The sequence below is a fragment of the Pelophylax lessonae genome (assembly GCF_965119305.1).
Source record: "Pelophylax lessonae genome assembly, chromosome: 12".
NCBI classification, from domain to species: Eukaryota; Metazoa; Chordata; class Amphibia; order Anura; family Ranidae; genus Pelophylax; species Pelophylax lessonae.
This window is the reverse complement of record NC_138779.1, coordinates 61,021,278-61,165,456: the sequence shown is the minus strand read 5'-3', so window position 1 is coordinate 61,165,456 and position 144,179 is coordinate 61,021,278. Positions and strand designations below refer to the sequence as shown.

Below are 144,179 nucleotides of genomic sequence, written 5' to 3'. Positions count from 1 at the left end.
TTTTTGGGCTGCAGTGAACACAATCTTTTTGGGGTGCAGTGAACAAAATCTTTTTGGGGTGCAGTGAACACAATCCTTTTTGGTGTGCAGTGAACACAATCTTTGTGGGGTGCAGTGAACAAAATCCTTTGTGGGGTGCAGTGAACACAATCTTTTTGGGGTGCAGTGAACAAAATCCTTTTTGGGGTGCAGTGAACAACATCCTTTTTGGGGTGCAGTGAACACAATCTTTTTGGGGTGCAGTGAACAAAATCCTTTGTGGGGTGCAGTGAACACAATCTTTTTGGGGTGCAGTGAACACAATCTTTTTGGGGTGGAGTGAACAACATCCTTTTTGGGGTGCAGTGAACAAAATCCTTTTTGGGGTGCAGTGAACAAAATCATTTTTGGGGTGCAGTGAACACAATCTTTGTGGGGTGCAGTGAACACAATCTTTTTGGGGTGGAGTGAACAACATCCTTTTTGGGGTGCAGTGAACAACATCCTTTTTGGGGTGCAGTGAACACAATCTTTTTGGGGTGCAGTGAACACAATCTTTGTGGGGTACAGTGAACAGAATCTTTGTGGGGTGCAGTGAACACAATCTTTGGGGGGTACAGTGAACACAATCTTTTTGGGGTGCAGTGAACACAATCTTTGTGGGGTGCAGTGAACACAATCTTTTTGGGGTGGAGTGAACAAAATCATTTTTGGGGTGCAGTGAACAACATCCTTTTTGGGGTGCAGTGATCAAAATCCTTTTTGGGGTGCAGTGAACACAATCTTTTTGGGGTGCAGTGAACAAAATCCTTTGTGGGGTGCAGTGAACAGAATCTTTGTGGGGTGCAGTGAACACAATCTTTGGGGGGGTACAGTGAACACAATCTTTTTGGGGTGCAGTGAACACAATCTTTGTGGGGTACAGTGAACAGAATCTTTGGGGGGTGCAGTGAACACAATCTTTGGGGGGTACAGTGAACACAATCTTTTTGGGGTGCAGTGAACACAATCTTTGGGGGGTACAGTGAACACAATCTTTTTGGGGTGCAGTGAACAACATCCTTTTAGGGTGCAGTGAACACAATCTTTGTGGGGTGCAGTGAACAACATCCTTTTAGGGTGCAGTGAACACAATCTTTGTGGGGTACAGTGAACAGAATCTTTGTGGGGTGCAGTGAACACAATCTTTGGGGGGTACAGTGAACACAATCTTTGTGAGGTGCAGTGAACACAATCTTTGTGGGGTGCAGTGAACACAATCATTGTGGGGTGCAGTGAACTCAATCTTTGTGGGGTACAGTGAACACAATCTCATACTTCTGAAGATTTGAGGGTGCTGCCTGTTCCATACTCCCCCTACTCCTCATCTAGCCTTTTAGGGGTACAAACAATAGTAATTGGGGCCTAGTGTGGTTGTGTACGTGTGATATACATACACTTTTTTTGGATCATATTTTCTATTCCGCTATTTAATCAAAAACCTTTGGGGATCAGTTAAATTGGGGGATAGTCTGTGTTGGTACGTGTGAGAGAGATCCACCTTTCCAAGTTGTTGGGGTTCATCTCATACTTCTGAAGGTTTGAGGGTGCTGCCTGTTCCATACTCCCCCTACTCCTAGCCTTTTAGGGGTACAAACAATAGTAATTGGGGCCTAGTGTGGTTGTGTACGTGTGATATACATACACTTTTTTTGGATCATATTTTCTATTCCGCTATTTAATCAAAAACCTTTGGGGATCAGTTAAATTGGGGGATAGTCTGTGTTGGTACGTGTGAGAGAGATCCACCTTTCCAAGTTGTTGGGGTTCATCTCATACTTCTGAAGGTTTGAGGGTGCTGCCTGTTCCATACTCCCCCTACTCCTAGCCTTTTAGGGGTACAAACAATAGTAATTGGGGCCTAGTGTGGTTGTGTACGTGTGATATACATACACTTTTTTTGGATCATATTTTCTATTCCGCTATTTAATCAAAAACCTTTGGGGATCAGTTAAATTGGGGGATAGTCTGTGTTGGTACGTGTGAGAGAGATCCACCTTTCCAAGTTGTTGGGGTTCATCTCATACTTCTGAAGGTTTGAGGGTGCTGCCTGTTCCATACTCCCCCTACTCCTCATCTAGCCTTTTAGGGGTACAAACAATAGTAATTGGGGCCTAGTGTGGTTGTGTACGTGTGATATACATACACTTTTTTTGGATCATATTTTCTATTCCGCTATTTAATCAAAAACCTTTGGGGATCAGTTAAATTGGGGGATAGTCTGTGTTGGTACGTGTGAGAGAGATCCACCTTTCCAAGTTTTTGGGGTTCATCTCATACTTCTGAAGATTTGAGGGTGCTGCCTGTTCCATACCCCCCCTACTCCTCATCTAGCCTTTTAGGGGTACAAACAATAGTAATTGGGGCCTAGTGTGGTTGTGTACGTGTGATATACATACACTTTTTTTGGATCATATTTTCTATTCCGCTATTTAATCAAAAACCTTTGGGGATCAGTTAAATTGGGGGATAGTCTGTGTTGGTACGTGTGAGAGAGATCCACCTTTCCAAGTTGTTGGGGTTCATCTCATACTTCTGAAGGTTTGAGGGTGCTGCCTGTTCCATACTCCCCCTACTCCTCATCTAGCCTTTTAGGGGTACAAACAATAGTAATTGGGGCCTAGTGTGGTTGTGTACGTGTGATATACATACACTTTTTTTGGATCATATTTTCTATTCCGCTATTTAATCAAAAACCTTTGGGGATCAGTTAAATTGGGGGATAGTCTGTGTTGGTACGTGTGAGAGAGATCCACCTTTCCAAGTTGTTGGGGTTCATCTCATACTTCTGAAGGTTTGAGGGTGCTGCCTGTTCCATACCCCCCCTACTCCTCATCTAGCCTTTTAGGGGTACAAACAATAGTAATTGGGGCCTAGTGTGGTTGTGTACGTGTGATATACATACACTTTTTTTGGATCATATTTTCTATTCCGCTATTTAATCAAAAACCTTTGGGGATCAGTTAAATTGGGGGATAGTCTGTGTTGGTACGTGTGAGAGAGATCCACCTTTCCAAGTTGTTGGGGTTCATCTCATACTTCTGAAGGTTTGAGGGTGCTGCCTGTTCCATACTCCCCCTACTCCTAGCCTTTTAGGGGTACAAACAATAGTAATTGGGGCCTAGTGTGGTTGTGTACGTGTGATATACATACACTTTTTTTGGATCATATTTTCTATTCCGCTATTTAATCAAAAACCTTTGGGGATCAGTTAAATTGGGGGATAGTCTGTGTTGGTACGTGTGAGAGAGATCCACCTTTCCAAGTTGTTGGGGTTCATCTCATACTTCTGAAGGTTTGAGGGTGCTGCCTGTTCCATACTCCCCCTACTCCTAGCCTTTTAGGGGTACAAACAATAGTAATTGGGGCCTAGTGTGGTTGTGTACGTGTGATATACATACACTTTTTTTGGATCATATTTTCTATTCCGCTATTTAATCAAAAACCTTTGGGGATCAGTTAAATTGGGGGATAGTCTGTGTTGGTACGTGTGAGAGAGATCCACCTTTCCAAGTTGTTGGGGTTCATCTCATACTTCTGAAGGTTTGAGGGTGCTGCCTGTTCCATACCCCCCCTACTCCTCATCTAGCCTTTTAGGGGTACAAACAATAGTAATTGGGGCCTAGTGTGGTTGTGTACGTGTGATATACATACACTTTTTTTGGATCATATTTTCTATTCCGCTATTTAATCAAAAACCTTTGGGGATCAGTTAAATTGGGGGATAGTCTGTGTTGGTACGTGTGAGAGAGATCCACCTTTCCAAGTTGTTGGGGTTCATCTCATACTTCTGAAGGTTTGAGGGTGCTGCCTGTTCCATACCCCCCCTACTCCTCATCTAGCCTTTTAGGGGTACAAACAATAGTAATTGGGGCCTAGTGTGGTTGTGTACGTGTGATATACATACACTTTTTTTGGATCATATTTTCTATTCCGCTATTTAATCAAAAACCTTTGGGGATCAGTTAAATTGGGGGATAGTCTGTGTTGGTACGTGTGAGAGAGATCCACCTTTCCAAGTTGTTGGGGTTCATCTCATACTTCTGAAGGTTTGAGGGTGCTGCCTGTTCCATACTCCCCCTACTCCTCATCTAGCCTTTTAGGGGTACAAACAATAGTAATTGGGGCCCAGTGTGGTTGTGTACGTGTGATATACATACACTTTTTTTGGATCATATTTTCTATTCCGCTATTTAATCAAAAACCTTTGGGGATCAGTTAAATTGGGGGATAGTCTGTGTTGGTACGTGTGAGAGAGATCCACCTTTCCAAGTTGTTGGGGTTCATATCATACTTCTGAAGGTTTGAGGGTGCTGCCTGTTCCATACTCCCCCTACTCCTCATCTAGCCTTTTAGGGGTACAAACAATAGTAATTGGGGCCTAGTGTGGTTGTGTACGTGTGATATACATACACTTTTTTTGGATCATATTTTCTATTCCGCTATTTAATCAAAAACCTTTGGGGATCAGTTAAATTGGGGGATAGTCTGTGTTGGTACGTGTGAGAGAGATCCACCTTTCCAAGTTTTTGGGGTTCATCTCATACTTCTGAAGATTTGAGGGTGCTGCCTGTTCCATACCCCCCCCTACTCCTCATCTAGCCTTTTAGGGGTACAAACAATAGTAATTGGGGCCTAGTGTGGTTGTGTACGTGTGATATACATACACTTTTTTTGGATCATATTTTCTATTCCGCTATTTAATCAAAAACCTTTGGGGATCAGTTAAATTGGGGGATAGTCTGTGTTGGTACGTGTGAGAGAGATCCACCTTTCCAAGTTGTTGGGGTTCATCTCATACTTCTGAAGGTTTGAGGGTGCTGCCTGTTCCATACTCCCCCTACTCCTCATCTAGCCTTTTAGGGGTACAAACAATAGTAATTGGGGCCTAGTGTGGTTGTGTACGTGTGATATACATACACTTTTTTTGGATCATATTTTCTATTCCGCTATTTAATCAAAAACCTTTGGGGATCAGTTAAATTGGGGGATAGTCTGTGTTGGTACGTGTGAGAGAGATCCACCTTTCCAAGTTGTTGGGGTTCATCTCATACTTCTGAAGGTTTGAGGGTGCTGCCTGTTCCATACTCCCCCTACTCCTAGCCTTTTAGGGGTACAAACAATAGTAATTGGGGCCTAGTGTGGTTGTGTACGTGTGATATACATACACTTTTTTTGGATCATATTTTCTATTCCGCTATTTAATCAAAAACCTTTGGGGATCAGTTAAATTGGGGGATAGTCTGTGTTGGTACGTGTGAGAGAGATCCACCTTTCCAAGTTGTTGGGGTTCATCTCATACTTCTGAAGGTTTGAGGGTGCTGCCTGTTCCATACCCCCCCTACTCCTCATCTAGCCTTTTAGGGGTACAAACAATAGTAATTGGGGCCTAGTGTGGTTGTGTACGTGTGATATACATACACTTTTTTTGGATCATATTTTCTATTCCGCTATTTAATCAAAAACCTTTGGGGATCAGTTAAATTGGGGGATAGTCTGTGTTGGTACGTGTGAGAGAGATCCACCTTTCCAAGTTGTTGGGGTTCATCTCATACTTCTGAAGGTTTGAGGGTGCTGCCTGTTCCATACTCCCCCTACTCCTCATCTAGCCTTTTAGGGGTACAAACAATAGTAATTGGGGCCCAGTGTGGTTGTGTACGTGTGATATACATACACTTTTTTTGGATCATATTTTCTATTCCGCTATTTAATCAAAAACCTTTGGGGATCAGTTAAATTGGGGGATAGTCTGTGTTGGTACGTGTGAGAGAGATCCACCTTTCCAAGTTTTTGGGGTTCATCTCATACTTCTGAAGATTTGAGGGTGCTGCCTGTTCCATACCCCCCCTACTCCTCATCTAGCCTTTTAGGGGTACAAACAATAGTAATTGGGGCCTAGTGTGGTTGTGTACGTGTGATATACATACACTTTTTTTGGATCATATTTTCTATTCCGCTATTTAATCAAAAACCTTTGGGGATCAGTTAAATTGGGGGATAGTCTGTGTTGGTACGTGTGAGAGAGATCCACCTTTCCAAGTTGTTGGGGTTCATCTCATACTTCTGAAGGTTTGAGGGTGCTGCCTGTTCCATACTCCCCCTACTCCTCATCTAGCCTTTTAGGGGTACAAACAATAGTAATTGGGGCCTAGTGTGGTTGTGTACGTGTGATATACATACACTTTTTTTGGATCATATTTTCTATTCCGCTATTTAATCAAAATCCTTTGGGGATCAGTTAAATTGGGGGATAGTCTGTGTTGGTACGTGTGAGAGAGATCCACCTTTCCAAGTTGTTGGGGTTCATCTTATACTTCTGAAGGTTTGAGGGTGCTGCCTGTTCCATACTCCCCCTACTCCTCATCTAGCCTTTTAGGGGTACAAACAATAGTAATTGGGGCCTAGTGTGGTTGTGTACGTGTGATATACATACACTTTTTTTGGATCATATTTTCTATTCCGCTATTTAATCAAAAACCTTTGGGGATCAGTTAAATTGGGGGATAGTCTGTGTTGGTACGTGTGAGAGAGATCCACCTTTCCAAGTTGTTGGGGTTCATCTCATACTTCTGAAGGTTTGAGGGTGCTGCCTGTTCCATACTCCCCCTACTCCTCATCTAGCCTTTTAGGGGTACAAACAATAGTAATTGGGGCCTAGTGTGGTTGTGTACGTGTGATATACATACACTTTTTTTGGATCATATTTTCTATTCCGCTATTTAATCAAAAACCTTTGGGGATCAGTTAAATTGGGGGATAGTCTGTGTTGGTACGTGTGAGAGAGATCCACCTTTCCAAGTTGTTGGGGTTCATCTCATACTTCTGAAGGTTTGAGGGTGCTGCCTGTTCCATACTCCCCCTACTCCTAGCCTTTTAGGGGTACAAACAATAGTAATTGGGGCCTAGTGTGGTTGTGTACGTGTGATATACATACACTTTTTTTGGATCATATTTTCTATTCCGCTATTTAATCAAAAACCTTTGGGGATCAGTTAAATTGGGGGATAGTCTGTGTTGGTACGTGTGAGAGAGATCCACCTTTCCAAGTTGTTGGGGTTCATCTCATACTTCTGAAGGTTTGAGGGTGCTGCCTGTTCCACACCCCCCCTACTCCTCATCTAGCCTTTTAGGGGTACAAACAATAGTAATTGGGGCCTAGTGTGGTTGTGTACGTGTGATATACATACACTTTTTTTGGATCATATTTTCTATTCCGCTATTTAATCAAAAACCTTTGGGGATCAGTTAAATTGGGGGATAGTCTGTGTTGGTACGTGTGAGAGAGATCCACCTTTCCAAGTTGTTGGGGTTCATCTCATACTTCTGAAGGTTTGAGGGTGCTGCCTGTTCCATACTCCCCCTACTCCTCATCTAGCCTTTTAGGGGTACAAACAATAGTAATTGGGGCCCAGTGTGGTTGTGTACGTGTGATATACATACACTTTTTTTGGATCATATTTTCTATTCCGCTATTTAATCAAAAACCTTTGGGGATCAGTTAAATTGGGGGATAGTCTGTGTTGGTACGTGTGAGAGAGATCCACCTTTCCAAGTTGTTGGGGTTCATCTCATACTTCTGAAGGTTTGAGGGTGCTGCCTGTTCCATACTCCCCCTACTCCTCATCTAGCCTTTTAGGGGTACAAACAATAGTAATTGGGGCCTAGTGTGGTTGTGTACGTGTGATATACATACACTTTTTTTGGATCATATTTTCTATTCCGCTATTTAATCAAAAACCTTTGGGGATCAGTTAAATTGGGGGATAGTCTGTGTTGGTACGTGTGAGAGAGATCCACCTTTCCAAGTTTTTGGGGTTCATCTCATACTTCTGAAGATTTGAGGGTGCTGCCTGTTCCATACCCCCCCTACTCCTCATCTAGCCTTTTAGGGGTACAAACAATAGTAATTGGGGCCTAGTGTGGTTGTGTACGTGTGATATACATACACTTTTTTTGGATCATATTTTCTATTCCGCTATTTAATCAAAAACCTTTGGGGATCAGTTAAATTGGGGGATAGTCTGTGTTGGTACGTGTGAGAGAGATCCACCTTTCCAAGTTGTTGGGGTTCATCTCATACTTCTGAAGGTTTGAGGGTGCTGCCTGTTCCATACTCCCCCTACTCCTCATCTAGCCTTTTAGGGGTACAAACAATAGTAATTGGGGCCTAGTGTGGTTGTGTACGTGTGATATACATACACTTTTTTTGGATCATATTTTCTATTCCGCTATTTAATCAAAAACCTTTGGGGATCAGTTAAATTGGGGGATAGTCTGTGTTGGTACGTGTGAGAGAGATCCACCTTTCCAAGTTGTTGGGGTTCATCTCATACTTCTGAAGGTTTGAGGGTGCTGCCTGTTCCATACTCCCCCTACTCCTAGCCTTTTAGGGGTACAAACAATAGTAATTGGGGCCTAGTGTGGTTGTGTACGTGTGATATACATACACTTTTTTTGGATCATATTTTCTATTCCGCTATTTAATCAAAAACCTTTGGGGATCAGTTAAATTGGGGGATAGTCTGTGTTGGTACGTGTGAGAGAGATCCACCTTTCCAAGTTGTTGGGGTTCATCTCATACTTCTGAAGGTTTGAGGGTGCTGCCTGTTCCATACCCCCCCTACTCCTCATCTAGCCTTTTAGGGGTACAAACAATAGTAATTGGGGCCTAGTGTGGTTGTGTACGTGTGATATACATACACTTTTTTTGGATCATATTTTCTATTCCGCTATTTAATCAAAAACCTTTGGGGATCAGTTAAATTGGGGGATAGTCTGTGTTGGTACGTGTGAGAGAGATCCACCTTTCCAAGTTGTTGGGGTTCATCTCATACTTCTGAAGGTTTGAGGGTGCTGCCTGTTCCATACTCCCCCTACTCCTCATCTAGCCTTTTAGGGGTACAAACAATAGTAATTGGGGCCCAGTGTGGTTGTGTACGTGTGATATACATACACTTTTTTTGGATCATATTTTCTATTCCGCTATTTAATCAAAAACCTTTGGGGATCAGTTAAATTGGGGGATAGTCTGTGTTGGTACGTGTGAGAGAGATCCACCTTTCCAAGTTGTTGGGGTTCATCTCATACTTCTGAAGGTTTGAGGGTGCTGCCTGTTCCATACCCCCCCTACTCCTCATCTAGCCTTTTAGGGGTACAAACAATAGTAATTGGGGCCTAGTGTGGTTGTGTACGTGTGATATACATACACTTTTTTTGGATCATATTTTCTATTCCGCTATTTAATCAAAAACCTTTGGGGATCAGTTAAATTGGGGGATAGTCTGTGTTGGTACGTGTGAGAGAGATCCACCTTTCCAAGTTTTTGGGGTTCATCTCATACTTCTGAAGATTTGAGGGTGCTGCCTGTTCCATACTCCTCCTCCTACTGCTCAACCATCCTTTTAGGGGTACAAACAATAGTAGTTGGGGCCTAGTGTGGTGGTGTACGTGCGAGATACATACACTTTCTTTTTGATCATATTTTCTATTCCGCTATTCAATTAAAACCTTTGGGGATCAATTCAATTGCGAGATAGTCTGTGTCGGTACGTGTGAGATCCACCTTTCCAAGTTGTTGGGGTTCATCTCATACTTCTGAAGATTTGAGGGTGCTGCCTGTTCCATACTCCTGCTCCTACTGCTCAACCATCCTTTTAGGGGTACAAACAATAGTAATTGGGGCCTAGTGTGGTTGTGTACGTGCGAGATACATAGACTTTTTTTGATCATATTTCCTATTCCGCTATTCAATAAAAACCTTTGAGGATCAATTGAATTGCGGGATAGTCTGTGTCGGTACGTGTGAGATCCACCTTTCCAAGTTTTTGGGGTTCATCTCATACTTCTGAAGATTTGAGGGTGCTGCCTGTTCCATACTCCTCCTCCTACTCCTCATCCATCCTTTTAGGGGTACAAACAATAGTAATTGGGGCCTAGTGTGGTTGTGTACGTGCGAGATACATACACTTTTTTTGATCATATTTCCTATTCCGCTATTCAATAAAAACCTTTGAGGATCAATTGAATTGCGGGATAGTCTGTGTCGGTACGTGTGAGATCCACCTTTCCAAGTTTTTGGGGTTCATCTCATACTTCTGAAGATTTGAGGGTGCTGTCTGTTCCATACTCCTCCTACTCCTCATCCATCCTTTTAGGGGTAGAAACAATAGTAATTGGGGCCTAGTGTGGTTTTGTACGTGCGAGATACATACACTTTTTTGGATCATATTTCCTATTCCGCTATTCAATAAAAACCTTTCTAGGGCAAGATCTTAAATTACAGAAATATGAGGAGACCGTCAAATAAGGGCCGTGGCCTGGGTCGTGGTGCTGCTGGTAGAGCTCCTGTTGCAAGGAGAGGACGTGGTCGATCTGTGCCAGCTACACGCACAAGTGAAACACCTTCCTCAAGTGTGAGTAGGCGACAGAACCTGCATCAGTATTTGGTAGGGCATCAAACGCCCCTAGAAGTGATGAGGCCAGAACAAGTTGAGGCGATAGTAGATTGGTTTGCTGCTGACAGTGCCTCCAGTTCCTTCACATTGTCTCCCACCCAGTCTACTGCAGAAAGGTCAGAGTTGGCACCTGCAGCCAATGTCCAACCGTCTTTCACCTCACCCCCTTGCAAATCAGGCCAGCAGTCTGAGCCCCAAGCCATACAGCAGTCTCTTATTCTTTTTGAGGACTCTGTCAGCAGGGTTTCCCAGGGCCATCCACCTAGCCCTGCCCCAGAAGTGGAAGAGATTGAGTGCAGCGATGCCCAACCACTTATTTCTCAAGATGAGTACATGCAAGGATCATCGCAGCACGTCTCCGATGATGACGAAACGCAGGTGCCAACTGCTGCGGCGTTCAGCATTGTGGAGACCGACAAGGAGGGCAGGGGTGAAGACTGGGTGGAAGATGATGTGGAGGACGATGAGGTCCTCGACCCCACATGGAATGAACGTCATGCAGGTGACCTGAGTAGTTTGGAGGAAGAGGCGGTGGTCGCACAGAGCCACCAGCACAGCAGAAGAGGGAGCAGGGTGCAGAAGCGGAGCGGCCGTGCCCTAGACACTACGCCCGCTACTGCCCAACGCAGCAAGGGAACGAGCGCACCAAAGTCAGCTCAAAGGAGTTCTCTAGCGTGGAAGTTCTTTAGAAAATGTGCTGATGACAGGACACGAGTGGTTTGCACCCTGTGCAATCAGAGCTTGAAGCGAGGCATAAACTTTCTCAACCTGAGCACAACCTGCATGATCAGGCATCTAAGTGCAAAGCACGAGCTGCAGTGGAGTACACACCTTCAAAACCAAGAAACGTCTCTGGCTCATCCTGCTTCCTCTTCTGCTGCAGTCTCGGCCGCTCCAGCCACATCTGTAGTGATACCGGCACCTGCCACCCCGCAAACAGACGATCTGTCAGCAACACCACCACCTGGGTCACCAACAACCATCTCCACAATGTCCCGTGGAAGCGTTCAGCTTTCCATCTCCCAAACACTTGAGAGGAAGAGGAAGTACCCCCCTACCCACCCGCGATCCCTGGCCCTGAATGCCAGCATTTCAAAATTATTGGCCTTTGAAATGCTGTCATTCCGTCTGGTGGAGACGCACAGTTTTAAAAACCTTATGTCGGTGGCTGTCCCACAGTACGTCGTGCCCAGCCGCCACTACTTTTCCAGGCAAGCCATCCCTTCCCTGCACAACCAAGTGGGGGAAAATATCAGGTGTGCACTGCGCAACGCCATCTGTGCCAAGGTCCACCTAACTACGGATACGTGGACCAGTAAGCACGGTCAGGGGCGTTATATCTCCCTAACGGCACACTGGGTAAATGCAGTGGCGGATGGGCCTGAGGCGGATAGCAATTTGGCGCATGTCCTTCCACCACCGAGGATTGCAGGGCGCTTCAGTTTGCCTCCTGTTCCTAACTCCTCCTACTCCGCTTCCTCATCCTCTACCGCCTCCTCATCCGGACAGCGTAACACCTTCACCACCAACTTCAGCACGGCCAGGGGTAAACGACAGCAGGCAGTTTTACAACTTGCCTGTTTGGGGGACAAACCACACACCGCGCAGGAGTTGTGGAGGAGCATGGAACAGCAGACAAATGAGTGGTTGCTGCCAGCGAGCCTCAAGCCTGGCCTGGTGGTGTGCGATAACGGGCGAAATCTCATAGCAGCTCTGGGCCTAGCCGGTTTGACGCACATCCCTTGCCTGGCGCATGTGCTGAATTTGGTGGTGCAGAGGTTCCTTAAAAACTACCCCGATATGTCAGAGCTGCTGCAGAAAGTGCGGGCCGTTTGTGCGCACTTTCGGCGTTCTCACCCTGCTGCTGCTCGCCTGGCAGCGCTGCAGCGTAACTTCGGCCTTCCCGCTCACCGCCTCATATGTGACGTGCCCACAAGGTGGAACTCCACCTTGCACATGCTGGAAAGACTGTGCGAGCAGCAGCAGGCCATAGTGGAGTTTCAGCTGCAGCACGCACGCGTGAGTCGCTCTGCGGAACAGCACCACTTCACCACCAATAACTGGGCCTCCATGCGAGACCTGTGTGCCTTGTTGCGCTGTTTTGAGTACTCCACCAACATGGCCAGTGGCAATGACGCCGTTCTCAGCTTAACTATCCCACTTCTATGCCTCCTTGAAAAAACAATTCGGGCGATGATGGAAGAGGATGTGGCACAGGATGAGGAGGAGGAGGAGGATGAAGAGGTAACATTTCCAAGGCTTTCAGGGCAGTCATTCGCAAGGGGCTCCGAGGGTGGGTTCCTTCACACGCAAACGCCAGGGACGCAATTGTCCAGCAGGGGCACAGTTCTGGAGGATGAGGAGGATGAGGAGGAGGAGGAGCTGGAGGAGGAGATGGAACCATGTTCACAGCAGGGTGGCACCCAGGCCAGCTCATGGCCATCACTGGTGCGTGGCTGGGGGGATACAGAGGACACGGACGATACACCTCCCACAGAGGACAGCCTTTCGTCGCCTCTGGGCAGCCTGGCACACATGAGCGATTACATGCTGCAGTGTCTCCACAACGACCGCCGAGTTGCCCACATTCTAACTTGTGCTGATTACTGGGTGGCCACGCTGCTGGATCCCCGTTACAAGGACAACGTACCGTCCTTAATTCACTCACTGGAGCGCGATCGCAAGATGCGCGAGTACAAGCGCACGCTGGTAGACGCCATGCTGCTGGCATTCCCATCTGACAGCGGGGCCACAGTGGAAGCACAAGGCAGAGGAGGAGGAGGAGGAGGTCGCCAACGCAACCAGGGCACCGCCAGCACCTCAGAAGGCAGGGTTAGCATGGCCGAAATGTGGAAAAGCTTTGTCAGCACGCCACAACAAACAGCAGCACCAGCAGCTCAGATGGAACGTCTTAGCAGGAGGCAGCATTTTACCAACATGGTGGAGCAGTATGTGTGCACACGCCTACATGTAGTGAATGACGGGTCTGCCCCCTTCAACTTCTGGGTCTCCAAATTGGGCACATGGTCTGAGCTTGCCCTTTACGCCTTGGAGGTGCTGGCGTGCCCTGCAGCCAGTGTATTATCTGAACGGGTATTTAGCACGGCTGGGGGCGTTATAACAGACAAGCGCAGCTGCCTGTCCAGAGACAATGTGGACAAGCTCACGTTCATTAAAATGAACCAGGCATGGATCCCACGGGACTTTTCCGTACCTTATGCAGAATAGCAATGGATACCGACCTTACCCACCCATTGTTCCATTTTTGCTCTTTCTCACTCTTTTGGGGTGTACCCTCATTTAAAATTTTTGAAAAGAAGCAGTGTTGGCTACCTCGTCCTCCTCCTCAGGGCCAGATTAATGTAGGGGCTATTGGAGCTGCAGCTCCAGGCCCCTACCTTTTATATAGGCCCCGGGTTGGCCATATTCACTGTTACCGCTCTTCTGTCACTTGTAAACACAGAAGTCTGGCTTCTATGCTCGCTTCCCCAGGCAGCACCCTCAGAACCTCCCCACACAGCGTGAAGGCCGGACAAGGAGGGACAGTTGGCGATGCATGGATGTGTTTATGGGCTTCAGAGACAGCATCCCATGTTGAATTAGGCATGCATGGCTGCACCCTTCCTCCTCTGGGTGCATGGCAAGGCACGGCCCTTAAGGCCCTTCAAAATCCTCAGCACCAAGCCCATGATGCTGTTAATCCGGCCCTGGTCCTCCTCCACCGCCGCTTCCACCTACACCGCCCATAGGTGTGCGCAGCCTATTGCATTAAGGTGTGCACCCCAAAGTTGAAATACACATGCATGTGTTTGCCAGCAGGGAGAGTAATGTATCGGGGCCATGTACCTGTAGGCAAGGAGAAATAGAGCAGAGCAGGTCCCAGGGAGATCTTTCCCATCTCCTCACTGGCAATGCTATGTGCCCTAGGTGATTAGGGTGTGCCCAGGCACACCCAGCACACCCTGTGCGCACGCCTATGTCACCGCCACATCCACCACCACCTCAACCTCCCTCCTACTCCATATGGGCCTCGTCCTTCAGAGATGAAGAAGAACATTGTTTTATTTTCCTGTTTTTTTTTGTTGTTTTAAGTTATTTCCCTATCCACATTTGTTTGCAGAGCACTTGCCATGCTCTTAATTACGTTTTGCTGCCATTTGCAGCACTCTAGCCCTTTCCTTTGGTGTTTTAGAGCCATTTTAGTGCCTTAAAGTTCGGGTCCCCATTGACTTCAATGGGGTTCGGTGTCCGGGAAAAGTTCGGTAAAAGTCCGGGACACGGACCCGGACTTTTTTTTAAAGTTCGGCCGAACCCGTCGAACACGGACATCTAGGTGTCCGCTCAACCCTAGTCATGAGTAGAGACGGGCTGAAGGACACCCTGTTTGGTCTGCAGCAGAACTTTCGAGCATCGCAAATGTTCGGACCCAAATAATAAACCACAGGTCTATGGGACCTGAACTGGAAAGTTAAAAGTGCCCATTTTGAAGGCTTATATGCAAGTAATTTGGCACACAATAGTTATAGGGGTATGGGTACTGTCCTGGGGGGGACATAAATTAATGAAAAAAAAGTTTGTCAAAAACATCCTTTTTAAATGAGCAGTGATTTACTGAAGATTAAAGTGAAACCTTAAAATGAGAAATAACAATAAAAATGAAAAATTCCTTTAAATATAGTGTCTGGGGGGGGGGGGGTCCCCTTAGTCTGCCTGTAAAATGGCACATATGTACCATGTGGCCAAACATGTGGCAGCAATAATGACATTTATAAAGCCCAAAAAAATGTAATTTTCCATTAAAGCTTTCTGTATTTCATAAAAAATGGCTTGGTACCCAGTCTGTAGGATGAGGCTACAATTTTGTGCACTGGGAACAAGATTAGAGATTTTTTTGGGATAAATTCTGGTGTCTCTTTCACAGATTTTGGATAGAATTAACAGGTGTAGAAAAATTGGGCTTTGGGTATTTGATAGTGCCTTCACGCCGTAACCCTATAGAGGTACTTTTGATGAATCAAGTAATGTCTGTGCATAGTCAGGAAGCAAGTGGCTTACACTGTGTTCAAATAATTGAGCTGACTCCTCCATGCCTGATGCTGGGGCTATGACGTGAATAGCTGTGGACAAGGAGGCATAATAAGCCACTTTGGCAGCTACAGTGGACTGCGCAATAGTCTCTGCTTGAGTGATGGAGGATGAGGAGGATGAGGATGGTTTAGTAAGCCAGTCCTCCACCTCCTCTGCATGCTGTGGCTGGATAGCATGGGCAACATCACTAAACAGAAGAAATGACGCCCTGCCTGAGGACGGACCATGTCCACCTTTGCCTGTGGATGCATACACTGTGGGCCCCCTTACAGTGCAATGGGAACGTCTGCCTCTCCTTGTTGGCCTCCCAGACATTATGGGAGGAATACATGTGGAAATGTGTGTACGTGGATGCACTTTAATAAATGGAAAGTGGTGTTTGGTGCACTTTAACCTGAGTACTCACTACACAGACACACTCGACCGACACACTAAAATATACTGCAGTAAAACTGCACTGATGCACTGCAATATACTGCGTTAAACATGCACTATTGCACCAAAATATACTGCACTGGAATATACTGCATTTAACGAGCACCCTACATACTGAAAAATACTACAGTAAACGTGCACCAAAGCACTGAAATATGCTGCGTTAAATGTGCACTATTGCACTGCAATATACTGCGTTAAACATGCACTAACGCACTGAAATATACTGCGTAAAATGAGCACTAACGTACTGAAATGCGTTAAGTGTTCACTAACGCATTGAAATATACTGTGTTAAATGTGCAGTAATGCGCTGAAATATACTGCAGGAAACCCTGACAAAATAAAGTGAAAATGAATGGTCAAACTACACTCACACTGCACTATCACTAGATTCAGAGTAAGGCCCCTTTCACACTTGTGCAACTTGTCATGCAACTTTGGACATCAGAGTTGCACGACAAGTTGTTCCCCATGTTTTCCAATGATACCCATTCATATATGCGCAACTTAAAGTTGCAGCAACTTCAAAGTAGTTCACGCACTACTTTGGTCTGACTTTCATGCAACTTCAGGGCCATAGACTTCAATGTTAACCCTCAGAAGTTGCATGAAAGTCATACCGATTTGTTATACTATGCAACTTGTGTGCAACAGTTGTCCATTAAAACTGGTCAAAGCCAAAGTCGTATCCATGTTGCACCCATCCAAAGTTGCGTCAAAGATGCATCACAGTTGCACCAAAGTTGCATCAAAGTTGCACCAAAGTTGCACTCCAAAGTCAGTGCAACTTTGGAGTCGTACAAGTGTGAAAGGGGCCTTAACTGATATTCTACACAGACTAAAGAATCAGAATAGCACACTATATCACACTAACACTGCCGCATCACTGAACAGAGCACTGTTCTATCTCTCTCCACGCCCAAATCCCACTGCAAATGGCTGCTATGGGGAGAATATATTTATAATGTGGGGTGGGACTAAGAACAATGAGCCATGATTCGGCACAGTCATCATTACTTTCTCCAATCATGGCTCTGACAGTGCTATGTGCCCTGATTGGGCAAAGCTTTCATTGCTTCAGCCAATCAGGGCTTCGGATGCACTGTGCGGTACAGTGCATTACAGTTGTTTGGCAGGCCGAACAAACAAATAAATGCCCCGACGATTTGGGTGTTTGTCAAACGGGCAAACAGCAATTGTTCGCCCGGAACCTATGCTCAGGCCGAAACATCGCCCAACTCTAGTCATGAGTCTGGTGTAGAGAATGGAATGACCTGCTCAGAGCTCTCAAATCAATCCAATTGAGCAGCTTTGGGATAAATTGTACACCAAGTCTTCTCGTACAACATCAGTGCGTGACCCTAAAGGCTGTTTTGGCTGAATGGGCATAATATAGACATCCCACAGACACACTCCAAAAGTTTGTGGAAAACCTTCTGAACAGAGTGAAAGCTGTTATGGACGCGGAAGGGTTAAACTCTATATTAATGCCTATAGTTTTGGAATGGAACATCCACCAAGCTCATTCAGGTGTGACGGTCAGGTGTCCATAAAACGTTTGACCATATAGTGTGTTTTTGATTTGTTTTGTTCACCCAGGTTCAATATCATGTTGCTTGTTTAACAATGGAAAAGATTATATCCCCTGATGAAGTATTTATAATGAATCGTGTAGGAAGGTAAAGACAATGACTCATCACATACTGTATTACATGCCAATATACAGAAGTGTGGCCGACACCAAGACTGAGCTGTGAACATCTCTGTGGTGGGCATTTTGTGACTGTTAACAGTGGTGTATTTAGGTTTTGTGCTGCCCTAGGCCTGACTAATCTCGTGCACCCCCTAATTTAACTATGATCCACCCCTTCCTGTCAAGGCCACACCCCTTCCTATCAGTACTGATGGCATATCAGTACCCATCACACACCGTCATCAGTGCCCATTAGTACAGCCTCATCAGTTTAAGGCCCCTTTCACACAGGCGGACCGTTCAGATCCGCCTGTTCGTTTTTTGGCGGATCTGAACGGTCCCCCCATGCATCCCTATGGGGCATCGGATGGCAGTGGAGACTTGTCTGCTGACATATGGTCCGTTCCCATCCGATTTCCCCCATAGAGATGCATGGGGAACTGACAGCTGTGTCTCCGCATACATCGGCGGCTGGATCCCCCGCTGAGAAAAACGGAATCCGTCTGACAGACGGATAGTGTGAAAGGGGCCTAATAATTTCACAGCATGTAAAATAAAATTCACCAAAAAAGAACTGGCTCTTTTAACTGGAATTTCAGTAGCACAGGGATGGTGATGACCTCCCAATATAAAACACTGCCAAGTGCCAATACAATGTGATTACTCAAAATAACTGGATCTGATAAGATGCATAAATATGAGATAAATAAATAAAATCACATCCATAAGAGTCCATAAAGTCCATTAATAAAGTGCATAGAGCATTTCAAGGTGTATTCATGAGGAGTCCAAAGTGCAATCATGCATGATCAATGGTGTGAATTATAGGACCACCCTTGCTTGCCACCACCTTCAGTGCCTGGACAGGTGGTGGCAAGCAAGGGTGGTCCTATAATTCACACCATTGATCATGCATGATTGCACTTTGGACTCCTCATGAATACACCTTGAAATGCTCTATGCACTTTATTAATGGACTTTATGGATTCTTATGGATGTGATTTTATGTGATTTTAATAATCTCATATTTGTGTATTTTATCAGATCCAGTTATTTTAAGTAATGTGGAGCCTGTGGTGGTGGGAGGCAGCATGGGACAGGTCAGGGAGGGCAGGGGCTTTTTTGTGCGGGGGGGGGGGGGGGGGGGCTGCAAAAAATCCCTAGAACAGCCTTGTTGGCCTAGGCCAAGATACAGGCAGCATAGTAATTAGAGCATATTTTGCAGTACATTTTTTTTTTTTTTTTTTTTAGATTTCATTTTTTTTTACATTTTTTTTACAGTACATGAACCCTAACAGAATGTAAACTGTTTAATGATTTTTCATTGATTTCAGCATGCATGAAACACTTGATGAAATCACAATGCAACGTCATTAAACAGTTCACATTCTGTTAAAATGTACTGCAGTCAGTGCACAGCTGCAGCACAGTTACATTTAAGTTAATTTTACAGTACCTGCTCGCTGCTCCTGCTGTCCTTGCCTGGGGGTTCCCGGGTTCTCCTCTGCTCCGTGCTCTGAGACTGCTCTCTATCCCCTGCGGTCTCTCTCTCTCCTCGTCCTCTCGTGCAAAATTGTGCAGGGCACCCCAGGGCAGGGATGTGCAGGGATGGCGCCACGCGGAGGAGGGTGGGCGGAGAATTAGGCTCCGCCCCACCACCTAAATTAGGTGAAGTTAGGGCCGCAGCATCTATGGGGACCGTGACACTGTCCCTCCCCCTGGCAAAGTACATCGCCGCCCCTTCAGCAGCTGCAGTGAAAGACAAGCCGCAAGTCTGATTACTTCAAGCCGCCGGCCGCCTGGGACTGCTTGTGTGCGGCGGGCGGTGGGCGCGGAAGGATACAGAACGTTGCCGCCGGTACCCGGGTCCCATGAGAACGGGTTGGGGGGGCGGCTTTTTTGCCGCCCCCCTGCAAAGTGCCGCCCTAGGCCTGGGCCTTGTCGGCCTAGGCCTAGATACAGCGCTGACTGTTAAACTATTGATTGAAATTTTAAATAAAGAGTTTGGAGATTGTTTCCTTGCATGCTCAATGCCCCTGGGATAAAGAAGGTGCAGCAGAAGTCTGATACATAGTTATCATCAGATCAGAAACGGTGGAAGCGTTTGCTGAATATTTTTCAAACAACTTTTCAGTTTGAATGTAAAGAAACACAGTTGAAATTAAACTTTTGGCACTTATTTTTACTTACTTTGTAAATAAAAAAACTATATTTTTTGCAAACTGTATAGATTTATGTACAGTATATATGGATGGTGTATGTATTTATATTTACTTTTAGGACAGGAGTGTGGAGGTTCATACTAAGCACAGTGCCACCCTCATTTATCCAAAGTTCATAAGTCTGCAAAAACATCTAGATTTAAATCTGATGTTGGTGCTCCAACAAAGCATGGTAACTTTATAAAGCCACAGACAAGATTCTCTTCATGTTGTAAAGGTTTCCAATCAATTGCCACCCCTATCTTGTTAGCTAGGAGGTTTCTTTTCTTAAAAGAAAAGTATGTTTTTTTTTTTTTGTAATTTATACTTATCTAGCTGGATGCAGCATCGGTCCAATGCTGCATCTGTTCCTCATAGTCTCTAAGTTCTCCTTGCTCCCTGAGCAGAAAGCTGGTGACTGCCAGTGAGCAGCTTTCTACTCTTCCCCACCCCACTCTCACTGGAGCCCTGGGCTGTGGGGGGGAGAGGCCAGCTCAGGCTCTCAGTGGCTTGCTGAGAGGCTGGGCTAGATGCCAGGTGGATCCCAACCAAATGGTCATGATTTTTCCCGAGCCTGGGCCAGCTCTGTGACATCAGCCTACAGCGGGCCACATGAGTACTTAACGAACTGCACTCCTGTGATCGACGAGAAAAGTACAGCCAAATGATCTTTAGCTATACTTCTCCTTTAAGTAAATTGTTCATCTGTTAACTTCATCTGGTCACTTATATAGTATGAACATGTCATACACACCCTAAACCATTTACATCCATCTTTTTCTCAAAAGAACCCTTTCAGCAAATCTGTGGTTCATCCATGCAGAGCAAAGCAACAGGTTTACTTACATTAATGGCAGCGCCACCAGCAGTTTATACTTAGCCTCTCATCACTTCCCCACCACTTGCCCATCAGGATACTCCCCCGTACATGGTATTTCTGGGCATGGTGGAGTGTGTTAATTACTTCTCTTCTTCAGATGTCAGATGACTTGAGAATTAAAGTGTATGCAAATGTAATAAAAACAATACATTGATAGTAGACACTATTAGTAAACCTGTAGCCCCACTTTTAATTAAAAAAAAAAAAATGAAGGAAATACATTTTTCTGGTCCCTATCCTATTTCACAGCTTAGAGGGCTAGAGGTGGAGACCGTGAAAGCCACATGGGGGCTTCCACTGATTGGCAACTCTAAACATGTTCGTGGGCTGTAGGTGGACATACAGGGATGACTGACATCTCTTGCCAGTACAAGCCAGAAGCCTCTATCCCCTTAAATCATGGAGGGCTGGATAAGCTATATCCTTACATCTGAATGAAGGCCTTCTGAGTATATTCTGTGTCAGAAGAAGATATGCAAACTGACTACTCTAGGATGGATCCATTGTTCCCAACTTTGTGAGATGGGAAAGAGGGACACATTTTAGCACAAAGTGTGTGGACAAAGGGCACGTTGCTAGAGAGGCCATGACTCCAGTAATGTGGACCATTAATGTGCAAAAAATTATTGGTTTAATTGAAAGTTGCTTATTGTCATCAGTACCAGGGTTGCCAACCTCCTGAAAGCGATTGACCCCCTTCCACTACACAAAGCCCTGGGCTCTGATGGTTTTAATAACGAATATTACAAACAGTTCTCCAAACTCCTCCATCTCTGTAACTCCTTTAACAACATATTTACCACAGGAAACATACCTCCAGAATCTTTAGAAGCTATTATCACAACCATCCCCAAAACAGGCAAACCGTTCGATGACCCTGCCAGCTACAAGGCCATCCCTCTGTAAAATACAAAAATCAAGCTTTATGCTAAAGTCTTAGCCACTCGCATTTCGAGTATTATCCCACATTTGGTAGACATGGACTAGGTGGGTTTTGTGGCTGGCAGGCAAGCGTCAGATGGTACACGTCGCTTTATTGATCTACTACAATGGGTAGAACACCATAAAAACTCCTTCTCTGTTTATCTCCCTTGATGCAGAGAAGGCGTTTTGAAAGAGTTGACTGGAGTTATGTAAAAGCACCTTCTCTGGACCTATCCTACAAGCCATAATGGTCCTTTACTCCTTCCCCTCTCCTCAGGCATTCTCTCTGACCCCTTAACAATACCTAATGGGAGCTGGCAAGGTTGCCCTTTCTCTCCCCTAATATTTGCTCTGGTCATGGAACCTCTTGTTAATTCCATCCGCAGCAACCCTCTCATTTCAGGCATTAACATTGGCGGCTACCCCCACAAAATCGGACTATATGATGATGATTTAATAAATTATATGGTGCAGTGCTACTTAATCAATAACACATATATGCCTACAGATGAATACTTAAAATAAAATCAAAACAAAAAGTCTCTTTTATATAATATATAATTTATCATCCACCGCAGTGTGCATCTAAATTCTTCAAAGAAGGGATGAAATGAAACCTGCCACCAGGTGAATTGTGTGCTCTCCTCACTCCTGCTACTTACAGGCTTTAGAACTCCCACGAGTCTGTCTGGAATGGATGTCTTTCTCCTCTTTACCAGATCTAATGCTCCCAACTGCTTCAGTAGTCCTCAAGCGAACCACATGGATTACAAATGCAACTCATAGTGTACTCCATAAAATAAATTTTATTTAAAATGCCCTCAATTAAAAACACTCAAAAAATAAAATCAAGTAAAAAGCATTTTCTCTGTGACTCATCTGAGGGCTCACCACACCATCCGGCTGTTGGAGGCTATCTGACGTCACAACCTGGGCTCCTCCCTCTTATATGCGTATCGCTGTACAATTGTCTTCTTCAGTAGGATGGAGCAGCCCATTAACAAAAACCCTTATATAGATTCCAATCGTCATGACAACCTGCCAAGCGTCTCCTGGCCGTTTTCAGCCTTCGTGTACCCGTCCTCCTAGTAGTGTACGTGTATGCGGATGATGTAATCATTTATCTGATTTATCTAACTAAACCTGAGCAATCACTCCCACATCTTTATCACACTTTAGACCTGTTCAGTAAAGCCTCCCTTTATAAGATTAAATACTCCAAATCTTCAATGTTAGGTGTTGGCAAAGACCAAAATGTTAAGGGTCACATTGCTTCTCAAATCTCTTTTTCATGGGCCCCCAATTCCATTGTCCCTTATCTAGGCATTCAACTGATTACACCCATCTCTCATTTGCTCCCCCTAATCTTTTCTAACCTGGTTTCTTAACTATAGAATACCATACAAGACCTTCAACATGTCCGAGCCTCCAGGACTGGTAGCATCGCTCTCTCTAAAATATACCTTTTACCACATGTACTATATACCTTCAGCACTCTCTCTCTCCCCTTTCTGCAATTGCATGTCCAAAAATTGCAAACTATCATCACCTCTTTTATCTGGAATGGGAAACATTCCAGACTAAAATGATCCCTTTTATGCTCACCTGTGACCTCTGGGGCAATGGGAGCACCAAACATCGCAAACCTCTTTCAAAGCAACTCTCCTAGAACAATTCAAGTCATGGTCGAACCCTAAGCAACAAAACACATGGATCCAAATTGAACAAACAGTGCTGGCAACATGACCACAATTGGTACTTAGTGCTATACTCCTACAACAACCTGGGTTCCACTCCTGCCTCAGCTCAATAAACATTACAATCAGGATTTGGCATGCTACCACTCAGATCACTGAAGGCATATCACATCGCTTGTTAACCCTCATCCCTCTGACAACATTACAAACTATCGTTCCTGATATCTCCCTTTCTCAGTGGTGTACGGCGGGCCTCACGGTAACATAGAAACATAGAAACATAGAATGTGTCGGCAGATAAGAACCATTTGGCCCATCTAGTCTGCCCAATATATCTGAATCCTATGAATAGTCCCTGGCCCTATCTTATATGAAGGATAGCCTTATGCCTATCCCATGCATGCTTAAACTCCTTCACTGTATTTGCAGCTACCACTTCTGCAGGAAGGTTATTCCATGCATCCACTACTCTCTCAGTAAAGTAATAGTTCCTCATATTACTTTTAAACCTTTGCCCCTCTAATTTAAAACTGTGTCCTCTTGTGGTAGTTTTTCTTCTTTTAAATATGCTCTCCTCCTTTACCGAGTTGATTCCCTTTATGTATTTAAAAGTTTCTATCATATCCCCTCTGTCTCTTCTTTCTTCCAAGCTATACATGTTAAGGTCCTTTAACCTTTCCTGGTAAGTTTTTTCCTGCAATCCATGTACTAGTTTAGTAGCTCTTCTCTGAACTCTCTCTAGAGTATCTATATCCTTCTGGAGATATGGCCTCCATTTCTGCGCACAATACTCCAAGTGAGGTCTCACCAGTGTTCTGTACAGCGGCATAAGCACTTCTCTCTTTCTACTGCTTATACCTCTCCCTATACATCCAAGCATTCTGCTGGCATTTCGTGCTGCTCTATTACATTGACTTCCCACCTTTAAGTCTTCTGAAATAATTACTCCTAAATCCCTTTCCTCAGATACTGAGGTCAGGACTGTGTCAAATATTCTATATTCTGCCCTTGGGTTTTTACGCCCCAGGTGCCTTATCTTGCACTTATCCACATTAAATTTCAGTTGACAGAGTTCTGACCATTCTTCTAATTTTCCTAAATCCTTTTCCATTTGGCGTTTCCCTCCAGGAACATCAACCCTGTTACATATCTTTGTGTCATCAACAAAAAGACAAACCTTAGTATCGAGGCCTTTTGCAATATCACTTATGAAGATATTAAACAAAATTGGTCCCAGTACAGATCCCTGAGGTACCCCACTGGTAACATGACCTTGTTCTGAATGTTCTCCATTGACTACAACAGTCTGTTGTCTGTCACTCAGCCACTGCCTAATCCACTCAACAATATGGGAGTCCATGCTCAATGACTGCAGTTTATTGATAAGTCTTCTATGTGGGACAGTGTCAAAAGCCTTACTAAAATCTAGATATGCAATGTCTACTGCACTTCCACCGTCTATTATTTTAGTCACCCAGTCAAAAAAATCTATAAGATTTGTTTGACATGATCTCCCTGAAGTAAACCCATGTTGTTTTTCATCTTGCAATCCATGGGATTTAAGATGTTCCACAATCCTATCCTTTAATAGGGTTTCCATTAATTTGCCTACTATTGATGTCAGACTCACTGGTCTATAGTTGCTCGATTCCTCCCTACTACCTTTCTTGTGAATGGGCACGACATTTGCCAATATCCAATCTTCCGGGACGACTCCTGTTACTAATGATTGGTTAAATAAATCTGTTAATGGTTTTGCCAACTCACCACTAAGCTCTTTTAATATTTTGGGTGTATCTCATCAGGACCCTGTGACTTATTTGTCTTCACTTTAGACAGCAATCTTAGAACGTCTTCCTCTGTAAAGACACATGCATCAAACGATTCATTAGTCATCCTTTCAAGTGGAGGTCCTTCTCCTTCTTTTTCTTCTGTAAAAACTGAACAGAAGTATTCATTAAGGCAGTCGGCTAGCCCTTTATTCTCTTCTACATACCTTCCGTCCTTTGTTTTTAATTTAGTTATTCCTTGTTTTAATTTCCTTTTTTCATTTATATATCTGAAGAATGTCTTATCCCCCTTTTTCATAGACTGAGCTAGTTTTTCTTCTGCCTGCGCTTTAGAAGTTCTTATAACTTGCTTGGCCTCTTTCTGCCCAATCTTGTAGATTTCCTTATCTTCATTGCTCTGGGTTTTTTTATAATTACAAAATGCTAGCTTTTTATTTTTAATGATTTGGGCCACTTCTGCTGAGTACCACAGTGGTCTCTTCCTTTTTTTGCTTTTACTGACAAGTCTAATGCAATTTTCTGTTGCCTTCAATAATGCACCTTTTAAGTAATCCCATTTCTCCTGGACTCCATGTAATCCGTTCCAGTCTGATAAGGACTCATTTATGACTAATTTCATTTTTGAAAAGTATGTTTTTCTAAAATCTAAAACTTTTGTTTTTGTGTGGTGTGACTCTTTCACAGTTCTTATATTAAACCACACTGACTGGTGATCACTAGATCCCAAGGTTTCGCCTACAATGACATCATATACCGAATCCCCATTTGTTAATACCAAATCCAAAATGGCCTCCCTCCGGGTTGGCTCCTCAACCACTTGTTGCAGAGACAACCCCAGTAGGGAATTTAGAATATCTGTACTCCTGGTAGAACTTGCTATTTTGGCTTTTCAGTTTATATCTGGAAGATTGAAATCTCCCATAATGATAACTTCTCCTTTCATTGTCATTTTAGCTATTTCTTCAACTAGTAGATCATCTAGTTCTTTAACTTGACCAGGTGGTCTATATATCACACCTACATGAGTTACTGCATGATTAGCAAACTGCAACGTAACCCAAACTGACTCTATGTTGGCCTCACCAACTTGTATTAGGTTAGATTTAATGCTATCTTTCACATACAGGGCCACTCCTCCTCCTTTCTTGCCTTCTCTGTCTCTTCTGTATAAAGAGTACCCTGGTATGGTTATGTCCCAGTAATTTCTTTCATTAAACCATGTCTCCGTAACAGCCACTAAATCTACATTCTCAGATGCCATTATTGACCCAAGTTCATTGATTTTTTTACCTAAACTGCAAGCATTTGTAGACAGGACTCTGAGCTTATCATTTCTTAACCTCTGTGCTTCTGACCTGTTCTGGCATTGTTTCGGGGGGCAATTGGACTCTTGTATTTCCACTCTTTTGCCCCCCTTCCTAGTTTAAATACTCTTTCGCAAATTCTTGGAGTTGTTCACTAAGTACATTTGTTCCTTTGAGAGAAAGATGCAAACCATCTTTTTTGTACAGTTCCTTTCTATTCCAAGTAGAGCTATCATGAGAAACAAAGCCAAATCCTTGCTCTTGACACCATTTACTAAGCCATATGTTGAACTCTTTTATGCGCCTCTGCCTATCATTCTGAACATTATGCACAGGCAGAACTTCAGAAAATGAAATGGTGGATGCAAAATCCTGTACGTCATTACCAAGTGTGATAAAAGATTTTTTCACCTCTGACACTTCATTGCAAGCCAGATCATTTGTCCCTAGATGGACAAGAACATCCACGTCCCCTTCCTGCTTTGCTTGCTTAACAATATTAATAATACGTCTTCTATCTTGTCTAGCAGTAGCACCAGGGAGACATCTCACAAAACCATTTTCTTTAAGCTCCACACTTCTTATGATTAAGGATGATCGAACTTTTGAAAAGTTCGGTTCGGCCAGAACATCCGAACTTCCTGAAAGTTCGGCCCGGATTTCAGAACCCCATTGAAATCAATGGGACCCAAACTTCGGTAATCAAAAAACACAATTTTTAAGCCCTAAAACCCAATAAATGCCCCTAAAAAGTGCCTAGGGTTCTGGGTCATGCCCCATTAACTATTAATCACACAAAAAAAAAGTTCTTAAAAATTGTCATTTTTGATAAAAAAGCCAATTATTGAAAAAAAAAAAGAGAGAGATTTTTTGATTTTGACTTTGGATTTAGTATCTGGTGGGTCTAAAAGGTGTACATGTGAAGTTTCAGCTCTGTAGCATGTCCAGAACCATGAAAAAAAAAAAGATAATTTTTCAGTAGAACAGGGATGTGGGACCCTCCTTTAACACCTATATGATCTTTTTTTCTGGTTCTGGACATGCTACAGAACTGAAACTTCACAGGTACACCTTTTATACCCACCAGACACAAAATCACACAAAAAAAGTTCTTAAAAATTGTCATTTTTGATAAAAAAAGCCAATTATTGAAAAAAAAAAAAAAAGAGATTTTTTGATTTTTACTTTGGATTTAGTATCTGGGGGGTCTAAAAAGTGTACATGTGAAGTTTCAGCTCTGTAGTATGTCCAGAACCATAAAAAAAAAGATTGTTTGTATTAGAAAACCTTCAGCACAGGAGGTTGGCTTCGCTGCTGTAACACCTTGCCGGTTTAATAGCAGGCATTTTTTTGGGTTCTTTGCAGTCAGGAAAAACATCTGAACTTGTGTATAGTGGTACTGTGCACAAGTTCTGATGTTTTGCCTGCCTCCAAAAACCCCCAAAAAATGCCAGCAAAAACACACCTGGGAATTTTTTTTTTTTGACGCTAGCGGTTTTTTTGGCATTTTTTGGGGTTCTTTTGAGGCAGGCAAACCATCTGAACTTGTGTATAGTGGTGTATATACACACATACATATATTTATATACACACCTAGACATATATAGGTGTGATAGTAGCAGAAATATATGCTTGCGCTAATGAAATCATTTACAGTAATATATTTCTGCTACTATCACACCTATATATGTCTAGGTGTGTATATAAATATATGTATGTGTGTATATATACCACTATACACAAGTTCAGATGTTTTGCCTGCCTCAAAAGAACCCCAAAAAATTCCAAAAAAAACGCTATCGTCAATAAAAAATGCCCAGGTGTGTTTTTGCTGGCATTTTTTGGGGGTTTTTGGAGGCAGGCAAAACATCAGAACTTGTGCACAGTACCACTATACACAAGTTCAGATGTTTTTCCTGACTGCAAAGAACTCAAAAAAATGCCTTCTATTAAACCGGCAAGGTGTGAAAACCGAGAAGCCATATTGGTGATCTGAATGTTTTCTAATACAAACAATCTTTTTTTTCTGGTTCTGGACATGCTACAGAGCTGAAACTTCACATGTACACCTTTTAGACCCCCCAGATCTGAAATCCAAAGTAAAAATAAAAAAATCTCTCTTTTTTTTTCAATAATTGGCTTTTTTTATCAAAAATGACAATTTTTTAGAACTTTTTTTGTGTGATTTTGTGTCTGGGGGGTCTAAAAGGTGTACCTGTGAAGTTTCAGCTCTGTAGCATGTCCAGAACCAGAAAAAAAAGGATTGTTTGTATTAGAAAACTTTCAGCTCAGGGGGTTGGCTTCTCTCCTCGGTTTTCACACCTTGCCGGTTTCAAAGCAGGCATTTTTTTGGGTTCTTTGCAGTCAGGAAAAACATCTGAACTTGTGTATAGTGGTACTGTGCACAAGTTCAGATGTTTTGCCTGCCTCCAAAACCCCCCAAAAAATGCCAGCAAAAACACACCTGGGCATTTTTTTTGACGCTAGCGTTTTTTTGGCATTTTTTGGGGTTCTTTTGAGGCAGGCAAAACATCTGAACTTGTGTATAGTGGTATATATACACACATACATATATTTATATACACACCTAGACATATATAGGTGTGATAGTAGCAGAAATATATTACTGTAAATGATTTCATAAGCGCAAGCATATATTTCTGCTACTATCACACCTATATATGTCTAGGTGTGTATATAAATATATGGATGTGTGTATATACACCACTATACACAAGTTCAGATGTTTTGCCTGCCTCCAAAACCCCCCAAAAAATGCCAGCAAAAACACACCTGGGCATTTTTTTTTTTGACGCTAGCGTTTTTTTGGCATTTTTTGGGTTCTTTTGAGGCAGGCAAAACATCTGAACTTGTGTATAGTGGTATATATACACACATAATTATATGTATATAGACACCTAGCCATATATAGGTGTGATAGTAGCAGAAATATATTACTGTAAATGATTTCATTAGCGCAAGCATTTATTTCTGCTACTATCACACCTATATATGTCTAGGGGTATATATTCAGACATATATGTGTATATATACCCCCTATACCCATGTTCAGATGTCATGTCTGACATCAAACATGTCCTCAAAAAAGCACTGGCAGTGGCAGCCCCTGCAGCATAAAAAATGCTTGGCTGGTGAGAAGCCATATGGGTGTGCCGAAGCAATTCAGAGAAATGATCATTTCTCTATAGCGGTCACCCTGCTATGGAAGGGTTTTGTCACCCTGCCATAGCAGTCACTGCCAGTTAACCCTACACTACACTACGGTCCCCTTACACTTAACACTTTCCCTACAGAAACTAAATTTTTGAAGCTAACTTAAGTGTAAAGGAGCACTCTAACTATACTAGATATCCCTTTCCTCACACTAAAAATAGCTAAATGACACTTTTAAAGTAAAATTAACAGAACTGCTTCCACTCTCTTCCATGTCCAGTATAACAATGCTAGGAATATGGCGGGGGCGATCTTATATACTGGGGGGCGTATTCACTAATGATTGGTCTAGGGACCCCCTAGTCACTCCAATCACATTCCTAGCATTCTCCTGCCCCCTCAATTGGCTTTTGCTAATGGTTCTGGTCCAATCACGGGCTTTTAAAGCCCATTTCCTGAAGCATTGCATTTTGGGCGGTTCTGGTTGCCGAATTCCGAACTTTTTGGGCAAAAAGTACTAAATTCGGCCGAACCTCGAACACCCAATGTTCGGGCCGAACCGATGGTCAACCCGAACTGTTCGATCATCCCTACTTATGATTGAATCACCCAGCAACAGCTGCTTCCTTTGAGACTTCACTTTACCTTTTTTGTCCTTGGCTGCAGTCTTGCATACATTAGACATAGGAGTCGATGGTTTCTCACCCTCTGTGCTTGAGTCCATATCCATGTTGTCCTTACATTCTGAGAGTGCTGCAAATGAATTTTGGAGAACCACCGACTGTGGGACATGTCTTCTATCCACCACTCTAAATCTTCCAGAACCTACAGTAACCCATCTGCCATTTCTGGGGGTCCTCTGTGGCAGTGGCATTGCAGCAGTCCCAGCTGGAGTTTGTTTAACAGATAATTTAAATATCTCTGATTTCAAAAATGCAATTTCCTGCTGCAGGAAGGAGAATTGTCTACAGATCTGACAGCATCCGAATCTCCAAAGAGTGGAACATGAAATAAATGCACAACAATTCCTGCACTGAACCAAGTCTGACATTTTAAAGAGGAGAGAAAAAAAAATGTAAATTTAAGTCAAACAAATCTTACCTTTTTTTTTTTTTTTCCACCTTCCAGCCTACCTCCTGACTATCTCCTGCAATATCTCTTCACTGTACTTAAAATGTTGTACTTGAATGGAGTACTTGCAGCTAATGATTTAGGCCAGCTAATGAGTATGTCTCTATATATACACTCACTCCTTCACAGCTCCTCCCCCAGCAACAAATGTAACACCTTAATGAGCTGGTCTCATTAGCAAATGCACAATAGCAAACACCTGACCAAATTCCTTTCCTCTTCTCAAGCAATGGTCAGCAAAAAGAAACACAGATAAGTCAGTTGCAAACTCCAAGTCAATCTCTTTCAGTATCTCTTCAATCTCTTCAGTCTCCTGCAATATCTCTTCACTGTACTTAAAATGTTGTACTTGAATTGAGTACTTGCAGCTAATGGCTGGTAATTGGTGATCTATTCCAACACTCTGATCTACTCTCCTCACAACAACTGCAGTCCAAGTTCGCCATACCCTCCAAAGATTTTTTCAAAAATCTAAAGATCTGTTCGGCCCTCTCTCATGTGCATTGGGCCAACAACCCCTTCTTCTGGCAACTCATAACCTTCTATGTTCAGAAGACCCCTCGACAACATGGCATATCATTCATCTACAAACTCCTCACCACTCCTTCCCACAGCTCAAAATCTCATGCTATCCTCCATTGGGAACAGTCCCTCCAACGGCCCCTAAAGGTCTCCCGATGTATAGTCCACTGGGAATCCATTCAGAAACTGCTACACAACTGGTACCTCACTCCCTCTAACCTTGCACAAATTTAGCTGTTCATACCTGATGCATGCTGGAGAAACTGCATACATACTGGGACTTCTCTACACATCTGGTGGCATTGCCCAAGACCTAAGGCCTTCTGGTCTACTTTTACCAAATTTGTCTCCTCCATCACTTCAACCTCTGTTTCCCTCTCCCCTCAAATGGTCATATTTGGTCTGGATTTGGATCTCTGGCCTAGCCATAATTTTGTGTCCCATGTTCTTATAGCCACCCCCCTAACAATAGCTAGAAAATGGAAACTCCCCCAACCCCCTACAATTATGGAAATGCTATCCATCCTAAACAACTAGTGCCTGATGAAAATTATGTATGCCAAAGCCCTCTTTAGGGTTCCAAAATTCTTTGATAATTGAACCCTTTGGATAACACACCCCAAATGTATAATTCTGACCTGACCTGCTAATCATACAGTTGTAGAACTCGGCCCTTCTGCTAAACATGACCATGCTCTGGTAAAATCCTTTCTTATCACTTTTGTAGCCTTCTATTACTTACATTTCTAACATGTCACACCATAGCAGATGTTTATCTGACTCTGATGAACCACTATATAACTGTTTCAGATTGGTAGTGCTTGTCCGCACCATTTCATTAATATGTTTGCTTTTTTCTCTTTATTTTGTTGTGTCACTTGTTCCCACATAATGCATCTGTATGCTCAAACATTGTTTTTCCTTACCTACTGTATTGAAATTGATAGTAAATTTGAAGTTGAAAAAAAATTGCATTAAATTTGTTAATTTATAAAAACAAAATTGTGCCAAAAAAATACAACTTCAAAAAACTAAACATGCCTATTACTGGTTGCCTTAGACTTTCCAAAAAGGATCATCTGGGGGGTAATTTTCTAGGATGGCAGATGATCCTAGTACTCACAAATCTAAAAGTGGTTACCTATATAGCCCAATATCCAGGTCCAACAATTCACAGTGACATTATCTTCTACAGAAGCTGAATACATCTTGGCAGTTTATGGTTTTCAAGAAGTTGTTTGTTCGTGGTAACTGTTTAAAGATCTTGTAGAATTACTGTCTTGGCCAACTGTTTTATGCGTGGACAATCAGGGTTGTCTAAAGAACCCAGTACATTTATGTCAAGAACCATTACCTCCAAGACCCTGTGGAATAAAAAATGATTGTGCTTGAATACTGTGAAACTTTTGAAATGTAACTGAAATGCTATGAAAAAAAAAACACTACCACTTCTTCAGTTTGGAAAACTCTGAAAGAAGGTGAGACTTTTGTGAAAAGTAGTTGTTAGGTGGGAATATTCACATGCTGTTTATACAGACATAAGTGCAACAACTCATATAACGTGCTGTGATTTACTAGGCCTGCCACCAGGTGGCAGTGTGGTAGTGGTATGTTTAATCTTTAAGTTGCTGTAAAGTTTTTTCATATGATACTTAATGGTTATGATGTAATTCCCTGTCTTTGTTCTGGCTAGTCCTAATAAAAGCAATAGGGGTTACACAGCAATGTGTCCAACATCACCTGATGGGCAGGAGACAAATCTGCAGCAGCTATCAAACACAGAGACATGAACTTGCCCCTGTACAATGCATTTGGAAGACCTCATCCTGGAATGTGCTGGTACATTTTGGGCACCAGTTCACAAAAATTATGCTTGGAAACTGGAGACTGCAGAGCAGGGCAGCCAAACTTATAAGTGGCATTGAGGAACTTAACTATGAGGAAAGATTAGCTGAACTGAATGTATTCTTTCTTGAGAGGAGGTGTTTAATGAGACATGATCACCTTCTACAAAATACATAAATGATCCATATAATAAACTTGATGCAAAGTTATTCTCTTAAAAAGGGAGCATTCTTTGTATCTGGAAAAAAAAAATAAGTTTATCTTTTCTTGCACTCGAGAGTCCTCAAGGAACTTACCCATGTTATATCCAAGCCATTATTCATAATCTTTAAGGACAGCTTAGAAACTGAAAAGGTACCAAAGCTAACAAGGTACCAATATTCAAAAAAGGGATGACATATAGATCTGGAAACTACAGACCAGTCAGCCTAACATCTATAGTATGTAAAATATTGGAGGGTTGAAAGGGACCATATCCAAGAATTTGCTGATGAAAAGGATATTATTATTAAAAAAGAATAGCGCGCAAATGCAAAAGAAATAACTACCAAATCTGAAGACAATCCATAAATAAAAATGGGGGTTTGGTCCCACCATATGGCCATATCGTGCTCAAGCCCACTACTGCGTCAAAGTACCCCATTATCAGTGGGTCCTACACTATCCATGAAAAAGAGATGAATCCAGCCTTTCTAACCCTTGGAGATAATACTCCTTGCTGGGAAGGATGTGCAAATGCACTACAGGGGACTCCTCCTATATCCACTTGATGGTGGACACTGATTGAGTACAGGTGTGTGTGGGGGGGTGGGGAGGGTTGCTCAACCTCGATAGTCTGGTCAGACCGAAACTACGCAGTAGTGGGCTTGAGCACGATATGGCCATATGGTGGGACCAAACCCCCATTTTTATTTATGGATTGTCTTCAGATTTGGTAGTTATTTCTTTTGCATTTGCGCGCTATTCTTTTTTAATATACATGTCTTTTGGTTCATAGCTGCAGCAGCTTTAGAAATACATGGGTATGCTCCCCCAAAATTTTTGCCTGTTTAAAAGGATATTATTAGTAGTAATCAGTATTAATTCATAAAGGATCGTTCTTAAAGCAGAGTTCCACCCTAAAAAAAAAAACTTTGCAGCATCAAATATGGTGTAAACAAGCCTGAAAAAGAATTGGATAGTTAATATTTTTTTTTTTCACCTTGTTTTTAATGAAAATAAACTTACCTTCCTTCTTCTTCCTCCTTTTGCGGCCTCGGCCCCCGACGTCACTTCCTCCTTTACATTGCGTCCTGGGAGATGAGCGTCATCAATCCCAGGATGCAATGGGAACGGCCCCGGCCGCTACTCTGATTGCCGATCCCAATCTGCAGAGCATGCGTGAGATTGCGATTGACATTCTGGGTAGCCAGGAACCAGGAAGAGAAACACAGCGGGGGACACCACGGCTTCAGATGCCCACACCGGAGATGGCCGCGCTCTGCAATCAATTTTAAAGGTAAGTATTTATCTTTATTCTAGAACTGTAATGACCTGTAATGTGGGGTTAGTGTTAGGGTAATTGGGGATAGTTTAGGATTAGGGGGGTATTTTTAGGTACATGTGTATGTGTATGTGTATGTGGCCGGAACTCCGCTTTAACATGCCATGAGGAAGTAAGCTGTAATCTGAATAGAGGAATGTCTGTAAATATGTATCTGGATTTCGCCAAAGCATTCAATACGGTTCCCCATAAATGCTTAATTTACAGATTAAGATCCTATGACATTGACAGTAGTGTGTCCATGGGGTGGTGATTTATACCATTTCTTTTGAATGGTCTGGAGTTGCAAGCAGGTACCCCAAGGCTCTGTTCTTGGACCAATTCTGTTTATTTTTTTATAAACTATATAGTATAAAAAAGTTCAGTCTCAGTGTTTGATGAGGATATGATGCTGTGCAGGGTAATAACCTCACAGCAGGATATAGAAACTTTACAAGACCTCAATAAAGTAAAGTTTAGCAAAAGATACAGGACAGGGCTGACACCACTCAATTCACAAAAATAGTTTTATTGTTTATGATACTAAGTGCAGGGATGTAATGTTAAACACAAGTCATTTAGCGAAAAATAAAGATATGTAAAAATATATAATAATAATTAGCCATATAAATAATTTAAGGGTCATCATCATCATTTGTAAACAGAAATTCGATTAAATAGTGCTTATTCTAAAAAAAATTCAACATAACCCAACCCATTACAATTCCTTAGCCTTCCTCCAGCACCATCCCCTGTGCAAATTACCAAACACAATGTAGCACATTACATATGTTGGTGCACAGTAGTGATATTCATCATCCCAACACATCCTCACATTTTTTGTAGTCCTGGATGCATCTGATGAGACAGCATTCACCCCGTCCAGCACCTGCAAACAGTGTGGCCAAGTCGCTGGGTAAATATACCTTTCAAAAGTTATGAATGATAGCCGCTTCGTGTGCGCCCCACGGACCACGCTTTAGCATGATCTGTCACCCTCTGTGTCCACAGAGGATGACAGATCAGTGTACTGAGACGCTGCCAGTACCATGATTATGTTGTGACCAATCACAGCAGATAACATGGCAATTGTACACAATTAATATTTTCTATTCATATCATTCATTGTGTGCTATTGTGCTGATCTCCGTGATTGGTCATAGTGATCATATGGTTCAGATAGGTCCAATCACAGTGCATCTGTACCATGTGATAGCTGTGGCCAATCACAGCTTCACAATAATACACACAGGATGAATGGATTTCATTCATAAAAAATGGTTGCTTTTAACAGTTATTAGCACTGTTATAAGCAATCATAGTGTGTAAAAAAAAAAATCATGATTACCTCACCAGAGTAGTACAGTTTCACTATGGTAACACTGTACTGTTCTGATCATAGTATGTAAAAATTATACTTTTTTTTTTTTTTTTTTCCAAACAGTACTGTCAGCAGTCAGTGTCCCTGATAACCATCACATCAGTTATATGATGACACTGTACTGCACTGGTGATAGTATGTAAAAAAAAAAGTGACTTTTTTTAATGTCTTCATTTTCCGACAAATTGTGACAAATTGTGACAAAAAATTACACCTTCAAAAAATGTGCCATTCCTCTTAATAAATACCTTGAACTGTTAACTTTCCAAAAAGTGGATTTTCTTTAATTATACTGTATATACCATAGGGTTGTGGACTCTATAGCTTTCATACAGACTAAATAATATACACTGATTTGGGTTATTTTTACAAAAGAAATGTAGCAGACATTTTGGCCTATATTTATGAAAAAGATTATTTTGTAGCAAAATGTTATAACAGAAACAAAGAAAAATGTGTTTTTTTTTTCAAAATTCTCTTTTTTTTTTAGCAAAAAATAAAAAAACCTAATGGTGATTAAATTCCACCAGAAGAAAGCTATGTATAAAAAAAAGACAAACATTTTCTATGGGTACAGTGTTCTATGACTGAGTAATTGTCATTCAAAGCGTGACAGTGCTGAAAGCTGAAAATTGGTCTGGGCAGGAAGGGGGGGGGGGGGTGAAAGATTCAGGTATTGAAGTGGTTAAAAGACCAAAAGGGACCAATAGGATACATTCACCGTTAGGGTTTACATACACTGGAACATTTCTACCAGGTATTTATCTTTGTCTTTGACCCTACTGGGGAGATTTTCCCCTCAATTCCTGTCCCTGTGACACTCATACAAAAATAGGACGAGCAGTTGTCACTGGGATAGAAAAGCAATAACAGCAATAAAAACATTAGAAAATATGTTTTAATCTATCTCCACCCTACTAAAAATATGTATGTGTATTCCTCTGCCTGTGTTCTGTTGGAGAGAACCCATAAGCTAAAAATCATTCAACGAAATGCAAACCCGAGGCAATATTTGTGAGCAAGTCTTCAAAAATTCTTCCGATTATTGTGTCTCTACTCGCAAAAGAATTCTCTGGTTGTAGTAGTGTATTTGTTAGCTCAGCACTTTTTCAACATAATGAACAACTAGATATGGTAAGATAATCAAAGATAAATAGATAAGTAAAAAGTTAATCAAACAGCATAAATAATTCTGAATTTAAAAGGCTAAGTTCACCTTTAGGAAGAAAAAATAATAAATGCACATATCTTTGCAGTAAAAAAAAAAAAAAAGTGCAATTAATATTTTTGTCCCAGTTGCCTGCAAAGCTTGACTGCTGAGGCGCATAGGCCCAGAAACAAAGTTAACGTAATGACCCAACACCCCCTTGCCCCCTCCCCATATAAAAAACCACGCTTACCACAATTAAGTTGGAAAGGGCAAGGCCACAGCTTTTATTTATTTTCCAATAATAAACCAGAACACGTCTAGACCAGTGCCAGTCACAGTTGTACTGTGAACATTCTTAGTCATTAACCTAACTTCCAAAAAGGGGTAAGGGGTAAGGGGCTGTCCTTACTATCAGTACTTGACAGACAGCCTACCCCCCAATTTACAAACAATGGCATAACTCATTACCTGAACTTTAGTGCTGCAAGGTCAAAACCGCCACGAAAGCTGTGACAGACCGACTGAACAACAGGGTGGGGGGGGGGGGGGTTGGGCAGCTCTTTACCGCGATTCTACTCAAAAAGGGCCCAGAATTCCTTGGGAAGGTCCTCTTAACTGAGCTCAGGCCCATCCCCATACCAAGGCTCCGTTCAATCCATTTGACCCATATATCTTCCTGCTTGGTCCCAACTCCTGGCCATGCCCCCATCAGTTAAGGCTCTCTTTCCCTAGAGGGGGTCAAGAGGCCTTCATTGCATCCGTGAGATTGTGTGTGCAATGTCAGGCTCCTGCAGACACATACTTCAGCATTCTTTCCCATACCTCTATTCAGGTTTCTGTTAGAATGCTGAAGGAAGGGTCCGTAGCACCCTCTTAGGTACAGTAGGCGCTAGGATTGGTAGATTTATTGTAATATAATTGTGTTCCCCTGTTTAACAGAAAACCTGCTAGGGATATCTGCAATTGATTAGTGTAGTCTGCTCAGTGTGCTCAGCTGCTGTTTGGTACTGCCTCTGGCCTCCTCTGTATCCAACCAACCTTGGAAGGTTCTGTATGAATAGGTGGACGCTATGCAGGAACAGGACATTAACCACTTAAGCCCCGGAGGATTTGGCTGCTAAAAGACCAGGCCCTATTTTGCGATTCGGCACTGCAAATGTAAATGTAAAAATCAAATTTTTTTAAACATTTTAGGCCAATTTGTTTTCGGCTACATATTTTTGGTAAAAAAAATCACAATAAGCTTATTTTGATTGGTTTGCACAAAAGTTATTGCGTTTACTAACGGGAAAGATTTATGTCATTTTTATTGTTTTTTTTTTTAACTAGTAATGGTGGCAATCTGCGATTGTTTTTGCTGTACTTCGACGTTGCGTCGGACAGATCGGACCCCTGACTGACATTTTTGACACTTTTGGGGGTACCAGTGACATTACTACAGTAATCAGTGCTATATTACTGTAAAAATGACACAGGCAGGGAAGGGGTTAACTTTATTGGTGATCAAGGGGTTAAGTGTGTCCCTAGGGGCGTGATTCTACCTGTTAGGGGGCGTGACTAGTGAAGTAACCACAGAGACATGCGATCCTATATAGCAGGATCACATAGCCCTACAGGCTCGTGGGCGAGCGACGTAGTACTACGTCGCTTTGCCTGTAAGCGGCTGACAGCCGCAGCAAATATACGGGAGGCGGTTGGCAAGTGGTTAATATTAATAGCACTCCAGCCAATCCCAGGGAGAGTTACCCTGAAGGATGCTTGAAGAGGGTGTTTATTCCTTAGACACAAGGTCTTTTCTAGAAAGGAGAGTTCCAGTCTAGGAGGGGGCGTGCTGCCTCTCCCACGCATCTGGCTGCCATGTGGCCTCAGGTGGGCAACCTAAGGGCCTGAAGTAGGGGAGAGAGTGACCCTGGTTCTTTAGAGAGCTGGCTGAGGGGGTGTCTACTGAGGATTTGGTCTGATATCATGAACAAGAGGCTAATAGCTGTTCCTCTGGGCCTTGTGAATACAGACATCCTAAGGATCTCACAGACTGTTGCTGTTAACTCTTTCTGTTGTGCTATATAGTCAGATAAGGGTCCAGCCAAGGGGACACTGGCTAGTGTACCAAACAGCTTTGTCCACTTACTCTTTGCTACAAGGAACTTTTCTCTAACCTGACTGTTATTGCTGCTGCAAAGGAGAAATCTGTTACCTGGTCCATCAAGGGCTTCACCTAAAGCTTGACTAAGAGATCAAATATAGTCCTCATTGTACATAGTTCTATTTCTTGGAGTATCCCACTAAATCCCCTTTACTATCCAAGTTCTCCAAAAATAAAACAACAAAAACAACAACCCTTCGACTGATCATTGAAGACAACGATCAGAAGAGTGTGTGTGTGTGTGTGAACTTGGCTGTGTGTCTCACCTTGTGCCTGGCTGCAGGGCAAAAGTGGGGGAAGACCTGGGCAAATTCCCAGTGGCTTCTATGGGGGTAGTGCTACAGGTCAATGAACTACAAGAGTGCTAAATAGCACCCTCAAAATTCATTGAGAACTACAAGCTGTCTGCTGCTGTAGCAGATGGGATTTGCAGTTTCTTCATTCACAAAGCCCCACACAGCCATGGTAATGGCTGTGTGGGGGCTTTGGGGGAGAAAAACCCATGCTCGCTGTCACAGAGGAGGTGCTGGAGCCTGCTTTACGTTACACTCTAAATACAGGTGTAATGTGTAACATGCTCCACAGGTCAACTTAAACTTTAAATTAGAATTATCTCTCACTAATTTTATTTTTAACGTTATAGTTTTCTCCCTCTGATGCTATTTTCATGTTTTACTCGCACAGTAGATTTGGTATTTCATGTCAGTATATAGGCAGCCTACTAGCCCAATGGACATTGTGAACATCATTGTCTAAGGGACCACAAATGCAAGGTTTGTTACGTACAGTACCAGATGTGACATATCTATAGCCATTGCCGCCTCATGGGGCTGAGAGGAATAGGGGGGACCCATTCGGGAGGCTGTTGAGGCAAATTAGAATGAGAAAATCTGTGTGTATGTCAAGAAAACACAAATTCAGTAGTGTATCATTAATGGCTGTGGAGGTTGCTGTAGGTATTTACCTCGTACTTCCTGTGATGTTTCCAGTCAAGAAGAGTGGATATCAGAGAACAGGATTATACAAAAATTTTCTAACCACTTCCCGCCCACTGTATGCAAAATGATGGCCGCAGTGTGGTTGTCTTATCCTAACTGGGCGTCATATGACTTCCAGCAGGATAAGCAGGTCTCGCGTGTCCGCTAGGGCATGCCGCGCGGCCATCGGTGATGCAGTGTGTCACTCTGACACAACGCATCTCCAATCTTGGTAAAGAGCCTATTTGATCAGCGGTGTCCAATCACAGCTGGTCACATCTCAACCAGGAAGTGCCGTTTATTGGCTTTTCCTCTATTTGCGCTGACAAGGAGCCAGTAGAGGAGAGCAGATTGGCGGCTCTCCTGACAGGGGGGCTCTGCGCTGATAAACAGGGCATTGATTATCAGTGCAGACTTATCAAGGATGCCCACTAGAGCCCAACAGGGATGCCCACTAGAGCCCACCAGGGATGCCAACCCATGCCCACTAGGGATGCCAATCAGTGCCTATAAGTAATACCTGTCAGTGGCTCCTCATCAGTGTTGCCTATCAGTGCCGCCCATCAGTGCCCATTATTGTCAGCCATCAGTGCTGCCTATAAGTGCCCATCAGTGCTGCCTATCAATGCCACCTATCAGTGCCCATCAGTGCTGCCTATCAGTGCCACCTTTGAGTGCCCATCAGTGCTGCATATCAATGCCACCTATCAGTGCCCATCAGTGCTCCATATCAGTGCCGCCTATCAGTGCCCATCAGTGCTGCATATTAGTGCCTCATCATCCATGCCCATCAGTGCCGCCTCATCAGTGCCCGTCACTGCAGCCTCATAAGTGCTCGTCAGTAAAGGAGAAAACTTACTTATTTACAAAATTTTATAACAGAAACGAAGAAAAACTTTTTTTTTCAACATTTTTGGTATTTTTTTCGCAAAAAAATAAATAACCCAGTGGTGGTAAAATATCACCAAAATAAAGCTCTATTTTTGGGGGGGAAAACATGATAAAAATTTTGTTTGGGTATGGTGTTGCATGACTGCGCAATTGTCATTCAAAATGTGACAGCACTGAAAATTGGCATGGGCAGGAAGGGGGTGAAAGTGCCCTAAACAAATTACATGGGATTAAATTCAAACAAACAGACAGATTATTGAAAGATTGGTAGAAAAAAGGTACGTTAAAAACAATTTCAAAAAAATTGTGAGCTGTAAAGGAGTGATGGAGGTTTAACCAGGGATCCATTGCTATGAATACAATGGGAAGAGTGTGTATCCAGAGCTGTGGAGTTTCCCTTGTTTTCATATAAAGTACACATTGACCTTCGTGGGTTCAGGGGTCAAAATCTTCTGATGAGGGAGCACTTCACACTTTATGTGGTTGCACCAGCAGTGGTATTTGAGTGAAAAGCTGTCACAATAACTATTTTCATCCAGGTGTGGGGGAACCACAAAGCCTAGTAAACATTAAAAGTTTTTATTTCCGTTCAACCCATCAGGCTCCGTTCACATCTTAGCGTATGGATCATGGGCAGAACCGCCGCGGTTCCGCCCGCGATCCGGAGATTTATTGCAAATCGCGGGACGCCTAGCGTTGCCCGTTGATTTGCAATAACCCCCCAAACGCCGAGCGATGTTGCCACGATTTCCGCCTGCCGAATCGCGGCAACATCGTGCAAACAAAATCGCGGGACGCAATACGCTCCAAAGAAGTACAAGAGCTTCTTTGGAGCGTATTGCGTCCCGCGATTTTGTTTGCGCGATGTTGCCGCGATTTGGCAGGCGGAAATCGCGGCAACATCGCTCGGCGTTTGGGGGGCTATTGCAAATCAACGGGCAACGCTAGGCGTCCCGCGATTTGCAATAATCTCCGGATCGCGGGCGGAACCGCGGCGGTTCTGCCCGCGATCCAAATGCTGACATGTGAATGCAGCCTCAGGGCTGAACAAAAAAAACACTGACAGCTCAGGAAGAGTCGCTGTACTAACTATCCAATGTTAGTACAGTGATCTCTCCTCCTGTTCTATTGTGTCCTGACAGGGGGATGCCCCCCCCCCCATAACCCTCCAGTCAGCACACTCAGCCACTGGCTGAAAGTGCTGATTGGAAGCCGATGGGCAGACCGCATGGCCGGCTTCTGTCGGACAGACTCCAGTACACACAGGTTGAATGTCGGACAGTTTCTATTGAACCGGCCGATGCCACCCTACATTCAGCCTATGGGTACTAGGCTTAACTCTTTGTTATGGACTTTTTTTTTATCTACAATATGTACTATTGAGTTATGATAATAAAGCACATATGCTGTTGGTAATATATAGTTTAATTTTGCAAGTGTCTACTTTATATATATTTTTTGTAAAAATATATATTAAATAAAAAGTAAACACTAATCTCGACATTTTAACCAATTCACACAAAATCATGCACCTGTGTGTCATTTTGTTAACCACTTCCAGAAAAACTATGTACCTGTACGTCGGCTTGAATAAGTGGCTGTTCCGGGGTAATGCCTGCAACTAGAGGCATCACCCGCTACCAATTTTTAGAGCTGGCGGTGGGCTTTATGGTGATAACAACCGATGCGGCTCAGCAGCCACTTGGTTGTTATCACAGGGAGAGGGAGGGGACGCCCCCCCCCCCCTCCAGCCGCCTTCCGCCACTCTGCCCGGGTCTTCTGTCCAGCCAGCACATCCACCGGCTGGTCAGAGTCCTGAACAAAGCCGAAATTGGCTTTGATCAGGTCTCTGATGAAGTAACCCGAAAGCGACGTCATGACGTCACTTCCGAATTACTCGGCTGCCAATGGCACCGATTTAAAAAAAATTATGTAAGAATAGACAATTACAGTATTCAAAAATGTCAATTTTGCTGTTTTCAATACTTTTAAGTGCAAAGGAGGGGTCTGGGGTCTTTAAGACCCCAGATCCCTCCATAAAGAGCACCTGTCACTATTGTCACAAGGGTTGTTGACACTCCTTTTGACAGCAATGAAAGTGATCAGACTTTTTTGTTTTGTTTTTTAGAGGAACAGTGAAAAAATAAAATATATAGAAAAATATTTTTATTTTTAAAGTGCCCCTATCCCCATGTGCTCAGGCACCAAAGAAAATGCATACATAAGTCCCGTCCGCAAAAACTTCTACAGCATTTAAGGTCCCAATGAGCCCAGAGGCCTCCATCATTCATAAATGGAAGAAGCTTGGAGCCACCAGGACTCTTCCTAGAGCAGGCCACCTGAATATTCGGGGGAGAAGGGCCTTAGTCATGAAGGTAATCAAGAACCCGATGGTCACCTAGAACCTTCTAGAAGAACAAAAATCTCTGCAGCACTTTACCAATCAGGCGTTTATGGTAGAGTGGGCAGATGGAAGCCACTCCTCATTAAAAGGCACATGACAGCCCATCTAGAGTTTGCCGAAAAACACCTGAAGGACTCTCAGACAATGAGAAAACCAAATTCTCTGGTCTGATGAAACAAAGATTAAACTCTTTGGTCTGAATGGCAAGCGTCATGTCTGGGGGAAACCAGGCACTGCTTATCACCTGGGCAATACTATCCCTACAGTGAAGCATGGTGGTGGCAGCATCATGCTGTGGGAATGTTTTTCAGCAGCAGGAACTGGGAGACTAGTCAGGATCATGGGAAAGATGAATGCAGCAATGTACAGAGACATCCTTGATGGAAACCTGCTCCAGAGGGTCTGGACCTCAGACTGGGGTAAAGGTTCATCTTCCAACAGGAAAACGACCCTAGCACACAGCCAGAGTTGTATAAAGTACTCGAAACCCATACTTGAGTAAAAGTACAAGTGCTCGATCAAAAAGTGACTTGAGTAGAAGTACTAAAGTATTCAACATTTTTTGTACTTAAGTATTGCAAGTAGTTTTTTTTTTTTAATTTTGCTACTCAAGTACTGAAAGTAAAAGTACCAGTAGTTTTGAAAACGAAATTGCTACTCAAGTACTGAAAGTAAAAGTACAAGTACTGTGTTATGTAGTTATTAAAGAAAGAAGTCAAAAGTTTGAACATCATATTGTTTTTTATTATTTCAAATGCAGCTTTTATTTATGCATACAGTAGCTTTTATTTTCGTATGCGCTGATAATACACATGTTTTGAGCTTCATGAAACCTGCCATCTACTGTTCTGGCAGTGGTAATTTTTATAATTGTACCGAGTAACTATGCAGCACAAAAAAAAAATATTGGAGTAGAAGTATTGAAATCATTGAAAAAATGTAGTGAAGTAAAAGTGGAAGTAGGGGAAAAAAATTCTACTCTAGGAAAGTACAGATACCGCCTTTCAGTACTTAAGTACAGTAGTGAAGTAGTTCTACTTACTATACATCTCTGCACACAGCCAAGAGAACAAAGGAGTGGGTACCGGACAGCTCTGTGAATGTCCTTGAGTGGCCCAGCCAAAGCCAAGACTTGAACCCAATTGAAAATCTCTGGAGAGATCTGAAAATGGCTGTGCGCTGATGCTCCCCAATCAACCTGATGGAGCTGGAGAGGCCCCGCAAAGAAGATGGGAGAAAGTGCCCAAAAATAAGTTTAAGAAGCTTGTAGCATCATACTGCAAAAAAAAATGTAGGCTGTAATTGGTGCCAAAGGTGCTTCAACAAAGTATTGAGCAAAGAACGTGAATACTTATGTACATGTGATTTTTTTTTATTTTTAATAAATTTGCAAAGATTTCAAACAAACTTCTTTCACGTTGTCATTATGGAGTATTGTTTGTAGAATTTTGAGGAAAATAATACATTTATTCCATTTTGGAATAAGGCCCCTTTCACACACACGGTCCGTTCAGTTCATCAGTTCAGGCACGTCAAAATGTATCAGTTTTTCATCCATTTTTTAATCCATTTTTCATCCGTTTGCCGTCCGTTTTTCATCCGTTTTTTTCATCAGTTTTTTATCCGTTTTTCATCCATTTTTCATCCGTTTTTTTTACATCCACTACCAATGCAAAAATGTTTGTCTGTTTACATCCATTTTTCGTCCGATCCGTTTTTTTGACGGATGAAAAATAGGACATTCATCCGCTAAAAAAAAAAAATGGACACTGACGGAAGTGGATGAAAATGGATGATCATCCGTTGTCATCCGTTTTTACATAGAGATGCATTGATGTCCGTTTTTCATCCGTCAACGGATGGATGAAAAACGGACAAATGGACCTATGTGTGAAAGGATGATGTCGTATGACGAATTGCGTAGGGCGTGGTTTGTTACGTCAATACGTCACTTCCGGTAACGGTGGTTCGGGCCGTTGGAACGCGGAAGCAGCTCGGCGAACACCATACACTGAAAGTGAACTCCCTAACGGTGAGTGGATGCTAACTTGCTTTGATTTAACCATCATATACTACGCAATGGAGGCTTTTCTTGTGTTTCAGTGACCGAAGAATTGTTGAGTCATCTGCCTTAGTGTGCGGTAAGCAGCGGTGTACTTGATGGAGATCCACAAGCGCCATGTTTATTATTTAAAGGCACACAATCACCCACGTGGTGTAATACAAATCAGCACTCAGCACTTTTTAAGTATATGTGGCATATGATATGGTATACTAAACACAGTTTATGCACTTTATTGATGTTTTAAAGATATCAGCACCAAGCACCTTGCATTTAAGTGGCGATAGTACCAAACGCACTATATGCACTATATGCACTTTCTTAAAGACGTATGGTTTTATATATTTTATTCTCACCAATACGCACATTACACACCTTTTTATCTTTGAAATATTTTATAAGTGATAGCGCCGACCCCAACAACCTTGCACTTTTTCATCCTAAATTCTTAGGTGACAGACTGATTTTAAATGATGACAAAATAATTTTAAAATGTAAGTGTGCACTTTTTGCATTATTGTTATTCATTTCAAATAAAGCATTCTGCACAATGATACCTCCCTTGTGCTTATTATTTGGATATGGCTAACATGGCATCAGAGGAGTAAGGCCAAATGGGCTTAGAGGAGGTTTAATGTCTGAAAGAGAGAAGTGACTGGGAAGGTGATTCAGAGGCAAAGTATTGAAAAAAGGCTGTAGAGACTCACTTACTAACTTAAGAGGGTCAACAAAATCTGGGGAGTGCATTCTTTGGGGTATGAGCACTTTAGGGAGCACAAAGTGATCTGGAGGATGTGTTTTGTAGTTCACCACAAGTAAAGTCTTGGTGAAGAAAGGAGTGTGGTTAAAGAGCACTGGAAAAAATTGGACTTTTTTGTACGTTATCTTTATTTTCTGGCATGTTTAAAAAGAACACAGCTGGTTTATAGACTTTATTGCTCAAGAAATATGGACATGGCTTGAGTTTGTTCACATTATTTATTGATTTTTATAATAATAATAATAATAATAAAAATAATAATAATAATATTCATAATTGTCACTTTATAATCACAAACAGATATAGATTGTTCATTGTATGATTTTTTTAAATGCATAACACATTTGGTGTTATAGTAATAATAACCCCCAGGATTGGTGTCAGTGAGTGCAATAATAACCACCAACATTGATGTCAGAGTACACAATCATAACCCCCAGCAATGGAGTTAGTGGACGCAAAAAAATAACAACTCCCAGCCCTGGTGTCAGTGGATGCAATAAAAAACCCTAAACATTGGTGTCAATGGATGCAATAATAACCCCCAGGACTGGTGTCAGTGAACAAATTAACAACTCCCAGCATTGGTGTCAGTGAATTCAATAACTCTCAGCATTGGTGTCAGTGGATGCAATATTAACTCCCAGCACTGGTGTCAGTACTAGTAACCCCCCCCCCCCCCCCACACTGAAATTTAACCCGTCCATGACCACCAGTTTGGGGGGGAGGAGGCTAAGTTTACTGTCATGACCACAAATGCAGAAGGGGGTGGTGAGTTAAAATTTCACTGCCATGACTACCAATGAAGAGGGATCAGTGGCAGTGAAAGTTAACACCCCATCCCTCATCCTGCAGTGGTGGTCATGACAGTAAAAATTAACCCCCCACACCATCTGCATTGGTGGTCATGGCACTTTAATTAACCACCACCCCCCCCCCCCCCTGCCACACACACACACACACACACACACACACACGCACACACTCCTACATTGGTGGTGATAGCAGTGAAAGCTAACCCATTTCTCAATTGCATCCTCTCCCTATTGGTGATCACTTACCTTATCACAGGCTCTCACACCTCTCTCTCACTTTCTCTCCAGGCCGGGACATTGTTTGTACTGTGGATGGACACAACTCCAGCTAATGGCACCCTGCTGCCATTCTGCGTATTTGGCACCAGGGATACTACTTCAGCTGTCCCCACGGTTCGATCCTGAGATATAGCCTGGGACAAAGTCTTTGTGAGGCAGATGAGTAAAAAAACATGACTGTCCTGGCATATCTAGAGTCCCCATTGGAAGATTTCCCCTCTATTACTTTTCTGGGGACAACCCAAAATGTGGGATTTCTTTTACTTTCACTTTCACTTTAAATGATAATGGTAAACAGGACAAATAGAGAGGGTGAATCTCTTTAACGTGGGGGCACAGACAGCAACAAAAAGTGAAAAAAAAATTGGGGCTTTCCATTACTTTCACTTTCAGGCTGGGTTCACACTTAATATGGATGCAGCTCACAGCAGGGGTCCGATGCGCCCCTGTTCTCTGTTTCAGGGATGAATCAGGTCCAAATTTTTGCTGGAATTCAGATATGAAACGGAACCAAAGACGCACAGGACCCCTGTGCACTCCGCAGCCGTCACGGAGATGTGCAAACTGGTTCCATTGAGAGCCAGGAACCCTCTCCTGACATGCAAATTGGATGTGGGAAAATCTACATCCAATTCGTACTACTGGGAACCCAGCCTCAATGATATTAGTAGGCAGGACAAACAGACAGCAACAATCCCTCTCCACTCCAAAACTAAAAAAAAAAAGATTTTCCTTTAGCTATACTTTAATTCCCTGCAGTGCTGCCCCTCCCTTCCTTGACATCTTACTGTATATCCAAGGCACTAATAGTGTGCTGACTATACTGACAGAATACTGACACTAATAGTGTGCTGACTATACTGACAGAATCCATACAACTTTTCCCTGATATATACACTATAATAAAGTATTGGGACGCCTGCCTTTGCACGCCCATGAACTTTAATGGCATCCCAGTCTTAGTCCGTAGGGTTCAATGTTGAGTTGGCCCTCACTTGGCAGCAATAATAGCTTCAACTCTTATGGGAAGGCTGTCCACAAGGTTTAGGAGTGTCTATGGGAATGTTTGACCATTCTTCCAGAAGCACATTTGTGAGGTCAGGCACTGATGTTGAACAAGAAGGCCTGGAACGCAATCCCCTGTGACCTGGAGCAGTAAATATTGTCAGTCTCTAATAAAGCTACAGAAAGTATATAGACTGCTTATATAGTAATGTTTAAGCTCTGATGCCCCACATTTTCACAATATTTTCCTACAATCCAGAACAGGGCAGCATCATGGCCCATAGAGTGTCAGTTCAGGTAAGAACACACTGGTACCAATGGGTTTTTTCTACTGTATTTAGCTCCTGAAACAAATGTTATGGCATTGCCTCTTCGATTGATAATTATAGCTAAATAATTTTTTCCTCCCACCGACCACCAATGCCAGGCATTTTATCTTTCCATTTTCCAAAAACACCAGGCATTTTCCTCTTCTGCAAACCACACATGCCAGGCATTTTATCCTCCCACTGACTATCAATGCCAAGCATTTTCCCACTGTCAACCAATGGCAAGTTTTTTAACATCCCACTGTCCACCAATGTCAGGCATTTTAACCTCCCACAGAAGACCATTGCAGGCCTTTTCTCTACAACACCAGTACGTTTTTCCTTTAACTGACAACAAATGCCAGGCATTTTATTTTCCTCCTGATATCCACCAGGCATTTTTTCCTCCCACTTACCACCAATACCAAGAATTTGCTCTTCTGCTGTTCACCATCTCCGAGCATTTTATTGTTACCCTGACAACAAATGCCTGTCATTTTAGCCTTCCACTGACAATCAACACCAGGCATTTTATTCTTCCACTAACCACCAGTGGAAAGTATTTTATCCCCCCACTGACCACCAATAAAAGGCATCCCCCCCCCCCCCGATCACCACCAGACATTTAAGCTTCCACTGTACACCAACACAGGCATTTTAGCCTTCTTCTGTTCACCAATTTCATGCATTTTATACTCCCACTGACAACAAACACCAAGCATTTTATTTTGCTCCCACTGACCACCAACTCCATGTATTGTAGCCCTCCAATGTCCACCAACTCCATGCAGTTTACCCTTCCACTGAACACCAGGCATATTTTATTCCCACTGACTACCAATGCCAGGCATTTTTATCTTCCCACGTATCACCAATGCTAGACATTTTATAATCCCGCTGACCACTAGGGATGATCGAACTTTTCAAAAGTTTGGTTCGGTAAGAACATCCGAACTTCCCGAAAGTTCGGCCCGAATTTCAGAACCCCATTGAAATCAATGGGACCCGAACTTCAGTAATCAAAAAACACAATTTTGAAGCCCTAAAACCCAATAAATACCCCTAAAAAGTGCCTAGGGTTCTGGGTCATGCCCCAGGGACTATTAATCACACACAAAAAAGTTCTTAAAAATTGTCATTTTTGATAGAGAGCCAATTATTGAAAAAAAATAAATAAATTAAAAAAAAATTTTCTTTGGATTTCGTATCTGGGGGGTCTAAAAAGTGTAACTGTGAAGTTTCAGCTCTGTAGCATGTCCAGAAACAGAAAAAAAAGATTGCTTGTATTAGGTCACTTATAGAACAGGGATATGGCTCCTCTATTTTCACACCTTGCCGGTTTAGTAGCAGGCGTTTTTTTTGGTCATTTTTTGGGGTCTTTTGAGGCAGGCAAAAAATCTGAACTTGTGTATAGGGGTATATATACACACATACTTATATGTATATATACACCTAGACATATATAGGTGTGATAGTAGCAGAAATATATGCTTGCGCTAATGAAATAATTAACACTAATATGGCTCCGCTCCTATAACACCTATATATGTGTAAGTGTAATAATACATACAAGTATGTGTGTATATATACCACTATACATAAGTTCAGATGTTTTGCCTGCCTCCAAAAACCCCCAAAAAATGCCTGCAACAACACACCTGGGCGTTTTTTTTTTTTGGCGCTAGCGTTTTTTTTGGGCATTTTTTTGGGCGTCTTTGGAAGCAAGCAAAACGTCTGAACTTGTGTATAGGGGTATATATACACACATACTTATATGTATATATACACCTAGACATATATAGGTGTGATACTAGCAGAAATATATGCTTGCGCTAATGAAATAATTAACACTAATATGGCTCCGCTCCTATCACACCTATATATGTGTAAGTGTAAAAATACATATAAGTATGTGTGTATATACACCCCTATACGCAAGTTCAGATGTTTTGCCTGCTTCCAAAGACGCCCAAAAAAAAAACGCCCAGGTGAGTTGTTGCAGGTATTTTTTTGGGGTCTTTGGAGGCAGGCAAAACATCTGAATTTGTGTATAGGGGAATATATACACACATACTTATATGTATTTTTACACTTACACATATATAGGTGTGATAGGAGCGGAGCCATATTAGTGTTAATTATTTAATTAGCGCCAGCATATATTTCTGCTACTATCACACCCATATATGTCTAGGTGTATATACATATAAGTATGTGTGTATATATACCCCTATACACAAGTTCAGATGTTTTGCCTGCTTCCAAAGATGCCCAAAAAAATGCCCAAAAAAACGCTAGCGCCAAAAAAAAAAAAAAACGCCCAGGTGTGTTGTTGCAGGCATTTTTTTGGGGTCTTTGGAGGCAGGCAAAACATCTGAACTTCTGTATAGGGATATATATACACACATGTTATATGTATTTATACACTTACACATATATAGGTGTGATAGGAGCGGAGCCATATTAGTGTTAATTTTTTAATTAGCGCAAGCATAGATTTCTGCTACTATCACACCTATATATGTCTAGGTGTATATACATATAAGTATGTGTGTATATATACCCCTATACACAAGTTCAGATGTTTTGCCTGCTTCCAAAGACGCCCAAAAAAATGCCCAAAAAAACGCTAGCGCCAAAAAAAAAACGCCCAGGTGTGTTGTTGCAGGAATTTTTTGGGGGTCTTTGGAGGCAGGCAAAACATCTGAACTTCTGTATAGGGATATATATATACACACATGTTATATGTATTTATACACTTACACATATATAGGTGTGATAGGAGCAGAGCAATATTAGTGTTAATTTTTTAATTAGCGCAAGCATAGATTTCTGCTACTATCACACCTATATATGTCTAGGTGTATATATACATATAAGTATGTGTGTATTTATACCCCTATACACAAGTTCAGATGTTATGCCTGCCTCCAAAGACCCCAAAAAATGCCCAAAAAAAAGCCAGCTACAAAAACGCCCCGGTGTGTTTTTGCAGCAGGCGTTTTTTTTGGGCATTTTTTTGGGGTCTTTTGAGGCAGGCAAAACATCTGAACTTGTGTATAGGGGTATAAATACACACATACTTATATGTATTCATACACTTACACATATATAGGTGTGATAGGAGCGGAGCCATATTGGTGTTAATTATTTAATTAGCACAAATATAGATTTCTGCTACTATCACACCTATATATGTCTAGGTGTATATATGCATATAATTATGTGTGTATATATACCCATATACACAAGTTCAGATGTCATGCCTGACTCCAAACTTGTCCTAAAAAAAGCCCTATAAACGCCTGCAGCCAAAAAGCAGGCTGACAGGCGAGAAGCCATATCGCTGCTCTGTAAGTGACCTAATAGAAATGAACTTGTTTCTATAGCAGTCACCCTGACATGGAAGGGTTTGGTCACCCTGCCATAGCAGTCAGAGTCAGTTCACCCTACACTACATTACGGTCACCCTGGCACTTAACACTTTCCCTACAGAAACTAAATTTTTGCATCTAACTAAAGTGTAAAAAAGCACTCCAACTACACTAGATATCCCTTTCTTCACACTAATAAATGCTAAATGACACTTTTGAAGCAGAAGTAACAGAACTGTTTCCACTCTCTTCCATGTCCCTGTATTACAATGCTAGGAATTTGCCGGGGCTATCTTATATACTGGGGGGCGTATTCACTAATGATTGGCCTGTGGACCCCCTTGTCACTCCAATCACATTCCTAGCATTCTCCTGCCCCCTCAATTGGCTTTTACTAATGGTTCTGGTCCAATCACGGGCTTTTAAAGCCCATTTCCTGTCCCATTGCATGTTGGTCGGTTCTGGTTGCCGAATTCCGAACTTTTTCAGCAAAAAGTTCGGAATTCGGCCCAACCTCGAACAGCCAATGTTCGGGTCGAACCGATGGTCGACCCGAACCGTTCGATCATCCCTACTGACCACCAAGGCCAGGCATTGTATATTAGAAGTAGGCTAGAAAGAATTGAAATACAATGTGGAAAGTAAAATATGATTAAAAATGTTGACTATCGATACTGTTTAACTGCTTGAGTACCACCAGCCTCTAAACACTCCTTCATTAACACTACTATTTTTCAGTTTTCAAGGCTGTGATAGTTTAACTGACAATGGGTAGGCTGCAACCCTGACATGAATTTTGGCCGTTTGGCTTTTTGATTACAACTCGTCCACCCCACTTCATTTTGGGATCCCTGAACATCTGTCCTACAGCGCCAGGATTTGTTCGTATGTACTTCTTGAAGGTGAAATGCCAGAAGTTGCTCCTTAAGGACTGTGACTGCTCTCATAGGGTTATAGATTCATTTGCTGTCTGCTCTGCTTCAGCATTAGTTTGGTGGATTTGTGTGCCTAGGGTATGCTGCAACCTAAACCTTCTACCTGCATTTTATTCAAGACCTGCAATAAACTTTAAAAGACACCTAGGGTAGTCTCTGAACAGGTAAGGGGGGCCAACATTATTCCACTAGTCCCTCCAAGGGTTATTGCTACATCTACTAATGAATATTATTTAAAAATTAGACTTAAATATCACTATAGAAAGATCTGGATTAATTTGGCATTAAAGTGTTTTTAAAATCCAAAAAGAATTATAATATATTGCAGCTTACCGATCCTTAGATGTGCCACCTGGATCAGTTTTCTATTTTTTATGCTTTTTTACTTTTATTTAACCTGGTGATCTAGTCTTGTCTTGGGGTGTCTGCATTCTGGATGAAGTAGTAAAGCAGACAGCTTTGGTCTGGGGAAATGGTAGTACAGATTTAGATGGACTTGGCTAACAAATTGAAGCTAACAATTCATAAGCAGCTATAGCAAACAGTTTTTTTTGTTAACATTTGGGATAAAAGGTATTACATAAATGAATAAAAGCTGCCTTCTGTAAGCACCCCTGTCACTGGTAAATGGTTTGGACAGCTTGGTCTGGTAAAGGAAGTTGAAAAAAACAGACTTACTGGCCTGATCACCAGGGGAAAATAAAGGGAAAGAAACCTAAAAAGAAAATGAATGCAGTCACCTCATCTAGGAATTGGTGAAATGCAATTTAATACATTTTTGTTTTGGGCTTTAATACCAATTCACAGTTAATTTTGCCTTCTTTCCTATTGTTTCCCTACTATGGCTTTAATGTTTGCGGGCTAGAAGACAGAAAGAATTCTTACAATTAAACACCTCGTCTGGAATAACAAAGTCAGTAAACATTGTAAACTCCTGAATCTCACATCCACTCTCAGCCACCGCCTCTCGCACAATATTTTCATCAAGTGACAGAACTTGAAACTTTGCCTCACCAACCAAGTAATACGAGGCTCCCAAATAATCAGTGATAATTAAATGACCCCCGGGTCTGATCAGAGATACAACGTTCTTTAGGGCTGTTTTAAATTCTTCAGCATTCTTGCAAGCACAGATGAGACACCCGGCAACAATCACACAGTCTGTCAGCGGAAGGGAATTTGGGTCTAAGGGATTGGCTTTGGTGACATCACCCTTCATAAGTGAGACTTTCCTGCGTATCTTCTCTGCCTTCTCCTCCGCTGTGGATCTAGAATTGAGAATAATGTAAAGAAATAGATTTTTAAAGACATAATTTTGCAGTATTTATATGTTTAAAATTCTAAAAATTACCATGTTGAAATGTTTATTTTATCAAAGCAACAAGACAAATAAAACCCAGTTCTTTAAAGAGAGATTTGTGCACTTTCCAACACTGTTAATGGGAAAGCAAATTTTTATTATTATACAGGATTTATATAGCACTGACAGTTTACGCAGCAGTTTACAACATGAGGACAGACAGTACAATTACACTACAATTTAATACAGTAGGAATCAGAGGGCCCTGCTCATTAGAGCTTACAATCTAAGAAGGAAGGTCAAGAGATACAAAATGTAATAACTGTAAGAGATAGGCTGATGGAGAAAATAAATGTACAGTTGTAAGGTGGGGGCAAGATAGGCCTCTCTGAAGAGATGATTTTTCACGGATCATCTAAAAGTGGATAGAGTAGGAGATAATCAAACAGATTGGGGGTAGGGCACTCCAGAGGATGGGAGAGGCTCTGGAGAAGTCCCAGAGGTGACAAAGGAGCTAAAGTATGGGAGGTCTTGGGAGGAAGAAAGAGAACGATTTGGTTGGTATTTTGTAACAAGGCTAGTGATATAGCTGTGGGTTGTGGAGGGCTTTGTAAGTTGTTGTTAGTATCTTGAATTTAATTTGTTGGATGAGCAAAAGCCAGTGGACGGATTGGCAGAGAGGGGTAGCAGACACTGAGCAGTTGGTAAAGTGGATGAGTCTGGCAGCAGTATTGATGATGGACTGAAGGAGGGATAGGTAAGCCAATGACGAAGGAGATGCAGTAGTCAAGATGAGAAATGACCTGGGAGTGAAGTAGAAGCTTTGTGGTGTCATTGGTTAGGAAGGGGCGTATCTTGGAGATGTTGCGGAGGTTGAGATGACAAGCTTTGGACAGTGATTGGATGTTGATCTTGATGGAGAAAACAGAGGAAGGGGCACATGGGGAAGGAAATATTATGACCTAAGTTTTGGACAGGTTGAGTTTGTGGAAGTGGTGTGACATCCAGGCTGATATCTCTATTAGTAGATTAGTGATATGTAAGGTAACTGGAGTGAGCTGAGGGGTAAAGAGATAGATTTGGGTGTCATCAGCATAGAAATGGTATTAAAAGACACGGGAGGCTATCAACTGACCCAGGGAGGAGGTGTAGATAGAGTAGAAGAGATCCAAGAACAGAACCTTGGGAAACCCAGACAGAGAAAGCAAGAGGAGAAGAGGAAGTAGAATTGTAAGTGACCATCGAACAAACAGAGGGCGCACCAACCTAGTGCATTATCCTCAAAACATTTTATTTATAAAAAGTATTAATAGGTAATATACTCAAAAACCAACAAATACATCAAAGCTTCTCAAAATAGATCAGCTTCATGTCCTTAATACGTCACATCACATAAAGAGACAATAGGAGTCCAACAGGCGTTTTGAGGGACTTCCCCTCTTCCTCAGATCTATTATGACAAGTTTTAAAGTATCTGTTGGTTTTTGAGTATATTATCTATTAATACTTTTTATAAATAAAATCGGCTTTGAGAATAATGCACTAGGCTGGTGCGCCTTGGTTTCAGTGTGTCCAAACTTTCCCAGTCTTGAAAGAGCAGCAAACCTTGGCATGTTCATGAGAGCCAGGATGCGAATACAGAAATAGGAGTTCACTACCTCTGGAAACCACTTTCAAATCCACTTGTTTGTTAGCTTAGAATTGTAAGTGGCATTGAAGGTGCGGTGGGATAAGTAGGATGAGAACAAGTGAGGGCTTTTTAAGTATGGGGGTAACTAATGTATCTAGAAATGTGTACTTTTTTGTACTTATCTTTATTTTCTGGCATGTTTAAAAAGAACACAGCTGGTTTATAGACTTTATTGCTCAAGAAATATGGACATGGTTTGAGTTTCTTCACTTTATTTATTGATTTTATAATAATATTATGCATTCATAATTGTCACGTTATAACCACAAACAGATATAGATTGTTCATTGTATCATTTTTTTTTAATGCATAACACATTTGGTGTTATAGTAATAATAACCTCCAGGATTGGTGTCAGTGAGTGCAATAATAACCACCAACATTGATGTCAGAGTGCACAATCATAACCCCCAGCAATGGAGTTAGTGGATGCAAAAAAATAACAACTCCCAGCCCTGGTGTCAGTGGATGCAATAAAAAACCCTAAACATTGGTGTCAATGGATGCAATAATAACCCCCAGCAGTGGTGTCAGTGAATGAATTAACAACTCCCAGCATTGGTGTCAGTGAATTCAATAACTCTCAGCATTGGTGTCAGTGGATGCAATATTAACTCCCAGCACTGGTGTCAGTAGTAGTAACCTCCCCACACTGAAATTTAACCCGTCCATGACCACCAGTTTGGGGGGGTGGCGGCTAAGTTTACTGTCATGACCACAAATGCAGAAGGGGGTGGTGAGTTAAAATTTCACTGCCATGACTACCAATGAAGAGGGATCAGTGGCAGTGAAAGTTAACACCCCATCCCTCATCCTGCAATGGTGGTCATGACAGTAAAAATTAACCCCCCACACCATCTGCATTGGTGGTCATGGCACTTTAATTAATTAATTTTACTTTCACTTTCAATGATAATAAACAGGACAAATAGAGAGGGTGAATCTCTTTAACGTGGGGGCACAGACAGCAGCAAAAAGTGAAAAAAAAATTGGGGCTTTCCATTACTTTCACTTTCAGGCTGGGTTCACACTTAATATGGATGCAGCTCACAGCAGGGGTCCGATGCGCCCCTGTTCTCTGTTTCAGGGATGAATCAGGCCTACATTTTTGCCTGAATTCAGATATGAAATGGAACCAAAGACACACAGGACCCCTTTGCACTCCGCTCCGCAGCCGTCACGGAGATGTGTGAACTTAATGGAGCCAGGCACACTCTCCTGTCACGTGAAGTGGATGTGGGGAAACCTACATCCAATTCGCACTACTGGGAACCCAGCCTCAATGATAATAGTAGGCAGGACAAATAGAGAGGATGAATCTCTTTAACGGGGGCACAGACAGCAACAATCCCTCTCCACTCCAAAACTAAAAAAAAAAAAGATTTTCCTTTAGTTATACTTTAATTCCCTGCAGTGCTGCCCCTCCCTTCCTTGACATCTTACTGTATATATATCCACAGCACTAATAGTGTGCTGACTATACTGACAGAATCCATACAACTTTTCCCTGATATATACACTATAATAAAGTATTGGGACGCCTGCCTTTCCACGCCCATGAACTTTAATGGCATCCCAGTCTTAGTCCGTAGGGTTCAATGTTGAGTTGGCCCTCCCTTTGCAGCAATAATAGCTTCAATTCTTCTGGGAAGGCTGTCCACAAGGTTTAGGAGTGTCTATGGGAATGTTTGACCATTCTTCTAGAAGCGCATTTGTGAGGTCAGGCACTGATGTTGAACGAGAAGGCCTGGAACGCAATCCCCTGTGACCTGGAGCAGTAAATATTGTCAGTCTCTAATAAAGCTACAGAAAGTATATAGACTGCTTATGTAGTAATGTTTAAGCTCTGATGCCCCACATTTTCACAATATTTTCCTACAATGCAGAACAGGGCAGCATCATGGCGCATAGAGTGTCAGTTCAGGTAAGAACACACTGGTACCAATGGGTTTTCTCTACTGTATTTAGCTACTGAAACAAATGTTATGGCATTGCCTCTTCCATTGATAATCAATGCTAAACATTTTTTTCCTCCCACCGACCACCAATGCCAGGCATTTTATCTTTAGATTTTCCAAAAACACCAGGCATTTTCCTCTTCTGCAAACCACACATGCCAGGCATTTTATCCTCCCACTGACTATCAATGCCAAGCATTTTCCCACTGTCAACCAATGGCAGGTTTTTTAACATCCCACTGTCCACCAATGTCAGGCATTTTAACCTCCCACAGAAGACCATTGCAAGCCTTTTTCTCTACAACACCAGTAAGTTTTTCCTTTCACTGACAAATGCCAGCCATTTTATTCTCCTCCTGATATCCACCAGGCATTTTTTCCTCCCACTTACCACCAATGCCAAGAATTTGCTCTTCTGCTGTTCACCATCTCCGATTTTATTGTTCCACTGACATTTAAGCTTCCACTGTACACCAACTGCAGGCATTTTAGCCTTCTTCTGTTCACCAATTCCATGCATTTTATGCTTCCACTGTCCATAATTGGGAGGCATTTTATTCTCCCACTGACAAAAAAAAACAAGCATTTTATTTTGCTCCCACTGACCACCAACTCCATGTATTGTATCCCTCTAATGTCCCCCAACTCCATGCAGTTTACCCTTCCACTGAACACCAGCCATATTTTATTCCCACTGACTACCAATGCCAGGCATTTTTATCTTCCCACGTATCACCAATGATAGACATTTTATAATCCCACTGACCACCAAGGCCAGGCATTGTATATTAGAAGTAGGCTAGAAAGAATTGAAATACAATGTGGAAACTAAAATATGATTAAAAATGTTGACTATCGATACTCTGTAACTGCTTGAGTACCACCAGCCTGTAAACAATACTTCATTAACACTACTATTTTTCAGTTTTCAGGGTCTGTGATAGTTTGACTGACAATGACTTGATCATACAAAACTGTAACCAAATACATTTTATATCATATTTAAAGAAATATAGAGCTTTCTTATGGTGGTAATTATTAACCCATCAAGTTTTTTTTTAAAACTGTTTATCTGTCTAGTTGTTGCCACAATTTTTTTTAGAAATGAAGAAACATTTTGATATTGAAGTAGTAAAAAATCACTTCACCCCCAGACCAATATTTCAGTTATGGAAGGAAACATCAGACAGACCTACCCAGATGGGTTTTGTACTTTGCCCTCTTGTCACAATATCTCAATCATCCTGCGGCATTCTCCATAACATCAATCAAATGCAAACAAAGCTGCTTTGAAATGGTGGCAGCAGATGGATGGAGATGGGAACTTGGTACAAATTTCATCCCCAGTGTCTTTGGGAAAGTAGGCAATTCAGTCTACATATCTCCATACAAAATTGAAATATTAATGTTGGTTGGATAAGCCTTTAAAGCATGGTAATGGTGCACTAGATACAGCCCATCATTAATGCACAGGTCATACACAGAGGTAGTAGGTGATGGGGTTCTTGTATAGGTCACATAAAGTGGGAGGATGGAGATGAGGGTTTTAATTAGCAGGGTAAGGGAGTTGAAAGGGTTAATATACAGGTTACTGGAGACAGGGGGAAGCTGAGATGAAGAAGAGGGGGTATGTGAAAGGGTTAGAAAAAGTCCCACAATCATAATTATTAAAACCCGCCGCCTTGAATCTTCTGCTGCTTGTAATCTTCCATGTGGCACCCCTGCCCTGGGTTGACTAAATTTAGTGTGGCTTTGCTGTTACCAGCTTAGCTACAATTTATTTGTTAGGTCTGCTCAGGTTTATACCTAAACCTGGTGGCTGATTGCTTCTGTCTGTTGCTGGAAGAATGTTTCATCAATAGAGTGGGGGATCAGTCACTGAGTTTATTTTTAATTATTGGACCCTAGCTAATTTCTGGAAGACTGTCCCAAGAGGTGTGGTTGGGGAGAGGATAAATGTTTGGCATCTGATCAGAGCTCTCTTCTCCTGGGGCTTATCCCCTGGGAAGGAGCATGCATGTGTGTGTTTCAAAAAACTACTATTACTAGGCCTTAGCAAGTGCTATAGGCTGAGGGCCTAAATAAAACTTTCTGAAGGAAACCTTTATGTGAAAGTTCAGCTGGAGAGTTGGGGGCCCTTTTACCTGTAGCTCCAGATGAGGAAGTACTTCTTGAAGGTGAAATGCCAGAAGTTGCTCCTTAAGGACTGTGACTGCTCTCATAGGGTTATAGATTCATTTGCTGTCTGCTCTGCTTCAGCATTAGTTTGGTGGATTTGTGTGCCTAGGGTATGCTGCACCCTAAAACTTCTACCTGCATTTTATTCAAGACCTGCAATAAACTTTAAAAGACACCTAGGGTAGTCTCTGAACAGGTAAGGGGGAGCCAACATTATTCCACTGGTCCCTCCAAGGGTTATTGCTACATCTACTAATGAATATTATTTAAAAAATTAGACTTACATATTACTATAGAAAGATCTGGATTAATTTGGCATTAACAAGGTTTTAAAATCCAAAAACAAATATAATATATTGCAGCTTACCGATCCTTAGATGTGCCACCTGGATCAGTTTTCAATTTTTTATGCTTTTCTACTCTTTTACTTTTATTTAACCTGGTGATCTAGCCTTGTCTTGGGGTGTTTGCATTCTGGAAGAAGTAGTAAAGCAGACAGCTTTGGTCTGGGGAAATGGTAGTATTAGACTGACAGATTTAAATGGACTTGACTAACAAATTGAAGCTAATCTCCAGCTAACAATTCATAAGCAGCTATAGCAAACAGTTTTTTTGTTAACATTTGGGATAAAAGGTATTACATAAATGAATAAAAGCTGCCTTCTGTAAGCACCCCTGTCACTGGTAAATGGTTTGGACAGCTTGGTCTGGTAAAGGAAGTTGAAAAAAATAGACTTACTGGCCTGATCACCAGGGGAAAATAAAGGGAAAGAAACCTAAAAAGAAAATGAATGCAGTCACCTCATCTAGGAATTGGTGAAATGCAATTTAATACATTTTTGTTTTGGGGTTTAATACCAATTCATAGTTAATTTTGCCTTCTTTCCTATTGTTTCCCTACTATGGCTTTAATGTTTGCGGGCTAGAAGACAGAAAGAATTCTTACAATTAAACACCTCGCCTGGAATAACAAAGTCAGTAAACATTGTAAATTCCTGAATCTCACATCCACTCTCAGCCACCGCCTCTCGCACAATATTTTCATCAAGTGACAAAACTTGAAACTTTGCCTCACCAACCAAGTAATATGAGGCTCCCAAATAATCAGTGATAATTAAATGACCCCCGGGTCTGATCAGAGATACAATGTTCCTTAGGGCTGTTTTAAAATCTTCAGCATTCTTGCAAGCACAGATGAGACAAGCGGAAGCGATCACACAGTCTGTCTGGGGAAGGGAATTTGGGTCTAAGGGATTGGCTTTGGTGATATCACACTTCATAAGTGAGACTTTCCTGCGTATCTTCTCTGCCTTCTCCTCCGCTGTGGATCTAGAATTGAGAATAATGTACGGAAATAGATTTTTAAAGACATAATTTTGCAATTTTATTTATATGTTTAATATTCTAAAAAATGACCATGTTGAAATGTTTATTTTATCAAAGCAACAAGACAAATAAAACCCAGTTCTTTAAAGAGAGATTTGTGCACTTTCCAACACTGTTAATGGGAAAGCAAATTTTTATTATTATTTTACAGGATTTATATAGCACCGACAGTTTACGCAGCAGTTTACAACATGAGGACAGACAGTACAATAACACTACAATTTAATACAGTAGGAATCAGAGGGCCCTGTTCATTAGAGCTTACAATCTAAGAAGGAGGGTCAAGAGATACAAAAAGGTGATAACTGTAAGGGATAGGCTGATGGAGAAAATAAATGTACAGTTGTAAGGTGGGGGCAAGATAGGCCTCTCTGAAGAGATGAGTTTTCACGGATCGTCTAAAAGTGGACAGAGTAGGAGATAATCAAACAGATTGGGGTAGGGCGCTCCAGAGGATGGGAGAGGCTCTGGAGAAGTCCCAGAGGTGACAAAGGAGCTAAAGTGTGGGAGGGCTTAGGAGGAAGAAAGAGAACGATTTGGTTGGTATTTTGTAACAAGGTTAGCTGTGGGTTGTGGAGGGCTTTGTAAGTTGTTGTTAGTATCTTGAATTTAATTTGTTGGATGAGCGAAAGCCAGTGGATGGATTGGAAGAGAGGGGTAGCAGACACTGAGCAGTTGGTAAAGCGGATGAGTCTGGCAGCAGTATTGATGATGGACTGAAGGAGGGATAGCCTATGTAAAGGTAAGCCAATGATGAGGGAGATGCAGTAGTCGAGGTGAGAGATGACCAGGGAGTGAATTAGAAGCTCTGTGGTGTTATTGGTTAGGAAGGGGTGTATCTTGGAGATGTTGCGGAGGTTGAGATGGCAAGCTTTGGACAGTGATTGGGTGTTGATGTTGATGGAGAAAACAGAGGAATTGGCACATGGGGAAGGAAATATTATGACCTAAGTTTTGGGTAGATTGAGTTTGAGGAAGTGGTGTGACATCCAGGCTGATATGTCTATTAGTAGATTAGTGATATGTAAGGTAAATGGAGTGAGCTGAGGGATAAAGAGATAGATTTGGGTGTCATCAGCATATAGTTACATACATAGTTTGTGAGGTTAAAAAAAGACATCAGTCCATCCAGTTCAACCTATGATGTGTGTGTGTTCGCTGTTAACCGTACATTGTATACCCCTGTATGTTGTGGTCTTTAAGGTGCCCATCTAATAGTTTTTTGAAACTATCGATGCTCCCTGCTGATACGACTGCTTGTGGAAGCGAATTCCACATCCTTACTGTTTTGACAGTGAAGAACCCCTTACGTACTTTTAGGTTAAACCATTTTTCCTCTAGTTTTAGTGAGTGGCCACGTGTCTTATTGTATTCCCTATCTCTAAAAAGTTTATTCCTTATGCTAGAGTCGCCAGTACAGTATTTGTACATTGATATCATATCACCCCTCAAGCATCTCTTCTCCAGAGAGAATAAGTTCAGTGCTTGTAGTCTTTCCTCATAGCCGATGCCCTCCATTCCCCTAATTATTTTTGTTGCCCTTGTCTGCACTCTCTCCAGTTCCAACACATCCTCCCTGAGGACCGGTGCCCAGAACTGGACAGCATACTCAAGATGTGGCCGGACCAGAGTCTTTTAGAGTGGGAGAATGATCTTTTTATTTCTGGAGTGAATCCCCTTTTTTATACATGCCAGTATTCTGTTGGCTTTGCTTGCAGCGGCTTGGCATTGCATGCCACTGCCAAGCCTGTTGTCCACCAGTACTCCCAGGTCCTTTTCCATCCTAGATTCACCCAGAGGTTTCCCCCCTAGTGAGCATAGAAATGGTATTAAAAGACATGGGAGGCTATCAACTGACCCAGGGAGGAGGTGTAGATAGATTAGGAGAGATCCAAGAATAGAACCTTGGGAAACCCAGACGGAGAAAGCAAGAGGAGAAGAGGAAGTAGAATTGTAAGTGACCATCGAACAAACAGAGGGCGCACCAACCTAGTGCATTATCCTCAAAACATTTTATTTATAAAAAGTATTAATAGGTAATATACTCAAAAACCAACAGATACATCAAAGCTTCTCAAAATAGATCAGCTTCATGTCCTTAATACGTCACATCACATAAAGAGAAAATATCATTCCAACAGGCGTTTTGAGGGACTTCCTCAGATCTATTATGACAAGTTTTAAAGTATCTGTTGGTTTTTGAGTATATTATCTATTAATACTTTTTATAAATAAAATCGGCGTTGAGAATAATGCACTAGGCTGGTGCACCCTGGTTTCAGTGTGTCCAAACTTTCCCAGTCTTGAGAGAGCAGCAAAGCTTGGCATGTTCATCAGAGCCAGGATGCGAATACAGTTATAGGAGTTCACTACCTCTGGAAACCACTTTCAGATGCACTTGTTTGTTAGCTTAGAATTGTAAGTGACATTGAAGGTGTGGTGGGATAAGTAGGATGAGAACAAGTGAGGGCTTTTTAAGTATGGGGGTAACTAGTGTATCTAGAAATGTGAATTATTATTGTAACATCATAGATTCATAAACATTGATCCAGAATCATACTGTGTTAGCCATTGCGCCCATTGATGACTGTGAACCAAACCTTCATCGGACAGCTGAGTTTATAGACACAGTGTAAAGAGCCAATCTGACCAGCTCTGTATCATGTGGTCACTGATTGGACATTACAAGGATCACATGGTATGTAAACAGAGGCGTGAACCACTCCTATCTTCATCCTTTATCTATTGATCTGTATAATAAACCCTCATCTTTCTTATTATGCACATCTGAAGAATAACCCATTTAAGTGGTTGTAAAGGCTCAAGGTAATTTATCTTTGTGCATTCTATGCATGAAGGTAAAAAACCTTCTGTGTGCAGAAGCCTCCCTAATATTTACTTGAACTCTATCTCAATCAAGTGATCTGCACAAGAGCAGCTGCTCCCCAGGTCTCTTCCACCTCATTGCCTGAAACATGGGGGAGCCATTGGCTCCCGCTACTGTCAAACACAGCCAGTGAGCCAATGAGGACAGAACGGGGGCAGGGCCAAGCCACACTCCAAGTGTACATGAACCCACAGAGCAGAAACTTGGAAGCAAGTCTGCTTGGGTGCCCCTATAGCAAAATGCTTGCTGTGGGGGCACTCAGCATGAGGGAGGGGTCAGAAAAACCAGCGGGGGACCCAAGAAGAGGATGATAGGGGCTGCGCTGCGCAAAACCGCTGTAAAAAATAGGTAAGTATGACATGTTTGTTTATTTTTTTATTTTTAAACCGCCTTTAATATCACTTTAGTCTCATCCTTCCACTGTATGTGACATTAAACCTTCCAACTCCTCCTCTCTCTGTAACTCAGCTGTATTTAAAGCACCATTACCAAGCTCCATGGTTTATCCATACCATAATAATACCAGCATGTTTCTTCATTCCCACACATTGTGGCAAAAAATTAGATTTCCTTGGGGTGTCTACGTTGCAAACAGGGTGTGTTCCTTCTGTTCTGAGAATTTTGTATGATACTTTTTTATACCAAAAGTAAAAAGGAAACAGGTTTTTCCTCAACATGTACATAATAAAAAAAATTAAAATAAAAAAAACATCATTAAGAAATATCACCAAAAGAAATGATATCTGTTTCAAAATTTGGGTACAGGGTTGCATGACTGAGTAATTGTCAGTTAAACTATCAGAGGACTACAACAAGGAAAGTGGTCTGGAAATGAAGGGATATATACAGTCTGGTGCTCAAGTGATTAATTAAAGGTCATTCCGTTCTGTGAATTGTCGGCACATATCATCAAAGCCAAGGAGAATTATGAACAAGTGCTGTCATACCATTTTATAATAAAAAGGTCATTTCGTTCTGGTGAGTTTTTGTGTGCACTAAGGTGTGGGATTTACACTAATTGTTTGGAGCGCATAATGACAAAGAAGTACTATTGTTTATAAAAGCACACAAAGCCTTTGAATTAAACAGATTTACTTTATTGTCACAGAAACAAAATATTTTATTACAGATTGGCTATCACAATGTCTCTGCAAAATATTGGTAATGGAAGCACAGTAAAAGGTTAATCTATTTTCCATAGGTTTTAATAGAAGAGCATTGTATTACCATATACATAAGTTTTGTATATATGTTGTAATGTGAATTATTGGTGTAACACTATATGTATCCTATTCCCTGTGCTGTATATAACTTGGTTGTAGCTAGGGATGTAATTGATTATGACATTTTCATCAGTAGGCTGAACTCCAATCTTAAAGGGATTGTAAAGTCTTTTTTTTTTTGTATACAAGTTACAAACATGTTATGCTTACCTGCTCTGTGAAGTGGATTTGCACAGAGCAGCCCAGATCCTCGACTTCTCGGGCCCCTCTTCAGTGCTCCTGGCCCCTCCCTCCTGTTGAGTGCCCCCACAACAAGTAGCTTGTTTTGGGGGCACCTGAGCCGAGTCACAGCTCCCTGTGTCTTTTCACCCCCTTTCTCTCCCCATTGGCTGTTTGACTTTGATTGACAGCAGCCAAAGCCAATGGCTTTACGCTGCTGTCTCAGCCAATGAGGAGGAGAGTCCCGGGCAGCCGAGAAGAGAAACTCCCGCAACATCACTGCATCTAGATGGACCTCAGGTAAGGATTGGGAGGGCTGAGGGGGGCGACTGCACACAGAACATGCGTTAGGATAAAAAAAATCTCCTGCCTTTACAATCACTTTAAAGCTACTATATATATATATATATATATATATATATATATAAATATATATTAGGACTCTCCTCCTCATTGTCTGAGACAGCAGCATGAAGCCATTGGCTCCAGCTGCTGTCAATCAAAGTCAGTCAGCCAATGGGGAGAGAAAGGGGGTGAATAGACACTGCCACCTAAGGAGCTGCTGAGAATTGCACCTTCTGGATTCCCCTGGGTTACCCTTAGCAACGGATAGCAGGCAAATAGCATTTTATGTCATTGGCTTAGTGAATAAACATACTCTAACTTGAACTATGCACAATCCTGAGGACAATTAACTGCAGTGTGTGCGGCAAGGCCGCTGCTTCACCTTGCCACTGAAGTGAAGATAAAGAATATGAACTCTTGTTTAGGTTACTCTTCAGGGTCTAACTTGGCATGCCCTTTCTCACTTGCTGTGTGTGCTGACCTCCTGTTCACTGACACTCTACTGGAGTGGTCCCCTTCCTGGGCACACCCCTGGCAAGCTTCCCGGTACTCACGGACACTGTTTTTCCCTGGGTTGCTCTGCCTCCAACTCCCTTGTCAGCATCCATTGTACCTCGTGGCTCAGCTCCACACTTATGGTCCACAAGGCTGACCACCTGTGACCACCTTCCTCAGCAACAGGAGGAGAGACAGCCGACACCATCCTCCTGGAACCTGGCTTCCCGCCCAAAGACACCCTGTCACATGTGCCCATGGCTTTTATAACATATCCCAGGATGCACCACTGCTGTGCGAACCCACTGGGATAGTTACAAAAGCCTGTGTGTCTCTGGCTGGGTTTCCTCCACTGTCCAACAGGCTCTCCTATTGGATACAGTGGGCACACTCCCTCAGACCAGATGAATCGCACATGGACACATACAACAGACAAAACTATCAACCAGGCTCCCCTGATAAGCAGATGGAGCTGCTAAGCTTTTATCCACCTAGCACCTACCTAGGAGGGTGCTACATCGGGAAAAGTCCTTTTCGGGGGTTTATACATCTCCCAGGCTTCTCTCATACACATTTAGGGATCTCTGATCCACAGTCCAGTTTGGATTTTATTCCTTTTCCCCAGGGCAATTTAAACTCACCTGAGACAGCCAGTGCTCTCGGCCTGGGAAATGAGACAACTCCTGTCTGTGAGAGTAGGAGGTTAGTAAAGGCCAACAAGCTGTGTATGTGGAAGCTGTAGGCTTGCTCAGCCTGGTAGTTAGGACCTCTATATTTTGTATAGTTAGTGCCGAGACACGACTAGGTTTTTGTTTTAATAATATATTTCCTGTTTGTTTCCTGAGAGAGACTGTACAGCACCTGTATATAGACCTTGTAAATATCACACATAAAACACCACACTGTTTGTCACTACCTGCCTGGATTGGGTATCTGTGCTTGAGAGACAGCTTTGTACCTGCTACCTGTTCCCCAGCTTACAAATGGTGGAGGCCTGCAGGCAGCTGTAGTAAGTTATTACATAAAGGGGTCAGTACCTGGAGTGACTAAACAAGGAGGAAAGCCTCAAACAGTTGGTGTTATTTAACGCTGCACACCAGCAAACGCTGCACAATGACAAGCCAAAGCTATTACACAAACAAAAGCGCTGTGCCAACAGATTGGTGCTGTACAGGAGCAAACACAAAGGCTGTTTGAACAGCTAGCCACTGCTGCAGAAGTGGATAGGAAAACCCTGACTGAGGTTGTGGAGACGCTAGTGCAGTGGTCACCTGCTAAAATTGAAGGTGTTGGAGACAAGCCTAAGCCATCCATATGGGTTTCTTCCTCTCCAAGATGACTGCAGATGATGACCCAGAGAATTTTGCTGACGTTTGAAAAGACTGCTGAGAGGGAAGGTTGGCCTAAAACCCAGTGGGTCAGACTGGTCACCCCCTTACTTACTGGGGAGTCGCAGAAGGCCTATTACAATTTAGAGTTGACAGATGCAAGAGAATATGAGATGGTCAAGCAGGAAATCCTGGCGTGTCATCTTGGCCATTCAAGCACAGCAGGTCAACAGCTGGTCCTACCGAGATGAGAGGCCCCCAAGATCACAGATGTTAAGACTTGATCCACCCGGAGCGGAAGTGGCTGCAATCGGAGTCCTGTCAGGGTGCCAGGTAACCAGACCACATGAAGATGCAAGTAAAAAAAAGCAGTTTATTAGGGTAACAATAACGCACAGCAAGAGTAAGGAGCGAAATCAGGAACAGCTGGAGTCAAGTCCAGAATCGGGTAGTCATCCAAGCCGTGATAGAGTCTAGAAGCGGGTAGTCATCCAAGCAGGAGTCGAGTCCAGTAGCGGGTAGTCTGCCAATGCCGGATCGAGAGCCAGGAAAGTTGTCAGCCAAGCCAGGTCATGCACGGAGGAACATGGAGAACAGAGGACTGCTAGCAGGGATGCACATTGGAGCACAAACACAAGGGCAAGGACTGCAAGCTATCAAGTTATTATAGATAGTCAGGTGTGCAACATTATAACTGAGTGACACCCAGGCAGCAGGCAAGTGATGATGCAAACAGAGTTTATAAAACAGACAGCATTCTGCATATGTCCAAGATGGCTGCCAACAGGAAGGCAAGGTAAGACCTTAACAAGTTCCTGTCTGGGCCACAAATAATGGAGTAGGTAGTCATGGATTGTTACCTGAGGTCTTTGCCTGCCTCCCTACAGAAGTGGGCGAGCCAAGAAGACCCCAAGTCTGCTAATAATCTCGTGAAGCTTGTTGAAAGGTAATTTGCCACTGAGCTCCTGGTCACCACCCCTACAGCCACACATACTTTCCAACAAAAGCCACAGTCTTTCCAGGCAACTGGTGTGCCAGGGGAAGTGGGTGGTAAGCATGACAAGGAGACAGGGGGGAGGATTTTTGGTGCCAGGTCTGAAGGTCCCAAACAAGGGAGGCCAGGGCCTGTTAGTAAACCTAACTGGATAAGTGTTTCCATTGTCAAGAACTGGGACATGTTGCAGCAAACTGTCCATTTACAGATTAACCTATGCAATGTGACATAGCTTTCATATGGCAGTCTATGTTTGCTGCAGTTTCATGCACTGCAGCGCCAAGTCTGGGTAAACACATGTATCAAATGACTGTCAATAATAAGCCTATTATGGCCTTGCTGGACTCAGGAGGTTTAAATTACTTTGGTTAAAACTGATATGGTTAAGCCTGTGAATTCTCATGCAGAAAAAAATTTCGGTGATTTGTGTACATGGGGATACCCGAGAGTATCCTATAGCAATGCTCAAGTTTATATCTGACATAGGTACTGTGACTCATCTGGTCGGAGTTGTACCCCACGTAGTGCATGAGGCCATAATAGGCAGGGATTTCCCCAAGTTTTGGGAACTGAGGGATCATCCAGACTTGGTCACAGTAGCTGAATCAGAGGCGGAGTCAGAATCCCTGGCCAGCACAGACAATGTGGGTTCAGGTGACTCCGATCAGGAATCCCCAGCTTTTCCTTTCTCTGTCATGGCAGGATAACGAGAAGAGACTGAGAAAGTCCCCACAGCCAGCGAAAGTGGGCTGCCTTTTGCTGACACTGAGGCTATGTTAGAATTTACTGATCTTAATGTGCACAAGGAAAAACTATGGTACAGAGCAGAGAAAAGACCCTACCTTTGCCAGGGCCTGGGAAAATGTGGTAATGGTTAATGGTGTATCTTTGGAACCAGGGGACAGGCTCTGTTTTCCTTATTTCATTTGCAATGTGGATTTACTGTATAGAGTATAAAAAAAGGATGAAATTGTTGAACAGTTGGTAGTCCCTAAACTGTACAGAAGGGTGGTACTATAACTTTCCCATAGACACTTGCTGGGAGGCCATTTGGGTGTTGAAAAAACACTGAAATAGAGTTGTGCAGGTTTTACTGGCCTGGGGTTGAGAAAGACATTGAGACTTATGATCAATCCTGCCCTGTATGTCAAATGTCAGCCTCCCTGCCCCACTTTCAGTGTCCTTTAGTGCCTTTACCCATTTATAACGTCCCCTTTGAGAGGATTGCCATGGACCTTGTGGGTTGTCTGCCCAGGGGCCATCAGCACATTCTTGTGATTAAGGACAATACTACCCATTACCCCAAGGCAGTCCCTTTACGCAACACATCTGCTAAAAACATTGCCAAGGAGTTGTTTATGATGTTCAGTCACCTTGGGGTCCCTAAGGAGGTCTTTACAGAACAAGGCACCCCATTAATTTCTGGAGTAACTAAAGAGTTGTGTAAATCATTTAAGGTGGTACAGTTGTGAATCTCCGTGTACCACCCTCAAACTGATGGCTTGGTAGAATGCTTTAATAAAACGTTAAGAGTATGTTGAAATAGGTTGACAGGGATGGAAAAAACTGGGACTACTTGATGTTTGCCATCAGGGAGGTTCCCCAGTCCTCAACGGGGTACTCTCCTTTCGAGTTGCTCTTTGGGAGACACCCCCGGGGACTTTTAGACGTAGCCAAGGAAACCTGGGAGGGGGAGAAGACACCCCACAGAAGTGCAATTGAGCATATTGTTCAGATGCAGGACAGAATTGCAGCAATAAAGCCCATGGTAAAGGAACACTTAGTTCAGGCCCAAGAAGCCCAACAAAGAATATACAACTGGGGGGCCCGACTCAGTGTTTTCTCACTTGGTGACAGGGTCCTGGTCTTAGTTCCCGCTGTTGAAATCAAGTTCTTAGCTAAGTGGGAGGGTCCCTTTGAAGTAGTTAAAAGAGTTGGGGAGGTGAATTACAAGGTATATCAACTGGGTAAAAGAGAGCCTGAGCAGATATACCATGTGAACCTGTTAAAGCCCTGGAAGGATAGGCTGGCATTAGCTGCAAACTGTAACTCCTGGGAGTACTGAGTCCCCTCTGGTCCCTTAAGTTACAATTTCAGACACACTGTCTCGTTCCCAAAAGCAGGAAGCTACAGAGTTACCAGGCACAACTTCAGTGGTTCAGCATGATATTGTTACTGAAAGTGGAGTACATGTCAAACTCAAACCATACCTAATTCCTGAAGCTAGGAGAAAAGACATCAGTGACAAAGTCAAAAGGATGCTGGAGCTAGATGTCATTGAGGAGTCCAATAGTGACTGGTCTAGTCCCATTGTGTTAGTCCCAAAACCGGACAATACTTGGAGGTTTTGTAATGACTTCAGGAAACTTAATTCAGTGACAAAATTTGACACATACCCAAAGTCCAGGGTAAATTAACTTGGCAAAGCTCGCTATCTAAAAACTGTGGACTTGACCAAAGGATATTGGCAAATCCCCCTGACTGATAGTGCCAAAGAAAAGACTGTTCATGATCCCTGAGAGTTTGTTTCAGTACCAAAAGATGCCTTTTGGGTTGCAAAATGTCCATTTCAGAGGGCCATGGACAGGCCCCTAAGACCTCACCACCAGTTTTCAGCAGCCTATCTGGACGACATAGTGATACATAGCACTGACTAGGAGTCTCACTTACCCCAGGCCAAGACGGCCTCAGATTCCCTTTTCAAGGAAGGTTATACAGCGAATCCAAAAAAATGCGCCATTGGTTTAGAGGAAGCCAGGCATTTGGGCTACACTATTGGTCGAGGAGTCATAAAACCCTAATTAAACAAAGTAGAAGCTATCCAAGGGTGGCCACGTCTGGTAAACAAGAAGCAGGTCAGAGCATTTCTGGGTATCAGAGTACTATAGAAGGTTCATACTGAATTTTACCACTTTAGCAGCTCCACTGACTGACCTTACAAAAGGGAAAGACTCCGTAATGGTAAAATGGTCCCCAGAAGCAGAAGAGTCTTTCCAAATCTTGAAGAAGGCCCTTTTATGCACAACCAGTGTTGTACTTCCCCAATTTCACCAAGGATTTTTTGGTTCAGACGGATGCGTTTGATGTTGGCATTGGGACAGTATGGTCACAGGTACACAATGGGGAAGAACAACCTGTGATGTACCTGCGCAAAAATCTCAATGAGCATGAGAGAAAGTATGCTATCCTAGAAAAAGAATGTTTAGCCATTAAGTGGGCCTTAGATGCACTAAAGGTATTATCCATTAGGGCGCACGTTTGAGTTAATAACTGAACATGCTCCCCTCAAGTGGATGGCCCCCCAAAAAAAGGAGACTAATAGACAGGTGAACCAGTGGTTTCTAGCCCTTTAGAACTATGCCCCCACTGTAAAGCACAGCCCAGGGCTTAAGATGGGACATATAGATGCCCTTTCCTGGGTTCACTCCTGTTGGAACACAGGTGCTCAACCCTGGGGTTAAAACAAGGGGGAGGGATATGTAGCAGAGAGTCCCAGAGAGAGCTGGGAAAAGTCCAATTTGGATCTTGGTTCTCTCCCCCAATTTATGCTCACCCCAGACAGACAGCCAGCGCTCCGAGCCTGGGAAACCAGACAACTGCTGTCTGTGAGAGCAAGTAGTTGGTAAAAGCTAGTAACCTGTATATGTGGAAGGTGGCAAGCTGTAGGCTTGCTCAGCCTGGTAGTTAGATCCTTCTATATAGGATCACAGGTCTCTATGGTCATTTCAAAAGACCCTCCCCCCACAGTTTGTAAACACTCCCCCAGGCTTACATTTAACCCTTTGATCACCCACTAGGTTAACCCCTTCCCTGCCAGTGTCATTATTACAGTAACATGGCATATTTTTAGCACTGATTACTCTAGTAATGTCACTGGTCCCCCCCAAAAAGGTCAGTTAGGGGTCCGATCTGTATGCAGCAATGTCACAGTCCAGCTAAAAAAAAAAATAATTTAAAATCGCCGCTATTACTAGAAAAAAAAAAAAAGTAAATAAAAAATGAAACAAATCTTACCCCTAGTTTGTAGACGCGATAACTTTTGTGCAAAACAATCAAAATATGCCTATTGCGATTTTTTTTTTTACCAAAAATATGTAGCAGAATATAAGTTAGCCTAAAAGGATGAAAAAATTGGATTTTTAATTTTTTTTTTTTCGGGAATGTTATATAGCAGAATGTGAAAAATGTTTTTTGTCACTCTTTTAATGTTTATAGAGCAAAAAATTAAAATTGCACAGGTGATCAAATACCACCAAAAGAAAGCTCTAATTGTGGGAAAAAAGGAAATTTTATTTCGGTACAGCATCGTACGACCATGCAATTTTCCTTTAAAGTAACGCAGTGCTGAATCACAAAAAATGGCCTGGTTAGGGGGCAAACCCTTCTTGTCCAAAACTGGTTAAGTAAAATACTGGTTCTTAAAATGGAGTTCCACCCAAAACTAGAAACAAATATGAACAATTATCAGCGCACACGGAGCAGGATGGCAAATGAGCAGGACAGGACACAGTCATGGAGGTGAGGGTGTAAATGGAATAGTCCTCACAACAACATGTAAGTCTTTGGGCGGGGGGTACTGTGCCTGGACAGCTACTGGCTCTAAAAAGAGCTTGAAGGGACTCTGCAGGAACAAAAGGTAAGAGGAAAGACCAGCGCATGTAGTAAGTGAAAGTTCATCCGCTCAGAGAGGAAGGACGTGGGGCAGAGGGACCAGAGAGCAACCACTGGTCTTTGAGGCACTGGTGGTCACCTACTACATGCGCTGTAGTACCTGACACACTGAGTTGCCACTCTCATATTTTGGAATAAAGTTGTTTCATTACTGCACTTAGATGGTGTTGCTCTTTCCTCCCACCTTTTGTTCCACTCAAAAGTGGAACTTCTGCTCTAAAGTCTCGTACACCCGATCAGATTTTCAGACAATCTTTCGTCCGTTTTTTGTTGCATGCTAGTCTCATGTCGAAAGTGAAGAGGTTACTTTTATATGAAAATTCCCGTATGACAGAATTAAACTTCAGAAGTGATGTCATGTGTTGAATTGTTTTGTATGTGTTCTTTCATTTCTGAGCATGCCTAGTCTTGCTCTTACGATTTATTTCGGTCTAAAACTTTACTAATTAAACAAAAATCGGAAGTTGTGTTGACGTACAATAAAGATTTTATAGCCTGCACATCAAGTTTTTGTCGTCCGAAAATTCGTAATCAGCTGTCGAAAGCACTATACTAACAATCCGAAAATCGACAGATCGTTCGTCGGATGAAATTTTACTTCCGATTATCGTATTGTGTGTACAGGTCTTAAGTACTCCTGACCCTCTGAAAGAACACATTTGGCATGTCTATTTTTTTGGGGGGAGCAGGTACCTAGTTTTGACAGGCACCCGCTCCCACTCGGGTTGCCTATGCGACTCGAGCGGAAGTTCTCCTCCCCCCTCCCTGCAATTTTCTGGGACACGTTACAGGTCCCAGAGGATTGCCTGGCCGAAAGCTGTCACAGCCAGGTGCCCACACTAGTGATGCCAGCACCACGGAGAGGGAGATGAGTGAGGCTTCTGGCGGCCGTATAGCTGGATCGTGGGACATGTGGGTGTGTTGATTTAAAGTCAGCAGCTACATTTTTTGTAGCTGCTGACTGTTATTAAAAAACGGCTGGAACTCCACTTTAAACTAGTGGTCTTTAAAAATACATTGGCTTTCTGCATTAATTGGGGTTTTTAAATAACTGCCTGGGATTATGAATTTTAATTATACAAATGTATGTTTGTAGAAGATCATGCAAATGCAGAAAGGAGACCCCAATTACAGCATGTATTATTCAGCTAAATACCTTGGGGACCGCGTGTAAGAATATCAATCAATTCAGACACACAGAGAACTGAATTGTGGATATGCCCGGTCACAATGACTGGTCTTATAGGGCTTGGTCCTGCTCTGATATGATCCAATGTGATACTCCCACAACATTGGGGCTGTTTAGGGGGTACCATCAGTAATTGAAAACAAATAATTTTGATAGCAGAAGTTCTTATGATTTTACAACTAGTCGAAAAATCTACATACAATCTGATCAATCAAGAATGGGAGGTGTTAAACTACATGCAACATTTTTTTATAAATTTGTAAAATTGTGTAATGAACCCTGGCAGGTCCTGGGGCTAAAACCAAGTGCAGAGCACAGCCCATCGTTTTCCAGGAAACATGTCTAAATATGTAAATCCCAACATGAAGGAATGAGGGGAAACAAGTTATGTATGTTTCTATGCCTCAAAACGTTGCCATTCCCAGGGTGTAAAGTGTCATAATATATTTGGCTTGAGGAACAGCAACTCCTGAAATATTTTTTCAAAAGTTCTAAAAATTTTATTGTATATACAAAAATTAAAATTCATGTTTTTACAACAAATTATCTAAAACTCTTTATCAACATGTTTTGCGGTCAGATCTGCCCCTTTAGGGCAGGGCAAATGTATAATGCAGAAGATAATTTACTTGTAAGAGGTCTAATCAATCTGAAAACACAAAGGTTACATATGTATGTCTTTTATATGTATGTCTTTTATTGGCATAAAAGAACATTTTCCATAAATAAAATGATATGGTTACAGCTCCATCATTTAAAATTCAATACTAATACAACTCCATCATTTCAGCACACAGCAACGAGCTTCAAGATACCAAATACTTACAAAAGGATGTGTAGCAATATTTCCAAGCCTTGAGCCTGATGTGGTTCTGCCATTGTTACCGGTGACACTTCCAACACATTTAAGTTGTGAACCTAGGTGTGAAAATTGAGAAAAAGACCACTCCGGCATCTTTGGTTGGTTTTGTTTATTGTATTTTGGGGATGGGAGAAGGGAATGAGTGGGATACCCCTCTGGCTCAACTAGGTTAACTGGGACTTTATACAGAAATGCCCGTTGGCGCTGTCTTGACGCCAGCTGAATGCTGACCAGTGCTTCCTGGCATTTACTGTTATGATACTGTTATGCTGAACTTGTGCTGGAACTTCAACTTTAACTTGTTTGTTAACTCAGAAGATCCAGGACTGTAGAACACTTGACTCCTGACACTCAATTTAGCTCAAAAGTCACTGAACAGCTCCCTTCAGTCCTTCACTGACTGAGGTAGCTCCTTGTCACTGCAACTCCTAACTCTGTACACTGCACACTGTACACATTAGCTATTCAGGGCCCAACCACTGATGCTCCCTCTACACTTCAGGGTCCTCTGACTAGGCACCCCCTCTAACACTTCAGGGTCCTCTGACTAGGCACCCCCTCTAACACTTCAGGGTCCTCTGACTAGGCACCCCCTTTACAGCTAGCTGACTTCTGGATCCCCGGAACCTTCTCTGGAGTGGTCCCCTCTACACCTGGCAGACCCCTAGGGGCAGTTCACAGTACTCACAACCTTGGCAGGCTTTCTTTCAACTTAACCCCTCTTCCTCCACTGGTCCTCGGGCACATCGGATCCCCTCTGCAGCTCAGCTCAGCATTCTCTGGATTCCCAGGCAGCCACCCGAGACACCCGATCCTTCTGACAGGAGGAGAGACAGCCGTACCCTCCCTCATGGGACTCTGCTTCCCGCCAACGATGCTGCGTCATGTGTTTCCCTCAAACTTATACCCACTCCCAGAATCCTTTGCGGCAGAATCTGCCTTCTGAGATAGATACAGGTCTGAATGTGTCTCTGATTGGATTTCCTCCACTGCCCAATGAGAATCCTCTCATGGAGCCAGTGGGGAGACTCCCCTCTCAGCAGACACACCTGGGAGACACGACAGCCCAGCTGAAATTATGGACCTGCTGTTAGGCAGCCAAGGCCCTCTATACTTACCTAGCACCTACCCTGTAGGGTGCTACAGATGCATTCACAGAAGTAGGCTAAGTATGTCCTCCTAAACTGACACAAGGACCAGGTCAGGAGATAAAATAGTTGGGAAAACCAAACATTTCTCCTGAAAGTGGGGCAGGACCTGTGAGGGATTTTAAAGTGAGATAAAGGGCAGGGGGGGGGGTGGAGTAGTCTATGCTTTTCCATCCTATATCAGTATGGTATAGTAGATACCATTAGGTCCAAGTAATGTGATTTTTTTTCCATCTAGGGTGCCTGTCTTCATATTGCTGTGGCTATGGAACGTGAGTTCTTTGAAATATCCCTCCCCCCCCTCCCCCTCCAGGCACATCGCTCCTGATTTGGGGAAGACTTTCATAAAAGTATGCATGTGTGTGTACGTGTGTACACACATATATATATATATATATATATATATATAAATAATATCACCCTTGTTTTTGGAGAAATGTGTGGTTCTCCCCTCTATTTTATATCCTCAGGTGGACTGTGAATGCACACTTTGTAAGTAGTTATTATCTTTAAAGCTCATTGGCATTTCATGTAAAATAATGGGGCTGTAACAATAGTCACGGTTGTAGCAGCATTAAATTTAATAGGATGAGCATTATTTATGTATTTATGGGAAAATACATGGCGGTCCTCAAATGCTGTGTGAATATGTCCATCTGATGTTATGCGAATATATACATGTACTCTTTTGATGTATACACATATTTGCCAAAAAAGAACCAACATACCCTATGTCGTTTCCAGATAGATTAGTCCTCTGACAAATAAATTCTCTTCTGTACTATATAGTTGTGCTGTTCTGAAGAATAATGGTTATAAATACAATGTAACTTGTGGTATAAAAATGTCAATTATGGTTCAACTTTTGTATGCTGTATACTAAGTAATATACATCTAAGGATGCTGTTTTTAAGATATCTTTGATATGGATTGCAATTTTGAATATACAATAAAATTGTGAGGGGAAAAAAAATCATATCAAGAGTTCCTTTTTAGGGATGATCGAACAGTTCGGGTCGACCATCGGTTCGACCCGAACATTGACTGTTCGAAATTTGGCCGAATTCCGAACTTTTTGCGGAAAAAGTTCGGAATTCGGCAACCAGAACCGACCAAAATGCAATGGGACAGGAACTGGGCTTTAAAACCCTGTGATTGGACCAGAAACATCAAAAAAAGCCAATTGAGGGGGCAGGAGGATGCTAGGAATGTGATTCCTAGCATCCTCCTGATTGACTAGGGGGTCCAGAGGCCAATCAGTAGTGAATGCGCCCCCCAGTATATAACATAGCACCGCCAAATCGCTAGCACTGTAATACAGGGGCTGTGGAAGAGAGTGGAAGCAGTTCTGTTACTCCTGCTGCAAAAGTGTCATTTAGCAATTATTAGTGTGAGGAAAGGGATATCTAGTGTAGTTAGGGTACTATATACCACTATAGTTAGTTTCAAAAATCTAGTTTCGGTAGGAAAAGTGTTAAGTGTCAGGGTGACTGTAATGTACTTTAGGGCGAACTGACTCTGCTATGCCAGGGTGACAGAACTCATCCATGTCAGGGTGACCGCCAGAAGAAAAAGATCGTTTGTCTTGGGCGTTTTTGTTTCAGGCATTTATTGGGCTTTTTTGTGGACGTCTTTGGAGGCAGGCATGACATCTGAACTTCTGTATAGGGGTATATATACACACACACACATATATGTATATATACACATACACACATATAGGTGTAATAGGAGAGTAACACCATCCATGCGCTAATGAAATTATTTGCAGGGATGTGGCTCCGCTCCTATCACACCTATATGTGTGTATGTGTATATATATATATATATATATATATATATATAGATATATAGATATATGTGTGTGTGTGTATATATACCCCTATACAGAAGTTCAGATGTCATGCCTGCCTCCAAAGATGCCCAAAAAATGCCCAATAAACGCCTGCAACAACACACCTGGGCGTTTTTGTTGCAGGCGTTTATTGGGCATTTTTTGGGCGTCTTTGGAGGCAGGCATAACATCTGAACTTCTGTATAGGGGTATATATACACACACACATATATGTATATATACACATACACACATATAGGTGTAATAGGAGCGGAACCCCATCCCTGCGCTAATGAAATTATTTGCAGGGATGTGGCTCCGCTCCTATCACACCTATATGTGTGTATTTTTCGGGAAGTTTGGGTGTTCTGGTCGAACCGATTTTTTGAAAAGTTCGATCATCCCTATTCCTTTTCTTCAAACAGTGCCCCATAAATAGCTTTGCTTTAATATATTTTGATATCTACCTATGGCTAGCTTTAGCGCTTGCCTAAATCTACGATATCAGCTTATTTTGCCAGGCTTAATAAGAACTTTGCAAAATATGCCATTAAAATCCTGTTTATTTGTATGATCTAAATTCCTCTAAACCCATACTCCTGGGGTAACAAAAGTACACAATAACCTAGCGGATACAAAATTTTACCATTTGGGGAAATTTCATCCTTAATATCTGGCAGGTGCCCTCACTACAAACATGTAGACATCCGAAAACAATAAAATATGTAACAATGGTACCAAAAAAGAGTTCCTCCATTCCACCAATTTGCTAAAAAATTTAATTTTTGAAAACTCCACATGTAACGAAATATGTCATGAAAAACCACCTAACGCGAATTCATTGCCTTTCCTGAAACAAGGTAAAATCATAACAACCTTGTCCATGTATGCCTAAAAATTGTTGTCTCAACTTCTAAAATGTAGGATATTAGACCACTGATTAACAGTATTACATTGTATACAGTTTGTCAGATCAGCTGCCCATGTGACAAGGCAGGACAAAGAGGAAGCTTGGAGGGGGGGGGGGGGGGTAATATTTTAAACTCTTTTAATAAAATACACTTTTCAGATTTCTAATCTAATTGATAGAAATGAGCAATTATTTTAAAGAGCCAGAGTCACGTGAACTCATCCATATCTAGTGTACATTAGTAGATGTTTAGTACATACCTGTAGTTTTCAATGTTACAGACATATTTTAGGTATCGGGACCAATCGTAGGCCTCCTTATCCCCTTTAAGCCATTTCTCTATTTCCTTCAGGTTGCCTTCTAAATAATCTGTAAGGTATATCTGCTTGAAGTTTTCACAGGCAGACAAAATAAAATATATGGTGGGACCAGCACCAAACTCTATGAGACTATTGCCTTCCACGCGACCTAAAAAATAAATCAAAATATGTTCAGTTTTACATGGTATGTACATGTAACAAAGAATTTATCTTATTTGGTCCCTTTTGGTCTCTTAAAATATTTTTTTTTATATCTGTTTGATGAATGCCAAAAAATACCTACTGATCTTTTAGGAAATCTTGAAAACTGATAACTTCCTGTGCTCTTTGCCTCAGCTGCATTTTTATCACTGTGTTTGACTGAGGACTACAGAATTGCTCTCCTCTATGTTTTAGAGAATAAGAGAGGCAGATATTATTGTAGCACCTAGTTACCTTTTTGTTCTCCCATTGCTTCATTCAGCTACTTTAAGCCAGGAGGAAAGGTCTTGTGTTAGCATTTGGCAAACCCTACCCCCACCCTACCCTACCCCTACACAGAGCTGAAGACTTTCCTCTTACCCCAGTGATGCTATTGGTGTCCAATCATCATGCACTTATGCTGTCATAGAGAAGGACGATGCTCCCTTGCATTTGGAAGTATATGGTATTTTTCTTTATTTCTGGTAGAGTCAGCATCAGTGTAAACCTTTTGCTTTGCCTAGGCTATAAAAATGTCTTTGTCTGACTCCCTGTGCACCCAGTGTAGGCAGGCATATTTTGGAGGTTCTGCTAACAACCCAGATATGAAGAAGGGGGGCATCTGAGTGTAGTATTATAGTATAGGTTTTATTACCACAGGATTAAAAACACTTACAGGATATAATCATTAAAAGTGGTCATTATAAAGTACTCAGCTCGAAAATCCTGCTGTTTTGCAGGCTCCGCCGGTTGGATCCAAGTCACTGGAAGTGGATGGATAGAGGCATGAATACCCTGTAGTGACAGGAAGTCTCACGCTAATCAGCGTGGACCGCACGGGGGTGGAAATGATGTCACTGGAAGAAGTTGGAGTCGGGCTGGAACTGTAGATCACAGGATACGCGCTCTGAGCTCACAGCTCTTTCTACTGGTCTCCCCCCCCCCCTCCCCCCAGCAATTGCTTAGAGATTTCCTTTGATTGGGGAATATATTCTGCAAGTCTGTTGCAAGTTCTGGTTCAATTATGTTGTGCAGTAGTCGTCCCACCATAGGGGTCATTGTGACTGAATTTTCATGCTGTAGATTAAAGGAACTCTTGCTGTAGACTCACCACTACAACTTTGCTCTTGCCAGAGACTTGCCATGCAAATTTTCTACAAACTGGAAAAGTGTCAACTAGAACTTGGGGTCAATTGTACAACTTGCCAGTGAAAATGTGCAGCAAGTTAACATACTTACAACTCAACAGTGCCATAAATGTGTGGCAAGTTATCCTTGCTATCTGGGAAGTGTGTACTGTTTGACTTCCTGTGAAGCCAAAAATAGACACAGGGTTGATTTACTAAAACTGGAGAGTGTAAAATCTGGCCCAGGTCTGCTGAAAAACCATGTTAGACATTGTATAACCAGTGCAATATTACAACAAATATGTGCAAAAATTCAGTGTAACAATAGCCTCAAACTGAGGCTAATTATGATTGCTGCCCACACCTATCAGAGTGTATCCACCCATAACTCTCAAAACAACATATACCATAATCAGTGTAGGGCAACCAATATAAATACAATCAAGATATTGCAAAACAATCATAAAACAAGTCACAGTGTATAATAAAATGTATAATACACTGCTGTGCAAATAAAAGTGACAGTTCAAAAAGGTAATCCAAAAATAGTGTGTTCCAGTGAATTCGGTGACCACCATCTATGGCTGAAATGCCTCCTGACCTCGAGATAGATAATGACCCCACTAGAGTCACAATCCTGCATTAGGATTTCTGACAGGATACCACAGGGGAGGGGGGAACTCCTCCTCAGCGTATCTGTATGCTTCGCTGACCTCCTCTTAGGGTCTCAATCATTCATGTGTGGCCATAGAATTATAAGAGAAAACCATAGTGCTCTCTGCTTCGATTATTTATTAATTAAAACGTAACACATGGATTTAAAATACTCACAAAAGTATGTAAACACCATGCATATCATCAGCTCATACCACTGACACAAACGAAAAAAGACTCATTCCCACCTATACATGTTACGCCCTCTACTGGGCTTCTTTAGCAAGTGGGGAGCCATTGGTAATTCAGTTTATATAGGTTTACCAATGAATTACTAATCCTCCTATTAGTGTGGACACCTGTGCACCGAACTGGGAGAGTGGGGATCAAAATGGGAGACTCCTGAGTCACTTCTGGTTTCAGTATAGCCCGCTCTATAGGGAAACCGGAAGTGACGCAGCAGGACACGGACAGAGTTTCCCAGAATGTTGTTACAACCGAGAAAACAGATTAATGCTATTTTAACTGTGAGTTACTACTATTTGTTTCAATAAATTTGTGTTACAATACTGCACCATGATGGCCCTTTCTTGTGTATGATCCTGAGCTCAAGGGAGGGACATAAACCACCATTGAAAGAAGTATATAGGAGAGTCCACCCAATCTGCAATTAAAGCAGAGTGCCGGGCATAACATTTTTTTTAACCTAAAAATACCCCCGGGACAGTCAGAGCTATTTCACTTACCTGTAAGAAGAAATGAGAAAGATTAGGTTGTACCTGCACTATGGAGTTGGAATTAGAGTTTTTTTTTTGTGGTTAAAGATGCCACCAACCTACCACTGAGGTAGTATGTGAATAAAGGGGTATAGGTTTGTTGGTAAACGGCGCTACCACTAGGTTAAGAATCATAAAACCCTAAAATTCATGAAAATGAAAACACAGGCTGTGCTAAATATTAAGAGAACCTAAAATCACATAAGAGCCAATTTGTGAGTCTTATGAAAGTGCACAGTGCTTGTGAAAAATAATCAGTGCTGGATTTAAAATGGAGAAAAATTACTTAGACCCAGTAAGATATGGTCCTTATGGGGCTAGGGGACCAGATCATATATTAATCATTATAAAGTGCCAGTGTGCTGGATGATGTTAAAAAGAAAGAGTGATACCTTTATAATAGTATGTTTGAGTGGCTTGATAGTGCTTAAAAGTGATGAGTGCTTTGGTGAAGGTGCTAAAATAACCAGTGCTGAGACTGCCTTATGATGAATAGATTTATTAGGCTCTCAGGTGGTTATGAGCCCGTGATGTGGTAGGTGACACAGGGTGGATGATGTGTGCTCACAAGGTATGTGCTGGTGGGTGCAAGTGCTAGTATCCGTGGCCCCCCACTAGGTAAAGCACTTACCGCACGATGGACCGGTTTGCACAGCTGTGGCGTTCCAAACACTTGTTTCCAACCTGGGGTCCCCCACTCTGATACTTCATGGACGTATAATGAGCTTTCAATGTAAACATAAGAGATCTCCCATTGCGTAGTATGTACTGGATAAGCATAAAGACAAGTAGCATCCACTCACGTTTGGGAAGTTCACTGTCAGTGGGCAGGGTCCGGTCACCTTGGCGCATCCGCGTTCCATGGTCCGGAACAACTGCTACCGGAAGTGACGTATGACGTAGCTAGTCCCGCCCTATGCTTTCGTCAACACAACGTCATCTGGAGCGTGCCATCTTTCGCTACTCCCGGTGTTTATATAGGCCATCGTATCCTGGTAACAATTTGTTTAATGTCGCCATATTGGTCCACCCACAGGGGCCGGCCGGTGCCCATTTTGATGCTCCATGGTTTAATCTTTGTGAGATGTCCGGAGTCAATAGGACATCATGGATACGGCCTATCTAAATTCATCATGTGAACTTCCCTGCATATACGCCTCTTAATGTGGGACTGACGTCCCTAAAATTTATTATGTGAAAATGTAATAGTTTAAAACCAGGTCGTTTATGCATAAACAAACAGGTAAAACAAATTAATGAGATCATGCATATGAAATATGTAAATGGAATCATGCATGAAAACCATATATAGAAATGTAAAAATATATAAATAAAAATAAAATGATGTACACCCATTTAGTGTGCTTTTTAAAATAGCAAAGGTTGGTTTAAGAATCAGTGAAGGTGAACGAAGTGAGTTTTTGTGAGCCTATCCCATTTCAAGATCAAGGAGGTAAAAATAGGAGGTAAAAATGGGAGGTAAAATGGAGATAAAATAACAGTTAAATAACGGTAGATGATTTCAGTTAAGTGACATCCGGGTTAACAATAAATGTGCAAAAATTTTGCAAAAAAAAAAAAAAGGTTTATAAGCATCAAAAATGGGGGTCCATCTGCATATTTAAAAATCTGTGATAAAACAGTTCAAGTCTATGTGTATATTCAGGCCTTTGGGTTGGAGGGTCTGCATCAGATAGATCCATTTTGTTTCATTGCGTGATACGCTTATTTTCTTGTTGCTGCCCCTCCAATCACCCTTAGTCTTGTCTAAGGCATAGAAAGTCATAAGTGAAGGGTCCTGGAAGTGGGTATTTTTGAAATGACGTACGTGACAAGCTGTGTTTATCAAAGCCTTTACTGATGTTTTTAATGTGCTCTAACGAATAGAGGCCTGGTGGTTCTTCCCATGTTTTGTAGCCGGCAGGGGCATTTGACCACATAGGTCACATGTGTGCTTGTGCAGGTTATGGTGTCTTTGATTTTGTACTCCTTGCCTGTGTTTGTAGCTGTAAACAAGTTTTTTTTCTTGCTTTTTTCCTGTGTGTTTCTGCATGGTAGGCATTTCCCGCATCTGAAAAAACCTTTAATACTACTGGGCAGGCTTATTGTTTTTGGGGGATCAGAATGTGATTGATCCCAAGGCAAGGAGTACAAAATCAAAGACACCATAACCTGCACAAGCACACATGTGACCTATGTGGTCAAATGCCCCTGCCGGCTACAATATGTGGGAAGAACCACCCGGCCTCTATTCGTTAGAGCACATTAAAAACATCAGTAAAGGCTTTGATAAACACAGCTTGTCACGTCATTTCAAAAATACCCACTTCCAGGACCCTTCACTTACGACTTTATATGCCATAGACAAGACTAAGGGTGATAGGAGGGGCAGCAACAAGAAAATAAGCGTATCACGCAATGAAACAAAATGGATCTATCTGATGCAGACCCTCCAACCCAAATGCCTGAATATAGACATAGACTTGAACTGTTTTATCACAGATTTTTAGATATGCAGATGGCACATTTATTGTTAACCGGGATTTCACTTAACCACTTAAAGAGGTTGTAAACTCGTTTGTTTTTTTGTTTTTTGTTTTTACACCCTGCAAGAGAAGGACATAATGAGCTAGTATGCATCGCATACTAGCTCATTATGCAATACTTACCTTAGAACGAGCCCCCGCCGTGCCCCTCACTCACCTCTATGACGGGCGACATGTCCAGTCGCCCGTCTTCCGGGATTGCGGCATCCGGCCATCTGATTGGCCGGAGACGCGGTGACGTCACTCCCACGCGCGCGGGAGCGGACAGTCACGGCACGGGACTCTGAAGGAACGGCACGATCGGCCGTTCCTTCAGAGCGCATGCGCCAGTGACATCACTGGCGGCATGTAAGGTAAATATCTCCTAAACGGTACATGTTTAGGAGATATTTACAGTACCTATAGGTAAGTCTTATCATAGGCTTACCTATAGGTACAAGTTGTAGAGGAGGGTTTACTTCCTCTTTAACTGAAATCATCTACCATTATTTAACAATTATTTTATCTCCATTTTACCTCCCATTTTTACTTCCTTGATCTTGAAATGGGATAGGCTCACAAAAACTCATTTAGTTCACCTTCACTGAGCACTTTCCCATATTGCCTTGAATGATTCCTAAACCATTAAGGGTTCTCAGTACATCACATACACCCCCCGTCTTTTGACTCGCCTTAGAGCTCCGTGCAACCCCCCATGCAGGGTTCTTAAACCAACCTTTGCTATTTTAAAAAGCACACTAAATGGGTGTACATCATTTTATTTTTATATTTTTACATTTATATATATGGTTTTCATGCATGATTCCATTTACATGTTTCATATGCATGATCCCATTCATTTGTTTTACCTGTTTGTTTATGCATATACGACCTGGTTTTAAACTATTCAATTTTCACATAATACATTTTAGGGACATCAGTCCCACATCAAGAGGTGTATATGCAGGAAAATTCACATGATGAATTTAGATAGGCTGTATCCATGATGTCATATTGACTCCGGACATCTCATAAAGATTAAACCAGGGAGCATCAAAATGGCTGCCGGCCGGCCCCTGTGGGTGGACCAATATGGCAACATTAAACAAATTGGTTACCAGGATACGATGGCCTATATAAACACCGGGAGTAGCGAAAGATGGCACGCTCCAGATGATGTTGTGGCGACGAAACGCGTATGGCGGGACTAGCTACATCATACATCACTTCCGGTAGCAGTGGTTCCAGACTGTGGAAAGCACCAAGGCGACTGAACCCTGCACGCTGACAGTGAACTTCCCAAACGTGAGTGGATGCTACTTGTCTTTATGCTTATCCAGTACATACTACGCAATGGGAGATCTCTTATGTTTACATTGAAAGCTCATTATACATCCGTAAAGTATCAAAGTGGGGGACCCCAGGTGGGAAACCAGCATTTGGAATGCCACAGCTGTGCAAACCGGTCCATTGTGCGGTAAGTGCTTTACCTAGTGGGGGGCCACGGGTACTAGCACTTGCACCCACCAGGACGTACCTTGTGAGCGCACATCATTCACCCTGTGTCACCTACCACATCACAGGCTCATAACCACCTGAGAGCCTAATAAATCTATTCATCATAAGGCAGTCTCAGCACTGGTTATGTTAGCACATTCACCGAAGCACTCATCACTTTTAGGCACTATCAAGCCACTCAAACACACCATTATCAAGGTATCACTCTTTCTTTTTAACATCATCCAGCACGCTGACACTTTATAATGAATAATATAAGGTCTGGTCCCCTAGCTCCATAAGGACCATATCTTACTGGGTCTAAGTAATTTTTCTCCATTTTAAATCCAGCACTGATTATTTTTCACAAGCACTGTGTACTTTCATAAGACCCAAAAATTGGCTCTTATGTGATTTTAGGTTCTCTTAATATTTGGCACAGCCTGTGTTTTCATTTTCATGAATTTTATGTAAGAAGAAATACTTACCTTGAATATGTCTTGTCTAGCGCTGCCATCTCAGATGTGGGCAGCTGAAGCCGAAGCGTCCCTCTTCGTGTCCTTTTCGTAGATGTCGGAGTCCTAGAATGCCCTGCTCGTCAGTTCCGGGGCAGGCGCGTCATCCCTGAACAGCTTCTGGGCATGCCCAGAAGCTGTTCAGCAGGGAATGACATGCCTGCACCGTAAAGTGACGAGTGACTCCGGTGCAGGCACATTGACTCCTGGGATCGATGACGCTCATCTCCCAGGAGTCAATGCAAAGGAGGAAGTGACGTCAGAGGGAGGAAGTGGAAGGAAGGTAAGTTCATTTTCTGAAAAAATAAGGTAAGTGAAGCAAAAAAAAATAATTATCCAATTCTTTTTTCAGGTTATTTTATGCTAACAGAAAATGCAAAGTTGAAAAATAGGCTGAAACTCCGCTTTAAGGAGGAATCAGCCCACCTGCGGTATCCATAACACACATATTGGAGAACACAGACAGGAAGGAGGATTAAATGCAACTTTAACCTAAATATACCCATATGCTCAGTCATATGTGGCTAAAGGTGAGAAGCTAGTACACATATAGGTGAAGTCACTGAAGAGCACGGATCGTTGGGATCACATATATTGAAGGTGGAGGATTCTTCCACATATCACTAAAAATTGAATGTGCTTATCTGATATACCCGCTAAAAGGTTTACTTAATAATATCTAGGAGTGCAGTACATTTTAATTATTGATACATTCACTATAATTACTGTTCAGGTAACAGTTTGGTACTTGCAGGACCTGGGATATATATATAAATATATCTTAGCCGTGATAGCGTGAGAATCATTACACATAAAACAATATTTAAAATGTTGCGAAGAAGCGGCTTACACAATATTGTGAAATAAACAATAAAATAGCATAAAAACAGAAGAGAGAGAGAGAGGGGGGGGGGGAGAGAGAGAGGGGGGGGGGAGAGAGAGGGGATGGGGGAGAGAGAGAGGGGAGGGGATAGAGAGAGAGAGAGAGAGAGAGAGAGAGAGGGGGGAGAGAGGGGGTGAGAGAGAGATAGAGAGAGGAGGGGAGAGAGAGAGAGAGAGAGGGGAGGGGGAGAGAGAGAGAGAGAGAAAGAAAGGGGAGGGGGAAGAGAGAGAGAGATCCAATACTCCTCTAGCGATCCTCTCCGCAGGCATAACATCTCATGTGGAGATAAATGAAACACTCCTCATGGTGTAGAGGTAATAATCCAATTTATTATAAATAATATATCCGCACAGCCAGGCAACTTATTAAATCCATGTGATGCAATAAATTTGTTGGTTTAGCCATGATGGTTCCTCTATCAACTTTCTGCCTTCAGTCTTCTTATTGAACAATGAATCAGCATCTTCAGCTCTGTTTGGCTAGGAATAAAACTGGTCCAGTAAGTGGAAAACCCAAATCCAGGAAACAGTATATGGATCTTCCTGGCTGTAATCTGGGGATTCATAATCATGGATGTCTTGTTTTTCGTTGCCTCATCCTGGTGCTGTTCACATGTCACCCAATCAAAAGTTCACCATTCACAGAAAAGGTTTTATACATATGATCCGAGTTACGAACGTAATTTCCGGGGAGGTCACTTCCGGCTACCTTTTAGTCCGATACGATCAGCAGATATGTCACTTCAAGTTGACGTGAACCCCCGTAGTGCCCGTAGTTCACATGCAGAAGGGAGGAAATTAGGTGCGGTGATACATGACTCAGGAGTCACCCATTTTGATCCCCACTCTCCCGGTTTGGTGCACAGGTGCAGGGCTGGCCCAACCATGGGTCCCACTGGGTCCATTGGACCCAGGCAGCACTTGGAAAGGGGCAGCAAATTTGTGTGTCAAATTTACAGCAGTTTACAGCTTTTTACAGCAGTTTTGTGTGTCATCAGTTTGCGGCATGTTACTGGCGGCATTTCCCCATCTCATACTGCGGCCCATAGTGCAAACTGATGAGTATGAGGAGGCGGCGTGTCTCTTCCAGGGAACTTACCTGACGTGATTGTGGTGTGCGCAATGACGTCAGACATCAGCGCACTCCATCTCACACAGGGCAGGCTGGATCTTCTAGGGTGGTGCTGCAGCAGACACAGGAGTGACAGAAGGACTGGGGGCAGACAATGGGTGTTTGGTGGACTGGCCCAGTAGTGAGTTATGGAAGAAGATAACCATATACATAATATTTTCTATATGTTATATATAAAATAATGGATGTGGGGGCCTTTTGTTGGGCGTGATTTTTTATTTTTTTTTGGGGGGGGGGGGGGGGTGCAGCATTTCATTCTTGGACCCAGGCAGCACAATGTCTTGGGCCAGCCCTGCACAGGTGTCCACACTAATAGGAGGATAAAGGGCCATACACACTATAAGATTTTCTGAAGACTTTTTCCTTCAGATTTACCTTTTCTATGTAGTGCAAGGGCCTGCCAGATTGCATACAAATTGAAAGTGTTTAGGTTTGACCTCATATTATATGGTTTTGGTAAGTCTAAAGGAAAAAGTCTTCAGAAAATCTTATAGTGTGTATGGCCCATTAGTGATTAATTGGTACACCTATATAAACTGTGATTTATCGACTACTGACGGCTCCCCACTTGCTGAAGAAGCCCAGTAGAGGACGTAACACGTACAGGTGGGACGAGTCGTTACTTTGGACGTTTTTCGTTTGTTTCAGCGATATGAGCTGATGATATAAATGGTATTTACATACTTTTGTGAGTATTTTTAATCCCTGTGTTACATTTTATATAATAAATATTCGAGCACTATGGTTTTCTTTTATAATTTTATGGCCGCACATGAATTATTTAGACCCTAAGAGGAGGTCATTGAAGCTTAACGATACCCTGTGGGGGAGTTCCCCCTGTGGCATCCTGGGAGACATCTTAATAGGCGATTTTGACTCTGTAGTGGAGTCATTATCTGGGAGGTGAGCAGGAATTTCAGCCACCGGTCGTGGTCACCGAATTTACTGGATCACAGTATTTTTGGATTACCATTTTGAACTGTCACTTTGAGTTGCACAGCGGTGGATATTATATACTAGGACTTTATCATTGTTTTGCAATATTTTGATTGTATTTATCTTGGTTGCGCTACACTGATAATGGTATATGTTGTTCTGCATAAAAACCAGCTCCCAGTTTTTTGTCAAAGCTTAAAGCCCCCCCCCCCTTATTTTTACCCAAGCCTAATCCGATCCAGATACCTGCACAAGAGCAGCAGCTCTCGCCTCCTCCTATCTCCCTCCTCATTGGGCAGAATGATAGCAGCCTGTCAATCAACTCCATTGATAAGAGAGCAGGGGGCGAGCCAAGTCCCCTCTGTCTGTGTCAATGTATGCAGAAGTGTGGCTCGGGAGTGAGCACGCACAAGTGCCCCCATGGGAAGCTGCCTTCCATGGGGGGACTGCACAGATAGAAGGAGCTAGGAGCGCCGGCGGGGAACCCGAGAAGAGCCGGTTTGGGGTTGCTCTGCACAATTCAATTGCACAGAGCAGGTAAGTATCCTTTAACTGGACAAGCTGGGGTTAAAAGCCGATTGGCTACTATGCACAGCTTTTATTTGTCCTCCAATTTTAACCACTTCCTGACCGCCCACCGCAGATATACTGCGGCAGGGTGGCTGCTCTGTGCCAGGTCACGTACCTACGCGGTCTGACACTTCCGGGGTCTGGGCTGCACACACGCGTCGCTGGTGACCCGCTTCCCTTGTGATCACACACAGCAGGAGCTCAGCGGTGGGTACCGCAGACTTGATGTCCACCGCCACCTGCCGATTGCACAGTACACAGGTAGAACAGCGATTTGCCTATGTAAACAAGGCATATTGCCATTCTGTCAGTAGGGAAGGTATTGATCCTGAGTCCCTGCAAAGCAGTAACATGGATCAATGCCTTCCCATAGTAAAAGCACCTCCCCCATAGTGATAAAGCACAGGCTAGGCACACAGTTAATCCTTTGATCGCCACTGATGGTAACCCCTTCACAACCAGTGTCATTAGGTACAGTGACAGTGCATATTTTTGAGCACGGATCACTGTATTAGTGTAACTGGTCCCTAAAAAGTGTCAGTTAGTATCTCATTTGTCCACTGCAGTATTGAAGTCCTGCTATAAGTCGCTCATCGCCAACATTACTAGTACAATATATATATATATATATATATATATATATATATATATATACATACATACACACACACACATACATACCATAGTTTGTAGACACCAACTTTTGGGCAATCAATATACGCTTATTGGGATTCCTTTTCCAAAAATTTGTAGCAGAATACATATTGGCCTTAATTGTTTTAAGAAATTCAATTTTTTTTACTGGATATGTTTTTATAGCAGAAAGTTTAAAAAATTGTTTGTTTTTTTCAAAATGGTTGTTTTTTTTTTTTTAGCAAAAATAAAAACCACAGAGGTGATCAAATACCACTAGACGAAATCTCTATTTGTGAGAAAAAAAAGACATTATATGGCTTTTTGGTACAACGTCGCACGGCTGCGCAATTGTCAGTTAAAATAAAACAGTGCCATATCGCAAAAAATGGCCTGGTCACGAAGGGAGGTAAATCTTCTGGAGGTCAAATGGTTAATAATCAACCCCATTTTTTCCCCCATTTATGACCAACGTTACATCTTGAATTGGGTAAATCTGCATGAATATATTCAGGTAAAATGACTATTCGCAAAAATTGATAGACGCCAAATTTGACTCTTTATTTCTATTTCACAAATGAAATTGGTAATTTTGAACATATGCTCTTAACTTTAATTTTGTATCAGTTTATGGTAAAACTATGCCATTTTTTTTTCAGTATGCATAAGGGACCAATCTGCCACCTGATCCACCTGCTCAAACAGGGGATCTCTCTGCTGATCCCTGCTGAGCAGGCAGATGACAGGTCCGTGTCCGCATCACTAATGCAGAGCAGACACAGCATGTGGTCCTCTATGGGCTGTCAGATGGAAAAGAACTGCCTGCCCATCTGTTTTTAGCAGAGATGTATAGTAACGAAGTAGAACTACTTAAGTACTGTACTTAAGTACCGAAATGCGGTATCTGTACTTTCCTAGAGTAGAATTTTTTTCTCCTACTTCTACTTTTACCTCACTACATTTTTTCGATGATTTCGATACTTCTACTCCAATATTTTTTTTTTGTGCTGCATCGTTACTCGTTACTTTTCTCTGCCTTTCCCTTTTTCTTTTTTGTTTGGTTTCCCTCCTTACTGCTCTCTCCTACTCTTTCAATTATCCTCCCTATCCTGCCTTCCCCCCTCCCCTCCCCTTTTCTATAGGAAGGCAAAGGTAAAGATACCCCCCTTTTTCATGGGTACCTGGTCTCTGGCCATTTGGGTAGCGTTGTTCCGCTCCAGGCTTCCGCTGGGCCGGCGTGGAGTGCTCCCACATGCGCCTCTCGGCGCTCTGACATGTGTGGCGGCCTTCGGCCACTCCGCTACTCCCCTCCTTGTCTCCATTCGCTGACGTCTCAGCGCTGGGAGGCGGGGATTCCGGCGGCCGCGCAGTAGAGGCACGTGTGCATGCGCAGTGCGATCGGGGCACTGGCGGCCATCTTGGTTAAGGGAAACATGGGGGTTCTCTGATGTAAGGGGGGGCTTTGTGTGGGCGGCCTCTGATGTAAGGGGGCTCTGTGTGGGGGGTCTCTGATGTAAGGGGGGTCTCTGATGTAAGGGGGGCTCTGTGTGGGAGGGCTCTGATGTAAGGGGAGCTCTGTTTGGAGGGGCTCTGATGTAGGGGGAGCTCTGTGGGGGGCTCTATGGGGGGGGCTCTGATGTAAGGGGGGCTCTGTGGGGATGGTCTCTGATGTAAGGGGGCTCTGTGTTGGGGTCTCTGGATGTAAGGGGGGCTTTGTGTGAGGGGTCTCTAAAGTAAGGGGGCTTTGTGTGGGGGGTCTCTGATGTAAGGGGGCTCTGTGTGGGGGGTCTCTGATGTAAAGGGGGCTTTGTGTGGGGGGTCTTTGATGTAAGGGGGCTCTGTGTGGGGGGTCTCTGATGTAAGGGGGCGCTGTGTGGGGGGTCTTTGATGTAAGGGGGGTCTCTGGTGTAAGGGGGCTCTGTGTGGGGGGTCTCTGATGTAAGGGGGCTCTGTGTGGGGGTCTCTGATGTAAGGGGGCTCTGTGTGGGGGTCTCTGATGTAAGGGGGCTCTGTGTGGGGGGTATCTGATGTAAGGGGGACTCTGTGTGGGAGGGCTCTGATGTGGGGGGCTCTGATGTAAGGGGAGCTCTGTGTGGAGGGGCTCTGATGTAAGGGGAGCTCTGTGGGGGGCTCTATGGGGGGGAGCTCTGATGTAAGGGGGCTCTGTGGGGATGGTCTCTGATGTAAGGGGGTTCTGTGTTGGGGTCTCTGATGTAAGAGGGGCTTTGTGTGGGGGGCTCTGTGGGGGGGTCTCTGATGTAAGGGGAGCTCTGTGTGGGGGGGGTCTCTGATGTTAAGGGGGCTCTGTATGGGGGTCTCTGATGTAAGGGGGCTCTGTGTGGGGGGACTTTGATGTAAGGGGGCTCTGTGTGGGGGGTCTCTGATGTAAAGGGGGCTCTTTGTGGGGGCTGGGGGGTCTCTTCTGTAAGGGTGCTCTGTGTGGGGGGTCTCTGATGTAAGTGGGGCCTCTGTGGGGGGTTTCTGTTGTAAGGGGGCTCCGTTGTGGGGTTTCTGTTGTAAGGGGGGGCTCCGTTGGGGGGTCTCTGATGTAAGGGGGGTCTCCAATGTAAGGGGGGCTAAGTTTGTAGTGATCATAAAAAAGAAAAGTCAAATGAAGTGCAAAAAAAGTGCAAGAAAAAATGTGCAGGGCGCTGGTGGGGGCGCCACAGGATCAGCTTGCACAGGGCGCTTGAACACCTAAGGCCGGCCCTGGTTGGGAGGTTCTTTCCCATTAACAGCAGATATGAAATTATATTCATCTTGTTTTGTCACATATATATATATATATATATATATATATATATTTGAAGATTCACAATATTTTGAACTTTTTATTGACTTAGATTTCATACACTCTTCCTTTATTTCATTATTGGAATATATTGTTGTATATCACATTGGTTTATATATGATTTTGCGCACCAATAAGCTGTGGAGAAAAAAAAACAGGCAGGGAAGAGAAGGAGGGATGCTTTAAAAGGGGAAGGGAGGGACATACTTTATCTGTTTTTTGTTTACAAAAAGTTACAGTCTAAGGAATTGTGATTGTCCTTTAGGTTAATCATTTGAAATAATAAAAAACAATATGATGTTCAAACTTTTGACTTCGTTCTTTAACCTCCTGGGCGGTAATCCCGAGCGTGACTCGGGGTGGATTTTTTAGGTTAGGATCGGTATCCCCGAGTCACGCTTGGGGTAGATGTGCAGAGAGCGCAGCGGTGTCTCTTACCTTGTCCTGGCGATCCAGCGATGATCTCTCATTGCTGTGACCGCCAGCCGAGAGTCCCGCGGCTCGTCTGTCGGTCCGATGACTTCCTAGTTCCGTTCCCTGCAGCAGCAACTAGGGAGGGAAATAAAAAAAAAAAAAAAAAAAAAACGTTGCACAAAACACATAACACATTTTATATATATATATATATATATATATATATATATATATATATATATATATATGCATATATATATATATATATATATATATATATATATATATATATATATATATATATATATATATATGCACACACACACACACACATATATATATATATATATATATATATATATACCTATATACATATATAAAATTATATTATTGATTAGATTATAATTCATGCGTTATATAATATAATATATATATATATATATATATATATATATATATATATATATATATGTGTGTGTGTGTATATATATATATATATATATATATATATATATATATATATATATATATATATATATATAACGCATGAATTATAATCTAATCAATAATATAATTTTATTATATATATTATATATTATGTAATAAAATTATATTATTGATTCGTTTATAATTCATGTTAGACTCTTGTTTTGGTCAGGTTTAAGTCAGTAATTACTAAGAATTGTAGGCCTATAATACATAACGCCAAATTTCCATGAAAAAAATTGTACCGCTTTTGGTACAGAATTCCTGACATAATCATACCGCCAGGGAGGTTAATAACTACATAACACAGTACTTCTACTTCTACTTTCAGTACTTGAGTAGAATTTTTTTTTCAAAACTACTGGTACTTTTTACTTTTAGTACTTAAGTAGCAATTTTTTTGAAAAAACTACTTGCAATACTTAAGTAAAAAAAATGTTGAATACTTTAGTACTTCCACTTAAGTAACTTTTTCTGCGAGCACTTCCACTTCTACTTAAGTCACTTTTTGATCGAGCACTTGTACTTTTACTCAAGTAGAAATTTCGAGTACTTTATACAAGTCTGGTTTTTAGTGGACAGGATCGGATCAGATGTTGGTGGGTGTCAACGGACGCATGTCTATTGACATCTGCCGCTCCATAGGGAGCACTGGATGGTCCAATTGGGTCCACCTGAAAAACTGACAGGCGGACCTGATCAGTCCTTCCATGTGAAAGGGACCTTAGAGTGGATTTACTAAAGGACCAGTGGCTGATCACTTTGTAAAGTAAATGTTTACTTAATAAATCAGTAAGGTAAAGCTGTGTTTATTTCATGCAGTCATGTTCAAGAAAAAAGTAATTAAAAAAAAAAAATCTATTGCACATGTTTGGGTATTCAAAGTGAAAACACCTTCACCTTATTCACTAAGCGAAGTGAACATTTACTTTGTGACTAGTATTTAATTCTTTAATTGTTCTTGTTAAATCATCTGTACAATTTGACCATGACAGAGAAGGGTCATAGTTTATTCTCTTTAAAAAGTAAAATAAAGTTGGACTCTAAAGCTCATGACTTAATTCTTCTTTGGTGGAAGTTAACTACAAACATTTAATATGTTGGTAAATGGTCCTTTAGAGCTTGGCTAAGTACCATAATGATACATCAGATATTTTAGAGGCAGTTTAGGCACCCTCAAACACATATGGCGGAACTGTCTGAAAATTGAATGTGTTTGAATTAATGCCCACCAACTAATATATACAGTATTAGACCAGGGCATATACAAAAAGACCATATGAAGCCCTCCTCAATATATGGGTTGAAACACCAAAGGAAATTACTTCCCTTCATCTTTATAGCAGCTAAGCAAACATTGATGAAAACCTGGTGGTTTGGCCAACCTCTCATAGCTCAAGTTAAGGAAAAATGACTTGGTATTTAAGTTCCTGACCATCCCTAGGGATCCACAGAGATATCCCTTAAGCCCCGTACACACGCACCAATTGTCGGCCGACCGTTCGGCCGTCTTTTGTCCGGTGCTGTCCTGTCGGTTGAAAAGTGCTAAAGACTGCACACGAATTTTGTCGGCCAACAACAACCGACTGCAGAAGTGATGTCATGTGATGGTTAACTTTCCGTGTGTTTTTTCTTCTCTGAGCATGCCCAGTCTTGCTCATCTGCTTTTTGTCAGCTGAAATCTGTACTGACTGACAAACAATCGGCCGTTCTTTGTTGGCCTACAAAAATTTTATAGCATGCACACCAGATTTTTTTCGGCCGAAAAGTCGCAGTCGGTTGTCGGAAGCATCATACTAACAAGCCGACAATCGGCCGATTGGACGTTGGCCGAATATTTACGGCCGGCAATCGGTACGTGTGTACGGGCTTTTAGTCCTGAGGTCCTTCCCTCTTTTCCTTTTGGAAACTTTTCCCACCCCTCATGTATATCTTTTTTTACATTTTCTCTACCTTTCTTCCATTCTTGTCCTAAGATCTATATCAGTTTGTACCCATAGAACTAACCAAGATGACAATTACTTTGCAGGTAGATCAACCCAATAAAGAATTTATGTACCAATTATATTTTATGATCTGACTGATGTAGTCTTGTCAGGCCTTAAAGTAAGGACATTTTTGGTTTGTAATTGTATTCTTGGCTAATGCCAGTTCTTTTGCTGTCTCTATGGTTAATTGTTTTGTAACATGTAAAAACTCAATAAAAACTTATTTAAAACAGAAAAGGTAAATAAAGTAAAATAAAGTAAAAAAAAATATCTATATACTATATATATATATATATATATATATATATATATATATATATATATATATATATATATATATATATATATACTAAAATTACGCTTTAAATTCCATCCAGACCTGAATGGACCCCAGGAGAATGTGCGGCATCAACAGTATTACCTACCTGATGAAAATACATTTTTCATAAATGTGAGCAGGAAAACGGACTCCTTATCCATTTCCTGGCCTTTAGGGTCTACTGTGTAGAAGATTTCTAGGTATTTTTTGGGGTCAAAATCCTTGTCATATACTTGATCTTCTGATGTTGATGAAACCTCCATGCTGTTTGTTAACCACCCTGTGTGTACAAAATTAAGATTGGGTCAATTTCATAGGCGTGCGCACAGGGTATGCCAGGTGTGCCTGGGCACACCCTAATCATCCTATGTGGCGCAGATTCCCTCTGTTTAGACCCTAAAAATATTGTAAAAAAAATAATAAAAATAAATAAAACTAAAAAATAATAAAAGAAAAATGATAAAAAAAACAATAGTCACCATCCACTGCCCTACTGACACAAATCTCTGCCCAACTGGCACTGTCAGTATATACACACATGCACACACATATGTGTTTGAGCTTTGGGGTGCACACCCTAATGCAATAGGCTGCGCACACCTATGGTCAATTTGTACCATAGATGGTACTCTATAGTTTGTAGGTCAGAATATCTTGCAGAGACAAGAATAGTAGTAGCCAATAGTATTTAGCTTGGTGGTATCGGTGCCCCCAAAAGTAGAAAAAAAAAATTGCAAATCCTGACTCTTAACTTTCCTGTTAAAATCCAGGTTGATATAAAAACAGTGTAATGTAATTAGGTTTTCTTTATACATTTTAAAATATTATATAAATGCTGTCAATATATTGATATTATTCTCTTGTAATTTAATGTACAATAGAACTCAAAATGGGACACAAAGAAAAAGTACTCTCTGAGCCAATCAGACAAGGTACATGAACAAAGAGCAAATTTGTGAATTAGGAAATGAAGGCAGTGAGCTGAACTGGGGTGATGCTGCTCCACTATTGTCCAATCCTTGGTGGAGTGAGAAGGTGATCAAACTTCATTGCTTAAAGTGATTGCAAAGTCTTGTTCTTTTTTGCACAGAGCAGCCCAGATCCTCGTCTACTCAGGTTCTTCAGCGGCACTCCTGGCTCCTCCCCCCCCACCAAGTGCCCCCATAGCAAGTGGCTTGCTATGGGGGCACTCATGCTTATCCGTTCCCGAGCCACGCTCCCTCTTCACTGGCTGTGATTGACAGCAATAGGAAAAAAGGAGGGGGGAGAGCCGAGAGAGGCTGTATTGAGATTGGAAGTTTAGGATTGAGCCATGTACAGGGTTGAGGTGTGAACTACGCACAAAGTACAGGATTCAGAGTGCGCTACGTACAGAGTGCATAGAATGCATTACGATAAAAAACCTGACAATGAACACCTTGGTCAGGTCTATGTGCAGCATAATGTATAGAGTACAGGAGTCAGGAGTAAGCAACAAGCAAAAAACACACAGAGTACAGCAATCAGGGCTCACAGTAATGTCTACAATTACACCAAAGTTCCCAGCATTCCCTCTATAATCAGAGCCCCCAGAGTGCCACCTTACATCAGAGCCCCCAGAGTGCCACCTTACATCAGAGCCCCCAGAGTGCCACCTTACATCAGAGCCCCCAGAGTGTCACCTTACTTCGGAGCCCCCAGAGTGCCACCTTACATCAGAGCCCCTAGAGTGCCACCTCACACCAGAGCCCCCAGAGTGCCACCTTACTTCAGAGCCCCCAGAGTGCCACCTTACATCAGAGCCCCTAGAGTGCCACCTTACATCAGAGCCCACAGAGTGTCACCTTACATCAGAGCCCACAGAGTGTCACCTTACATTAGTGCCCCCTTACACACACACCTTTTCCCATTGGTCCCTGATGTGGTGGATGGCTTTTGGGAAAATATTTTTTAAAAATCCACTAATCACCAGCTCTGAACTGCGAATGTGCAGTTTGGGAGCCAGCCAAATTTCTTAGCCTCAGATCGGGAAGTAGAGTAAATAAAGGCCACACTCAATGTGTGCCATGATGTCACCACACAGGCGCACACCCAGACCCACCCCACTGCCCGATCCAAGGAAGAGCTTGGCAGTTCACCTTTCGGCTGACCCCAGAACTGCGGATGCACAGTTAAAAGCCAGCAACAAGCAGATTTTTATAGGGCACTTCTCTCCTGTCTACGGATTTTATGGACAGTTGGAAACACAGCAATTCAGGTGACTTTTTTCCAACATATCTCTTCAATAGTAGTCGATCAGTAGATTGACTGCTGTTGAGCGACAGTGTGCACGCATGGATCATATATGATATACACATACTATATACTGTGTTTATACAAAGACACACGTTTTTTATATATATATATATATATATATATATATATATATATATATATATATATATATATATATATATATATATATATAGTATATATAAACACATACATACATACACATACACACACACACACACACACACACACACACACACTTGTTGCTGATCTGTAATGAGATTCATTGTTGTCTATGAAACATTGCACACAGCTGAGTAAAGATTAGTAATACAGAGTTGAGTACAGAGCAGTAAAACAAAAATAGAAAATTTTACATTTGAGTGCAGTAATTTACTTTGTTTAATGTTTACGTAGGTATAGTATAAGTGAGTTCATTATAGACATCCTGTTCGGTTCACAGCAGAACTCTTGAACAAGGGAAATGTTCTAACCCGAATGAGGAACCCCATTGAAGTCTATAGGGGGCAGAACAGTAAAAATCAAGTGCCCATTTTGAAGGCTTTTGTGCAGGTTATTGGCCATAAAAGAGGTATGGGGGGGTTGTACTGCTCAGGGGGAGATCAATGCAAAAAAATATTTTTTTTTAAAACAATCGTCTTTTCAGAAGTAGTGATTTTAATTATACCTAAAAGTGGATGTAAACCCCATTTATGAAATCTGACCTGGGCACACATATCTATAGTGTTTACTCTCTCTCCGGAGCCCTAAGTCCAGTGTCTTTCTGCTTCTCAGTTTCTTTGTTATCAGCATAACTTCTGACAAGTTCTCTGACACAGGAGATAAAAGCAGCTGGAAATTTGGGTCAGGTAGGGTGCTTAGAGATAGATAAGTAGAGAGCTGATCTATTCACAGCACAGCTCTGCATGATTCTTTATTCCTCTACCTATGCGGAGGGGTCAGTGTCAGACTCTTACCCCCCCCCCCCCCCCCTCACTGCTGAAACAGGAAGAACATTTTCGAAACACAATGTGCACTTTCTAAAGAGTCTAGAAAGCTGACGGCAGCAGATATACATGTAAAACTTATGTAAGGAGATTTGTTTCATCTGACGCTGTTCACTTCACTAGGTAAAGAAGAGGAGAGGGTTTACATCCAATTTAAAGTGAAACAATAAAAATTAAAAATTCCTATAAATATAGTGCCTTGTTGGTCCTCATTAATGTGCCTGTAAAGTGGCACATCTGTAGTATGCATAAAACATGCAGCAAAAATTAAATTTCTAAAGAAAAAAAATAAAACGAGTCAAATCCTATTTAAAATGACTCACGGTTACAATTGCTAGCATCCAGCTATTGAAAATAAAAAAATTAAAAAATGGCGTGGGTTCCCCCCTCCCAGTCCCCCCCCCCCCCCCCCCCCCCGGCTCGGCACCTTAACAACCAGGGCATGCATTCTGCAGATCTGAGTGGATTGCAGGGTGTTCGTCAGGGGAAAGACCCTGCAAATTTGGGTGTTCGGCGAATGGCCGAACAGGCTAATTTTCAGCCCGAACCATTCACCCGTCCCTAGTATAATACAATACTGGCAATGAAGAAGAATTTTACTCGCATATACTCTACATTACTCAGGTCTTTACACACAGTGTTTGGCCCCTTGCACACAGATGTCACAAGTTCCTGAGTAAACATCTGTAAATTATGACACCCGTGTGTAAGTGGCCTTAAAGTCAGCAGATCAAAAAAGCAAAGGGGTTTCCAGTCACTACTTACCAACCAGCCAGCAACCAGCCAAATTAACCTGTCTAACAGTATGCGTTAAAAACAGGGGTTTAGTTGCACACATTTGCAAATACATGCGTAAGCTGCAGGCCGCGACAAGGCACCCTGATATCTGCAGTCCCTAACTCTACCTTTAAAGAGTCTCTACAATGAGAGCACATGCATTCTGATGAGATAGATGGAGGACAGGTGACTGGAGGGAACCCACCCCTCCTTAAAGGCGCAGGGTCACACTGAACGCCCAGCACATAGCACAATGGCAGCAAAGGTATCAGTGCATTGCCTGATCAATATAAACCTTATACGATATTGCAAAAAGTGGTCACCTCCCCCACCTATAACCGGTCTTAATAGTAAGGAGCACTGGAAGGGCAAACGCAGATCAAAAAAGCAAAGGGGTTTCCAGTCACTACTTACCAACCAGCCAGCAACCAGCCAAATTAAAGTCAGCAGCCTGATCTAACACATTGCTGCTGCTGATGCTTCCCCTTTCCTGGCATGCTGGGACTTGTAGTGCATAAGCAGCTCATAGGAAAATGAGGAGGTGGAATCTGTGCCTTTGTATTGGTGAGCAATTAATGCAGCAGAGATCTCAATGTCCCTCTTCGAGGTGAAGCAGGCAGTGCAGTTGCCTTCACACAAACAAATTCAATCTAACATCCTCTAAAACAGGGGTCGCCAACCCCGTTGATGACCGGGAGGTACAGCAGGAGAGGAGTGGCAGCTGTGGTCCATGCAGGGCTATCACAGACTGCGGTTGCTGCTCCCCCCCATGGGCTGGCCATGCCCATGTGTCCTCTCCCGGCTTATCTTCCCACCTGGCCGAGGACGTCACTTAATTAGCAAAGCAGGGGGTGAGAGGAGCTGCAGATCTGAATGGAGAGCTCCTCCCACCCCCTGCCCTGCTGATAGGATGACATTGTGGTGGGGTGCTGGGAGAGGACACTGCCCTGCCAAAGGTAGGAGTCCTGTACAGGGGAGGCATAGATTAGTGATGTGTTATGTTAGAGAGGAAAGGGGGGGGGGGCAGACTACAGGGGCACTGATGGAGGGGGCTGTAATTGCTAGGGGCATTGGAATATAAAGGCGACTGCATTGTAAAGGAGCACTGTAATAATTACAGTGCCCCCTTTACAGTGCAGTCCTCTTTACATTACAGTGCCCCCTTTCAGACCAGCCCCCTTTACATTACAGTGCCATCTTTACATCACAGCCCCCCTTTACATTACAGTGCCATCTTTACATCAAAGCCCCTTCTTACATTATAGTACCACCCTTACAGAGCAGCCCCCTTTATCAGTCAGCTGTGGTACAATGTAACAATGTACAGCTGGAACAATGTAACTATGTAGCCTATGCCTGGAATTATTCTTTAAATTGCCCAGGGATATACAGTACTGCAGCCATAGGTGTTCCACATGTGCCTAGGCACACCCTAATCACTATGTGCAGTGCCAGTTCCCCCCTCTGCCCGGGCTTCCCCCTTTAATCCCCCCTATTCCCACAGTGCTGCTGGTTCCCCTCTCCTCCAAGCTGCTGGGGGGTGTTTCAGGATGGAGAGTGATGAAAGGGGCTAGTAAATATGTAATTTACCAATTACCAGGTCCTTTATTTTCTAAATGAACACAGTTAACACTCACTCTGTTCAATTATAACTGAAGCATAGTAAACTATGCTTAATTTTGTGAATGAACAGGAAGCCGCTTAGCACTTCCCATTCACTCACTGTCCAGGGCAGCTGAGGCTGCAGGGAAAGGCATGTGTGTTTGAGCTTTGAGGTGCACACCCTAATGCAATAGGCTGTGCACGCCTATGACTGCAGCCATCCCCACCGCTTGGATTCTGGGATATACAGTGGGTCCGGACAAAGCAGCTGCAGGACAGCTGTCTAGGAAATGGGAGTGTTCTGGCAGATCTGAACACTTGGCAACTGTGGGGATAGCTTTCCTCGGCTCTGAAATCTGCTAAGGCCCTTTCACACAAAGGCTCAGATCAGGTCTGCCTGGTGTTACAGGTGGACCTGATCGGAGCTTCTATTCACTCCTATGGGCCAGCAGGTGTAAACCAACTTGTGTCCTTTTACACCTGCCTATCTCCAATCCAGTCCGTTAAAAAAAAAATATGAAGGGGGGACCTGTCCCCCCCCCCCCCCCGTATAGGTGGATGAGATTGGAGGGCAGTTGGGTGTAAATGGACAGCCGGACTGTTTACTCCCGGCTGCCCATAGAGCAGAGCGGGCTGTGTTCACCCTGCATAAACTGAGTGGACACGGACCTGTCATTTGCCCACTCTGCTCCGATCAGCGGGGGGGGGGGATCAGTGGACTGGTTTATGTGAGGTCACAGAATTATGAGTACAGGTGGTCCCCGGGTTACAAACAAGATAGGGTCTGTAGGTTTGTTCTTAATTTGAATTTGTTTGTAAATCAGAACAGGTACACTTTTGTAAGTGTAGATCCAACTAAAAAAATATGTTTAAGTTTTTTTGGATAGCACAGGGAAGGATTAACACCCCTGTAACATTTTTTTTTGCTGTCTGTGCCCCTGTTCAGAAAATTTCATCTCACTTTCTATCCCTGTGACAATTGGATTTTGAAAATTTTGGGTTGTTGTGGAAAGAAGGATTGGGGATAAAGCTTCAGTGGAGACACTTTTTCCCATGAGAACTCTTACAGGAGTGAATTTCCCTTCCTAGGGGGAGATTTTCTCCCACTTCCTGTTGTTTCCCGCAGTTTGCAAGTAGGAGTCACTTGTAAGTCGAATGTTTGTAACCCGGGAACCACCTGTAATGTACTTGGATGTATAATACCAGTATAAACATTCCACATTACTATGAGATCATTGAGAAACATAGACAAGAGGTATCTAAGCTTCAAGCTAAGGCAAGAAATATTGCTACGGAAGAATGGAACACTTTCAAGGGAATGGGAGGAGTTGGAGATTTTTTTGGCTCAATTTTCTCCTGGTTTAAAGAGGAAGTAAACGTGTTTTTTATTCAAATGGCTGACAAGCAGGGTATTTTTGACATAAAGACCCTATGGGTCATAAATGCATCCTTCTGCCTGTCAGCTGTCATGTTCACTGAACCGAGGATGCTCAGCGAACATTTACAGCCCCTGGTCCATGCTGTGGTGATGTGACTCCCGTACCCCATCGCGTCCTGGCCTATCGAGTGGCTGCAGGCACAGAACCCAGAAGGAAGACTGGGGCAAAGATGGAAGGCCAACCGGATTGGTCTCAGTGCTGTGCTGGGAGGACACCATATTACAGGCAAGTCTGCCATAATGTACTAATATGCTATGCATACTAGTACATTATGACATAACTCACCTGGGGGGCCCTTGGAAAAAATAAAAAGACCAACAGACATTACTTTCGCTTTAAGGAAGCATGTATGCTTATTCTAATGGCATTTTTTTTTCATACTTCAATCAAATTTGTTATATGTATGATTTCAAAGTCAAAATCTAAAAGGTCTAGTAGGGATGATAATGATTAGGAGTTGGATCCTTATTAATGATCCTACTAGGATCAAAAGGAGGGGATTGTTAGAGTGCCCCCTTAATATTGGCAAATAACCTGTTTCTTTACACTTGCTTATTGCAATTGAATTATGTAGCAACTTATATTAGGAAATGTACTCTGGCACTATGCCTATAGGATTTCATAGAAAAGAGGAACTTGTTTTCTAAAATTTTTAATACAAACATGTTACTGTTTTATTAAACACGCATTGAAGTAAGCCTCATGAATAATATGTATATGTTTTTTATAGGTGTGCACAAGGGGTGTGCCTGGGCACACCCTAATTACCCTGTGCGGCGCAGATTTTCCCAGCTGATATTTCAGTAAAGTCCCCCAATGGGCCTCCTAAAAAAAATTGTAAAAACAAAATAAAAAAATTGTAAAAAAATAAAATAAAAAAATTGGTAAAAAAATAACACAAAAATAAAAAGCTGCTAACACCGTCCACTGCCCTACTGACCTCAACCTCTTCTCTACTGACATCCACTGCCCTACTGACCTCAACCTCTGCTCTACTGACATCCACTGCCCTACTGACCTCAACCTCTGATCTACTGACATCCACTGCCCTACTGACCTCAACCTCTGCTCTACTGACATCCACTGCCCTACTGACCTCAACCTCTGATCTACTGACATCCACTGCCCTACTGACCTCAACCTCTGCTCTACTGACATCCACTGCCCTACTGACCTCCACCTTTGCTCTACTGACATCCACTGCCCTACTGACCTCAACCTCTGCTCTACTGACATCCCCTGCCCTACTGACCTCAACCTCTGATCTACTGACATCCACTGCCCTACTGACCTCAACCTCTGCTCTACTGACATCCACTGCCCTACTGACCTCAACCTCTGATCTACTGACATCCACTGCCCTACTGACCTCAACCTCTGCTCTACTGACATCCACTGCCCTACTGACCTCAACCTCTGCTCTACTGACATCCCCTGCCCTACTGACCTCACCCTCTTCTCTACTGACATCCACTGCCCTACTGACCTCAACCTCTGCTCTACTGACATCCACTGCCCTACTAACCTCAACCTCTGCTCTACTGACATCCACTGCCCTACTGACCTCAACCTCTGCTCTACTGACATCCACTGTCCTACTGTTTTTTACATATATTTATATGAGTGTGTGTATATATCTATTTATTATACATAGACACGCATGTTTGAGCTTTGGGTGCACGCTCTAATACAATAGGCTCCACACACCTATGATGTTCTGATAACGTACACTTTATGGTTGGACAATGTCTATGTTTCCCTTTTATTGGGAAATATAAACCACATCCAAATAAACGGTCCTCTGAATAAGCTCATACATACCTATCCGTGAATGAGTCGATTTCCAAGCGCTTTACTGGGCAGACCCTGGTATCAGATGGACAGTTTAGACAGGCGGTCATGTGAATATTTCAGATCCCTGCTGAGCAAAGTAGATTCAACCCCATGTGGGAAGGGGCCTGTTGAGACAGATGGCAAGCAGCGGGGTGAGATGCTGCTGTGGTGTCGGTGATCGTAGTACCAGGGACCTGGGGCAACCCCCAGGGATTCAGGGCATGCTACTGCACGTATCTATTATTATTGTCATTAGGACATTAGGTTGCTTTTGAAGATATTATCATAATGTGTGTGAAGATGTGGAAAGTTGCTATAGTGACCAAATACACTGTGAATCAACATTTATAGTTATTTATTAGTATTGTGAACATGTAGATATTTGGATTTATTTTTATTATTGCAGCTATTATAAACTATATTAATAAACCCAAATAAATACAGTATCTACATGTTCATACAATAAATATAGATGCGCATTTACAGTGTATATGGTCACTTGAGCAACTTTTCACATCTTCATACACATTATGACGACTGTATGACACCTCTAATGGCAAACCTAATGTCCTAATGACAATGATAAATCATGGATATCTGCAAACTTTAGCCACCTCACCTGTTCCTTCCATGCAGGCAGCTTGTGCCTCTCTGGTGGAGAAAGATGCTCGACCCCATTCGCCAGCAACTGTGTCCTCCATGGAGAGCCTTTCACTGCAAGCACGGTGTAGAGGGAGGAAGGAGAAAGAAGCTGTCGGGCTGTAACAGCCTGTACATTTTGTATTAAAAGGAAAATGGGGGGGAGGGGGGGGGGGATTAGGGAAATTGGGGAAAAATGGGACTTTAAATGAGACTCTTGCCATTGAGTCTCCATCCCTGTATGCGACTAAAATATAGAACACACAGTGTTCAAAAATATTTGGGACTTTATATGAGATGTGGCCAGTTTACAAATGATGTAAATAATAATTCATATACACATGATGGTAAGCACTAAACAAGTATATAATCAATTAACATCACGTGTTTATTACTATATCCATAGCAGTTAACATCACAGTACATATACAATACAAGAACAGTAAACAAACATACAAAGTATGTAACAAACATCCAAGGTATGTATATAAAATACAAAAATAATCTGGTTAGACCATACGCAATGGTAAGGATAGTAAATGGATTTTCCAAACAAGTGTAGTTGGGATGAGATGAAAAAGAATTATATGCATGATGGAGCTTGTAAATGAAGATTGCCTCATAAGCTCAACGCGTTTCGTGAAATTAATTTTCACTTCCTCAGGAGCAGGCATGATTTTGATATCTAGAAGGACACATATGCATGAGTGATATTGCATCCAGTGAAAGGATATATTTTTGAGATATTAGGTAAGAATTATAACTTACACATACTTTTGTGAGATACTGTAACTGTAAAAAAAACCTGTGTGGGAGAAACCATTGAACACCCTATAGGGGGACCAGGAGATTGACACTCGGTGGTACGGATGGCAGGATTGGTAAGTATTCGCTGTAATGTACACGAAAAAAAAAATGAGGCTGTGAATCACCCGGAAATGAGTCCAGAAAGGGAACTGAGAGAGCGTTATCCCCGCACAAGGCCAAAACGCAGGGTCCATAAACATGGTAAAGATCTCAATGGCAAGTCTTAAGGGGCTCAGCTTGATAGTCACGTAAAACTGTATAAAATATCAAACCGGTAATATATATAAAGAAACCATAAGGTTGTATTGATAAGGTAAGTGAACCCAAGACTAAGATACCAAGAGAACAAACAAAATGTGTGTAACTGTGCATCAGCTAGTCCAAATAGAGTGATGAATAGAGCCTAGGTGAGAAATGTAAAGCAACACAGGCAAGTACCTAAAATAATCACCAGAAAAAGAAGTGCTGTATAACAGATGACAAAGGAACAATACAAAAAGTGGTTATCACCAGTAGTGAGAAAGGAATCCCATGAAGTGGTACTAATAATGTGACCATATGGTGAGTGCTCAGAATAGTGGGTATAGAGAAGTGAGTAGAGAAAGAGAGGGACCTACGTAAGGCCAGGGCAGGGACGCCTCTCAGCGTCACGGTGCTTTTCAAAAATGATAGGAGTCCGCCGGGCAGTCTAGCATTGCCCAGGAAGGTCTCCCCTAAATGAACGCCGATGAAGTCACGTGTCAGGATGCCGACGCCATGTATGATGCCACGCTCCGCACGGAGGGACGTGACGCCGATGTGCCGCGGCCGCAACCGAACCTCCCGCCCCCAGCCCGACCATTGGGTCGGAGCGGAGGGAGAGAGGGAGAAGGAAGCGGCCGGGGCACATCGCAGTTCCCAAAAAAGGACAGTCCGGGAGATACAGGAGACCCAGTAACAAAAAACTAAGAGGATAAAAAGGGTATGGGATGTATCTGAAATAATAAACAGTACCAATTATCTTATACTAAGTAGATATAATGAACATAATACAAAATGGACTGGATAAACATGATTGGGATACAAAGGTTAAACCGCTGGTTACACATCCTCATCCCTAAATCTATATTGTATTAAAAGGAATTAGGTGGAAGGGTAGGGGGGAAAAAGGGGGGAAAATTAGGGAAATTGGGGAAAAATGGGACTTTAAATGAGACTCTTGCCATTGAGTCTCCATCCCTGTATGCGATTAAAATATAGAACACATAGTGTTCAAAAATAGTTGGGACTTTATATGAGATGTGGCCAGTTTACAAATGATGTAAATAATAATTCATATACATATGCTGGTAAGCCTGTACATTTCAGTAAGGGAGGCAAACTCTGTTCCTGGGATGGAGCCCGAGCTGAAAACATCCAGGGACAAACAGCAAACAAGCAGGACTGTTGAGAGTTATGTACAGCCTGCACTTCCTCCCGGCCCTCTCCTCCACGCTCCCAGCGCTGAACTGACAGTGATAATGCTGTCACTACTTATGCCAGAGGCGGCGCCCCTCTCAATGTGGCGCCCAGAGCAGGAACCCCCCGCCCCCCAGTTTTAGGCACAAAGCAAAGTTTGAGTAAAAAGGACTATAGAATATAAACTCATACATCCTGCGAGTAGGCTCAGGTACTATTTAACCACACCCTTTAGACCCCTCCTACAGTGCAGTTTGGTCACACCCACCTTTCCCCACAGTGTGCTATGCTTACCGCATGGATGGTCCTATCAACTTTAGCAATGTCCCTGGCTGTTTTCAAAGGCTAAACACCATCCCCCCTCCCACCAATTAGATACAGGGTCTCACAAAGGTGAGTACCACCCTCACATTTTTGAAAATATTTTATTATATCTTTTCATGTGACAATACTGAAGAAATGACACCTTGCTACAATGTAAAGTAGTGAGTGTACAGCTTGTATAACAGTGTAAATTTGCTGTCCCCTCAAAATAACTCAACACACAACCCAAACATTATGTATATTTTTTTAGCAAAGACTCTGGAGAATAAAATGTCGGTCATTGCAATATTTTTTGTCACGCGGTATTTGCGCAGCGGTCTTTAAAACGCAATTTTTTTGAAAAAATTTTGAAAAATTACATTTCACTGCATTTAAAAAATACTAAACAGTAAAGTTAGCCCATTTTTTAAAATGCAGTGAAAGATGATGTCACACCGAGTAAAAAAATACCCAACATGTTACGGTTTAAAATTGCGCACACCCGTGGGATGGCGACAAACTACGGTCAATAGAGATCTCAATAGGCGACGCTTTCAATTTTTTTAATGGTTACCAGTTTAGAGTTAGAGTGTAGCTCTTTTTTTTAAATTATTGCTCACGCTCTGGCGATCGCGGCGATACCTCACATGTGTGGTTTGAACAGCGATTTCATTCGCGGCTCGACTTCCGTATACGTTACTTTTTTGTGCGCGAGCTAACGGTGACGGCTACATTTTTTATTTTTTTTCCTATTTATTTTATTTTTTTTTAACTTTATTACAAATTAAAAAAAAAAAAAAATCTGATCATTTTATTGCTGTCACAAGCAATGAAAACATCCCTTGTGACACCAATATGCAGTGACAGGTACTCTTTATGGAGGGATCGAGGGTCTAGACCCCTCCACTACACTTTCATGCATGCAAAACGCCGAAAACTGTGTTTTTGCATACAGCCGTTTTTTAAATCTGCCGCCTTTTACAGCAGAATAACCCGGAAGTGACGTCATGGACGCCGCCTCCGGGTTACGTCATCGGAGACCCGATATAAGCCATTTACGGCTTCGATCGGGACTCCATCCAGCTGGTGGACGTGCCGGCTGGGTGCTCGGGTCTCCCGGTGGGACGGGAGGCCCGTTCAAAGTCACGGAAGGCGGCGGGAGGGGGGGGCGTCCCCTCCCGCTCACCCAGGTAACGATCAAGCGGCTCCCGAGCCGCATCGGTCATTACTGACGGAAAGCCGACCATCGGCTGTAAACCACGGTACCAGGATGGTGTCTCTAGCTAGAGGCATCATCCCGGTATAACACCGCAAAGTTTGCCGACGTAGCCCTACATCACTTTGCGGTAAGTGGTTAATGTCTAAACCGCTGACAACCAAAGTGAGTACACCCCTAAGTAAAAATGTCCAAATTTGGCTCAATTAGCCATTTTCCATCCCTGGTGTCATGTGACTCGTTAGTGTTACAGCATCTCAGGTGTTAATGGGGAGCAGGGGAGTTAAATTTGGTGGCTATCACTCTCTCATACTGGTCACTGGAAGTTCAACATGGCACCTCATGGCAAAGAACTCTTAGGATCTGAAAAATAATTGTTGCTCTACATAAAGATGGCCAAGGCCAGTGATGGCAAACCTTGGCACTGCAGATGTTTTGGAACTAGATTTCCCATGATGCTCAACTACACTGCAGAGTGCATGAGCATAATGGGAAATGTAGTTTCAAAACATCTGGGGTGCCAAGGTTCGCCATCACTGGCCTAGGCCATAAAAGATTGCCAAGACCCTGAAACTGAGCTGCAGCACAGTGGCCAAGGCCATACAGCGGTTTAACAGGCTAGGTTCCACTCAGCACAGGCCTCACCATGGGTCGATCAAATAAGTTGAGTGCACATGCTCAGCGTCATATCCAGAGGTTGCCTTTGGGAAATAGACGTATGAGTGCTGCCAGCATCGCTGCGGAGGTTGAAGGCATGGGGCGGTCAGCCTATCAGTGCTCAGACCATACGCCACACACTGCATCAAATTGGTCTGCATGGTTGTCGTCCCAGAAGGAAGCCTCTTCTAAAGATGATGCACAAGAAAGCCTGAAAACAGTTTGCTGAAGACAAGCATCCTGTGGTCTGATGAGACCAAGATGAACTTATTTGGTTCAGAAAGTGTCAAGCGTGTGTGGCGGCAACCAGGTGAGGAGTACAAAGACAAGTGTGTCTTGGCTACAATCAAGCATGGTGGTGGAAGTGTCGTGGCCTGGGGCTGCATAAGGCACTGGGGAGCTACAGTTCATTGAGGGAACCATGAATGCCAACATGTAGTGGGACATACTGAAGCAGAGTATGATCCCCTCCCTTTGGAGACTGGGTATTCCAACATGAGAACGACCCCAAACACACCTCCAGGATGACCACTGCCTTGCTAAAGAAGCTGAGGGTAAAGGTGATGGACTGGCCAAGCATGTTTCCAGACCTAAACCCTATGTGGGGCATCCTCAAATGAAAGGTGGAGGAGCTCAAGGTCTCATCCACCAGCTCCGTAATGTTATCATGGAGGAGTGGAAGAGGACTCCAGTGGCAACCTGTGAAAATCTGGTGAACTCCATGCCCAAGAGGGTTAAGGCAGTGCTGGAAAATAATGGCGACCACACAAAATATTGACACTTTGGGCCCAACTTGTAAATTTTCATTTAAAAAGATTTAATAAAACATTTACAAAAATGTGAGGGGTGTACTTACTTTTGTGATCTATATATACACACATATATATATATATATATATATATATATAATGGTGAGAAACACATACAAACAGCAGCTGTACACTATGTCTTGACACCTGACATTTGATATAAATAAAAGTCCAAACAGTGCAGCACTTAAGCAAATGTTACTAAACATAAATGCTCCTAAATAAGTGATCAGTATTACAGTGTTAGTGAATAACAAAATGAACACATCTTTTAAAATACAGGATAAAACAAATGGTCAAAAGTCCAAAAAAAGGAAGATTGGAACAGTGAAACACGCCACAGGAATAATACCCACAGCTTCCTTTGTGGTTAGTTAGCAATGACAGAGCAATACTTCAGACTCCCAAACATGGTCAAGATACGCATTGGGGAACATGTAATGAAAGAATGCTCCACATAGCGTAATATCAAAAAACGAAACTTATATTAATATTTAAAAATACACTCACATTGATAAGCTTGTACAAAAGCATGTAAAAGCACCAGGGAATATACTTCTTACAGAACCCAAAGTGGCCAGGCCTTTCTGCGCATTTGTGGTAGCGTGTGTGCCTGGCTGCACCCTATACATTGTCACATATAATGTCACCATCATATGTTACAAAAAGGAAAGCTCAAAATACTCCAAACATGAACTAAATGAGTTAATGTGGTATAAAAGGAGAAAATGCCACACCTTCAAATAAACTGGAATAGTCATGGCGGTGATTCTGCCATTATGACTGGATCAATTAATATTAAATATTATATACTTTTAATAAAAAACAATCCTCCCCAGTTCAACAAATATATATATATATATATATATATATATATATATATATATATAAAACATTAAAACATTGATTAGGGATTTGAAAAATACAGTACCCATGAAAAATAAACCTGGCATATGGAATATAAACATAATAGAATAAAATTGAATGGACTCCAAACATACCCAAAGCTAAAAAAAAAACTGGATGTGAATATCCTGGCAATAACCATATAAAATTTACTGATGAAAGTCAACCCTATATCTGGTGAAAATTTCAGCTATTAATAATGAAGTAGTTTATATCCCAGTCTACCATGTGTGCCCACTCTACTCCCTCCCCTCTTCCAGGAGGTATCCGCCATGCCCACAGATGGGCAAGCGGAGCCCAGTATACATAACTAGGGGGGGGGTGCACCCAAGGTGTGTGGAAGCATTTGAGTGGCAGCCCAGGCACCAGGACGCATTTTCTTATCACCATGGTGACCTGGGGCCTGGGATTTGTTGAGCCCTGCATTAGTACATTAGGCTTATTCAGTATCCATATTCATATAAGTTCACCCAGGCTGCAACAATGTTGAAAAACTCTTTACAGTGATCAGAAGAGTGAAAGAAGAGTGCCATACATTTATCTCTGTGCAGCTTCTCTGCAACTCCCTTAAAAAATTTGAGTTTGAAAAAAAAAAAAAAAAAAAAAAAAGGAAAAATAAATCAAAGAGATAATTTTCCACTGCTAAATACACTGTATTACCAAAAGTATTGGGACGCCTGCCTTTACACGCACATGAACTTTATTGGCATCCTAGTCTTAGTCCGTAGGGTTCAATATTGAATTGGCCCACCCTTTGCAGCTATAACAGCTTCAACTCTTCTGGGAAAGCTGTCCACAAGGTTTCGGAGTGTGTCTATGGGAATGTTTGACTATTCTTCCAGAAGCGCATTGGTGAGGTCAGGCACTGATGTTGGACGAGAAGGCCTGGCACGCAGTCTCTGCTCTAATTAATCCTAAAGATGTTCTATTGGGTTGAGGTCAGGACTAGGGATGATCGAACTTTTGAAAAGTTCGGTTCGACCAGAACACCCGAATTCCCTGAAAGTTTGGTTCGGATTCCAGAACCCTATTGAAATCAATGGGACCCGAACTTCGGTAATCAAAAAACACCATTTTGAAGCCCTAAAACCCAATAAACGCCCCTAAAAAGTGCCTAGGGTTCTGGGTCATGCCCCAGGGACTATGAATCAGGCAAAAAATTATTGAAAAAAAAAATGAGATTTCTTTGGATTTAGTGTCTGGGGGGTCTAAAAAGTGTACCTGCGAAGTTTCAGCTCTGTAGCATATCCAGAACCAGAAAAAAAATGATTATTTTTCTTAGAATTTCAGTAGCGCAGGGATGGTGTTACCCTCCTTTCACACCTGGGTGTTTTTGTTTCAGGTGTTTTTTTGGGCATTTTTTGAAGGCATTTGAAGGGAGGCATGACATCTGAACTTCTGTATAGGGGTATATATATATATATGGGTATATATATATATATATATATATATATATATATGTGTGTGTGTGTGTGTGTATATATATACATATACATATATATACACATATATATATTGTAAGGGGTTGGCTCGGTAGCGGGTGTGGGTGACCCCTTGAGTGGGTTCGTTACCAGCCGAGGAGTGGTTGAAAACAACGGTCTATGGTTTATTCTTCCAATTTGCTGGAAACAAGTGCAAGCATCCAAACAGCATAAATCAAACAAACATAAAATAAACCCTGGCCACTTGGGGTGTCTACCTTCACAACACAGAACCTACCTATGGTGTCTGTCCTAACCTACTGCAGGGCAGACACTACTGGTCATACAGCAGAAAACCAATAGTCTATTTGTTTTCTTTTCACACAGAAAAAGTCAACACCACCTCACCTTCAGAAGTCCTTCTCAGCTCACTGCTCTCCTTAACGCACAAAGCCTCAGGATGCAGCAATCAGTAGACATCCTCTGGATAACTTATAGAGGCCTTAATTGCCTCATTCTGAATAGCTGAAGCTTTCCAACGTCCTTACACCTTTCTGGCTACTTCTGCAGCTGACACCTGATAGTAATTGGTGAATTGTCTAAACAGAGCAGAAATGTATCTCCCGTCTGTGACAACACCCACAGATTTACCTGACTTCCTGTCACAATATGTATACCCCTAACCCAAAATCTGCATAGTGAGGTCACCCTGACATGGCAGAGTTCGGTCACCCTGGTATGGCAGAGTCAGCTAAACTACACTACGGTCACCCTGACATGGCAGAGTTCGGTCACCCTGGTATGGCAGGCAGAGTCAGCTAAACTACGCTATGGTCACCCTGACATGGCAAAGTTCGGTCACCCTGGTATGGCAGAGTCAGCTAAACTACACTATGGTCACCCTGACATGGCAGAGTTCGGTCACCCTGGTATGGCAGAGTCAGCTAAACTACACTACGGTCACCCTGACATGGCAGAGTTCGGTCACCCAGGCATGGCAGAGTCAGGTCACCCTAAACTCCGGTCACCCTGACACTAAAAAGTATCCCTATAAAAACTAGATTATTGAATCTAACTATAGTGGTATATAGTACCCTAACTACACTGCATATCCCTTTCCTCACACTAAAAGAACAGCTCCATACAGCAGAAGATAATTGCAAAATGACACTGGAGCTTTACAAGCAGCAGGAGAAACACAAATGCTTCCACTCTCTTCAAAAGCCTCTGTATTACAGTGCTAGAGGTTAGGCGGGGCTATATTATATACTGGGGGGCTTATTCACTCCTGATTGGCCTCTGGACCCCGTAGTCACTCCAATCACGTTCCTAGCAGACTCCTGCCCCCTTCATTGGCTTTTACTGACGTTTCTGTGCCAATCACGGGCTTTTAAAGCCCACTTCCTGACCCATTGCATTTTGGGCGGTTCTGGTGACCGAATTCCAAACTTTTACCGCAAAAAGTTTGGAATTCAGCCGAATTTCGAACACCCAATGTTCGGGTCAAACCGATGGTAGACCCGAACCATTCGATCATCCCTAGTCAGGACTCTGTGCAGGCCAGTCAAGTTCCTCAACCCCAAACTCCCTCATCTATGTCTTTATGGACCTTGGTTTGTGCACTGGTCCAAATAATTTGGTGGGGGGGGGGGGGAATTATGGTGTGGAGTTGTTTTTCGGGGGTTAGGCTTGGCCCCTTAGTTTCAGTGAAGAGAACTTGTAAGGTATCAGCATGCCAAGACATTTTGGAAATTTTCATGCTCCCAACTTTGTGGGAACAGTTTGAGGATGGCCGATTCCTGTTCCAACATGGCTGTGCACCAGTGCAAAAAGCAAGGTCCATAAAATCATGGATGAGAGAGTTTGGGTGGAGTCCTGACCTCAACCCGATAGAACACCTTTGGGATGAATTAGAGTGTCTGGTTCGCAGTCTCCATTCTCATCCACATCAGTGCCTGACCTCCCAAATGAGCTTCTGGGAAAACTGTCAAACATTCCCATAGACACACTCCTAAACCTTGTGGACAGCCTTCCCAGAAGAGTTGAAGCTGTTATAGGTGCAAAGGGTGGGCCAACTCAATATTGAACCCTACGGACTAATACTGGGATGCCGTTAAAGTTCATGTGCGAGTAAAAGCAGGTGTCCCAATACTTTTGGTAATATAGTGTACTTGGGCTTGATAGTCTTTTTTTTTACAATCAGCTAGTGATTATTAGATTATAGTAATTATTGGATTACTACAGTCACATGAGGGAAGTGGATGAAGGAATCCTCCCCGCTGTATTGTAACAGCGTGACTCTCTGCTGTCAGGATATACTGATCAGAGGCTGCAGCTCATTGGCTAAAGCCACTGATTAACAAATATTTTCCAGCACTTCCATTTGATAGAAGTTTATCATTCAATTTACTTCTGTTGAGAGGGAGTGGCCACACATGGATCGAAATTCAGACATTGCCTGCTGGCCCAGACCAATTTCAATCTATCTATGGCAAGCTTAAAAGAGAAGTATGGCCAAAGCTTTTTTGCCCATATTTCTCTTCTGGGTCACAGGAGTGCCCTTACTTCTGAACTCCTGTGACCAAGATTCAGCCGACACCGGGATAAAGCCCACTGTCGGCTGATGTCACAGTCAGTCACAGTGATCTCAAAGAGCCGGTCCCAGGCTCTAGAAGGATCCTGACTTGAAAGTTGGGATCCACCCAGATGTCTGACTGTCAGTTGGCTCAGCCTCTGAGAGCCTGAGCCAGCTGCTCCCATCCCTCCACAGCTGCCCCCACCCCCTCCGGTGAGGGCTGGAGGGGCAGAGCAAAGGGTGATGACTGACATTCACTGCTCTCTGCTCAGTGAAGACTAAACGGAGCAATCAGAGGTCATGTGATCACTCTGTTCTCTGCGTTGGAGCTGGCACAGGACAGGTTGCAGCACTGGAGCGATGCTGCAGCCATATAGGTGGATAAGTATGTTTATATCTCACACTTTTGCTTAAATCTAAAAAGTAAGTGATTTCTGTTGTGTCCCAGGATTCTATGAAGTGATGTAATCCAATTATTTGATCCCCTGCAGATTTTGTAAGTTTGCCCACTTACAAAGAAATGAAGGGTCTTTAATTTTTATCAAAGGTGTATTTTAAATGATAGAGAGAGAATATCAACCAAAAATCCAGAAAAAACACATGATACAAATGTTACAGATTGAGTTGCAGTTCAATGAGTAAAACAAGTATTTGACTTGATGGAGAAACCCTTGTTAGAAAAGCAAGATGTTTGCTTTGGTGGTCAGTGCCCTGATTACATTGCTGTGTGTCCCCGGCGCTGTGAGGCTCCCCCTCCTTCCTCACACTGCAGGCTCTGTGTGAGGAAGGAGCGCCGGCGATGAGAGATGATCTCATATGTTTACGTATGAGATCATCTCTCATTGGACGGCTTGATCACGTGGTGAATGGCCGCTGTGATTGGCCATTCACCATGATCTGCGATCGGCCGTGTCCAAGGGACACGGCCGACACAGATTCTCCCCGATGCGCGCTCGCGGGAGCGTGCGGGGGGCGTGTCACTGGGAGGCCGTTTAAAAACGGCCTCCCGAAAATTCAAGTCCGCACTGCAGCCGTATATAGGCTGTAGCGCGGATGGCAGCAGGTTAAAGGGGACTTACCAACAAGTGAGATTGGCCGCAATACTATAAGGTATATGAGGCCCACTATATTCGGTAAGTCACCCAATTTATAAATTGCTGCACGGGAAGAAGGCACCCAGGACCTGCACTTTATTTTGTCACTCATTGAATTTTGTGAGCACTTGCACAGTTCCCAGGAAAAGGAACAAACACTGAACATTGTTTTTCTGATTTTTATGACTTTTCTGATTTTGCACTTTTTGGGATTGACTTTTATTGATATATTTATAAATTGACAAATTTTGGATTAATTAATTGGCACAGTATTTGCACTTTTGCACTTATATTCATAAGAATATTGCATATATTTATATTGTTTTAGCAAGCGCTGTAGATAGTCCTAAATAGTAGGACTATTTTTCCTTTTTAAGATTTTTTTCCACACTACTGCTGCTGCTGCTGTATTTATTTATTTATTAAAATTTACGATTTGTCACAAAATTATTTACACATTTAATGCACACTAAATCCTAGGCGCGGGGAGTACGCTTCTTTTAAGTGGTACTTTTTCACAAACATCTAAACGTTCTTCGTATTTAAGGTCCTCTAATCCCCTAATAAGTTTTGTTGCCCTTCTCTGTACTCTCTCCAGCTCCAACACATCCCTTCTGAGGACTGGTGACCAGAACTGGACAGAATACTCCAGATGTGGTTGGACCAGTGATTTATAAAGTGGAAGGATTAAAGTTTTGTCTCTGGAATACATCCCCTTCCTTATGAATGCTAAGATTCTGCTGGCTTTGGCAGCCGCAGCTTGACATTGCATGCTATTGCTAAGTCTATCTGCTACTAAGAGTCCCAGATCTTTCTCCATTTTTGGGAACATGTTCCCAATGCTGCAGCCGCTTCCCTAATCCCCACACTCCCTGTGACAGCAGTACAGGGAGAAGTTCCCCGTACTAGCTCCGCCCCCATGGCCGCTTCATTCATTCACACAGCTCTGTGTATAAATGAAATACAAGCCCCGACATCCTTTGGGGCTGTCGGCTTGTAGTTCTCAATGAACTACCATGGTGCTGTAGTATTTTATTGATACTTCCTGTCAGACTGTATCTGCTTGCCAGTACAGGCTGTATACACAGATACAATGACAGATCTGCAGGAGACCTGCATGGCACCAGCGATCTGCTGTTTGCTGGTGCAATACTTTACAGGCTCAAAAAAAAAAAAAAGAATGCACATTCTTTTTCCTTCCAAAAAAAGTGTGCATTTATTATTTATTTATTATTTATTTCTAAAAAGTTCTCATCCTTTAAGGTGCAACACAAAAGAGTCAAACTTTTCCAATCCTGTAACACAATGTAAAACATTTAGGGACAGAAATTGTACATACCTCCCAGATGTATCTTGAAAAGAAGTAAAAAGAAAACTACAATTTCTACAAATTGTAGTAGGTAGTGCGATTATAATCATTATTTTTTCCCACTGTTCTATAAACACATTCATATCTAATCTGGGAGGGTAAAATGCTTACAATTCCATGCACATAATGTAAACATACCCAATGTAATATGCATTAAAGATATGTTTTAGTAACAACTAAACAAAGTATAACTTGGTAAAAATGACTAGTTTAAACATAGCTGATTAGAATCATGCTTTAAATATCGGTTTGTTTCTGGTTGCAAATCTTTGCAGATGTGTAATGATTGCAACTTCTGCTCCTAAAACATTAATTTATTCAATTGCTTATGATAGAGTAAAAACTCTAGTGCGAAAATACAGCAAGGCATTAGGTAAAGTCACAAGAATTTCTGGATAGTGGAGCATTTACAGGAAAAAAAAAATTGCAAAATAATGCTAGAAGCAATTTAGTCAACCAAGCGTAGAAAGGTGTTATTTTGCAAAAATTCCACGGAAAGAATGAATGAAATTGTAAATAGAAATAAAAATACTCCATACATCTGGTTTGGTCTAATGTAATGTGGGCAAGTCATACAAAATTGCTTCTAATAATACATTTAATGCTTAGATTTGCAAAAAAAAAAACACAATTGATCACTACTGATGCAGCAGTTACCACTTGATAGGTTACATGTTGCAAAACTGTAAACAATATAACAAGTGTAATGTCTGAATGGGCTGATGCGTTTCAGATGCTGATAGGATTCTAAACAATTTCCTTGTGTGTTGGTTGCAGAATGGCTTCCTTACCTCAATTTGGTGCTCACTGCTCAGCTGAAGGCGAATTTGTGAATTACTGTGGGATTTCTAAGCACAATTTATAGGGAAACCCGATGCTGACACCCTCCCTCACTACTGTAGTGTAATCAGAAGCCTTGCCTGTTTGTTGTAGATGTGATTAACCCATTATATGCTGAAGAGTGTCATTACCAATTTTACCACATCCCATGGTAAGAGAGGGAAAGTCTGCCAACTCAGATGAAACCTGTCAAATGTAGATTTTTTTTTTTTTTTATACAGAAAATGATCAACAGTGAAAGGGGCAACGGTTCTAGCTTTAAATTACAAATATTAGAAAAAGTAATCAAACCATTGCCAATAATCATATAGTTAAAGCACAAAAAATAAAAATAAAAATGATGCCATTGTAAATTTATTATCCTTTTTCTGTCCTAACATGTCAATCAGTTTTACATAGAAGGAATTCCACCTTCTTCACATTGGTATTTGAAGAAGATGAAATGCAGGTAGGGTGTGTTGCAGCATGTAATTCTAGTCCACTGTGAATACTCTCTATATATTATTAAAGCTAAGAGGAGGTAATGTTTTGTATCTTTTGAATGGCATGCTATTTTTATTTTTTTAGATTTGGTTTAAGTGGACCTATACTCAAAATGATCCTATGTGGGAACATATATACATTAATATAATAATAATTGCGCCTTAGCAGAACCCTGAAAAACGTACCTTTTGTCTTGAATTTCTCTATAGAAATAGCAATGCACTTTCCCTCCCTAGGTATTCATGTGCCAACAACCTTGTAACTGTATTTCCGCCTTGTGAAATCAGGGCGCTGCTACCATTCTTGGAAACTGCTAGTCTTGCAAGATTTAACCACTTGAGCTATGGAAGATTTTTCCCCCTCCATGACCAGGCCATTTTTTGCTATTTGGCACTGCGCTACTTTAACCAGTAATTGTGCGGTCATGAAACGCTGTACCCAAACAAAATTTGTATAATTTTTGTTCATACAGAGTTTTTGTTTTGGTGGTATTAATTCACCACTGGATTTTTTTAAATTTTTTTGCGATATAAATGAAAAAAAACAATATTTTTTAATTTCTGCTGTAAAACATATCCAATAAAAGATGATATAGAAGGACCCCTCGCGCCCGGAACTAGCAGACAACAGATGTAGTAACTAAATTAATCTTAATGGGACTGCTGCCACTACAACCCACAGTGGTATGCAATGAATATAATGTAATACAAAATTACTACGGTTAGTATTTCATTGAGGTATTGTGTCGCTAGTAATTTTATATTACATCATATCCAAGAAAATTTTTATTTTTTTTTAAAAAATCTAATTTCTTCAAAAATGTTGGCCTAAATGGGTTCTGCTACATGTGTCTGAAGGAGTTGTAAAGGCAGAAGGTTTTTATCCTAATGAGCCGCCACAAGTGGATAAAGTTCTCATTCACTTTCAAAGACTTGCTGGAAAGGGAATTTATACCTGTGGAGCTGTAGTGCAAGGATCTTCCCCCTTCATTTAGTTTGTGTTTCTCTGCTTTTCCCTGCTGTTTCTTGGTCACTACCCCACCAGCCATAAAAGCACTAGTCATCAGTTCCGCCATTGGCCCTGCTCTTCCACCAATATGGCCACACCCATACATAGACACAGTTCAGAACAAAGCATGATAACCATAAGGAAGGGGTCAGCTGCATCGGACTGTTCAACCTCACAAACAACCACCCTGACTCCACCCCACTATAACCTTCTTTTTTTTTTTTTTATGAAACTTTATTCAAAACCAATGAGTGATACATAAAAAACGCAGGAGAAAAAGAGAGTAACACAGTTTTACAGTTACTAAATGATCATGGGACTAACATTCAGCGCTACTAATTGGCACATTATGCGAAAGATACCGACAGTAATCCAATTCAAAAGAAACTAGAACCCTAGTTGGATGGATCATATCTAAGTGTCTACAACAACATCCTATGTGTCAAGGATTAAGATGTGGAGGGTAACAGGGAACAACAGATAGGGAGGAGGGGGGGGTGGAGGGGTGGAAGATCCAGCATATTCATATCCACAACATTAAGGGGGGGTAGAGACTCGACCCGGGGGGGGAATAGGTGAAAGAGCAGGCAGTCAGAGTCGGTCTCTCGTCCCGGGGTAGTGATTCCAGGTAATCCTGCCACTTGTCACAGAATCGATCAGAGGAGGACTTGGGTTTAAAGTCCGTGTTGATCAGTGTTAATTTTGGCAGCAAATTTCAATTTAGTTTTAGTCTTAGTCTTAGGACTAAAATGGCATTTTAGTTTTAGTCCCATTTTAGTCTTCTGCAAGTGTTTTAGTTTTAGTCGTATTTAGTCGACTAAAACTCCAGTATATTTTAGTCGACTAAAACGCCCTACATTTTAGTCGACTAAAACTCATTTTAGTCATCTATAATCAAATGGGTGTAGTTCAATTGTAATTTGTAATGCATTATTTAAGCATTTCTCTACAATTTTCAAACTCATTATATACTACTGCTGGTACTGGAGTGAAAAATCTAATATGTTATTATTTATGCTTTGAGCATGCACCAGTGTTAATTTTTGGCAGCAAATTCCGATTTAGTTTTAGTTATAGTCTTTTGACTAAAATGCCATTTTAGTTTTAGTCATATTTTAGTCTTAAGACTAAAATGCCATTTTAGTTTTAGTCGTATTTTAGTCATCTGAATTGTGTTAGTCGACGAAAACGTTTTAGTCGGTTTTAGTCGACGAAATTAACACTGGTGTTGATATGGTCCATGGTAACAAGGTGTTGAAGCTCACGGTGCACCTGCGAGATGGATGGACCCGGCTGAGAAATCCAATGTCCCATGATGACCCTGCATGCTACCAGCAGGCACGTGAGTATCCATACTCGGGGATACGGAACAGGGCGACTAGTCCAAACTTGGAGTTGTTTGTCCCAATAGCCAAAAATGAGGAGAAGAGGGTCTTTTGGTACATGAATAAGAGTCACCCGTGCGATAAGGGAGAGCACTTGGTCCCAGAAGGTGGATATGAAAGAGCAAGCCCAAAACCTATGTTGCAAAGTGGGTCGGTATTCCACACAGAACGGGCATTTGCTGGCATTGGGATCATCCTTACAGGGAAGGAACGGGATGTAGGCCCTGTGCAGGATCTTTAATTGCGTTTCTCGCCATGTCTCATTGGGAGTTAAACGTAATACGCTGCGGTATCCCTGATAAAGTTTGTTCACCATGTCCTCTGTTGGAAAGGCTCTAGCCCAATGGACCGCCGTGTCGCCAGCATGATGGAACGAGACAAGCCGTTGAAAGGGTTTATAGAGTGTTGAGATGCTGTAAGTCCCGTCTGCCAGTACCGGATCAAGTAAGGGATCATGGAATCTCTTGAGCGCGCATTGGCGCGAGTCCCGGAGGAAACTATGACATTGCAGCAGGTGAAAGACATGTGCATTCGGGAGTCCGTATCCTTCCAAAACTTCTCGTATTAGGCTGGCCCGTGGTGGGGTCACATAAGTCCGAAAAGTATTTCAGCGCCTTCCGTTGCCAAAGATCAGGGAACTGAGATTGTAATCCCGGGAGAAAGGCAGGATGTCCTTTGATAGGCGTGAATTTGGAAATATAGAAGGGGAGCCCCAGGCATTTCCTGGTCTCTCTCCATGCAAGTACCGTGTCTCTCAACAATATATTATGTTGAAGCCTGGGCGGCATAGCTTTCCATTTAGTGTGTAGGAGCGCCGCCAAGGAGTATGGGGCAGACATTTGTGTTTCCAGGTCGTTGTTGGAGTAGTGGGATGAGGCAGTAACCCAGTCCAGTGCTATCCTAAGAAGGCATGACAAATTATACATCCTAATATTAGGAAGATTTGCGCCCCCTTCGCTCCTGGGAAGACTTAACTTAATGCGGGAGATACGTGGTCACCTGCCCTTCCATATAAATTTGGAAATAGCGCGGTTAATTTGCTTTGTATCAGAGTGTTTAAGTAAAAGCGGAACAGTTTGCAATGGGTACAGTAACCGGGCGAAGCTGACCATTTTCACCAAGTGGCATCTTCCCAAGAGCGAAAGAGGCAGATCCATCCAACTATCTAATTGCTGGTATATCTTTTGGAAGAGAGGGGGGTAGTTTAGGGTATAGATAGAGGAAGGTAGTTTACCTATCTTGATCCCTAAGTATGTGATGTAAGACGTAGCCAGTGCGAAGGGGGAGGAGGGGGCCCAAGGTGGTTTAGGAGCTGAACCCAAGGGGAGGATTTCGCTTTTTGCATAATTGATTCTGAGGCCCGAACACAGTTTGAATCGATCGAACGTGGAAATTATGGTTTGCATGTTTTTGGCTGGATGGCTGGTAAAAATCAGCACATCATCCGCAAAGAGAGAAATACGGAGTTCCCGTGTCCCAACCCGAATCCCGTGTAAAGGGGCAACCTCTAAGAGATATCTGGAAAGGGGTTCTAACGCCAAGTTAAAAAGCAACGGGGACAAGGGACAACCCTGCCTCGTGCCTTTGAACAGCCTAAATTCCTCGGTGAGGGACCCCGCTACCCACAATCTGGCCGCTGGAGAAGTATACATGGCCCCGACAATGTGAGTAAAGGGCCCTGAAAAACCAAAGGTCTGGAGTACCATGGAAAGCCATTCGAAGCTCACATTGTCGAAGGCCTTCTCCGCGTCCAGAGTAATGATCGCAAGGTCCGACGACGAGCAGTTCTTGGCCTGGTCTAAACCTAGAAGGACCTTCCGGATGTTGGAAGCGGCCGACCGTCCCTTGGTAAATCCGGATTGGGCCGGATGTATCAGGGAGGGCATTATCAGTGCCAATCTGGATGCAATGATTTTTGAAAGGATCTTTACATCCAGATTTAGAAGGGAGATCGGACGGTACGAGCCGGGTTCAAGGGGGTCTTTTCCTTTTTGGCAAGGAGTTTAATGGTAGCCTGATTGCCCGTGGGGGGATACGAGCCTCCTTGCCATATCGCCAAATAGACTTCCAGGAGAGTGGGACCTACAGCTTCCAGGGCGGATTTATAAAATTCCCCAGTGAGCCCGTCCGGGCCTGGGGCCTTGTTGGGGGCTAGCCGTTTAATAGTAGATTGTATTTCTGGGAGGGTCACAGGGGCGTTCAGCACTTCCAGCTGTTCAGCTGAAATCTTCGGAAGGGATATGCTGTCAAGGAAGAAATGGGCCTGAGTGGGATCGAAAGGGTCTAGGGAGTATAAAGATGCATAGAATTTTTGCATGATTGACTTCACCCCCGATGGTGTGGAGTCAATTCTTCCCGAAGGGTGTCTAAGAGATGCAATATGCGTGGGTTTGTAGGGGGCCTTACACAATCTCGCCAGCAGTTTACCCGCTTTGTTTCCATACCTATGCAACGTGGCCTGAAAGTGAGCATGCTTAATGGATTCTAGTTTATCCGCCCAGACGTCAAAAGCTTGTTTGGCCTGAGCCCACTCCTGCCTAGATACAGGGGAGTCCGCCAACAGCAGAGCATGTTGAGCTGATTGCAGACGAGCACTGGCCTGTAGGTAACCTTTGGATGTCGATTTCTTATAGGCAGAGGCGTAGGATATTATTCTGCCCCGTAGGTACGCTTTACCCGCCTCCCAGAATAAATTTGGGTCAGTTTTGTGGGATGCGTTGTCCAAAGCATATTCAGACCAGGCCTTAGCCACATAGGCGTGGAAAGCAGGGTCGTTTTGTGGATAACCTGGAAATCTCCACAAGTGGGATTCGGCTTGCCTATCAGGGGGATCGAACGTCAGGGATATGGGGGCGTGGTCAGAAATAACAATGTCGTGAATTTCTGTATCCTCAATTCTTTGGATGGCAGCGTCTGAGCAAAAAAAGAAATCTATCCTCGTAAACACGTTATGAGGGTGGGAATAAAAGGTGTATTCCCTATCTGTAGGGTGATGGAGACGCCAGATGTCTGTGAGGTGAAGAGAGTCAACCAGATTTACAAGGGGAGACATGGCAGAGGTCGCGGGGAGAGCACCCCTTCGGCTCTGAGAGGACCTATCTAGTAGGGGATCGATGGTAGAGTTAAAATCCCCGCCAATCAGATGCGGAGAGTCAGGGAACGTCAGAAGGTGCTTAGAGAGTTTCCGAGCAAAGCCTTGGTCAGGGGTATTGGGGGCATACACGTTGGTCAGGACCAGATCCTAATTGTTTAGTTTGAGATGAGCAGTCACAAAGCGACCCTCATCATCTGAGACAAGTGATAGTATTTTGCAGGAGAGGCTTTTATTGATTAGGATTAACACGCCAGCTTTACGCCCAGATGCCGGGGAGCCCAGGACCGTACCCACCCATAATTTGTGCAATGTCGGTTTTCATCCTTTTTAGATGACGGAGAACTTTCATCCTCTTATTAGGGGACCTAAGGCCCCTGACATTCCATGACACAATCTTCATGGAGGGTCAGGAGGCATCGGTGGTATTGCTGAAGTAAGGGATATGTTATACCCGAGAAAGGCAGGGGGAGCAAGTGTAGGATGTGTGGATATGATAGTGTTGAGGTTGGCAGAGGTAAAGCTGTGGAGCCATGTTTGGTGTGGTGCCAGACACAGATCCAGCGGGGGGGGGATGGGGGAGGTGAACCCAAACAGGGAAAGAGTGAACCAACAGACAGAAACAAATATCAACAGCGACTTCGCTTTTTTCCGCATGCTGCAACCGGTAGAGACGGCACAGCCCTTAGCATTGGCTCAGCAGGTCGGTTCAGAGGCCAGCCGATCACGTCCCCGGAAAAGCAGGTGGAAGCGACCGGTAGGCCCATGACAAGAGCCACCCCGTATTCCCCAGCGGCAGCATGGCACACATACAATAAAAGAAAAAACATGGTCCATAAGGACAACAGAGTACGCAACCAATAATAACATTAAAGCAGAACATTATTTCGATGCGGAGCAGTGGTTTTACCCGGCAGGACAAGAGTCCAATAGGGAGATCAAACGGCTGCAGAAAAGTACCTGGGAAACAAAAGTAAGATAATACCTATATGGTGTAGCCTACACCAGAAAGGAGAGTCCTCGAACAGAGTCGGAGAGGGGTCATCGATGAGGAGCAGAACGGAATCCAGTGACCACGTCGGAGTACTTCTGTCGTTTAGGCGATTCCTTGCGCGGACTCATTTGAAGTAGAGGGCGCGGTACTGCGGAAGGCTTTGCGGCCATTGAACTGTGACCATCAACATGGAGAGAGCTTATGAAAGGTTCCGCTTCCGATGGATCATGAAAGGTCAGCTGTTCGGTGGAAAAGGCCACTTCCACCGAATAATCAGCAAAGATTAAAATTTTTACTCCATCGACCTGAAACGCCTTTGTTTGTCTGAATTTTTGTAAGATGGCCGATTTATCTGCGTAATTGAGATATTTGGCAATAATCGGTCGCGGGGTGGATTGTTCAGAGTTGTGCATCCCCATGCGGTGAGCTCTTTCTACCACGCAGACTCCTCGAAGACCCAGAGCCTCAGGTATTTTTTTGGCGCACAGTTCAGGAATCGCGGACGGAGGCATAGATTCAGGCACCCCGATAAATCTGAGGTTACTCCTACGGGCCCTATTCTCGAGGTCCTCCAGCTTTCGAAGAATAAGGTGGTTCGTTTTGTCTTGATTTTGCTCAAAACTCTGAGACTGGTAGATCTCTTCTTCCACACTAGCCAGCCGAGATTCTACCTCTTGCAGCCTATGGGAATGTTCTTTCAGTTGTGTCTTAATCTCCTGCATGCCTTCAGCCACAGCGCTTTGTTCAGCTGCCGTTATGGTCGGTTTGAGCAGCTCTACCACAGCCTGTGCTATGTGAGCAGTGTGCGGGTCTCCCATTAGGGGCAGTGTATAGACTGGGGGGGCCGCAGTGTCCATGTTAGCAGCATCCGCCTCTCCAGGCGGGAGGGCCGAGACCGCGGCCTCGATTTGTGCCTGGCCCGGCGGTCCGCGCGCCACGTTTTTTTCAAGGAATTTGTCCATGGCGGCGGAGCCAAGGGGCCGATCCGATTGTCAGCAGGTGCGGGAGCTTGCCGCTGGACCCGGGGAGGCGATCGGCCGGTATTAAAAGCGGATTTTATGAGCCTGCCACGGGAGCCGAGGGGATCTGCGCCTACAGCATACGGCGCCGGAACCGGAAGTCCACTATAACCTTCTGATTAGGGATGATCAAACTTTTCAAAAGTTCAGTTCGACCAGAACACCCGAACTTCCCGAAAGTTCGGCCCGGATTTCAGAACCCCATTGAAATCAATGGGACCCGAACTTCGGTAATCAAAAAGCCCCATTTTGAAGCCCTAAAACCCAATAAATGCCCCTAAAAAGTGCCTAGGATTCTGGGTCATGCCCCAGAGACTATTAATCACACCAAAAAAAAGTTCTAAAAATTTTCATATTTGATAGAGAGCCAATTATTGAAAAAATTATTGATAAAAAAATGAGATTTCTTTGGATTTAGGATTTTAGTGTCTGGGGGGTCTAAAAAGTGTACCTGTGAAGTTTCAGCTCTGTAGCATGTCCAGAACCAGAAAAAAAAGATTGTTTGTATTAGAATTAATATAGAACAGGGATATGGCTCCACAATTTTCACACCTTGCCGGTTTTGTAGCAAGCGTTTTTTTGGGCATTTTTTGGGGGTTATTGGAGGCAGGCATAACTTTAGAACTTCTGTGTAGGGGTATATATATATATATACACACACACACACACACTTATATGTATATATACACATACACATATATAGGTGTGAAAGTAGCAGAACACTATACTTGCGCTAATGAAATAATTAACACCCATATGGCTTTTCTCCTTTCACACCTATATGTGTGTATGTGTATATATACATATAAGTGTGTGTGTATATATACCCCTATACAGAAGTTCAGATGTTTTGCCTGCCTCCAAAGACCCCCAAAAAATGCCGAGAAAAAATGCCTGCAATAACACACATGGGCCTTTGGAGGCAGAAGTTCAGATGTTTTGCCTGCCTCCAAAGACCCCAAAAAAATGCCCAAAAAAATGCCTGCGCCAAAAAAAAAACGCCCAGGTGTGTTATTGCAGGCGTTTTTTTGGGGCATTTTTTGGGGGTCTTTGGAGGCCTCCAAAGACCCCAAAAAAATGCCCAAAAAAACGCCTGCGCCAAAAAAAAATGCCCAGGTGTGTTATTGCAGGCGTTTTTTTTGGGCATTTTTTGGGGGTCTTTGGAGGCAGGCAAAACATCTGAACTTCTGTATAGGGGTATATATACATACACACTTATATGTATTTATACACATACACACATATAGGTGTGATAGGAGTGGAGCCATATGCCTGTTAATTATTTCATTAGCGCAAGCATAGTGTTCTGCTATTTTCACGCCTGCAGCAAAAAGCAGGGTGACAGGCGAGAAGCCATATCGCTGTTCTATAAGTGACCTAAGAGAAACGATCTTTTCTCTATAGCCGTCACCCTGAAATGGAAGGGTTTGGTCACCCTGCCTTAGCAGTCAGAGTCAGTTCACCCTACACTACACTACGGTCACCCTGGCACTTAACACTTTCCCTCCAGAAACTAGATTTTTGAAGCTAACTAAAGTGGAAAATAGCACCCTAACTACACTAGATATCCCTTTCCTGACACTAATAATTGCTAAATGACACTTTGAAGCAGACGTAACAGAACTGCTTCCACTCTCTTCCACAGCCCTGTATTACAATGCTAGGAATTTGGCGGGGCTATCTTATATACTGGGGGGCGTATTCACTAATGATTGGCCTCTGGACCCCCTAGTCACTCCAATCACATTCTTAGCATTCTCCTGCCCCCTCATTTGGCTTTTACTGATGGTTCTGGTCCAATCATGGGCTTTTAAAGCCCATTTCCTGTCCCATTGCATTTTGGTCGGTTCTGGTTGCCGAATTCCGAACTTTTTCAGCAAAAAGTTTAGAATTCGGCCGAATTTCGAACAGCCAATGTTTGGGTCGAACCGATGGTCGACCCGAGCCGTTCGATCACCCCTACTTCTGATCAATCATTACAGTAAAGAAAACCATGAAACTGAAGTGTGGAAAATTATAGCTGCAGCCCCTTTATTTGGGATTTAAAACAAATATGATAACCTTTAACAGCTTGTACAAAAGAGCCAGATTTCATCTGTCCTTAAATGTCCATTGAACAGGAGAAGCGGTTTGTAAAGTTAGGGGTGGTTGGCTGCACCTGTCATGGCTCAGTGTGGTTATTAAATTTTTACAAAGGACCAGGAGGGGAAATCTTTCAATGGGGACACTAGTTCTGGTGACCAGACATGTGCAGTTCATTTCATTCCTAATAAATATTCAGACAAATTTTTCGTAAATTCGATATATCCAAATACCCGAATTTCAGTATAAATGAAGTTTATCGAATGCTCTGAATAACGAAATGAAATTCATCCAAATTTCGGAAATTCAAATTGAAATTCCAATCAAATTTTACATACTACTTTACATATTTCTGAAATCAAAGAATATGTGTATCATTTCAAAATAATGTTTTTGTTAGGCCAAGGATGATTTAGGCTTGGTTCACACTGCCGCAACCTGAAAGTCGTGCGACTTGCAGTTCGACTTTGCCAGGCGAGTTGAGTATCTTTGATAAAAGTATAGAATAGAAGAGAATAAAAGTCAGATAGAAGTCTTCTTGAAGTAGTACAGGAACCTTTTCTGAAGTCGGAGCGACTTCATTAGTGTTAATTAAGACAGCTTTCATTGACTAACATGTGATTTTACATGTCACGCGACTTGGGCTCTCAAAAGTCGGATCCCAAGTCGTGGCAGTGTGAACCGAGCCTTAAAGAGTCATTGTAATCATTTGATGAAGATTTTGCCACATTCAAATCTAAAAAAAAAAAAATCTAAATTTTCAATTCAACTGTTTCAAAATGTATCGATTTGAACGTTTCTAATAAAAAAAATTGGTAAATTCTAAGAAAATTTGAAAAAGACAAAACAAATTCTGAATGCGAATTGAACCATTTTAAGCAAATTTAACAAAACAAAATGACTAGATTAACAAATCTAAATGAAACTAAACAAATTTTTTTTGTCATGCACATGTCTACTGGTGACAACCAGGGATTCCCTCACTTCGGAGGAATTTCCTCTCATTTCCTGTTTTGACTATGGCACAGGAAGTGAAGGAAATCTCACCTAATGGGACACAGATGCGGTAAAATAAAAACTGATAGGGGCTATAACCCTCCCTTACTCTATCCAAAATAAAAAAAAGTAAGTTTTGCCTTTAGTTACACCTTAAACCAGAAGACACTCTTTTGGTAACAGTAGCAATAGCATTGCAAATGTAATGTGGACACTTGCATCAGATATATACAGAATTTCAGTTTTGGGTGTCGTAATATGTTTTTGGCAACGCAATGTATTACATAACTGTTTGGTAGACAGGACTTAAAATGTAATTTAGTTACGGTTTACATCTCCCACTGTCTCTCACTCCCCCCTCCCTTTCTTTCCCCCACCCCCCATTTCCTCTTTCTCTTCCCCCTCCCTGTCTCTCTCCCTTCTTCTCCCATTCCCTCACTTATGGCACTATAATTAGGAGTATTATGTGGGTACAAGGACTGTGGCAGATGTGTGCAGTGTATACAGAGACTAGATACAACTTCTTTTTAATCATCCCCTTTAACCACCTGCGGACCACCTGCCTGCAATGTACTGCGGATGGGCGGCTTGCACAGGCAAAACAGCGTACCTGTACATCGCTGCCTGCTACCAGGTATTGGGCAAGCGCACACACATCCCTCCCCTGGCATGTGATTGTACACAGCGGCAGCCTATCAGCAGGTTCCTGCCAATGATTCCCGACTGGGACCAATCACAGCCCAGAGCTCTGTGTTGGCAATCAATACAGAGCTCTGTACAGAGAGAACTATCTCCCTGTTTCTCATCCCTGCTTTGTAAACTTAGTGATCTATTAGTAAAAGCAGCACATCTACACATATTACACATAGGCACACATTAACTCTTTAATCGCTCCAAATGTTAACCCTTTCCCAGCCAGTGTCTTTAGTATGGTGACAGTGTATAAATATCATCACTGATCACTGAAATGATGTCACTGGTGGTGTCTTCGGCAGTTAGTCAATTCCCCCCAGCATCAGTTAGCTTCAGATTGTTCACCTCATTATTGCAGTCCGTAAGTCGCTGATCACCGCCATTAGTAGTATAAAAAAATCAATAAACAAAAATTCCAGTACTGTATACATACTATAGTTTGTAGATGCTTTAATTTTCAAGTAAACCAATGAATATACACTTATTGCGATTTTATTTAATCAAAGACATGTAGCAGAATGCATTTTGGGCAAAATTTATGAAGGAATTTGATTTAAAAATGTTTTACTGGATATGTTTTGAAGCTAAAAATAATATTTTTCTTTCAAAATTATTTAGTTTATATCGCAATAAATAATAATAAAAAAAAAAACCAAGAAAGCTCTAGTTGTGTAAAAAAGAAATATATACATTTAGTTTACAGTGTTGCATGACTGCACAATTACTAATTAAAGTAGTGCAGTGCTAAATAGCAAAAAATGGTCTGGTCATGAAGGGAGTAAAGTGGTTAAGCCATTCCCACTGTCATGCACAACCCAACCACGACTATTATTTGCCACAGTCTGCTACGAGTGCCACAGGTTATTTGGCTCTATCATAGGGTTCCCCAGGCCCTTCATAATCCTAGACATGCTCACATTTTGTCTCATTGTTTTGATTTTTCATTACAAGACCAAGCAGATTACTTCTTACAGGCATTGTTGATATTAGCATATTGTTTATATGCTTAAAATATCAATTATTTTAGTCTCTAATAGGAGCTTCCTCATATTTCAGATTGTCAGTAAAAAACACGCTCTGTCAGTACATTTTCTATGTTTTCTCAGTAAAAAGTTAAGGGGGTTGGCAACACTGAGCAGCAGGTACCACAATAAATAGTGTTCGCCCATACCTGTGGGGTGACATTACCCCAATAAAGTTAGAACCACGACAAAGGGAGGGATGGGAGATGACAGCTTGATTAAAGATTCAGTTGAATAAAAAAAAAAACTGACAGCTCTGGTTGGAGCTGCTGTACTAATGATCCAACGTTAGTACAGTGATCTCCCCCCATGAGCTGTTGTGTTCTGACAGGGGGTTGGCCTCCCCACCAGAACACTCCGATCACTCCGAACACTCGGATCAGCACTCTCAGCCATTGGCATAGAGCACTGATCGGGAGCTAGGCAGCTGCTGGTTTTCCAGCATCTTCATGCTGAAATGCTGACGGTCCGAATGTCGGACGTTTTTTCTTTTTCTTAACTGGCCAATGTCTCCCAAAATTTGAACCATGTGTACTAGGCATTACTTTCAAATTCCGCTTCTAAGCATTTTTTGCCCAAGATTAAATCCGTAATTATCTTTTGTCAGCCTTCTTCTGTGCCTTCTTATCAGTGACTAGTATGTGAGGTGGGGAGGGGACGTCCTGGACCTTAAAAGATAAACAGTGAATGTCAGCAGAAAGATTATGTACCTTTTTATTGTGCTAACTCAATTAAAGCTGTGAACCATGGAAGACCATACAGTGAGGCAAGGAGGGGTTGGTTGGTTGTAGGAGTGACAAGTCCCCTGGGGACACTTGGTTAGCCCCATGTCCCTAGCATGGGACTGTACAACCCCACAAACAACCACCCTGATTTCACCCCACCATACCCATCTGATAGTAAAGAAAACCATGAAATTAAAATATGGACTGATGGCCGCTGCCCCTTTAATATTAAAACACACAGACCAATACCACCAATAAAACTTTAACCAAACCACCTGTTCAGTGCTTCAGGACTCGAGCTCCAAGTAACTGTATCAACCATCATGTAACACCGTAACCACTGTCTGCCCACACCTGTGAGGTGACATTACCTCTCCAACCATGTTATGACCTGGTATCCCCCACCGCCTTCGCCAACTTAAGCATGGACTTGCAACCAATATCAGACAAATTATTAAAATTATTGGAAACTAATTCAGAAATAAATCCCTCCAGCTTTGAAAGACAATAGGAACCCCCCCCCCCCCCCGATGGGAGGGGGATAAGGATTTCAAACGTCAATCTGTTAACTCTATTTCTAATCTCATCCATGTGCTGAATTTCACAAATGGAAGCCCAAATCATGCAATGGACAATTTCAGCAACACTAACTTAGTATCTGGCAGATGAGAACAAATTCTTACTGGATCCCAGTGGAATTCTTTGCAGCATGTCCAGGGGTCTTTTATTTACCAATATTACATTTGGCACAGACCAAACTTTCACCAGAAAAAACAAATTATTAAAGTTGTCCCATCTTATATTACTACTACATTTCCACCAAAAAAGAAAATGTATACGTAAGTCGCACCTGCAAATGTAAACAGTTCAAATCACACATGTCATCAGGATTGTCAGAGCGAGAGCACTAATTCTAGCAAAAGACCTCCTCTGTAACTCTAAACTGGTGCCTATAGAGATTTTAAGTACTGTAGTTTGTCGTCATATCACGAATGTGTGCAATTTTAAACCGTAACATGTTAGGTATCTATTTACTTGAAGTAACATAATAATTCACAATACACAAAAAAATTGGGGTTGGTGAAGTATATATTTTTTTAAATATTGCGTTTGAAAGACCGCTGCGCAAATACCGTGTGACATAAAATATTGCAACAACTGCCATTTTATTCTCCAGAGTCTTTGCTAAATATAATGTTTGGGGGTTCTAAGTAATTTTCTAGCATAAAATAGTGATTTTAATTTGTAAGCAACAAGTGTCAAAATAGGCTTGGTCCTTAAGTGGTTAATAGTGTTATCTCTTAGGGTCCTTTCACACGGGCTTTCCGATCAGGTCCACCTGTCAGCTTTTCAGACAGACCTGATAGGACCCTCCATTCATGTGTAAGGAGTGGCGGATGTCAGCGGAGACATGTCCGCTGACACCCACCGCTATCCGATCTGATCCTGTCCGCGAAACCAGATGGATGTTGACACCTAATTTCCAGCTGTCTGGAGGATCGGATCAGATGGGATTGGATTAAAACGGACAGGCGGTCCGTTTTCATCTGATCTCCCATAGAGGAGAGTGGGACTCTGACAGGTCTGTCTCTGCACAGTGAGGGGAGACGGACTTGTCATCCACCTGCTCAGTGGGGATCAGTGGATCGATCCCCTGCTGAGCAAAGCAGAGACTGCCGAGCAGACCGCTCTTGTAAAAGGACCCTTACACTAACCTTCTCCAGCAACAAACCTGTATCACACTTACACAAATGAGAAACTAGTTCCAAGATGTGGAAGGCACCAAAAGGGCTAGAGAACCTGCTAGATTAAAAATGTTTCCAATGCTGAAAAAAAAAAAAATGTACTAACATCAAGCAGATCGCAGAGCATTTGAACTGAAATTACCTCCTGGTGGGGGAGTGATCGCTCGAACATCGCTCATTCAATCGTTCGTCGAATGATGAACAAATGTGCTTCTTCGTGGGAAATTTGAGTTTCCAATAATGCACTGCACGCGAGCCACACGTTATGTGATTGGCCAAATCATTGGCCAAATCATACACCCTAACTTCTTGCTTTGGCCAATCAAATGATCTCTGCCATGATTGGACTAAAGGCAGACTGCCTTTAGCCAATCATGGCTCAGGGTCCAAGTGCACGCCCCACACTACATAAAGGCTGCTCGTGCAGCCGCAGCGTGTAGTGTCATTGTGCGGGCGATAAGACAGGGACAGGCACGCAATTGAGGCAGGGAGAGAGTAGTTTTTTGGAGTTTGTAAGACAGTGCAGAGACATTGCTAGCAGTGTTGGGAGGGCCAGGTTCCTGTATGAGGTAGGGAGAGATTTATTTCTTTACATCAAATACCAGTCAGAGTATTGTTCATTGGTCAGTTTCTGGAACATTCGCAGACCTATTTGATTATAGATCAGTTTAGATATCATTCAGACGGAGTATTCATTGGTCAGTCGTGGAACATTCTATAATATTCACAGATCTATTTTATTATAGATCAGTTCAGATATCATTCAGAATATTTATTGGTCAGTTGTGGAACATTCTATAAGCATCACAGATCATCTATCTAAAGGATTATTATATCAGATATTAGTGAGAGTATTGTTAAATCGGTCACTTACGTACATCCTATAAGCAGCACATCTCATCTATAGGGCTATTGATTACATCATATCAGGTCATTGAGTATCTATTGGTCAGTTGCGTATACCCTATATTGATCTGTATCAACATCATGTCCGAAAGGCCGATGCTCACAGGCCACGAAAAGAGGGCAAGAAGCCTCTGTGTCCATTGTGAAAAGTGGTGGTCACAGTCGACATAGTGCATCCTCTGCAGGCGGGACACGCCCGTCCTTTATTTCCGGTGCTGCCCGTGATATTCATCCACAACATGTGGAAGAGTTGGTGGAGTGGATCAATAAGCTGTCCTCATCTTCCTCTTCCTCTGACACCCACACTCCCAGTAGTTTGCCTTCCACCGCAGCTGCCAAAGCGGCTCGTTTAACAGGCTCCTTCTCCACAGCTACTCCTTCAGTCACCCCACCATCATGTATCGAGGAGTCACCTGAACTATTCGATCATAGTGTCAGTGACATGCTCCTGGAGGATGCACAGCAATTTAAAAGCTGTGAAGTTGGTTCCCAGGTTGATGGAAGGAATAACGTGAGCCTAGAGAGAGGAGGTGACAATGACGGACAAAAAACCAGCAGTCATGTTGCCACAACTGAAGCATATTGCCAAGTTTGCTCCAGTGACGAGGAGGGAGGGGATGATGAAGTCATCCCCTGACAGGATAGAGGAGGAGGATGAGGAGGAGGGGAAGGATGAGAAGGAGGAGGAGGGGGAGAATGAGGAGGATGCACAACTCCAATGAGGCAGGATGTGCTCCAGGGGCTGCCATAGCAGAAGCCAACCGATTGCGTCACAGCACCGAGCTCCACAGGTGCAGGGTGCTGCAAAATCCATGCGGACTCCAAAAAGTTCATTAGTGTGGGCTTTTTTCAGCATCTGTGTAGTAGACCGCAGCATTGCTGTTTGCAACATCTGTCTAAGGCGGATCAAGCATGGCCAGAACACCAGCTGCTTGGGCACCACATGCTTGACAAGGCATATGACGACCTGCCATGCAGTCCATTGGCAACAGCACCTGAAAGAGGCACCAGATCGAAACAAGCATACATTGCCTTGCTCCTTATCTGAGATCTGTAACCCTACTATACCTCATGCCTTCTCAAATACCAGCATTGAGATGATGGTATAGCAATGAGTGGCACAGAGACTTGCACCCAATCTGCTAGCAGTACACCACTGCTTGATTTGAGCAGCAGGCAAATTTCACTACCCCAGTATTTGAACCAGTATTTGAACCAGTATTTTCGCGTAAGGCCATTTCGGCTCTCTACCGTCATGTGGAAGGTAGTGTTTTGGCCTTGTTGGACAAAGCGGTCAGCAGGAAGGTGCACATTACTACTGACTCTTGGTCCAGCAAGCATGGACAGGGATGTTACATTTCTTTCACGGTGCACTGGGTAACTCTGCTGGCAGCTGGGAAGGATGCAAGACAGGGTTCGGTGTTGCAGCTGGTTTTGCCACAATGCCTCCAAAAAGCTGGTGCTGGTTCTGCCACATTTGGCTACTCCACCACCTCCTCCTCCTCCATGTCTTCTGCTCAATTGTCTTCTGTAGCAGCAGTGCTCCCTAAGCGTTCAAGGGGCTACGTAAGCAGTCAGGCTAAAAGATGGCATTCTGTGCTTCAGTTGGACTTTCTAGGGGATAGGAGTCACACCAGTGCAGAGACTTTGTCAGCTCTGCAGGGGCAGGCTCAGAGATGGTTGATGCCACGACAGCATGAGCCAGGAATGGTTGTATGCGATAATGGCACCAACCTTCTCTCCACCCTTCGACAGGGACACTTGACACATGTTCCATGCTTGGCACATGTTATGAATCTGGTGGTGCAATGTTTCTTGAGCAGATACCCAAGCTTCCAAGATCTCCTGAGGCAGGCCAGGAAAGTCTATGGCCCTTTCCGCCATTCTTTCAATGCCAGTGCTTGCTTATCTGACATTTAAGGGAAATTCAACCTGCCCACTAACTGCCTCATTTGTGACATGCCCACCAGGTGGAACTCAACATTGGCAATACTGCAGCAGCTGCACACGCAGCAGAGGGCCATCAATCAGTACCTGTGCGAGTATGGCACAAGGACAAGGTCAGGGGAGCTTGGCTTTTCTTGGCCACTCCAGTGGCTTTTGGTTAAGGATGCATGCATCGTCCTGTCACCATCTGAGGAGGCCACAAAGATGGTGAGCCGGGAAGATGCACGTATCAGTGACACTATCCCACTAGTCTACCTGCTGGAGCACATGCTGCGTGGAATCATGGACAGGGCACTTAAGGCAGAACAGCGCCAGGAAGAGGAGGACTTCCTTTCCTCACATGGCCCCCTTTATGCAGATATCATTCCTGCAGGGCCACAAAACACACAGGAGGAGGAGGAGGATTTTGGCAGTATGGATGTAGAGGAAGAGGATAGCATACAGCAGTATTCAAGGGATGGTTTTGATTCCACAGAAACTACAGGAGTTGTACGTGGTTGGGGAGAGGATGCACCTGCTGACAATGTCATCCTTAGTGACCCAGAGGACTCAGAAGCTCATGCCCCCTCCAACTTACATTGCATGGGTGGGCTCCCTGATTCTACAAAGCCTGCAAAAGGACCCGAGGATTCGTGCTATCAAGGAGAGGGATAATTACTGGTTGGCAACCCTTCTTGATCCACGTTACAAGGGTATAGTTGCAGAGGGAGCAGAGGATGAAACATCTTGAGGAGGCCTTGGAAAAAAATGTGTGTACCGCCTTTCCAGACACTTTTAGGTCAACATTCTCTGGATGTGTTTATGAGGCATCGTTCAGCCAAAGGAAGAGGCCTTTAAACAGTTATTTTGTCCTCAGCAGCACCCAGGGCTGTTAGGTGTAAGCAACCATCGCCAGCGTCTCCATCATATGGTGCATGATTATCTAGGCGCAAGAGCAGACTTGGAGACCTTTCCAGCTGCACATCCACTGGCTTACTGGGTCTTGAGGATGGACCACTGGGCAGAGCTTGCTCAATATGCAATGGAGCTACTGGCCTGTCCTGCTTTCCAAACTGACGTTGTTCAGAGCTGCTGTAGGTTTTGCGATGGACAAAAGAGTGCGTCTGTCCACAGACTCTGTTGACCAGCTGACTTTTATCAAAATGAACCAGTCATGGATCAACAAGAGCTATCAGGCCTCTGATGCTGATGTAACTGATTGAATTCGCTAGGGGTCTGCCATCCCTTGAAGACTGCATATGCTGCCTATCCTATTCCTCTACCTTTATTTTGCTAGCTTCCAACAATGTTTTTGGTTTAGGTCACTACCAACCCCCAAGGACTAATTTTTCTGCACTTGTATGACAGGTGCATACAATTTAAATGTTGTATGTAATTTTTAACAAAAGGCCCTGTCCCTGTGCCCTGCTAACTGAGGGTTTACGGTGTTTAGGCACCACCAACAACAAAGCCCAATTTTTGGCACCTGTATAGCACATGCAATTCCAAATTTGTATGTAATTCTTACCAGCAGGTCCCGTTCCTGCACCCAGCAAGAGTATCTGCGAGGGCTTCGTTACGGTGTTCAGGCACCACTAACAGCAAAGGTTCAATTTTTGGCACCTGTATAGCACATGCAATTTCAAATGTGTATGTAATTCTTACCAGCAGGTCCCGTTCCTGCACCCAGTAAGAGTAACTGTGAGGCCTTGGTTACAGTGTTCAGACACCACCAACAGCAAAGGCCCAATTTTTGGCACCTGTATGACAAGTACATGCGATTTCAAATTGGTATGGAATTTTTACCAGCAGGTCCCATTGATACGCCCAGCAAGAGTAACTGCGAGGCCTTGGTTATAGTGTTCAGGCACCACCAACAGCAAAGGCCCAATTTTTGGCATCTGTATGGCTCATGCAATTTCAAATTTGTATGTAATTCTTACCAGCAGGTCCCGTTCCTGCACCCAGCAAGAGTAACTGCGAGGCCTTGGTTATAGTGTTCAGGCACCACCAATAGCAAAGGCCCAATTTTTGGCACCTGTATGACAAGTACATGCGATTTCAAATTTGTATGTATATTTGTAAATTTAATTTTTTGCTTTAGAAATGTCAGTATTGCTGCAGCAGGCTACATACTTTGTAGAGATGCACTACTTTACAGGCACATTCAGGGGACCCCCCAGGCATAAATCAGTAAGTCAGTGCTCCTTTAAAAACGATCTTCTCAATTTTTACTATATTGCTCTCCAAACATGTCTTTCTACCTACATGTTTGTAAGCATAAATACAAATACTATTTTTCAATCTGGTTTCAACAGTCAAAATGTTACTGAAACCCATGAGTTTTGGTGTTTCCCCTACAACAGGGGTGTCCAAACTTTTTTCATAGAGGGCCAGATTTGATGAAGTGATCATGCATGACCATTTTGCCTGACATTCCTTGGACCATTAAAATTAAATGCAAATAACTATTTTATGCAAAGTTTATTGCAAACGGCATACTTCTCATTTCTTCAAATAGATGACAAATCTAAACAGGTGTTAAATCACTCTGCCTTTCATATCTGAAGGTCAGATGAAAACAATCCAGGAAGCTGAAATATATGTCAGGAATAGTGTTGAGTGACTGTATTATTCGTGTTCGTACCGAATAATTGGATTTTTGTGACCCGAAAACAGACCCGAAAACTTTACTGTATGTTCGGGTTTAAAATCCGTGTTCGGTCATTTTACTTCCTGTTTTGTATGTAATGGCGCGCTTTTAATGGCGGGCTTTCAACAGCCAATCAACAAGCGTTTAACTGGTGTGCCTTAAGCCATCCCAGCCATGCCTACTAATGTATTAGTAGCTGTGATTGGCCATCTGAAGCATGTGACCATGTCTTTATAAGTTCGAGACCCAGCGCGCTGCGTCATTCTGCTGTAGTATTAGGGAGAGTGCACACATCATACGTGCTGGCTGCTGATTAGGGACAGACAGTGAAAAATTGTATTGTGTCCGAAATGAATGCAGGGTCAGGTCTGAGTGCAGGCAGGGCGAGTTATTAGGGCATTTTAGGGCGAGGCTGGAGAATAGGCAGGGTCAGTGTTCTACATCGATTTTGCTGTGTGGGGGGTTGGTTGTGCAGTGCCAGTGAACGATCTTATCGAGATTGAATATTAGGGCGAGGCTGGAGAATAGGCAGGGTCAGTGTTCTACATCGATTTTGCTGTGTGGGGGTTGGTGCAGTGAACACAATCGTTTTGCCCTCAGTTAAGCCCGCTGAGGAGGAGGAGGAGGAGGGAGAAAAAAAATCTATTTTTATCAGTCAGTTGTGTGCAGCGTTTTTGCTTCAGTGCTGACTGTGATAAGAAACTGCTGTGTTCACATGTGCTATTGAGTGATTTTAAATTTTATACACTTTTTTCTATTCCACTATTCAATATACACCCTTTAGGGTTAAAAAAAAATAAATTATGGCATAGTCTGTACTAATCTATTTAAAAATTACAATACTTAAAGGGGAATTTTCTTTTTTTTTTCCCTTCATAGCCTGCAGCAGAGCTGACTGACATAAGACACTGCTGTGTTCAAAAAGTGCTATTGAAAAATCACCAATTTTATATCATATTTTCTATTCCGCTATTCAATCTACACCCTTTGGGGTAAAAAGAATTAAATTGCGGCATAGTCAGTATCGGTACGTGTGAGATGCACCTTTCCAATTTTTGGGGCTCATCTTACACCGCCGAGGATTGCAGGGTGTTTCAGTTTGCCTCCTGCCTGTTCCGAACTCCTCCTACTCCTCATCCTGCGTTTGGGGTACAAAAAATAGTAATCGGGGCCTAGTCTGGGTCTGTACGTGTGAGATAGATACACCTTTTGCTATCATATTTTCTATTCCGCTATTCAATCTACACCCTTGGGGTAAAAAGAATTAAATTGCGGCATAGTCAGTATCGGTACGTGTGAGATACACCTTTCCAATTTTTGGGGCTCATCTTACACCGCCGAGGATTGCAGGGTGTTTCAGTTTGCCTCCTGCCTGTTCTGAACTCCTCCTACTCCTCATCCTGCCTTTGGGGTACAAAAAATAGTAAATTGGGCCAGGTCTGGGTCTGTACGTGTGAGATAGATACACCTTTTGATATCATATTTTCTATTCCGCTATTCAATCTACACCCTTGGGGTAAAAAGAATTAAATTGCGGCATAGTCAGTATCGGTACGTGTGAGATACACCTTTCCAATTTTTGGGGCTCATCTTACACCTCCGAGGATTGCAGGGTGTTTCAGTTTGCCTCCTGTCTGTTCCAAACTCCTCCTAGTCCTCATCCTGCCTTTGGGGTACAAAAAATAGTAATCGGGGCCTAGTCTGGGTCTGTACGTGTGAGATAGATACACCTTTTGATATCATATTTTCTATTCCGCTATTCAATCTACACCCTTGGGGTAAAAAGAATTCAATTGCGGCATAGTCAGTATCGGTACGTGTGAGATACACCTTTCGAATTTTTGGGGCTCATCTTACACCCGCCGAGGATAGCAGGGTGTTTCAGTTTGTCTCCTGCCTGTTCCGAACTCCTGCTACTCCTCATCCTGCCTTTGGGGTACAAAAAATAGTAATCGGGGCCTAGTCTGGGTCTGTATGTGTGAGATAGATACACCTTTTGATATCATATTTTCTATTCCGCTATTCAATCTACACCCTTGGGGTAAAAAGAATTAAATTGCAGCATAGTCAGTATCGGTACGTGTGAGATACACCTTTCCAATTTTTGGGGCTCATCTTACACCGCCGAGGATTGCAGGGTGTTTCAGTTTGCCTCCTGCCTGTTCTGAACTCCTCTTACTCCTCATCCTGCCTTTGGGGTACAAAAAATAGTAATCGGGGCCTAGTCTGGGTCTGTACGTGTGAGATAGATACACCTTTTGATATCATATTTTCTATTCCGCTATTCAATCTACACCCTTGGGGTAAAAAGAATTAAATTGCGGCATAGTCAGTATCGGTACGTGCGAGATACACCTTTCCAATTTTTGGGGCTCATCTTGCACCGCCGAGGATTGCAGGGTGTTTCAGTTTGCCTCCTGCCTGTTCCGAACTCCTCCTACTCCTCATCCTGCCTTTGGGGTACAAAAAATAGTAATCGGGGCCTAGTCTGGGTCTGTACGTGTGAGATAGATACACCTTTTGATATCATATTTTCTATTCCACTATTCAATCTACACCCTTGGGGTAAAAAGAATTAAATTGCGGCATAGTCAGTATCGGTACGTGCGAGATACACCTTTCCAATTTTCAATCTACACCCTTGGGGTTCCAATTTTTGGGGCGCATCTTCCACCGCCGAGGATTGCAGGGTGCTTCAGTTTGCCTCCTGTTCCGAACTCCTCCTACTCCTCATCCTGCCTTTAGGGTACAAAAAATTGTAATCGGGCCTAGTCTGTGTTTGTACGTGTGAGATACACCGTTTTATAAAAATTTTTCTATTCCGCTAATCAATCTACACCCTTTGGGGTAAAAAGAATTAAATTGCGGCATAGCCTGTATCGGTACGCGTGAGATACACCTTCCAATCTTTTGGGGTGCATCTTCCACCGCCGAGGATTGCAG

General features: G+C 42.7%; 1 protein-coding gene across 1 annotated transcript; it reads right to left on the bottom strand.

Annotated features, from left to right (window-relative positions):
* Positions 1–61,146: 61,146 nt before the first annotated feature.
* Positions 61,147–121,219, bottom strand: LOC309568440 (nicotinamide N-methyltransferase-like). The gene is made up of 5 exons (XM_082274108.1): positions 121,177–121,219; positions 120,460–120,694; positions 97,634–97,807; positions 80,043–80,250; positions 61,147–61,620 (listed from the first exon to the last, which is right to left on the bottom strand). Exons 3-5 carry the CDS (start codon positions 97,788–97,790, stop codon positions 61,200–61,202), a joined length of 786 nt encoding a protein of 261 aa, XP_082130234.1. The 5' UTR covers positions 97,791–97,807; positions 120,460–120,694; positions 121,177–121,219; the 3' UTR covers positions 61,147–61,199.
* Positions 121,220–144,179: the final 22,960 nt, after the last annotated feature.

Coding starts and splice junctions, on each gene's coding strand:
- LOC309568440 (XM_082274108.1), bottom strand. CDS start 97,790: ATGGAGGTTTCATCAACATCAGAAGATCAAGTATATGACAAGGATTTT. Junction 80,251..97,633: donor GAAAAATGTATTTTCATCAG/GTAGGTAATACT, acceptor TTTATTTTTTAG/GTCGCGTGGAAGGCAATAGT. Junction 61,621..80,042: donor TGTAACATTGAAAACTACAG/GTATGTACTAAA, acceptor TCTCAATTCTAG/ATCCACAGCGGAGGAGAAGG.